The following is a 131,317-nucleotide window of genomic DNA, read 5'->3' on the forward strand; positions in this document are numbered from 1 at the left end:
AAAAAAAAAACCCTCTCGCTGTAACATGAGGGCAGTAACAGATGCTGGTAAACTTATAAAAACTGCCCAAATGTGTACTGTGTACAAACTGTGCCTGAGTGTATCATTGACTCTATAGTGTTGTTTGTTCATTGGAAATGTTGCTGTTCCTCTGTCCTTCAAACCAGGCAGTTCTGTTTCAGCTGAGAGGTTTTTTATGGATAACAAACAGTACAGACCCTCCCAAAACCCCATAAACTTGTACAACAAAGGCCGCTCTGTGTGTGTGTGTGTGTGTGTGTGTGTGAGAGAGAGAGAGAGAGAGAGAGAGAGAGGAGAGGGAGAGAGGCTTTGGTGGGGACTAATGAGAACTGGGTAATGAGAGAGCCAGACCGTCTGTTAGACCTGATTCTAACAAAGTGGACGTTAATGGCTGTGGCTGTACTGGTCTCAGTGGACAGGGTAATGGAGGCTTAGAGCCACATGAGGACCAGTAAAATGGGCAACATTTAAGGGCCTAAAAAGGCTCATGCCAGCTGGGACCTGTGTATGTGCCAGCATATACAAAGTAAAGTAAGATCCCTCTCCCTCACTCAGCCAAGCTCCTATGTAACTGAACTATATATAACTTAGCTAAGCTTTGTAATTCAAAGCAAGGCTGTTTGGTTTTGTTCATTTGCAGAAATTAAAAGAGCTCAGTGCTGCTCAAGTGTGAAAACAATTCCAAATACTGTGACTTTTTATAGACCATTTTCTGTTTGGATTCTTAATAATGTAACCAGATTTATTCTTATGTAACATCATATGCATATAGCAAAAATATCACATTACAAAATCTAGACACATTTTTATAAAAGCAGTACCAGCAAAGCAGTAGAGCCAATATATTTACAAAAATGGAATAATATTTTAGGATTAAATTCAGCAGTTACACATAAAAAGAAAAATATTTAAGAAGGAAAAGTGGAATAAATTAAGTAATGATAAAATTTGTAAAACAACAACAACAAAAACCTCTAAAAGTGTAATGTAGAGTATTTTAATTGCAATATCAACATCATATCATCTACCCCTGTAATCAGTCAGACTGTTGGTGCTGCTTTGGGATTGCACCTGATCCAAATATCCCATTGATAAGACACTAATGATCTTATCTCCCCTTTAGCATTCACATGGGTTAACAATCAACAAAACAGTTTTGGCTCTTCTTTGATCCTACAATAGCAGTAGATCTCACTCATGCAGTGTCAGTAAGTGATATATCCTGGTCAGGATTGCATTGGATCCAGAGCCTATCCCAGGCAGGAGTGCTTCCTGGATAGGATGCCAATCCATCACAGGGCACCACACACTGATTCGCAGCTAGGGGCAAATTAAAGTATTGAGTCCGCCTGCTGGAATGTTATGGGGAATGTTATGGAGAAACTTGCATGGACTTAGGGATAATATGCCCAATTTGCCAAAGCAATAGATTTCACCTTTAGAAATTTAGGTGAGCAGCACATAAATCTTGAATGCAAAATAATTTCTATATAGAAAGAATCCCAGCCATTGTTTCATTCTACACTTTTATGAGTAGCATCATCACTCAGTTCCCAGCTTGATTTATATGGTACAGATGAGACTGTGTTATAACTGGTAACAATCCCAGTTATGGGTGACCTAAACAGTTACAGAGAAGAAGGAAGAACATAGCAATGTCCATCTTTTAAAAACAAAATATCCTTTTTTTTGTTATGTTGAAGAGTTCTGCTACATTGCTATGTTGTTTGCTATATTTGCAGAGTGGCTGTTAAGAGTCGCTATTTTTGGAAGCCTGAGAAATTTCCTGTATGTGTGATATAATATAATATAATATTAATCACATTCTGTATAATAATATATGTTCTTGCAGATGCACATATATATATATATATATATATATATATATATATATATATATATATATACACACTCACACACATATGATGGGCTAAAATTTAGTAGGGGGAGAGAAGGAGCAAGCTTAAGGCTTGTGAGTGTGGAAGGGTGTGCAGTAGTGTATGAGTGTTGATGCTTATGATGTGTGTGTGTGTGCGAGAAAGAGGGAGAGAGAGAGAGAGAGAGAGAGAGAGAGAGAGAGCTTCAGGCTCCTGTATTAATGAGATGATTCCTGAGTCAGTGGCTCAGCTTTAGGGGAATTCCTCCTATGTGACCTATGCCATCCATATGATGGGTGCCATCCAACATTGGCATGTATTCCATAGTGGACTGTCATCATCACTCACTGTAACATGGAGACAACATCTTAACTCATAACCCCATTTCTGCAGCAGGTAGCAGGCCACAGGCATGTAGTATGTAGGTCAGTATGCCAAACCCTTAACCCTTAACGAATTTTAAGCAAATCCACATACTACCTTAATCATAAGATTTCCATACAGCTAATTGCCTTTAGAATGATTGTATGTATGCATATAGATGTGTCTACATGTGTCTACCTGTGATTCTTGGCTGGCTTCACTCTATTTTAGGCAGTGGTGGCTCAGTGGTTCATGTTTCTGGTTTGCTGATCTGAAGGTTGTGGGTTCGAGCCCTGGTACTTTCAAGCTGCCACTGTTGGGTCCTTAGGTCCCTATCTGCTTTAAGGGTGCTGTATCATGGCTGACCCTGTCCTCTGACCCCAACTTCCTAACAAGCTGAGATATATGAAGAAAGAATTCAACTGGACTGTAATGTGTTTGTGACAAATAAGGCTTCTTCTACATTACTGAGCCAAGCTAATATAGTAGGCTAGGTTGATAGAGTGTGTGTGTTTTTTGGAGCAGGCTGTTGAAGAACACTTTGGAATCACCTTGAGAAACATTTTGAAAACTGGTGTCATCATTCCAGTTTGCAGTTGACAAAGATCTTTTTGTATGTATTTATGCAAGTGGTTATATGTGTGCATGGCATGAATTTTTTATGATACTGTTTATGACTTTTTATCTAAGTTGTTGATTTTTTGGCATTCTAACACCAACTGCTGCAAATGTGAAGTATCTCTGTCTTTTTGTCTTTGTCTCTGTGTGTGCAACATCTGTGTGTGAGCAGCATCTGTTTCGCATTGAAGAGCCTCCACCCTTTTGGCCTCGCTTAGGGGTTCACGGCTCTGATATTGATTTAAAATATGTACACAATATGTGTGTCTATGCGTGTGTGTGTGTGTGTGCTAATTTTTTTCTACTCTGTTTTCTTCTCTTCTGATTTTATTAACAAAGTGGCATGCATGGCCTTTCCGTGATTGAGCAAGGTTGTATGGGCATAACCTCTGCCTCTTCATGTTTCCTGAAGCCCAATCTCTCTGGATCTTTTCTGTCAGATCAAACAGTGAATTGGAGTACAGCACAGCACAGACTTGGATGAAGTCGCTGCCTACAGCAAAAGTTGCTGATTGTCCTCCATGCATTCTCCCATCTGTCTTTCCCCTGGGTGTCAAACCGTCATGAAGGTGTCTGGCATTCTTCACCCTTTACATGTGTTTGTAGACATACATACATACATACATATATGTACAATCCCACCGGACCTCTTGTTTTTGACTCAAGGTCAGCTTGGCTGTTTTGGGGAGGTTTGTTTTCAGGATCTCAGAGGTGAAGTTAGTTTTCTGATAATTCATCTTATTTCATATTTAGCTCCGGTGTTAAAACACAACAAAATGGTTCAAACTGTTAAGGTGAAAGTCAGCTAGGTGGTTTTCTCTCATATCCTTTCTAACTTTCGTGCTTTAGAATTACCTTGAAACAAATGGTACACAATCACACACACAAGAACATTGCAGTTTCCAGTGTTACATAGGAAAAGTCTATCTCTGTAGTGTACATTCCCCTGTGCTGAGAAATAAATGTAAAACCTTTATATTCAAGACTTACAATAGATAATTAAATGCCTAAATGAACAAGGTTTCCCAAAATATTTCAAAATGTTGACCAACCAGAAGATGGAAGGGGAGATGGGGAAGGGTCTTAATGTGGAATTCGTGAACTGCATTGTCATAATAGATCAAGGTTGCCAAAGTTGGTGTAGAAGAACTCAAGTGTCCTGCACAGAGCCCTGACCTCAACCCTACTGAACACCTTTTGGATTAATTGGAACAGCTAATGCACCTCAGGCCTCCTCACCTGATATCAGTACCTGACCTCACTAATGCGTTTGTGGCTGAATGAGAACAAATCCTCACAGCCATGCTCCAAAATCTAGTGATAAGCTTTCCCAGAAGACTATTATAACAGCAGAGGGGGGCTAAATCTGGAATGGGATGTTCAACAAGCACATGTGGATATGATGGTCAAGTGTCCACAAACTTTTGGCCATATAGTATATGCAATTTGACACACACACACACACACACACACACACACAGTTATTATTCAGCCAGCATGCATGAAAGAGAGATTGAGCAGGATCCCTTACTGATTTGTTGGTTAATAGGCAGTCCTTGCCCAACAGAAGGCTTAAAGTCTCCATTGTTGGGCTCAATGATTGGAAACCTCTGGTTTAAAATATGTGACTATATAAAACATGCAACAAATTCAAAACTACAAAACAAAACTACAAATTACAGGTTTATATTTATATGTATTTGTTCTAATATGTTATCATTTCTCTATTGTATCTGTATTACAGACACAGCAATTTTAATTTATCACTGGAAAATTGCTGTGGTATAACAGGAATAGAACACTTCGGGATGTGCTGGGGTGGTAACAGTATCTCTACTTCCTGTTGGGTCACATCACACCACCCTGTCTTTGATTATTTTCGTATAACGGCAAAATGCCTTATCTCTTACTTATCAAACATTCAAACACTGAAGCAATAGAGTAAAAAGTAATTTGTTTCCAATTTTTTACTGAAAGCTTTCTGGTATTCATGAGTGATCAGTTCAAAATCTGGGCACTTTAGTGTTTACTTTCAGGTACTTACAGTAAATATTTTGGTAAGCCATTGCCAATGATTCTCATAGTTTTATCTCTGAAAGGAGAAATTATAGAAATAATTTTTAGATTATTTAGATTTTTTTAATTATTTAGATTTAACACTTAATATACAAATACCCTTGAATAAAGAATGCGTGACAGTGTTCTACAGTCCAAACAACTGGCCTTAGACCTCCATTCTACATGAGTTTGGAGTTTGTTCTTTCTTTTCAGCATATATGGAAATAATCAGTTACAAAGATCAGTAACTGTTGGAGTATCTTTTATTTGGATAGTCTATGGCTTAAATTCTTAGTTCTTAGTAGAAACTTTGTGCTGCTCGGCTATATTTGTGTAACCCTCAGTGAGTCCAGTGTGAGCTGACCAACCCATGAATTTGTCTTTATAGTGTTTCCCTTCTCATGGTAATTGTTGAGCCGCTTCAGTGATTTAACACAAAAAGTTTAGCTTGTTTTATCAGCAGCGGTGGAAGCAAAAGACCGAGACCTTGTTGAGTGCTACCCCATGCCCCTCAAACTAAATAAACAGTAGATTGGGGGCTTGACACAGCAGTGTCAAACAGTGGTGGCCCAGGGGAACTAATTAAGGTCAAGTACATGTTAGGTACAGAAACACACACACACACACACACACACAAACAGAAGTTGCTCTACTATAATTGGGACCAATAACTCAGAAGTCCAATAAAAATATACACACAAAAAAACATAAGGTTGGGCAGCAATTAAGGCCCATAACATTGACTCACACACACAGATACACACCACACACTTAGTGACCCCCTGTTGAGGCCTGCAAGCATGACTGGAGTGCCAGTGATGTGATGATTGGCCATATTCAGCCAGGGTCCATTAATGCAGTGGAGAAAATACACAGTTCCAAAGATTGTTATCCGTTTTTGGGGCTGTGCATGTGTATTCCTGCTACGAAAAGGCTTTTTGTTGCATATTTATGCTCATAGATATTCATAGATGTTCCTAAATACTTTATCTTCAGGCTTTTCCGCCATTTTATTCTTCAATGGGTGCACCACATCTCTCTTCTCTCTTTCTTCATCCGTCTTTGAACGTTATGAGTTTAGATTACAGGTGTTCATTTTATAATTTCTGTTCTAATTAATTGATCTCTGTGTCTCTGCGTATAAATTCACTTACAAGGTTACATGAACATAACTATTAAAAGAAAACATGTACTCATCTCAGCGCCTTCTTGTCTAGCACCAAAACAATGCCAGGTCACATGACCATGAGGATAGAGGATAGGGCAGAGGAACAGCACACACATGCACACACACGTGTACAGAAAATAAAAGGGCAGGCACACACAAAGACACAATTGAACTTTTTCTCCCAATCCCTCCCTTTCTCTTGAGTTTTCCTCACACACACACACACACACAAATACACACGCACACACACTGCCAGGAGAACCATGTTGTTTTCATTAGTACCCTCTGTGGTTTATGACCCAAATGGCTCTGCCGTAGTCAGGAATCTGATCCAAGCCCCAAACAGAAACCATAGCAACCATTTTTGTGGGAATTTTTTTCTTGCCCCTTGCCCTCATATACATACACATGGCCACATGTGTGTGCGCGTGCACACACACACACACACACAGCTAATCACTTCTGTATGTGAATTCATATACTGTGGTTGATTTCAAAAAGCCAACCTTTGGGCCATATAAATGGTAAAACCCTCACACAACCACATGTACACTCACAGCCATCTGTTTTCATACACAGACACACACTGATTGAATAATAAGCCCATAATTATGGAAATAAATTGTGTAGCACAGCAGGTATACCTGGAGTCAAGCCTTCATGTCCAACAGCTATTCTTTCTTTCTGTAGGCGAAGGAAATTCACTGTAATTTATCCCTTCTGTTTTCCACCTTTAACTCGTATTTCATTCCAGCGACATTAATATTAATATTAACACGTCTTACTTCAACTTTGCTGTCACTCAGCTCATGGAGTTGATCTAAACGTCAGTTCCTCATATTGTTTCAGTTTCCCGCTGTATACTTATTAATCCCTGTGTCACTAATGCTGCTTGGCTGCTGGTCGCCCCATATACCCTGAGTAAGATTGCATTTTATATTCTTCCATGTTTCTGCAGCTGTTCAGCAATTAGTAATAAGGAGAACAATAAGGCCATGTGGGTTCTGAAAGCTTTTTGCTGGCTCTCAGCTCTCCAGCGCTGGAGCAGGCTGCCTTATTGCTCTCTTGTTTGATGTTCTGTGTTTAATAGCCAAAACCTTTTTGTCATTATTATGGAGTGTGTGCCATTTGCATTGTGGGCTGAGTGGAGTGCTGGCAAGTGAAGTGGAGGAGTGAGTGTGTGTGTGTGTGTGTGTGTGTGAGATAGACTAAGTGAAAGAGAGAGAGAGATGGAGAGAGAGTGTTTTAATCTGTCATGCCTGTTTTCATTACTCATGTTAGATGCAACCAGCCGCTGATTTATATTGGCACAGTAATGCGCTCAAGACAGCAACGGCTGAACCAATTGCCCCAGACTGTGTGTGTGTGTGTGTGTGTGTGGATGGGTGGATGTGTAGAGGTGAGTGCCTCAAGGAGGAACATTTGGTGAGGGGGTGCACATATGTATTCTATATGTAAGCTGTATCCATTGCGTTTGGCTGTACGATATGACAATATGACAATATGATATTGGTATGATAAATTTCATCACTATTTGTCTTATTAGGAAAATCAATAAATTTTATAACACTGATCAAGACTGTAGTTACTCACAGCAATGCATAGCTGATTGAACTCAGTTGTTTAAACCTCCTTTTACTAGATAAATATGGTAAAATGTGTTTGTAAAACAATTAAATAAAATCTAATTGAAATGTGGTTTTCTGTAGAGTTTTAAAATGTGAGGCAGGTTTTGTAGGTTTTTAGAATTCACTGGATGTGAACGAATGTATGCATAAATCATTCATAGTAGCATTTACACAAGAACTTTGGTGTGAAAATCCTGTAAGTATGGAAAAAAGTTCATATCCTACGAGAGCTCCTGAGTTTGTGCAAATTTACATATAAGGAGGATGCACTGCAACGGTTCAGCTGTATAAGTTGCTTCTGTTTGCCACGGCATCATGATTTAATGCTGTGCAACACTTTAGAGCCAGGACTAGGTGACTGATAAGTGACCTAGTCCTGGTATGTCTCAATCTGCAATGTGCTGTGTAATCCCTAGTGTGCTGCGTGCCATCATCGAGCACTGTGCATACATCAATTTTCCTTACAACACATAACCGCTTGCTTTTCTAACACCGCCTTGTGTGTCTCCGGATTTTGTCTCCAGATTTTAAACTTTTCATGTGCTGTTACACTGCTAAATACTATTTTTTATTGGTATAGATGTGAGTTCAATAACTTCCACTTCTGTCTATGAGAAATTCCTTTATTTACCGTTTTGTCCTCATTTCACTGTATTCAGTGCTTTGATTTAGAGGTTTGCCTTTTATGGCGTTTTGTGGGCGTTGTTAAATGCAAATGATCTGTGCCTTGCATGTTCGTTGTGCTTTATAAATGATAGCCATTCGTCAGCATACGCATGTGAGTACAATGAAAATCATGTGAGTACAATGAAAATCATGTGAGTACAATGAAAATCATGTGATTACCAAAACTTGGCAGAAATTTTTTGTTCAGGTTGGCCTACAAAAAATTTACACACAACTCTATTAGAAAACTGATAAATGAGGCCTATGGTTAGCAAAAACTTAAATACTGTGAAATTGTGCGCACATCCTCCAATATCCTTAAATTTTTTTTCAATTACCCTAATGTAAGTATCTTTTAAAGACAAATGATAGCATTTACAAATACAGATCCATCCAGGCTTACATGTTTCTCAACACACATGTTCACCCTTTCCTGTCTTTTCAATGGTTAAAATTTTATGCCAGGTGAGTTCAAATCCCAGAACTTCTCATCTAGAAGGATGGATTATATGCTTCCTCATTTGCTGAGGTGGTAAAAGTACCCCAAAAGTTCTATTACGCATCTAAATCAACATAAACACTGGTAAAAGTTGAAATACAGCTTTGAATTCTTCACTCTAGTTAAAGTAGAAAAGTGTAAACTCTTAAATTTACTTAAAGTATGGACGCAAAGCTACAATACAGATTCACGAAGGAAAAAGTTACAGTATCTGCCTCAAATCACACACTGATTTTAATTACTTTAGTGGCCCTTTCACCAAAGAACATGGAGAAACCTTAGCTAAGGCTAACTAACTACAGCTTTTTCTTTATCTCTCAAAAGTTAGCATGATAATAAAATCCGATGATACAAAACTAGTTGAATGTTAACAGCTAGCTGTCACAATACAAACTGTCATGATAAATACAAAGTGTTTACATAGCAACAGTGATGGGTATGAGGGTTGATTCTTGCTGCTATGTTTTTTTTTGTTGAGACTTTTTTTTTGTTTTTATGTGTTAAATAATTATAGCGATAAATATATGATTATAGAGAAATGTTGTGATGTAGTGTTTGAAAATGTAATGAGTAGAAAGTAGATGTTTGTCTTTTTAAATGTAGTAAGTAAAAGTATTAAGTGAAAGAAAAATGAAAGTACAGATATTTAAAAAGCAGACTTAAGTACAGTTAAAAGGTAAACTTTGCTTACTTGTATAAAAGCGGCATTAGCTGCAGCTCTATGCCTCTAAAGCTTACTATTATACCTGGACCAGTCAGTCGTCCCAGAGGAGTCTGAAGCATTACTCTCTGTGATCTATCTCTCTCTTAATGCAGATCCGTATAATAGTTCTGGCTGTGTTTATGAGCTTTTGTGTGTGCGTGTGTAGCTGCAGTGCTGAAAGGTCATGGAAGCTAATATATGAAAGTGGAGGAGGAGAGACTTGGGTACAGATCCCAATAGATCAGGCACATAGGTTCTGCTCTAAAGAGGCCCTTGTTCTGAAGGTCAAGCTCTGTTGAGATAAACCTGAAAATACTTCAACAGAGCTAGACCACTCATGCAGCTTTACCTTTTTAAGCTCTCTCAGTGACAATGCTCTAGACTCATTCCAGACCCCTGGACAAGAGGGAGTCAGTGCATGTTTTTCTGTAGAAGGGTGTGAGAATGTGAGCTAGTGAGCATGTAGGAGGCAGATCAAGGGCAAGGGAAAAAACAAAAAAGGCAAAAGGGAGAGGATGTGTGTGTGTCTGGTTAATACCATGTCTATAGAGGCTGCAGATTGGTTTCGATAGTTTCCATACCAAAAAACGGCACACTTCCAAATTGAGATGGTGTTAAAATGTGGTTTTAGAAAGAAGATCAAGCATGATAATTACATCATTACAGCAACCCTCATTTCCCTATTATGCATGTCAAACAAAATAATATCAATAATATTGGCCTTGTATTGTTTATCAGTCAATAAAATTTTTAGTGACAAAACCCACTCTTGCTCTGCTACAGTGGATATCAAAGGTCTACACAACCCTGTTAAAATTTCAGCTTTTTGTGATGTAAAAAAAAAAAAGAAACCAAGATCAATCATTTCAGATCTTTTTTCCACCTTTCATGTGATGCAGCAACCAAATTCAGGTGAAAAACAAACAGGAATATTTTAGGGGAAAAAAAGAAAACAAAAAACCTAAAATAACCTGGTGAACACCCTTATATATTGAGGTATGTGACATCACAAAAACCTGCAATTTCAACAGAGGTGTGTAGACTTTTTATATCCACTGTATATCCAATTAGACACGCAGGCACACAACTACATACACACTGTTTAACCCCTGACCAGTGTGGAGAGTCCTGAATGTTGTGAATCTGATGTATCTACATTGTTCTCACTGACTTTATAGTGGTCAGATGATAGGAGATCCTGAGGAAGTGGATGAAGACCGGATGAAACACTCACCCAATTAAAACGTCGAATTATTTTCAAGACCATCTCAGAAAAGACTCATACCAAAACTATGAACAGGTGAAGGGAATCTATTTACTATCTGGACCTAACGTGACTCCACAAAACCTAAGAGCCCAATTTTTCTCATGAAGCAAACCTGCTGACTTTTTTTCTTTCTTTCTTTCTTTCTTTGTTGCTTTCTTTCTTTCTCTCCTCAGAACCAAAAGCCATAAATTGGGAATGCTGGATGGAAAAACCATATGGCTAATGAAATGAAACTCCTAGCGACAAGCAGATGTAGTGATTTGTTACAGTAATTTTAGTAGCATTCAGATTCATGAGCTTAAAGACCTGTGGCATATGGGGAATGCTTATAACCCACATATAACTAAGGCTTGTAGCTTTCCCAGGCTCTTTATCAGCTGGATTGGCCCATTCTCTGTGTCAGGCCAAATAGAAGGCATGCAATGAAGTTACATAAACTCTTTGAAAATATCAGTGCTGCCCTGTGATTACTGTCCAATTATGCGCCCTAAAACACAATAAGCAGGCTGCCAGAAAAACATGAAGTGATCAAAGCAACCACATTAATACAGAACGTTGCAGACGTTCAAATAAGCCCAAAATGGGTTGGACAGCATCACATCTTCTAGCCATAGCTGTTCTCATTTTTCATTAGGTATAGTACTGATCAAAAGTAGCAGTACTGCTTGCCCTGTGTCTCTGTTAGCTCTTTATTGGTTGTGCACAGGGTGCAGAGTGTATTTTGTGCGGAGTAAGATAGGGCTGATATGTGATACCAGTCGACATGTGGAACCCTATCAGACCCCTAGAGTAATGGAACACATTTTGTACATGTGGGTTATGCACACACACACACAGAGACACACACACACACACACACACACACACTGCCTTTCCAAACATGACACCCTCTTTCTCACACACGACACATACACAAACATATATGCATGTATGTACACTCCCGGGCAAAAAAAAAGGCAAAATATTAAGCTTTTAATGGTCTTAACAACAAATCATTGGTCAGGAAATTAGCAAAAATTAAACAAATAGATAAAGGAAGTTAGTAAGAGAAGCTTTTCCCTTTGATTTCTTTAACTGTTTAAGCCTTGTGGCTCTTGATGGGCTGCATCAGGTGTGACAGATCACCAAATAATGATTAATCTTTTAAGAGAAAAAAATGTTGCAGAAGATTTTTTTTTTTTTTTGGAAATTTTGAACACCCAGATGTGTTGGTTTGAATTTTACATCAAACATTTTAATCATCATCATGAGTTTACTTTTGCATACAAGAAAATTATAAAAGTGAATTTCCCTGTTTCTAACTTTTCCCCAAACAGTTCAACTGCGGCAAATGTAAACGAGCAAATGGTGGCACAGGAGCTCTCAGGAGTGCATTTGTTCATTCTTGCTAATTTTCTGACCAATGATTCGTTGTTAAGACCATTAAAAGCTTAATATTTGCCATTTTGGGCTTGGCCCATTTCTTTTGCCCAGGAGTGTGTGTATAGATACAGTCTGCCCCCACGCCACTTGTGAAAATCTGGAAACAAGCCCCTGAGGACATGTGGTCTATGAGCAGCCGCAGAAGCCACTGACATATATATAAATATATATACTAAATATATGTATAGACACACACAGACATGCACACACACTCTCACAACACTTAATCCCAGACCCTGAGACTCATTCCAAGCCAGACATAGATTACTCTGGGAGGCACAGTAGTAGTAAATATTAGTGGGAGTTACACCACAGAGACGGACAGTCTGATTCTCCCGAGGACATTTCTCTGTGTGACAGGGTTTACGGATAGGAGTCAGTGTCTGTCACTAATAAAATTTTGACAGCCGTCATTGTAGTCTGGTATTTGGGAAATGTGTTTGATCCGTAGATTCAGTTGCATGTTAGCTATGCTGCGATGGAGGGTGTGTGTGCGCCTGTATATAATCTCAGCCCTCATAAAGCCTTTCTCATCTGTCACTCTGTCTGTGTGGCTGCTTATCCTGTGAAGTGCTCCTGGCAGCCCTCTTCCTCTCACAGAGCATGCGCACACACATACACACACACACACACACCCACCCACACACCCACACACACACACACACACCCTATACTCATAAATCAGGGGTCATACAGATACTTCAACATAAAAATCCCAGGAATTTTCAACCACTATTTAATTAGTTATAAGGATGTTTGTAGAATAATGTCTTATTTTTCAGCCAGGTGTCAAATCATTAACTCAGGGAATATAAACTAGCTCTGGGTGTCAGGTGTGCGGTGTTAGGTCTGTGCGGGTGAAAATACTGCTTAGTCAGGAAGCCTACAGTTTCTTAATGTTGTCTTTGTGTGAACCCTGTAAACGTACATGCCATGCGCAGACTTATAAACTTCATTAGGAATTGCCATCAGGCCACAAGTGTACTCAGCCTCTCTAACTGTAGGCTACTATTCCCTAGATGAAATCTATAGACTTTTCCTTTTACAAATACCATGTGTACTCCATGAAGTGTACACTAAAGACAACTTCAAGTACACATTCAATGAAAGATAATTTTTTTTTTTGTCACTGTAAATGTTATTGTTTGTGCTGGTATATGTTTTGAAGTACCATAATGTTATATTGTATTGTATATTGTAATTTTTATTTTGGTTTTGATTTGAGTGCAGTTTAATGCAGTGTGATGTCAGTTTTGACCATAGACTTACACTGAAATACAGTCAGATCCATAAGTATTTGGACAGCGACGCCATTTTCGTAACTTTGCCTCTGTACACCATCCCAATGGATTTGAAATCAAGATGTGATTGAGGTTTAGACTTTCAGCTTTAATTCAAGGGGTTTAACAAAAATACAGCATTAACCATTTAGGAATTACAACCATTTTTGTATAGAGTCCCTCCATTTTCAAAGGCTCAAACGTAATTGGACAAACTAACATAATTATAAATATAAGTATTATTTTTAAGACTTGGATGGAAATTCTTCGCAGTCAATGACCAACTGCTGAGTTTCCTCCCTTGAGATGCTTTGCCAGGCCTTTACTGCAGCTGCCTTCAGTTGCTGCTTGTTTGTGGGTCTTTCTGCCTTCAGTTTTGTCTTCAGTAAGTGAGGTCAGGTGACTGACTCGGCCATTTAAGAACATTTAATTTCTTTGCCTTAAGAAGCTCTTCGGTTGCTTTCGCAGTATGTTTTGGGTCATTATCGACCTGTACTGTGAAGCGCCGTCCTATCAGTTTTCCAGCATTTGACTGAATCTGAGCAGAAAGTACAGCTCTATACACCTCCGAATTCATCCTGCTACTTCTATCAGCAGTCACTTCATCAGTAAACACTAGTGACCCAGTTCCATTGGCAGCCATACTGTACATGCCCATGCCATAACACTGCCTCCACCATGTTTGACAGATTCCCATCATTCTAGTACAAGTTAATCTTGGTTTCATCTTCCAAAAAATCTTGTTCCAGAACTGGTCCAGCTTTTTTAGATGTTTTCTAGCAAAGTCTAATCTGGCCTTTCTGTTCTTGAGTGTTACCAGTGGTTTCCATCTTGAGGTAAAGGTGTCTCTTGAGTGTAGACTTTAACAATGATATGCCTACCTCCTCCAGAGTGCTCTTGACTTGGCTAGATGTTGTGAAGGAGTTTTTCTTCACCAAGGAAAGAATTCTGTGATCATCCACTTTAGTTGCCTTCAGTGGTCTTCCAGGCCTTTTGGTGTTGCTGAACTCGCCAGTACTTTCTTTCTTTTTCAGAATGTACCAAATTGTTGATTTGGCCACTCCTAAAGTTTCTGCTATCTCTCTGATAGGTCTGTTTTGTTTTGTTTTTTTCAGCCTAATGATGGCATCCTTCACTTGCATCAACACCTCTTTGGACCACATATTGAGAGTTCCCACGAACAGCTACCAAATGCGAATTCAACACTTGGAATCAACTCCAGACCTTTTATCTCCTTACTTTGTCATTAAATAATGAGGAAATAGGCCATGAAACTGCTTATCAGTCAATTGTCTAATTACTTTTGAGCCTGTGAAAATGGAGGGACTCAGTAAAAATTGTTGTAATTCATTAAAGCAATCTTGATTGCTTCATTTCAAATCCATTGTGGTGGTGTACAGAGGCAAAATTACATAACTTGTGTCACTGTCCGAATACTTATGGACCTGAATGTGTAGCTGTTATAATATCTCAAAGACCAGACCAGCACAAACAATGGTTGCAGCACAAATAAACAGAAACATAACACAAAAATATAGGCTTTATTCCATTTATTATAGAATAATTATTACTATTTATTATTATATTTTTTAGTGGGATGCCAACTTTTTTTTTTCAGAGGTCACACATTTGCTTCACACCTCATGCAGCAAAGCATTATTCATGAATGTGAACATCTGCTTTGACTCAAAGGTTACTGACAATCTAATCCAAAAAAAGTCGTATTACCTTAGAATTAGAAACTATTGTGTTTCCTCTCCAATATCAAACATACTATTAGCTCAGTCTCAAAAAACAATTTAGACTGATGTCATAAAAACAAACTTGGCCAGGCCTGTTGGACAGTGAATTCTTGTCTTGATGGCTGTCATTAGTTCTGCACAGGTCGATGTTTTGATGTCCAGTAATTATATGTTATTGTGCCTGGAGTTGGGCTTCAAATGCATCTTTCTGTGTTATGTAGTAAACACAAATTATACAATGGATTCAAGTCTAGTTGATGTTCAGCTTAGTTGTTTTAGGTAGTAGTGTTGGCTCCATTAATACTATTTAAAGCTTTGATTAATGTATTAATATCTTCTCTGAAATAGTGGCAAAGGGGGTGCAAACAAAGAGTAGCCCTAATTGTAATATAGAAAAGGTTAGGCTTGCTAAGTTTGTGTAGACATGAAATAGTTCAACGATGCACCATTGACATCTAGTGGGTATGAGGTGTCCTGCAGAAACCCTGAAACGGTAAGAGAGATCTCACATGCCACAACTTTCTGTGATTACCGACTACAAAGGTTATGCTCTCGCCTGAGACGTTTCCGCCAATGAGAGTGTTAAGCGAGCGCTGCCTCTGGCCAGTCAAATTTTTACAAATGGAGCATGTGGGTGTGTTTTTATTTTTTTCAAGAACCAAAGACATTCCAGCTGCATTCAAAAAGCCACAGTGGACAATGAGGGGAATCCCTGCCCATGTCCATGACCTTCTGAAACAGAGAGAGAGAGAGCAACTAGATCTGGAAACTACACCACACCAGAGCATCTGGCCCAAAACCACTGAGCCGCATAGCTTCCAGGACCTTTAGAGTGTTACATGAGCTGTAGCTATGTGGGTTGTGCAGTTCTGGTAACCCACACCCAGCACTCTGAACACTGTTCCCATCACCTGCTTCTGAGGGCTCAGAGCCAGAGGCAGCCAGCGCTTCCTGCTCTTACAGGAGGACTGAAGATTGTGTATCAGTGATTTACTCGGCCAAGCGGACATTCTTTGGTTTTTAACTGGACAGGTGGAATGCTTGTGATTAAGACACTTCCCTGAATGCCTCACTAACGCTCCATGTGTTAGTGATTGGCTTTGCACTGACTACCTTCTTCCCCATGCGCTAGCACAGACGACTGACAACAAAGCGTAAACACAACCACAGAGGAAATAAGATTCATTCAATGACAGTGAAGTTTTTTTGCTGATGGCATACAAGGTCAGCTAAAGTTGATCAGTACGCCAGTTTTGTAAACAGTTCTACATTCAGTGGACTTATGTTGCCACCTACTGGCTATGCTGTTAAAGGACATTGCTGGTTCTGCATGCCTTCTGCTTAAACCGTTTTAAATCTTTCATTATTAAACATAAGATGCAAACAAGGCAAAAACATGAAGTGCAGTAAACATTTAGAATTTAACAATTTCAACTCAAGCAATGAAAAAGTGCACTAAAAAACTTATATTAAATTCTACACATTTTCATTATGAGTATGCTTTGGGACCAAAGGCACCACTTTTAACACAATTTGAGCATTTAATACATCGATTCATTTCTAACATACTTTATGGTGTTGAATTAAAATTCATTCCAAGCAATTTTAAAGCACTCATCAACAAAATGGGCCAGTACTTTAAACAGCTTGTCTGAATAAGTACTAAAGATTCAGCTCACTTTCTGGATACAACCTGCAACCCAGCACATACCACACATGCAACACCACATTCTAGATGTTTTCATTATGAGAACTTCAGTCACTTCAGGAAACCAAAGAAGAGTGATTGCAAAATTGTTTTGAACAGATAAAATCATCTAAACTGATGTTCTTATGATAACAGCATGTGCCTGTTTTGTGTAAACTGCAGGGGATCATATCTTTTTATTTATCAAGTAGTATAAAGATATACTAGATTCGGTTTCTTCATACACACGCATCTGTTCTCATTCCTACCTCAAGCCATTTTATACGTTTATTCACGTCTATGGACAGGTGTCTGACAGCCCTAAAAAGCAGATGACTAGCACAATCACAGGACAAATATAACTGCAATAACAGCAAATGAATCTAGTTAATCTTTCACATACATCAGTATCATATAAAAAAAAAAAAAAAAAACAGGAGTCATTTTGCCAAAAGAATTATTTATTGTATGTAAGGCACTATATTTTAGAGTGAGGTACATTCCACACTTTAACTGAATATAATGTCTCTTTTGATTAACATTTTCAGCCACATTTTCACTTGATTAGTGTCAATAATGAGCAATACAGGCTCCATAATGTTGACCTGGCTAACTTAGGCAACAAAATCAGAAGGCTAATAGCAGAAGATTTGAAATAAGTGCTATATCTACTATTTTCTTGAATCTTGATGTGCCTGCTGTTTGTTTATGGCTGTGGGGTATAGCGTAGGTATTTTTTCCCAGAAGGCAGTTCCTTGGTGGTGAATCCAGCAGGGAAGAGCTTCTTGGCCTCTTCGTCTGAGAGAGAGGGGATGACCATCACTTCTTCTCCAGGCTTATGGATGAAAACAAAGTGACAGACAACCATGAAAGCCATTCATTATCGAAGAACAAAAAATAAATAAATGAATAAAAAGAGTGTTGATAGTTAGTCTTACCTTCCAGTCCACAGGTGTAGCCACCTTTTTGTTTGCCGTCAGCTGCAGGGAGTCGATGACCCGAAGGATTTCAGTAAAATTGCGCCCTGTAGTGGCAGGATAAAGGATGGACAGCTTCAGCCTCTTATCAGGCCCAACAACAAATACCTGTAAAGAGACAAAAATCTTTCAGAGAGAGTTTTACAAACTATTGTACACAGTGTTGAACATTTTGATGGTTCACATGTATTCAAATGTCCTGTAGTGACAGCAGCATAGCAGCTGTAATGGCTGGTTTTCTTATCATACCCGAAACTGTGCATGCTTGGTTTCTACATTTATAAACACTGATACTGAAGGGTGAACATTCCAGTCCTTTGAGGAGGTGTTACTGACTGAAACTGTAGTTCATTTAGGCAAATCACAACAGCCATATCTTTCAGGTAAGCAAGGCAGTAATATAAAACATAATGGTACGGCTTTCTTTGATAATCAGCACAAATATGACTGTAAGTGAGCTTATGTGAGGCTATCAAATTGCGCAACAGAAAAGTGTTCAGGAGATCACGAGTCCAAATCCCTGTGATGCCACAGCCATCTGTGGAGAGAAGTACAAGAGAGCAAAATTTGGCCCTGCTGTCAGTGCTTAAGGTTCTGAACGAGAGTTCAAATCCCAGCACCACCAAAAAGCTACTGTTGGGTCCTTGAGCAAGACCACTGAACCCGATGTGCTCAGGTGCACTAGATAAAAGCATCTGCGAAATGAATAAATGTAAATCAGATCGACATCAAATCAATCACTGGAGTCTTTGAGCTCATGTATGTGGAAGAGGGCAGTTTGCACTTTCCTTTGAGTGTGATCAGCAGCCCTGTGATGATACTGTGGCTGGCTTTCGTCCTCTCAGAGGAAGCATAGCTCTCACCAGTGGCTGTCGCATGATAAGGTTAAATCTAGCTAGTGAGAGGAACTTGGCAAATGACCAAACTGGGAGAAAATGGTGTTTAAAAAACAATAAAAATTAGTGCTTCTCTCATATAGTGCTTATATAAGATGATTCAAATAAAGTCTACATATACTTTCCATGGTATTCTGTAAAAGTTAGAAAGACACCATGTAGGAAATCTTATACACAGAGGAGCGTTGTGGCTATTATTCTAACTGACAATGAAACACACCCAGTTCCAAGTGTATAATAAATGAGTGTTACTGTTCAAACAATTACGCAGTGGAATCAGGTGTGCTCCTGCTTGGTTGCAGTGAAAACCTGCAGCCCTTTGAGAATAAGACTGGACACCACTGGTGTAGAATTTACTCTCTAGGGCTTCTATGTAAACTTGGTCTTATTAAGCATAGACAAAGAGGAGATCTAGGGCATTAGAAATCACTAGGGAAACGCACACAGCGGGCAGTGAGGGGCATGCCATCTTTGTCCCTCTCATCAGGGTCCAGCATTCCCAGAAGAACCGAGAGCTCACGCTTATCATCTGCTATAATGGGAAATGGCAGAGGACTGCTTGCTGTTTCTGAATGAAGTGTGACCACATCCTACAAAAACAGAGAGAGAGAGAGAGAGAGAGAGAGAGAGAGGGGCTTTAAACTTAAACTACAGTGAACACATTAGTGGAAAAAGTGATAATCAACAAAATGGAGTATATAAACATGACCAATATTCACTTTTCTATCAATCTAAATTGGTTTTAAATGAAGTGGAAAATGTGATTATATGTATAAGCAGCTAAAGTGAGTGTGAGTTGTTGTTCTTAAAAGGCACTAATAGCCTTTATCAGCTACTGGACCTCAGACAAACATAATATTCTACTGTGGGAAAGATGAGCTTTTGCTGTTCACACAAGTTCAGCCAAAGGTTTGTCTGTGGGTGTGAAAACTGAGTAAGGCAGCATACATATCTTGCACTCAAAACATTTAATGAGAAAAAACAAAACTATAAAATCATCTAATAACCAAATAGCTCCAACTCATCGCCAATTCAATAACCATAGGCCAGGGGTTCCCAAATTAGGGGGCACTCAATATTATTAACATTGACTTACAAATGAGGTCACAAGATTTGTTTGTTTTATTCATTTTATTCAAAACATTTCACAAATTGATATTAGAAATCTCTCTCTAGTCAGATTTTGTGTGCTAGTATTTGAAATGTTACTGTGAGTCACATTCAACAAGCCACGTTTAAACTAAGAGTGCGCATGCTATTTTAATCCTTTCACTATCGTGACACGTAGCACTAGTGTAGAACTTCAGCAATAAAAATGGACAAATTTCCCCTTCGCCTTCTACCTCCGCTAAGAAAAAAAAAAAAAAGTGTGTGTACTATTTTAGACAGTTACTGAGTACTAACACATCCTCACTGAACTTCCTCTTACAGTTAGTGTCTGAATTTTAAAAACCTCTCATATCACTTTTAAGCCTACTCAAAGGTCTGTTTTTGTACCACTTGGATTATCTAGATTACTAAATCAAAAGTTTTCAAGACAAAGGGGTTCAGTTAGTGTGTTTAAGGTGATTGTGCATATAATCACTATACATTTTACAGTTCAATGTGGAAACCAGGGGTGTTTTGTCTCCGACATGTCACCTAGTCAATGTCACATTTAATGTCGCATGCTTCTGCACGCACACAAAGACAGACAAATCAGGCTGCAACACTCCACCCCAGCATGAATTCCTTTCCTATAACAAAATATCCCGTCACGTTTTATTCCTTACGTATAGCTCGAAGCTTGAGGTGACAGTGGAAAGAGATGCACCCATTCAATTACATTTTTGAAAAGCCGTGTTCAGCCTTCCCACCAGACTGCTAAATCAGTGCAAAGAATATTACTTTGGATTTTACTTATGTTACACATACGTTACTGACCTAATAAATTATATGAATTTTACAGTAGTTCTAAATAATAAATATGGAGAAAAAAAAAAAAAAAAAAAAAAAAAAAAGTAGGAGGTTTAAGGCTTGGGCTCGCAGAAAATTTATAATGTCCATTTGGAGTCGTTTGCTTAAAAAGTTTTGTGCAAAGTGGCTTCATAACTATAGCTCTCTCATTTATTTAAATAAAATGTTATATCTTTATAAATCTAGCCATCTAACAAAGTTTAATCAAGGAACTGCTGTAGAAGTGCAGCCTGTCTCTTAGCCAATGTTTTTTTTTTTTTTTTTTTTACCTCTTTGTCCTTTGAGACTGCACAGAGGTGGAGCTGTGTCCACCAACCAGAGAGAGTGCTAATAGTTTTAGGGGCCAAAATGAAGGAGCCAATCTGTGATCACTGAAGAGTAATTTAACTTTTGGTTAATCTTTTCCTTGTTTTTATAGTAACTGGACTGAGATCAGGAGTGGCTTAGTGGTGAACCTACAAACTGGATCAGGTGATTGCAAAAATAAAAAAAAATAAAAAAACAGAGCATTGGGCAGTAGGACAGGGGTAATACTAAGCTGCATCAATAATGAATAACCCATTGGCCATAGGTAGAATTTGCAAAACCAAAAATACCACACCTTGCTCCAGGCACAGTGGTCCGCCACGCTGTCTATAGACAGAGCAATCATCTTCACACCCCGCTTCTTAAACTCGTCGCTGAGCCTAGCAGCACAAGCCAGCTCGGTTGTGCACACGGGGGTGAAGTCGCGTGGGTGAGAGAACAGGATGCCCCATCTACAAAGGACGGGAGAGAAAAGGAAGGACAAAGAGGAGAAAAATCAGTTAAAAGACTGTGGTTAGCACATCACTGTACAGGAAATTCCTGCTGATTTTTTCACTGACTTTCAGTCACTTGAATTTATATTACACAATAGCTTCACTTGGAGAGTCTGGCTAGTAATTCATTACACAGTGGAATATTACCAGATGAAATATTGCACCAAGAATTAACGAAAAACATCCACCCCTCCCATAAAACTCATATAATGTAGGAAGTTGCCAGTCGGTAAAATGGCTCTTGAGAAAACCTCCGAGTTGCTCTGCAACACCAGACATTGCTTAATGTTTTCCCACTGAGGCCTGATTTATACTACTGCATCTTCATATCTGCAGATGACATGCAACACTTACACACAACAGGAACATGTTTACAGAAAATCTTTCTAACGAAAACAAGGCAACGCAATACACACTTGAGTCGGATGTCAGAAATAAGGATTGAGGGACACAAACCCTACTATATATTTAGCATTTCTCCATCTTAGTTGTTTGTTTTTCTAGAAAGAGGAGGGTGTGGACGACCATATAGTTCAGTATCTGCATTCTATTAAATTCTGAGTCTTGGGAACGTGTGTTAATGTTTAACTATATAAAATCAGCAAGAAGGAAGAAGATCACTCATTACTAGCAGCAATTTCTGTGGCAATAAAACCTGTGAGTAGCCTGTTGCCAGAAAAATCTTCAGCCTATTTCTTGTGTTCATTAAAAGAGGTGGTCTGTTCAAAGCAGGTCTGGGCATGAGGAGAAAAAAAAAAATAAAATTAAAAAAAAAAAAAAAAATATATACACATACAATTACACACATACAATTACACACAACAGTAGAAATCAGTCAGCTGTGAATCCTTTCAGCCCATCCACTTTCCCTGCATTTTATGAGTTACAAGTTAGAGTCTTCTAAAAGAGCTGCAACATCAAGAAACATTGTAAGACAGAGAACTGTGCAGCGTTTTGAATGTTCTCTTTAATAATTAAGAATATTTTTTGCTTAATTTCATTCTTTGTGGAAGCAGCGTCCTGGTAATACACTGACTTTCTGTCATGGTTATCACTTTTGCAATTCAACCCCAGACACCAGTTTTAGGCTAACTGTTCACTATGGAAGGAAGTGCTGTAAACCACAATTTCCCATAAGGCCAACCATCATTTCTAGTTTCTGCAAACATTCTAAAGTGTTTATATATATATATATATATATTATATATATATATATATATACACATACACACACACACATACATACACACACACACTACAGGGCTCTAAGCCCGATTGGCCACTTCTGACATGATTGTTTCTTACGATTTAATTAGTTATGTTGTGTAACATAGCCAGCATTCTGATTGGTTGACTGATACAGGAAATACCCAATGACAGAGCTAGTAAACTAGTAAACAAAGGGAAAAAACAAGCACAGGTACAGAAATACATTAACCACTGTTGTTAAATACATTCATACTTTCACACCAGTGCCATATTAACATATTAAGTGTGAGAATTGCTTGTACATCTATAGAGAGATGCTGGTTTAATATGGTCTATAGTGTAACGTGACAAAATCAGCTGTAACTCACTTTACGTTCAACTGATTGTTTTACAAAACCTTTCATACATTTATGCTTAGAGCAAGTTATACAAATATATTTGCACTGTCAACAATCTAATTAAGCCTGACTGCTGGGAATGTGGGCAATGTAGTGGAACGTAGAGTATTTTAAATGTATGGTGAGACAGAAATGATCATGAACCAAAACCAGCCAGACTTGAGCTGCACACAAAATGACTCAAAATGGACAATCTGGAAAATTGCCCCCACCAAGAGGGCATCACCTGCGTGCATCAATCTTAAGCGTGCACCATCAAGCTTATTTATATCTATGACTACAACCCGTGTGCATCGCCATGTGGATTGCAGAGACGGACAAACTTTTGGAGATGCTTTATACTTTTAGAACTTATGATAAACTATGTAAAAAAGAAAAGAATTGTTCTCTGTGTCTACAGAATCTGTGTAGTCAGTGAATAACCCCCAGTTTAACACTTTACTTCTACATCTATCAAAAACAAAGACTATTGCCAAATTAGAGACTTTGTCACTAGATTTGGTCACTTTTAGACTGCTTTAGTGACTTTATTCAAAAAAGAGCCTAGCCACAAATCTAGCGACTTTATGATCAAATGTTAGTTACTGTCCTGAACTCAGTACGGCTCTCCAGCTCACATCACAGCTGCTGCATAGATGAGTTGAGAGCAGGTTCGTTCATTTCACCACCAGTGTGAAAAGCCTGACTGAATCGCGCTTGTGCAAGCCTATGTTCCCATTGACCAATCACTGACCACCATTGTTCCCAATGACCAATCACTGTTTACCACTGTTCCCAATGACAAATCAATGACCACCATTGTTCCCATTGACCAATCACTGACCACCATTGTTCCCAATGACCAATCACTGATTACCACTGTTCCCAATGACAAATCAATGACTACCATTGTTCCCAGTGTCCAATCAATGACCACTTCCCAATGAGCAATCACTGATCACCATTGTTCACCAGGCTTGGAAAATTTTCCCAATTATTGACACGATTGTCATTTTTAATCAGCAATTTTCAAATATAAATCCTGGCTGCTGCAGCGCAACCTTAAATCGACAGCGTAGACGTATTTTATACTATCAAAACCACACAGTCAGTGTCATATCAGGAAGACCCACTAGATGGAGTTGTATTACTTGGCAGAGGCGTGATGGCGCTCAGTTATATCTGCAAAATCTGTTACATCTCCCTACTGTCATCTCCCAAAGCTATTTCACCAGGCAATATTAAAGGGTAGTCTAATAGATTACAATGTGAAACAGCCAGCAAATGCAAATTACCCATTTATATTTTAAACCATCTCAAAGACGCATCAAGAATATACCATGTTGATCAATAATCAATATATAATCGATGTTTTATGACATCCCAACCAGTCACTGGCCTCCACCGTTCCCAACGACCAATCACTGGCCTCCACCGTTCCCCACGACCAATCACTGGCCTCCACCGTTCCCCATGACCAATCACTGGCCTCCACCGTTCTCTACAACCAATCACTGGCCGCCACCGTTCTCTACGACCAGTCACTGATCAGCATTGGGTCGTTCGATGACAACTGATATAGGGTTATATATAGGATAATATATAGGATAATATATAGGATAATATATAGGATAATATATAGGATTTTGTTCATTCTCTTTTAATTTTATGTGGCCTTGTGACCTTGTATGACATCTTGTATGGGAAGCCATGTTTAGGATTTTATAAGTCCAATAATTCCAGCCACCTGAAATTTATCCCCAGCCACATGAAGACAAAGTAAACTGCAGACATAAAGACAAACTTGTTTTTTATCTGAATAAATGCTCAGAAGTCGCCACAGAAGGCCAGTTTTTTTTTTCTCTTTATTAGACACATGAGCTAAAAGTCACAGTTTTTGCTTAAACTACTATATTTCATTGACATTGTGTCAAAGTATCTGAGGTAAGAACAACCAATAGAATTCAAGATTAAGTTCAGTTTAAATATTTCTGCTATTTTGACATGACTCTAGTAGAAGCTTGAAAAATTGTGTGTATTATGTTTAAAGTATGTTGATGTTATGTTCCAAATAGCAAGGTCCTACCCTACTGTTTTATTACTATATTCAAACTTAACAAGATATCAGCCCATCAGATATCAGCCTCGAGTCGACTGTACACATTTACATAAAATGAACATAGAATATGTATGACTTTGAAGTGCTACATAGATCACATCAAAACATTCGAATGTCAGCAACCTTCATTTATTTGAATTATAAAGAACACAGTTTGATCTTAGAAATTAGAAGTTATAAAGGATGCAACGACCAATCACTGATCACCATTGTTTGTCCCACCCACAATTCTCTGTTCTCTTTCTTAAGTGAGTTATTCCTTCTGCAACTATTTCCTTTGTGTCAATTTCCTGACTACTTGCTACCACAGAAGTTATAATATTTTGTAAATAAATAATAATAATAATAATAATAATAATAATAATAATAATAATAATCCATTTTGTATCATACAGCAGTTAGTTCCAGTCCCCTGATTTGATTGGACAAGCGGTGTTCCGAGAGTGCTGATGTTTAGTATAACAGCACTGGGACACTGCACTGTTTGTATCAGTCCTCTTTTCTGTGTTCTTTACACAAAATTCCAATCCTAGCAACAGTTTTGAAACCATTACTACACTTACTACGGGCTGTCATCAGTCTGTGCATTGGCATGACAACATGCAACGCTCAATCCAGCTGTGGCTTCTTCAGAAAATAATTTCGTTACCGGAGCAAAAATAAACAAAATATCTAGTCATATTGTGTCTGAAAGGTTAGTTACTTGATATTAATTTCTTATTAATAAAACTGTTGTATAAAAGCAACATCACAATATCACGGCCATGCTGATATTCAGTAGAACAGCACTCTTGATCATTTGATATTGTTTAATCCTGATAAAACTCTATTCTCTTCTATTGCAATCTATTCAAGGTGTTTTTAGGGAAACTTCCGTTTTCATATAATGTGGAATTTGATATGCAAATGATCATGACCATACATGAATATGCAAATTAGTCTATGACATCATCTGGGAACTTCTAGTAACTTTTTGAGCAGGATACTTTCCCCTGAAAAGAGTTGGGGAAAAAACTGTAAAATAAGACTGTAAAATAAGACCTGAACAAAAGTAATTACATCAGTGTGTGTGTGTGTGTGTGTGTGTGTGTGTGTGTGTGTGTGTGTAATGTCCCTTAGGTTAAATCCTTTTTTAAATAAATAAATAAATAGTTTTCAAAAACACACACACACACACATTTGCACATCCATTATGCTTTGTAACATAAGACAAGCATTTGATCTTATGTTGCACAAGAGCAGAAGGATGACCTAAATGCAGAAATCCCCTTTCTCCTTGTTTACAGAGAAATTGATGATTGCCTAGAATGAGGAACCTCTCTGGCCCTGTATTCTGCACCATGACACTGCGATTATTCCCCTCTGCAATAACTCCCTATGGGTTTCCAACACCACGTCTGCAACAAGCAGTTACCTAATTCCACATTTATTTACTAGGAAGGATATAAGAGCTAGCAAACCCACAGCCATTTGTTTCCTAGACAGAAAACTAGGAATGAAGCTAACGCCTATAATTATGATGTAATAATTTTTGTGACAGAATATCAAGGGATGGGAATGGAAAACTACTCTAACAGCAAGAAAACAAAACAAGCTTTTCTCCATATCACAAGAATATAATTAGCTAGCAGAGCTTTCCTGTGCCTGCCTTAGGTGCACCTGGATCACATGTAGATTAGGATGATATATGTATATATGTATGAATGGAGAGTACTTCAACTTAATCTGATCTGATTTAATCGCAGTTGTGGTGCTTTTCATCTTTGTACAGACTGTAATCACAGCCCACATGGTGGCAATCCAGCTCTACAGTTTGCAGTCTGGGTTAGGTGACTTCTACAATACAGCTATAATTAGCTTTCTGGACAAATTCTTGGAAGCGTCTGATCACAGTGGTGTAAGAATCACACGTGATGGCTAACCAGATCAGGTTGGACGTTACGTGTCGCAGTACAGTAAGGCCACATGAAGTGTCCACTCAATTCACTCAGAGTTGCTACTTACGAGTCGCCCAAGAATTCGTGAAATTTTATCTTGCCAATAGTCGTGTCCGCTTCAAAGTTAGGAAAGACATCTCCTAGCAGGACTCCAGGCATGATGACACACTCTCTCCTCTTCTCTTCTCTTCTTTTCTCTCTGGAGACACAGCGAGGTGTGAGGGAAAACACGCTGCCGCCACGAAATAAAGCGCTACGCTTCCTGTTGGTTTACATTGAACCAATCAACACTGCGTCGGATATGCGCATACATTTCTGGATGCACTGCAGAGGGTTTTTCTCATTTCTATGTCTCTGGTTCTTACACATACATGCATGGACAACAGATAAGGCACTGTACATTTGAGATAAACAAAATCAAGCTGAAGAAGAAGCCTTTATTTGTAACATATACATTACAGCACAGTGAAATTCTTTTCCTCACATATACCAGCTTGTTAGGAAGTTGGGGTCAGAGCACAGGGTCAGCCATGATACAGCACCTCTGGAGCAGAGAGAGTGAAGGGCCTTACTCAAGGGTCCAACAGCAGCAGCTTGGGTTTGCTGGGGCTTGAACGCTGACCTTCTGATCAGTAACCCAGAGCCTTAACCACTGAGTCACCACTGCCCCAGCTCTGGAGCTGCGCATGACACCACAGGCATTGCACACTCTGCTCTGCTCTCACAAATGCGAGATAAAAATGCATAATAATAATAATAATAATAATAATAATAATAATAATAATAATAATAATGAACATATATTATTGTTGTTGTTGTTGTTTTATATGAACTAAGCAAGTTATACAGGTTTACTTTCCATAAGCTTTAAGGAATGATAAAGCAAAGACAATTCTTTGAGGAAAACATATTCCAAATTTAATGTTATCTATGACAAAAACTGGTGTAACTATACACACACACACACACACACACACACGCACACACCTATCCAGTTCCATTCCAGTTATTCATTAATAATAAATAATTATTATAATCAGAGATAATCAATGTTATTGACATCACCTGTCAGTGGTTTTAATGTTATGGCTGATCGGTGTATGTATATATCTATAACAGCCATAATATAAAAGAAATTAACATGTTTGGTTACTACTGCAGGCTGTATTGTATATGTAGCCTGCAGTAGTAATCAGACATGTTCATGTTAGTGTTTAAAGCTTCCTCATCATTCCAGCTATTTATTGTATTCAGACTTCTACCTTTATATGTCTTTATTGCAATGAAGTGACATACAGTTAGTCATACAAGCAACTAGTTCACTGCATTCCATATTTAACCCTTTCATGCAGAGTGACAACCACGCTTATGGACAGTCAATTCAAGGCTCGTCTCTTTATATATGAATATGTATGATATAAATCACCCCCAAATCACTTGAGAGCTTCATGGTAAATTAATATGTCATTCTCAATCTTTACTAACCTTCTACATTAAATAAATAAATAAATAAATGTTTTGATGCCAGACTCCACTAATCACTTACACAAACTATGTGATACATATATATATATATATATATATATATATATGTATATATATGTGTGTGTGTGTGTGTGTGTGTGTGTGTGTGTGTGTGTATTACGATAGATAGATAGATAGATAGATAGATAGAGATAATATATAGATCGATATATTGTTTTCTACATATTTTAGACCTGAATGTTATAAATTTTGGCCATTGAAAGGTTTGATTTTTGTATTATTTCACTCATACTGTTTTAGCCTTTTCACTCATGGAAAATCTATTTACCTTTTAATAAGTGATATTTAGACAAAAAAAATCATGCGCGAAAATAATTTATGCATGAAAGGGTTATTAGGAATTTTTTTTAACAAAACACGGATAAAAGGAGAAAATATTTATCCAAAAAAGGTAAAAACTGCCTGGGTGCAATCACTTCACATTCAGGTCACAGCTACCACCGGCTTTTGCTTACGTCCCAAACCGCACTCTCTTTCCTAAATACTACACCAACACTAGCAGGCCACTGCAGTAACAGGGGCTCGAGGAGTGCACACTACATAGGGATTGTGTATGTGGTTTGGAACTCGGCCCAAGTTTGGTCACGTGGTTCAGCTCTGCAACGCGGAAAGGGGTTTTTAAAGATGGCGGTTCATCACAGTGCGGGTGGATGCGAGCACAGGTGTCATCTGTAAAACGATGAACTGAAATTTGAACGGATTTTTTTTTAAAATAACAGTGATTTAGAGCGACATATTTGTGCACGATGCCGTCCCCGAAGCCCGTCAGAGCGAGCAGCGCGCGCAGCAGCAGTGTTTCCGGTGTCGGCGGCGGCAGCAGCGGGCGGTACGAGTTCATGTCGCTGACCCGGACACCGCCACTTTCTCCTTCCCCGCTTCCGCACCTCCTCCAAAGGCAGGGCTCGGACCCTACGACAGCGCGGCTCCGTGCCTCTGAGAGCCCGACCCGGCGGCGCAGGGGCTCCGCTTCCTCCACCGCCTCCACGTCATCGACCGGCGGCGGCGCGCAGCAGTTACCGGAAGACGACTGCATGCACCTCAACCCGTCCATCATCAGCGTGGCGCTCAGCTCTCTGCTCGCCGTGGACCTGTGGCTCTCCAAGCGGCTCGGGGTGTGCGCGTGTGAGGAGGCGTCATGGGGAAGCGCGCGGCCCCTCATGAAGCTGGTGGAGGTTTCCGGACACGGTATACCGTGGCTCATCGGCGCCGCGTACTGCCTGTACAAAAGCGACAGCGCCGCGGGGCAGGAGGTCCTGCTCAACCTGCTCATGGGTGGGTAATGAACCCTGACCTCTTACCAGCACCATACATCAGGAACCTGTGGAAAATAAATGTTCATCCATGTATAACAAACGCTACTTACTCTATACGACCAAAAGTATGTGCACACCTGACCATCACACCCATATGTTCCTGTTGAACATCCCATTCCAGATGCTGTGATAATAAGCTCCACTCTTCTGCGAAGGCTTTCCACTAGATTTTGGAGCGTGACTGTGGGGATTTGTGATCATTCAGCTACAAGAGCATTAGTGAGATCAGACACTGATGTTGGTGAGGAGGTCTGGGGTTCAGTCAGTGTTCCAGTTCATCCCAAAGGTGTTCAGTGGGGTTGAGGTCAGGGCTCTGTGCAGGACACTCGAGTTCTTCCTCTCCAACCTTCACACGCCATGTCTTCATGGAGCTCGCTTTGTGCACAGGGGCATTGTCATGCTGGAACAGGTTTGGGCCTCTTAGTTCCAGTGAAGGGAAATTGTCATGCTACACCATACAAAGACATTCTATACAATTGTTTGGCAACAGTTTGGGGAAGAAGTACATAGGGGTGTGATGGTCAGGTGTCCACAAACTTTTAGCCATATAGTGTAAGCTGCATCACTGAAAAATGCAGCACAAACATGATCTGATATTTTTATTACCACTTAATTTTGGATTAAATAAGGGACAAATCGAAACAAGTGTTGCATTAACACTCATTCATTGTCCAGTCAGACTCTAAATGAGAGCTTTACCAAAAGCTTGTTCTTATAGTTAATATTAGACAGTGTTAGCGTCAGCTGCAGAGAATGTGTGTGCTACAGTGGTAAAGTAAACGGGCGGGGATGACCCGCTGTAAAATGAATGGCCAAGGCTAACTCACATTTCTAGGACATACTTGATTTCTGGGGTGTTGGAAGACATGACTGTAAAGTGGTAAACAGGTGAAGAATGTAGATGATGAGGCTGCAAGTTAACCTGCATGAAGAGAAACTAAAGGGAAGGAGAACAGTGAGTGAATGAGACTGTCAGTACAGTTCTCTCTGGTTCTGTTTGTCTCTTTCTCCTGGGGTACTGAAAGGAATAAATCAATATAAAGCATCACTTCCAGAGGGGTGAAAGCTGTCTTTTTCTCTGCCTGTGTGATTAGAATACTAGGCATGCAGCCAGGACCAGGGTACCACAGAGCGCTGTGTGTAGGGGAAAAAAAAGAAAGCCAGATGAGTCTGTATAAATCCCCCCAGCGAGTCTCTATGTGCTGGAGAAGCCCACAACAGTACTTTTTTAGCGAGTTTGTCTCTGAAATATAGCTGTTTTTCAGCATCTAACTGAACCATCTAGTTGCTAAAAACACCTATGTTGTTATGGACGCTTATGGTTTGCTAAAAGAGTCATAACAAAATTATACTGATGAGATTAACTTTAATATCTGTACCGTACTTTACAGTCTGTAAAATATAAACTAGACTGCTGATTTTTTGGGGGGGACCAATTTAAACTGCATCCACGTCTGATGCTAAAGCAATAGCAGTTGGTATTGTGTTCATATGTTAGTGTATTGACACTCTATCTCTCTCTCTTTCAGCTCTGGTGCTGGACCTGGTGCTAGTGGCCATAGTTAAAGCCGTGGTGCGTCGCAGGCGTCCTGCTCATAACCGTATGGACATGTTTGCCACATTCTCTGTGGACTGCTACTCCTTCCCATCAGGCCATGCCACTCGGGCTGCTATGTGTGCACGCTTCCTGCTGGCCCACCTGGTTCTTGCCGCTCCACTGCGCGTGCTCGTCATGCTCTGGGCGGGCTTTGTTGGCCTCTCCCGGGTCCTCCTCGGGCGTCACAACGTCACAGATGTGGCCTTTGGCTTCTTCATGGGCTACTGCCAGTACAACCTGGTGGAGGCGCTGTGGTTGTCACCGGCTACGCTGCAAAACATGATGGGTCAGCTGGAGTGAAGCCAGAAGGAAGCAGTAGAGATGCTGAAATTGAAGATATTGAAATTGAAGAAAAGAGATTCCATAAAAGACTTGAACTGTAGGCACTGTGATAGTAATAATTCCATATCATCACTAATATATTATTTGCGAATTGGCCACAGTTTTAAATTGTGTATGTCTACTATATATACATGGAAGGTAAATGTAAAAATGTATCCACTCTTCTGCGGGTTTAAGAGGAGTGTCCTGGAGCAGGCAAACTTATCATATAAGTTGGGGGAAAAATGGGCTTAAGTCATGGTCAGAAAGAACGACCTCTGATCTCTCCAGACCGATACTGCTGTGCCACTGTGTAATTACTGTGTTCAGAATCACTTTCATAATCACAAATCACTTTCATAATCACAAATCAAAAGTGATGTAAATTTAACAAGTGTATAACATTAGTAACTTGGTATTACCTGGAACACTAGAAATGAAAACAAAATATTCTTCTTTCAGTTTTTAATGTATTTTCAGAAAATTAATGTAGGGGCAAAAATTTCCAATATTTCTTTGTGAATGGGTAATATGGGTTAATGTTCATATTAATCATTAAGGTGTAATTGGTTACATTTTCAATACTGAAGAGCTCTGAGTGGCTGCCAGTACCTGATACCGACCTGGTACTGTCTGCAAGCTGCTCTTACAATGTTAAGTGATTCATCACAGGCATGAAGCTGAGAAGCATGCTCTAAGAAGCATGAGTCCTGTCAGTAAACATCACATGCATTTGTAACACTAAGTACATCAGTAAATCAGATTGGAAACTATGCATTGGAAAAATCCAATTCAGCGTTTCTGTACTCTACTGAATCTGTGCATCCCTAATATTTAAGCATGTGGGTTTGGTGAACCTCACTTGTATTGTCATTAATGCAGTCGATGTGTGTGGTTGTGTTTATCGTCTCTTTACTGAAAGATTTTGGATAATGCAGAGAGTTTGCACTATTTTCTCTAATCACATGGTGTTCTTTATTCTTACATTTTAGACCACAATGATTTATGAAGCAGACTGTTTTATTAAATGTACTTCATTTTTGTTCTTTTACAGAAATGGAATTATATTCACTGCCCACTTTAATAGGAACACCTGTACACCCCACCCGTTCATTCACGCAATTATCCAGTAAGACAACTGTGTGGCAGGAGGAGCTACAACAGTAGAGGACCACATCAGGTCTTCACTCCTGTCAGCCAAGAACAGGAATCTGAAGCTATAGGGGCCGCAGGCTTATCACATCCGGACAGTTGAAGATTGAAAAGAGGCCAGCTGATGTTTTTCCAATCTTCTGTCCAGTTTCAGTGAGCTTGTCCCCAGTGTAGCCTCACATGTTCTGTTCCTGCGATGAGTTGTGCCATTCTGAGATGCTTTTCTGCTCACCACGGTTGCAAAGAGTGAGTCACTGAGATCACATTTTTTTCCCCATCCTGAAGCTCTTGACCTGTATCTGCATGATTTTATGGAATCCGCTGCTGCCACATGATTCTCTGATTGGATAATTGCATAAATAAGCAGGTGTACAGATGTTCCTATTAAAGTTGCATGCTTTTCTATGTTTTTATGGTTACATTCTGTGTTTTCATGTTACAATAGCATTTAAGTGTCCTTCACTATCACTGGCAGTTTAATCATTTAATAACTGGGCTGATTGATGCTACTCTTAAGTCAATACGCATGAAAAACAGAAATGTACAAAAACAGGATTTTTATTTGATACCTCCTTAAGCAGTTTGGTTAAAGGCTTTATGCTGAAGCTAACAAAAAAGTGCTTAAAGCAGGTGCTCTGTGTGTTGTGGTTATGCATGCTGTACTCAGACACCTCCCCTCCTTTGAAGAGGAGTTCAGTAGCACCCAAAAGCCATGGACATAGAAGAGGTATTTCCTCATAAAGGAATGATATAACCAGTTTTGAGACTCTCAGTCACTCGTCATCTTATCTTATTTGTTTCTTTCATTCCCTCCTCATTCTCTCGTCATCTACATTTTGTGCTTTTCAGTTGCACTTGTAGCACTCTGCTGATGTAACGTATAAGATGCTGGAGTTAACTGATTTACAGATGCTCTCTCAATGTAGTCCTGAGGTGAGAAGCCTCTGTAGCTCAACACTTGGCAAGTATATTATCCTAAATAGGTTACCTTATGAGAGGTAATGCATTGCTTACTGTGATGTTGCATGCCATAAAACTGGTAGGGAACCAGTCTTGTTACAGTTTTTGTGGTGCTTTTGACTTGTAATTTTTTGGCAATAACAGCTGTTGTTTTCATCACTCCGTGCATCCTCGGGGCTGCAGCATTAGAGAATGAGGAACAAAGGCTCACCAAAGGCACTTTGTATTGTATGAACTGCAATAATTTTTTTCCGGTTGGGTTTATTTACCAGGGACCGTCTTTCAGGAGTGTAAGGCTGGGCAGTGAAGGTTCATGGCCTGTATTCACACGTATCTGGTTCGATTTCTGTAGCTGTGACCAGTTCAGTCTGTGATCTCAGGTCTGCCTTCCGGTCCTGTGATACTTCATGGTATGCCTTCATCTCTGGTGACTTCACCAGCTATTCACAATGGCATAAATTATAAATGTCTAAATATATATACTGCTCATGGTTGTATAATGTAAAATCTTTTGTCTGTGTCTAAAAAATATGCTGCAAAAAAGTTGAAAGTTATAAAAGTAATATATGAATGTATGAGTGGTGGTTGTACATGTGATAAATTATGCTGTGATTGTATTTTCTAAAATAAATACAGAACAGACTGCAATTTTGGTGCACTAAACAAATTATGGAGTGAAAAAAAAAAAAAAAAAAACACCTGTTATTACATGTGACTAGAAATGACTCAGTGTAAGTAATTTCTACTGACTCAGTGTAAGTCATTTCTGTAAGTCTAGGCCGGAGTGTTGCATTACAGGATCTCTGAATTCAAACCCTCTATGTATTGTAATGACATAATGCAGGTATTAAAAATAACCTATTTTTTTAATGTGTCAATGTCCCTGACTAAAGGTTAGAGGGGATAAACAATTTAATGTTTATTGCAAACCTTTAAACTCTTAACCTTACTGGTTTTTTTTTTAGATAATACATTATTAATGACACACCCATGTTTTGCTTTCTGATAAAGAGGATAAAAAAAGAAAACTGCTAAACCGCCCAATAAAATGTAGAGGGTGTTTCATGATCAGTGAATCACAGTATATGATGACCAGCATGAGCAATTCCATAAACATTTCTACCCATAAAGATCCACCTAAACCTGGAAGTTTTGTGTTACAAAGTATTTAGATGAAATATATTGTGCCTTGTGCTCACAGTCAAGTCATTACCTGTCAGTCAAATTCAGGTGTGGGCTTTTTAATTTCCTTAGAATTACACTAGACTGTATTTTCATCACTGTTGCTATGACTTAAAATGCATTAACATGTGGTGTTTAAAGGCAGAGAAAGTCTTTAAGGCCATCAGGTACATTATGGAAACACATTATGGGATGCAAAGTGCATGCAGTAATGACATAAGTAGTTAACTATAATTTTTCTAAATCTTTTTTTCTATATCAAGTATTTCCACAGCCAGAATATTAAATGTATTCATTTGACCAAACCTAACTTTTATTTTGAAAATTGATTGACTGCATTTCATATTGGGAAACAGTGTGCCATAAAGAAAAAAGAAAAAAAAAAAGGGTGCCATAAATAAAGCTCTTGCTGCATACTGATTATACAAATTGTCTATGGTGTCTAGTGGCAGTGTGTGTATGCAGCTTTGAGGTGAGAAGTTTTTCAGTTACCTTCCAATTGTGCATAGTGCACAGTCTATTACTGAATAGAAACCAAAAAATACTGATGTGTAAAGCTGGTTATAGTTTAAAAGGTAATATATTTATCTTATTTGCTAAACAATCTTCAACAATGCTGGACCAGCCAGTCAAACTCTATTTATTATTGCATTTCTTTTCATCCTCTCTCTCTCTCTCTCTCTCTGTCTCTCTCTCTCTCTCTCTCTCTCTCAAATCATTGGCAAAAGAGGGTAAAGTTCAAGCAGTTGCTTTGTGCAAAAGTTTGTTACATGGACTTTTTATGACAGAACATAACACACAACAGTTAACAGGTAAAAGGTAAGAAGTGTCACCTCACTTACTTATAGTCTTTTTAAAACCTTTCTACAAATTTAATGTATTGAGTTTAGAGGATGTGTTGTAAACTCATTTACTGACATCATACCTTGCATTGAGTGTTGGGGTCTCACTCTGCTGAATAAGTTTCTGACTGCAGTCTCGCCAGCAGACCCTTGGAGTTTCTTGGCCTCACTGTATAAATTATGTACGCATTCTGACTGCATCTGTGAACTATGGAATATTTCATAATTAGATCCACCTGAATGTCGGTTATTGATATCTAGAATATAGCAATATATCAACATTTAAGGTGAGTTTTCTCCAAAACTTTGACAGTAAAATAGGGCTCAAATTTAGTAGGGTCACACTCTGGGAGGCCCTCTAGTATATTATGCTGATTGGATCTGTGAACTATGGAATATTTCATAATTAGAATGACTCAGAATCACCCAAATATTGATGACAAAATGGTCTGAATCAAGTTTACTAACAGTAGTGGATACGCTGTATCATATTGCTCTAATCTCACTTCTAAACTATAAAAAGTTGTATAACTGAGCCTGTAACTATATGGTGTGAAGCCAAGTTTCCCCATGTAATTCTGAAATAGTTGAATATTATAATAGTTTAATATTTAGCCCAGTGGTTTGGGGGTTTCAGGGCACAAGGTGGGGGACACCCTGGTTACTACGGTTTCCTTCCCCAGTCCAAAGACATGCGTTGTAGGCTGATTGGCATTGTCCATAGTGTGTGAATGGGTGTGTGATTGTGCCCTATGATGGACTGGCACCCCATCTAGGGTGTCCCCCAACCTTGTGCCCCAAGTCCTCTGTGAGAGGCTGCAGGCTCGTGGCCCTGTGTAGTATAAGCAGTACAGAGAATGAAGGAACTTTCTATATCACACAATCTGTCAAAAGGACTATTTCCTGTTTGGGCTAGTTAACTGTGGTTGCACAAGATAGTGCTGTAGTTATTTCATTTATGTGTTACTTATGCATTTTGTGCAATAGGGATCGCTAGACTGCATCTTGGCAGGCGCACGAAGGAGTATCTCACACTGTCCCATGAAATTTTAACAATATTCCAATTGTTAATAACTGTTTAACAATGTTAAAAAGATGCACATTAAGCAAAAGGCTGCATCAAAAAAGCTTCCTGCTGGCCTCGCAGTTCCTTTAGCTCCTCCTGCCACTCAGCTTTGGTCCTATGGCCACTGGCATATGTGCAGTGCTGGACCTAGTAGTGTGGCCACACTGTATTTGTGTGCTCCTGTGGGAATGAGTCTTTGTTGGAATGTGCAAACCACAATGTCATGCCTGGTTTGAGTATGTATGTTCCAATCTAGTTAAACAATTGTATGTATAAATGATATCCCTGATTTTCAGATCCACACTATGGCTCGGCATGTTGCTGTGATTGGAGGAGGAAGCTCTGGACTGACCTGCATAAAGTGCTGCTTGGATGAGGGTCTAGAGCCAGTGTGCTTTGAGAGCAGCAATGACATTGGAGGACTCTGGAGGTTTAAGGTGAGGTGTTTTGCTGGAGAAATTAGATTTTTTTGTTTGTATTGCAGATGATTAACATGGTCAATTACACTGATTGATAGGACTACCCTACAGAATAAATATCCGGTCAAGCAAATAAAAGTCAGAAAAGACACTGAGTTGCAACTAGATTTTTAATCATGCCTGCTTTATGCAATATTTTATCACAATACAGGCAACTACAGAAATAAAGGGAACACTTGAGTAAATGAGTATGTATCGCACTGGAGCATGTAAACATTACACACCATCTTCCCAGCGTTATCAAGATTTGGGACTTTCCAAAACGAGATGAGCTAATGATCTGAGATAGATTCACATGGTGGAAGTGTGGCTATGTTTTCTATATTTAATCCAAATGTTAGTATTAAATCAAGTGACCACCATTATGAGTGGTTATCCTAATAGGTTCTGATTAACCCCTACTGAATCTAGAGTGGACACAAATGCTGTTCTCAGAGGGTCTTCCGGATTATCAAAATGAATATTAAAGTCTCCAACAATTGCTTTGTCTATAGAAACAACGAGGTTTGAGATGAAATCTGCAAATTCATGAAGAAATTCAGAATATGGCCCTCGTGGCCTGTAAATAATAATTAGTGGAATCTTCTGAAATATTACCTATGCTAAGACCTGGTCATAGTAAAAGATAAAACACCGCCAGTCTTTGTGTTGTACACTACATTAAGTGGCAGACATATAACCTCTGTACTAAAATAAGTATCCATTTTAATTAATTGCTACCCATTAGTCCTACATTAGTGTTGCTGTGCTTCTTTGCATTTGCAGGAGACACCAGAGCCTGAACGCTCCAGCATGTACCGCTCACTGGTCGTAAATACCTCAAAAGAGATGATGTGCTTTAGTGATTTCCCCATGCCAGCACACTACCCAAACTACATGCACCACTCCATGCTGCTGAACTATTTACGGCTGTATGCTGAGCACTTTGACCTGCTCAAGTACATTCACTTCCAGGTTATCATTAGTTATTTCTTTGTTTCGTTTTTCATTTTTGCGCGTAGACGTTAATACGCATATGCAAAAGCTAATGTGTGTATGTTTCAGACAACAGTGCTCAGTGTGAGACAGAGGCATGACTTCTCTCACACAGGTCAGTGGGAGGTGATAACTGAGGACAGAGATGGACACAAAGAAACACACGTGTTCGATGGGGTGCTTGTATGTTCAGGAAGCTTCACACACCCTGTTACACCCCTCTCAGCATTTCCTGGTATAATCATGTCACCACTCTTAGACTTCATAGATACATAGACTTCAATATCAGTCTTATTTTGAGCTGTTCATTTTTTCTGTTTTAGGTATAGACACGTTTCCAGGGAAGTGCTGCCACAGTTGGGAATATAAGGAACCACATTCCTTCAATGGGAAGAGGGTGGTGGTTATTGGTATTGGCAACTCTGGTGGAGACATTGCTGTGGAGATCAGCAGAGTGGCAGAAAGAGTAAGCACAATCACTCCTGTACACTCCTGGTTTTCCAGACACTGGTTCAAGTCAAGTCAAGTGGCTTTATTGTCATTTCAACCATATATAGCTAGTTAGTACACAGTGAAAAGAAACGTCGTTCCTCCAGGACCAAGGTGCTACATAAAACAAAACACAGAACTACAGGAGACATTACATATATTTACATAAAGTGCACAGTGCAGACATGTGCAGGGGGCACAAGACAGTACAAAAACTATCAGAACAAGACAATGGGCACGGTGAGTTACAGTGCAGCGCCGACTAGCAAACAGTTCTAATAAAAAAAGTGACTCATATGACAATAGTGCAAAGATTGACAAAATAATTTGCTAAATGTAAACATAAGGAGTAGCAGCCAGGTGGAGAGTATAAATATACAGTATATAATAAATATTTATAGCAGCAGAAATTGAATACAATAAAGTGATGCTCAGTTGAGTGTGTGTGTGTTTCAGTCCAGTCCCTGAGTGTTGAGGAGCCTGATGGCTTGTGGGAAAAAACTGTTACACAGTCTGGCCGTGAGGGCCCGAATGCTTCGGTACCATTTGCCAGACTGCAGGAGGGTGAAGAGTTTATGTGAGGGGTGTGTGGGGTCATCCACAATGCTGGTGGCTTTGAAGATACAGCGTGTGGTGTAAATGTCTGTGATGGAGGGTAGAGAGACACCAATGATCTTCTCGGCTGTCCTCACTATCCGCTGCAGGGTCTTGCAATCAGAGACGGTGCAATTCCCAAACCAGGCAGTGCTGCAGCTGCTCAGGATGCTCTCGATAGTCCCTCTGTAGAACATGGTGATGATGGGGGGAGGGAAATTAGCTTTCCTCAGCCTTTGCAGGAAGTGGAGATGCTGCTGGGCTTTCTTTGTTATGGAGCTGGTGTTGAAGGACCAGGTGAGGTTCTCCGCCTGGTGAACACCAAGAAATTTGGTGCTCTTGATGATCTCCAAGGAGGAGCCGCCAATGTTCAGCAGAGAGTGGTCATTCTGTGCTCTCCTGAAGTCAACAACCATCTTTTTAGTTTTGTCCACATTCAGGGACAGGTTATTGGCTCTGCACCAATCCGTTAGCCGCTGCACATCGTCTCTGTATGCTGACTCGTCGTTCTTGCTGATGAGACCCACCACGGTCGTGTCATCGGCAAACTTGATAATGTGAATCGAGCTGTGCATTGCTACACAGTCATGAGTCAGCATGGTGAACAGCAGTGGACTGAGCATACAGCCCTGGGGGGCACCAGGGCTCAGTGTGGAGATGTTGTTCCGGATCTGGACTGACTGAGGTCTCCCAGTCAGGAAGTCCAGGATCCAGTTGCAGAGGGAGGTGTTCATGCCCAGCTGGTTCAGCTCTCTAATCAGGCACTAAGGAATGATTGTGTTGAATGCTGAACTGAAGTCTATGGATTCGAACATATGTATCTTTTTTGTCCAGTTGGTTGAGGGCCAGATGGAGGGTGGTGGTGATGGAGTCAGCCGTTGAGCGGTTGGGACGGTATGGGAATTGCACGGGATCCAGTGAGGGGGCAGCAGGGTCTTGATGTGCCTCATGAGGAGCATCTCGAAGCACTTCATGATGATGGGTCTGAGAGGATGATAGTCGTTGAAGCAGGACACTGGAGGCTTCTTCGGCATGGGGACGATGGCCTTAAAGCACTTTGGAACGATGGCGCTGCTCAGGAAGGTGTTGAAGATGTCCGTGAAAACATCCGCCAGCTGATCTGCACACCCTCTGAGCACTCTGCCAGGAATGTTGTCTGGTCCAGCAGCCTTCCTTGGGTTAACTCTGTGTAGAGTATTCCTCACGTCAGCTGTGGTAAGACCCAGCACCTGGTCGCTGGTAGGAGGGGTGGTCTTCCTCGCTATCGCGTTATTCTGCACCTCAAACCGAGCGTAGAAGTTGTTCAGCGCATCTGGGGGGAGGCATCATTGTCACAGGCAGGTGAGGTTGTCCTGTAGTTGGTGATGGCCTGGCACCTGGAAACCAGCCATCTGTTCCTTCATAATTCATTATTTCCCACATTATTTCCATTAAAGACTAATGTTAAATAATCGTTTAACATTGTGGACTATACCGATGAGCCGAAACATTAAGTCAGTCACAGATGAAGCAAGTAACATTGATTATCTCGTAATAACGGTGCATGTCAAGGCCTGGGATATATTAAATGGTAAGCAAAAAGTTGGTTCAACCTGTTGGATGTGGGAGAAATGGCATCAAGACCAGAGCAATCCTGACAAGTGCCAAATCATCAAATCAAGTGCCAAAGCATCTCAGAAATGGCAAGGCTTATAGGGTGTTCCCAGTCAGCAGTGGTGAGTACCTACTGACAGTGATCTGAGGAGGGACAAACCACAAACCAGCGCCAGGGTGTTTGGTGCCCAAAATGCTCATTGTTGCACAAGGGCAACAAAGGCCATCCAGTTTGGTCCATACTCGCAAAAGGGCTGCAGTCACAGAAATGTTTTAATGATGGTTACAAGAGAAATGTTTCACAACACACACAGTCAGAGTACCCATGCTAACCCCTGTCCTGAAAGCAGATACTATGTGCATGGACGAGTCAGAAGCAATGGAAGGAGCAATAGAAGAAGGTTGCCTGGTCTGATGAGTCCCGATTTCTTTCACATAACGTGGATGGCCAGGTAAGTGATGGCACCAGGATGCACTGTGAGAAGAAGAGAAGCTGGAGGAGGGAGTGTGATGGTCTAAGCAATGTTCTTCTGGGAAACACTGGGTCCAGGCATGTGGATGTCACAGACCAACAGCATATTTGGCAGGTCATCTTAATGTTTTGGCTCCTCTGTTTATATTCGGAAATGTGGTAGTGCTCTTCTTTATTGTGCCTACAAACGCACCCATACCATATCTAATTTAACATTTTGTTTTCTACAGTTGGGGTTATAAGTTTACATACGCCTTGCAGAATCAGCAAAATGTTAATAATTTAAAAAAAAAATAAGATTGTTCATAAAAATTGCATTTTGTTTAACACCAATTATCCTGCTTAAAAGTTTACATCCCCCTGGCTCTTAATGTAGTGTTTTGCCTTCTTGAGCATCAGTGAATGTTGGCACCTTTTGTAATAGTTGTGTATGAGACTCTCAATTGTCCTTAGTGTGAAAAGATGGATCTCAACAGTGGGCAGTTTAACTGCTCAGGACAAACAAGGGACTCATGAACAACTATCACAAAACATAAAAACAGTCGCTGATCATTCAGATAACACAACACAGTATTAAGAATCAAGCGTATGTAAACTTTTGAACTGGTTAATTTGTGTAAATTCAGTTATTGTTTTGTCTTGTGGACTGTATGTAAACATCTGCTACTGCTTATTAACAACTGCTTATTAACTTATGACCCCAAATGTATATATTTTTACCTCAAAGACTTTTCTGAGCATGCGTGGAGGTGCATGGGTTGTGAGCCGTTTGTCTACCGGTGGCCTGCCTTTGGACATGAACATGATTACACGTCTGAGCGCCCTTCTGCTGCAAGTGTTTCCTCGAGCTCTGCTCAGCTGGGCAGTGGAGAGATTCTACAATCAGAAATATAACCACAGGCTGTACGGACTGCAGCCCAGCCACAGGTGCAGTGTAACAAAACAGCACAGCACTACAACTCACACCTGAAAGGACATAAAGCACTTTTCTGAAAATCTATATATTTGCAGCCAGGGTTTAATAAAGAATTAATTCTCGGTGATAAATACTACATCTCAGAAAAACCCATCAGTATACACTAAAGTCTGTTAAAGTATTTAAAGGACATAATCACTCAAAAAAAAGGCTATTGTAGTTATCATTTAATGATGCAGCAGACTGATTGCTGCTCCGTAGTAGCGTTTATTCACTATTAGCTGTGCTAGCAAGTTTGAGTAAAGGATTACATAAAGCATTCCTTCAGTGGCATCTTGCTCATCTATTTCTCTTGCAGGATGCTTGACCAACGACCCATCATTAACGATGAGCTACCAGGACGCATCCTTCAGGGGGCACTGCAGGTGAAACCAAATGTGCGAGAGTTCCGAGGCTCGACTGTTGTATTTGATAATGAGGCAATCGAAGATGGGATAGATGCAGTTATCTTCTGTACAGGATACAAGGCAAGCTTCCCATTCTTACTGTCTTCAAAGAACAACGATCCTGTGGGGGAAGTGAGCCTCTACAGAAGAGTCTTCCCTCTGTTCCTAGAGCACCCCACACTGGCCTTCATAGGGTTACTCAACGCCTCAGGGCCTATAATGCCTATAACGGAAATGCAGGCAAGATGGGCCGCCCAAGTCTTTAAAGGTATTACAGTGTGAGGAGACAGTGTAAAAAAACACTGTCAAAGTCTGATAAGATTCTCACAAAATCAGCTGAAATGAATGTTGATGCTTCATAAAGTTGACTTCATGTCAGTATTTAGCATAGTTATCTATGAATATAGTGGAGCAGTGGTCATGTAGCTGCTTCTTGCCTTTTGGTTGGAGACAAGGCAAATGACTCAAAGAGGTAATCTTGTAATAATACCAAATTGTTTACGAGTACAAATCGCTTATCAGTTAAGCTACTGATAGCTTGAGAGAGAAAATTAATTAATTAATTAATACATTGTTAGTCAGTTTAAAATAATATGACTAATATGTTGTGAGATATATTCAATGTCAATGAGCCCTGAATATCTGGGGGGAAAAAAGATAAAAAGATCTTGAAACAGCATGTTCATTGTTTTCCTCAAGGTTTAAACCGACTTCCTCCCGTATCAATAATGCACAAGATCACAGAGAAAGATTGGAAGGCAAAAATGAAAAGGTGATTTTGTTTAAATTCTTTCATCTACATTTAATTTTTGTATAATATTTTTCTTCAGATGTTTGCTGTCCTAACACTGTCTCATTTCTCATGTTCTTTTCCCCTGTCTCTTAATCTTTCACAGATACTCTTGTCCAAAGAAAGCTACTCTCGAGGTGGACTATATCCCTTATTTGGATTCCATCGCACAGGAAATCGGTGTGCGTCCCAACCTCTTGTGGCTGTTCCTGACTGACCCTGGTTTGAGTTTGAGGGTTCTATTCGGTCCCTGCACCCCGTACCAGTTTCGGCTGTGTGGGCCGGGTCAGTGGGACGGGGCTCGTCAGGCCATCTTCACCCAGTGGGAGCGTGTAGCCCAGCCATTCAAGACACGCCCCATTCCAGAGCAAAAACCCTCTGGACTACACTACTGGCTGAGTCTGGCAGGAGGGGTGATGCTGATTTTTGCTCTCATTCAATTGCAGAAGAGAAATAAACCTTTCTTCAGTGTCTGATTACATATAGTATGGCCTCCATTGCATAGTCTGCTCTAGAGATTGCATTTATGTAGATTTCTACTCAGTAATTGTCACTTGGAAATGATATTTGTGCACAAATAAAAATTATTGTGAAAGGTTTGCTGAGCTGCATTTCTAGCATGTGACCGTTGGTGAACTGCATGGTTTTAGCCCTGCCACATATTGTATTGAGGTCTGGGCTTTGAGTGGTCATTCTAAAATATTCAAGTTGCTGGTTTTAAACCAATTAGCTGTGTTTAGATTGGTACATCACCAAAATAATATGATGACCTCTTCCACTGAAGGACTGACAAAATGTGCGTAACAACAGATGGGCTACAGTAATAGTATATGTACAAAGTGATCTATGGTATCGATGGATCTTATATTAAATGGCCAGTGAGTGTATAAACAAGGTAGGTGTAGCTAATAAAGTGGCCACTGAGTTTATTTGTTAAGAATCAACAGCCTTATGTCATCAAATTACATGTGATGATGTAAAGCAGTGGAATGGGGTGCTCTTTTTTAAGTCCAGTCTATGGCAGGTTTGCAGCCCATCAATGAAAATGTGTGCATTTATGGCCTAAAAACAGCTTTCTAATGATCTGCCTGGAGTCCAGAATATGTATCTATATATTTCATATTGGAATTAGAAAGAAAATGTTCCCAAAATTTGTGAAGCATACATTTTATTTACACTGGTAGTGATCAGAGGGTTGTTTTTTTTTTTAAATATTATGTTTTTGATGTAAAGAAGCTAGTATGATAAAATGGTCATCTTATACTTTGGCCTAATCACTACAGTACGCCAGTGCCCTCTTACACAGAAAGTGCACTTCATCACAGCAGGCTTATCTCCTCACATACACTTTTTAATAATCAGACACTATAATCTGGCAATCACTGTTTCAGAGAAAATCTAGATGAAAGGGAATCTGGAAGTATATAAGCATGAATAACAAACAAGTGAATGAATAAGAAAGGAAAATGACTGCTCATATTAGGGCTTGGGTTAATAGCAGACCATTTTTATATTAAAGGTAACTTAAAGAACAAAGGGGTCTGAAAGACCAAACCATGTTTTGTAATAACCATCACTTCTGAGCAGAGTTTGGTTTGTTATACGTATGTATAGGGTGGACAATACACCTTGACCCCTGTTTTTGTGTTGTTCTGGCCTGATCATGAAACGCTATTCAAATTTTTATTGATAGTATATTAACATACTTCGAATGCCTACTCATCATTGAAGAATAACAACAGCTCACTTAAGAGTCATAATTTGTAACCAGTAATCATTGTTCTTGACCGGGATAGGTTTTGTTTATTCATGTTCTGTTCTACCCCAATGTGACTGGGTAAATGTCATGGGCCTGGGTTTGAGGAAGAGGTCCAGGGGATTCACTGGCATGTGAAATAAACCTATTTGATCAAAAGATGTTGTTCAAAAACATATTATCCCAGGGCCAGGTATTATGTAGTGCGGGCTTTTTTCTGCTCTCCCACAAAGAAAATGATCGTTTCAAATTCAGTATCATCAGTTCAGCTTTTAAATGTAAACATTGTATATATAATCTTGACAGTTATTTTTCAGCATATTCACAGAGCCTTAACATCAAAAATAAAAAATAAATCTAAATCTTATACCAACTTTTCTGATAAACTAATACTGCATTCAACTAGAGTTTGCAATTCCTGACCTCCAACCAGGAAAAACGAAAAAAATTCAGAACTCAGCCCCCTCAACTCAGAATTCCTACTTGGGAGCTCGGTGTGGTCTTCCAAGTGACGTCAAATCAACATGGCTGCTTACAGCATCAGCAGTAAACAGTGTAGCACTTCTTATCTTTAAATGAGTCACACTGTACTGTATATACAAGTATTTACTTTAGATCAGTCAACATACAGACATATTCACTTGTTAAATCTATAACACTAACTATACAGTTTGCTGTTTTGAGGAGGTGAATATACATCACTCATCACAATTGTATGTCTGTATGTTGATTGATCTAAAGCAAATGCTCGAGTGTAACTCATTTAAAGGGGTGGAAAGGGCTACTTTGTTTACAGCTGATGCTGTGAGCAGCCATGTTGATTTGACATCACTTGCTGAACTTGGAGGAACTTGGAGCTGAGAAGACCACCAACTACGTAAAACGGATAGTAGATTTTATAATTTATTCAGAATTTATTAATAAATTCCAAATTCTCATAACAGTCAGGGAATATACAATTCTATTCAACGCAATTGCATCTGGTGCAGTAATGCCATTGAGTTGCATTGACTTCCCCTGGCCTCTTGATGATAACAGTTTTAACTTGGACATGGTTGTGAGTGGGTTGTGCTTCTCAGCATGGCGCTAGACCTTCAACAAAGCAATTAAAGCTCGTTTACAGATTTCCTAATATAATGACATATTGGAATAGCATAATAGAAAATATTCCCTTGAAAAAGTTTGGAGCTTGCCTATTCTATGCAACCACCAACAACGTTAGAGAGGTGACTTTTAAATTGTTACACAAATTTTATCCATAAAAAGCTTTCTTCAAATGATACAAATCTGACATTGGTACAAAATGCTCCTTCTGTGACAGTGAGGAAGAAAAATATGTGTAATTTGTTTTGGAATTTCAAAAATATTGGTCAGATATTTTTATCTTTTTTAAGAACTCACTTTTAAATATATTTTAAATTTATATATATATATATATATATATATATATATATATATATATATATATATATATATACATATATATATATATATATATATATATATATATATATATATATATATATATAACTCACTGTTTTCAAAATATGGCATTTTGTTTTATGGATGCTTTCTTTGGAATTTTGACTATAATAAGAAACAGGAAGGAAAGTATTTTTTATTATAAATTTAATTTTTCTGTTGGCTAAGTATCATATTAACAAATGCGAATTTAGGAATAAGTAAGCAAATTTAGAAATAAATGCAAACTAGAAGTAAGTCCTGTTTTCCCTTGTTTATAAATGAGATGAACCAGTATATGAAGACCTTGCAATACTCTACCAGCACCAAAGCAGTCAGGATTGTGCTGTTATATTGTACCTCTGTTACCCCATAGAGTGGAATGATTTTGAACTTTACACTTGAGCCGATTATGTAACTGCACTGATAGTCCCATAAGACCACCTAGAGCTCCCGAGCAGGAATTCCGAGTTGAGGGGGCGTTTTGTGTATTTTTCCTGGTCGGAAGTTGGGAATTATCTCCAGTCGAATGCAGCATTACTCCTGAGTGTGCCTGTTGAAAAAGGGGCGGGGCTTTGATCGTTTGGCCAATCAAACTGCACCATGTTCTTGGCTCTGCCCTTTGGCAGTCTAGGAAGTCTGAGAAAAACAGCAGAAGTTCCTGTATAATTTTTGGAGCTTAGTTTGTATCGTAATCTCGTCAGCAAGGTAAGTGTGTGTCTGAAAATCAGACTTTCTCATGTGCATTGCTTTACAGTGTGCAGCTGTATTAAATACACAGCGGTAAATAAATCAGAGCAAAGCTGTTTACACGGATGTCAACAACAACAAGGGCTGAAAACAGTTACCAGAGCATCCTCTGGCATATATATATATATTACACACACACACACACACACACACACATATACATATATATATATATATATATATATATATATATATATATATATATATATATATTTGTGTTATCTACAGACTCTGCAATATGCGACATGCCTGGTTATGCCTGGTTTGAGTATGTATGTTGCCCAAATTAGTTAAACATTTGTATGTACAAATGATATCCCTGATTTTCAGATCCACACTATGGCTCAGCATGTTGCTGTGATTGGAGGAGGAAGCTCTGGACTGACCTGCATAAAGTGCTGCTTGGATGAGGGTCTAGAGCCAGTGTGCTTTGAGAGCAGCGATGACATTGGAGGACTCTGGAGGTTTAAGGTGAGGTGTTTTGCTGGAGAAATTAGATTTTTTTGTTTGTTTGTTTTGCAGTTGATTAACAGGGTCAATTACACTGATAGGACTACCCTACAGAAGAGATGTCCAGTCAAGCACATAAAAGTCTGAAAAGACACTGATTTGCAACTCAATTTTTAATCATGCCTGCTTTATTCAACATTTTATCACAATACAGGCAACTACAGAAATAAAGGGAACGCTTGAGTAAATGAGTATGTATCGCACTGGAGCATGTAACATTACACACCATCTTCCCAGCGTTATCAAGATTTGGGACTTTCCAAAACAATCACTGTCACTGGACAGAGACAAGGGCAATTTCATCCAAAAAACAAGACATGGAAACAAGGAACATGAGAATCAAGTAAACACAACTCAAAAACCTGGAAAACAAATGAGAATTGGGTACGTACAGTGATAAATTTTCCGCAAAACAGGTAAAATTAGAAATGCATGAAGCTAGTTCCTGAGCAACCCCATCATATGTTGCACATCCAAGATCAACTGACTTGTACCACATACTTATTCAAACCAGGTGTGATGTGGTGGTGTGCATACTCTAAAACTGAGTTTGTAGATAACATAAATACCCATTCCCACAGATGCAACCTGGTGAACTAGTATGAGGATGTGTTTTTGATATAGACTCCAAAACACTTCTGTAAGTCTCTGGATAAGGGCGTCTGCTAAATGCTGTAAACGTAATAAAAATTAGCAATTTAGACTCGACAGTATATTTCATATATAAAAGTGCTCCATGTAATCCATGCAAATTATATGATCTGAAGTTGATATAGATAAGGTTTACATTAGTTAGTGTTCTTATGCATAAATTTACTCACACTCAGGAGCATGAGTAGGAACCAAACGTTTTTCCGAATTTACAGGACTTTTAAGAATACCAAATTTCTTGTGTAAACACTCATATGAAAAATTTACAAATAAATTTTTTCGTATCCATCTTGATAAATGAGGTTGAATGATTGGGCAGGTGGCAGCAGGTGTTAAAGAAACTGCAAGACTGCTTAATGTGCACATGAGTATATGTAGACAGGACAAAAGAAGCAAGGCTACTGAAGAGTCCAGAATGCCTGGGGGCCCTGAAGCAACAAGGATGGGATATATCCTGTAGAGAAGTCAGATCAGTAACAGAGTCTGGGCCTGAGACAGACACTGGAAGAAAGCACTAGACAATAAGTCACTAAAGTCTGTACCCAGAGCAAAGCCAGAGGGTCATGGTACATGTACATGATGCCCTACAATGGTCTGATATCCCATTAAGTGTTTTTTCCTGCCTTGCACCCAGTTTTCCTGTGATAGGTCCCTGATCCACCATGATCCTGTCCTGATCAGAATAAAGTGGTTATTGAAGATGAATGAATGATTTATTGTGCAGTGTGAATGCTGTAATGCATTAAAATATCCACAAAATCTCTCGTCTGGAAATGACACATCTAAAAAAAGTGGTTAGGATATGTAGCTGCATTTTGCACTCTTATGCAACATACAGATGGCACCAGGAAAAGCCTCATACACCAGAGTCAGCACAGATACCTGAAAATCCACCAAAAGAAGATTTATGGAAATGTAAGAAGGGTCTTGTTGGGTTTCAGAGGCATGAGGAATTGGATTGGATGCAGTCCAAAAGGCTAGAGTAGGAGGACTGACATAGCAGGACTCAAGTCTAAATCAGACTGGTCCCTTGAAAGCAGACTTTCTTGTGAAGTCTTTTCTAGCTAATGGGTCAATCCTGGTACAAAAACCTTGCTTTTGACAATGTAGCCAATCCACAAAAGGTATTTTGCAACAACAGACTATCCCCTCCACTGAATTACACAAAGAGTGATTGTGGAACAATAAAAAGTGTTCTGCTTTGTGCTAAACAGCCACTAAAACTCTTATGTAGGGAGAAGAGAACAGGGAGGACACGGTGAGGTGGTAGAGAGAGAGAGCAAGCAGGGACTCTGGCAAGACTAGCTATGACAGCATAACTAAAAGGGAGAGCCAGAAGGTAACACAGACATGAAGGTTCACTGGGACATAAAGCAGCCAGCTACTCCATCATCAACAAACCTGAGCGAACATGTGAGAGTGGGGGGGCCACAGCATCCAAACATCCCAGTTTACCAAAACACTCTATGCCCGTGAACCCTCCAGATCTGCTCCTTTACCTAAGAAAAAACTATTAACAAAAGCCTTGACTAAACAAATATGCTTTCAGCCAAGATTTAAACACTGAGACTGTGTCAGAGTCACAAACATTATTTAGAAGGCAGTTCCTGTGTACTATGGGGATTTGTAAGAGTGTAGTCTTCACTATTCAAGGTACCAACAAAGACCCTGCACCTATAGATCGAAGTAGGCATGGTGGATCATAAAGGACCAGAAGTTCACTCAGGTAATGTGGCACAAGACCATTCAGTGCTTGTTCAATAGGTCAATAGGTAGTATTTTATAATCAATATTTTATAATCATAATATTTTACTGGGAGCCATTGCAGTGTGGCTAAGGTAGGAGTGATGTGGTCATATCTTCTGGTTCTATTAAGAACTCTGGCTGCTGCATTCTGGACTAAATGGAGCTTGTTTATGTGGCTACTGAAACATCCAGACAGCAAGGCATTACAGTATAGTTGGACAGCTGACAGGGGTTGAGGTCAATTTTTTTTATCAGGGGTTTGATAACTGCTAGTTTAAAAGATTTAGGTACATAGCCAGTGCTAAGGGAAGAATTGATTATTTTTAGAAGAGGTGCAATTGCTTCTGGTCTTATCTGTTTGAATAAACATGTAGGTAAAGGATCTAGTAGCTTTTTTTCATGGTTAGTTATCAAATTGTCTGATTTAAAATTAGTAACTTTTTGTCTTATTTTTCAATTTTGTCATTGAAAAAAAATAAGTAATTAAAAAATAATAATTAAATAAGGATTATTTTTGTTATCTTCTATTAGGGTGGAGAGATATGTTAATCTAACAGCACTAACAACTTTTCTATAGCTCAGGAGGCTCTCCTTCCATGCAGTTTGGAATACTACCATTTATGTTCTAATTTTCAAGTGGTCTGTTTTAAGGTGCGTTGACTCTAAGTATTTAGTCACCTGATCAAGTTCCATGGAGTCAAACGGTGACCACCTGATCAAGTTCCATGGAGTCAAACTATATAGCTATGTTTTCTATACTTAATCCAAATGTTAGTATTAAATCAAGAGCGTGACCACCATTATGAGTGGTTATCCTATTAGGTTCTGATTAACCCCTACTGAATCTAGAGTGGACACAAATGCTGTTCTCAGAGGGTCTTCCGGATTATCAGAGTGAATATTAAAGTCTCCAACAATTAATGCTTTGTCTAAAGAAACAACCAGGTTTGAGATGAAATCTGCAAATTCATGAAGAAATTCAGAATATGGCCCTGATAGTCTGTAAATAATAATTAGTGGAATCTTCTGAAATATCACCTATGCTAAGAACTGGTCATAGTAGAAGATAAAATACCGCCAGTCTTTGTGTTGTACACTACATCAAGTGGCAGACATACAACCTCTGTACTAAAATAAGTATCCATTTTAATTAATTGCTACCCATTAGTCCTACATTAGTGTTGCTGTGCTTCTTTGCATGTGCAGGAGACACCAGAGCCTGAACGCTCCAGCATGTACCGCTCACTGGTCGTAAATACCTCAAAAGAGATGATGTGCTTTAGTGATTTCCCCATGCCAGCACACTACCCAAACTACATGCACCACTCCATGCTGCTGAACTATTTACGGCTGTATGCTGAGCACTTTGACCTGCTCAAGTACATTCACTTCCAGGTTATCATTAGTTATTTCTTTGTTTCGTTTTTCATTTTTGCACTTAGACGTTAATACGCATATGCAAAAGCTAATGTGTGTATGTTTCAGACAACAGTGCTCAGTGTGAGACAGAGGCATGACTTCTCTCACACAGGTCAGTGGGAGGTGATAACTGAGGACAGAGATGGACACAAAGAAACACACGTGTTCGATGGGGTGCTTGTATGTTCGGGAAGCTTCACACACCCTGTTACACCCCTCTCAGCATTTCCTGGTATAATCATGTCACCACTCTTAGACTTCATAGATACATAGACTTCAATATCAGTCTTATTTTGATCTGTTAATTTTTTCTGTTTTAGGTATAGACACGTTTCCAGGGAAGTGCTGCCACAGTTGGGAATATAAGGATCCACATTCCTTCAATGGGAAGAGGGTGGTGGTTATTGGCATTGGCAACTCTGGTGGAGACATTGCTGTGGAGATCAGCAGAGTGACAGAAAGAGTAAGCACAATCACTCCTGTACACTCCTGGTTTTCCAGACACTGGTTCAAGTCAAGTCAAGTGGCTTTATTGTCATTTCAACCATATACAGCTAGTTAGTACACAGTGAAACGAAACGATGTTCCTCCAGGACCAAGGTGCTACATAAAACAAAACACAGAACTACAGGAGACATTACATATATTTACATAAAGTGCACAGTGCAAACATGTGCAGGGGGCACAAGACAGTACAGAAACTATCAGAACAAGACAATGGGCACGGTGAGTTACAGTGCAGCGCCGACTAGCACACAGTTCTAATAAAAAAGTGAATCATATGACAATAGTGCAAAGATTGACAAAATAATTTGCTGAATGTAAACATAAGGAGTAGCAGCCAGGTGGAGAGTATAAATATACAGTATATAATAAATATTTATAGCAGCAGAAATTGAATACAATAAAGTGATGCTCAGTTGAGTGTGTGCGTGTTTCAGTCCAGTCCCTGAGTGTTGAGGAGCCTGATGGCTTGGGGGAAGAAACTGTTACACAGTCTGGCCGTGAGGGCCCGAATGCTTCGGTACCATTTGCCAGACTGCAGGAGGGTGAAGAGTTTATGTGAGGGGTGTGTGGGGTCATCCACAATGCTGGTGGCTTTGAAGATACAGCGTGTGGTGTAAATGTCTGTGATGGGGGGTAGAGAGACCCCAATGATTTTCTCGGCTGTCCTCACTATCTGCTGCAGGGTCTTGTGATCAGAGACGGTGCAATTCCCAAACCAGGCAGTGCTGCAGCTGCTCGGGATGCTCTCGATAGTCCCTCTGTAGAACATGGTGAGGATGGGGGGAGGGAAATTAGCTTTCCTCAGCCTTTGCAGGAAGTGGAGATGCTGCTGGGCTTTCTTTGTTATGGAGCTGGTGTTGAAGGACCAGGTGAGGTCCTCCGCCAGATGAACACCAAGAAATGTGGTGCTCTTGATGATCTCCACGGAGGAGCCGCCGATGTTCAGCGGATGGTGGTCATTCTGTGCTCTCCTGAAGTCAACAACCATCTCTTTAGTTTTGTCCACATTCAGGGACAGGTTGTTGGCTCTGCACCAGTCCGTTAGCCGCTGCACCTCCTCTCTGTATGCTGACTCGTCGTTCATGCTGATGAGATCCACCACGGACAAGTCATCAGCAAACTTGATGATGTGAATCGAGCTGTGCATTGCTGCACAGTGAGTCAGCAGGGTGAACAGCAGTGGACTGAGCACACAGCCCTGGTGGGCCCCAGTGCTCAATGTGGTGGTGTTGGAGATGTTGTTCCCGATCCGGACTGACTGAGGTCTCCCAGTCAGGAAGTCCAGGATCCAGTTGCAGAGGGAGGTGTTCATGCCCAGCTGGTTCAGCTCTCTAATCAGGTGCTGAGGAATGATTGTGTTGAATGCTGAACTGAAGTCTATGGACAGCATTCAAACATATGTGTCTTTTTTGTCCAGTTGGTTGAGGGCCAGATGGAGGGTGGTGGTGATGGTATCATCCGTTGAGTGTTTGGCACGGTAAGCGAATTGCAGGGGATCCAGTGAGGGGGTAGCAGGGTCTTGATGTGCGTGATGAGGAGCCTCTCGAAGCACTTCATGATGATGGGTCTGAGAGGATGGTAGTCGTTGAAGCAGGACACTGGAGGCTTCTTCGGCATGGGGATGATGGTGGTGGCCTTAAAGCACTTTGGAACGGTGGCGCTGCTCAGGGAGGTGTTGAAGATGTCCGTGAAAACATCCGCCAGCTGATCTGCACACCCTCTGAGCACTCTGCCAGGAATGTTGTCTGGTCCAGCAGCCTTCCTTGGGTTAACTCTGTGTAGAGTATTCCTCACGTCAGCCGTGGTAAGACACAGCACCTGGTCGTTGGGAGGAGGGGTGGTCTTCCTCGCCATCGCATTGGTCTGCACCTCAAACCGAGCGTAGAAGTTGTTCAGCGCGTCTGGAAGGGAGGCATCATTGTCACAGGCAGTTGAGGTTGTCCTGTAGTTGGTGATGGCCTGGATGCCCTGCCGCATACGCCACGTGTCTCCGCTGGCCTTGAAGTGGCTGTGGATTCTCTGTGCCTGTGTGCGTAGACAAATCACAGACAAAAAGTTTTTGTTGAAATGAAAATCTCAGTTTGCACAGCTAGTCTGGCACCTGGAAACCAGCCATCTGTTCCTTCATAATTTATTATTTCCCACATTAAAGACTTTTCCATTAAAGACTAATGTTAAATAATCGTTTAACATTGTGGACTACACTGATGAGCCAAAACATTAAGTCAGTCAGAGATGAAGCAAGTAACATTGATTATCTCGTAATAACGGTGCATGTCAAGGAAATATTAAATGGTAAGCAAAAAGTTGGTTCGACCTGTTGGATGTGGGAGAAATGGCGTCAAGACCACAGCAATCCTGACAAGTGCCAAATCATCAAATCAAGTGCCAAAGCATCTCAGAAATGGCAAGGCTTATAGGGTGTTCCCAGTCAGCAGTGGTGAGTACCTACTGACAGTGATCTGAGGAGGGACAAACCACAAACTGGCACCAGGGTGTTTGGTGACCAATGCTCATTGTTGCACAAGGGCAACAAAGGCCATCCAGTTTGGTCCATACTGGCAAATGGGGTGCAGTCACAGAAATGTTTTAATGATGGTTACAAGAGAAATGTTTCATAACACACACAGTGCATCACATCCTGGTGCATATGTGGCTGCCTAGCTGCAGACCAGTCAGAGTACATGCTAACCCCTGTCCTCCATCGAAAGCAGATACTATGTGCATGGACGAGTCAGAAGCAATAGAAGGAGCAATAGAAGAAGGTTGCCTGGTCTGATGAGTCCCGATTTCTTTCACATAACATGGACGGCCAGATAAGTGATGGCATCAGGATGCACTGTGAGAAGAAGACGGAGGGAGGAGGGAGTGTGATGGTCTAAGCAATGTTCTTCTGGGAAACACTGGGTCCAGGCATTCATGTGGATGTCACAGACCAGCAGCATATTTGGCTCATGTTTTGGCTCATCTGTTTATATTCAGAAATGTGTTAGTGCTCTTCTTTATTGTGCCTACAAACGCACACATACCATATCTAATTTAACATTTTGTTTTCTACAGTTGGGGTTCATAAAAATTGCATTTTGTTTAACACCAATTATCCTGTTTAAAAGTTTACATCCCCCTGGCTCTTAACGTAGTGTTTTGCCTTCTTGAGCATCAGTGAATGTTGGCACCTTTTGTAATAGTTGTGTATGAGACTCTCAATTGTCCTTAGTGTGAAAAGATGGATCTCAACAGTGGGCAGTTTAACTGCTCAGGACAAACAAGGGACTCATGAACAACTATCACAAAACATAAAAACAGTCGCTGATCATTCAGATAACACAACACAGTATTAAGAATCAAGCGTATGTAAACTTTTGAACTGGTTAATTTGTGTAAATTCAGTTATTGTTTTGTCTTGTGGACTATATGTAAACATCTGCTACTGCTTATTAACAACTGCTTATTCAGGGCAGTAGTAAATAAAAAAAAAATGCAATTTTTAGTATTCCTCTTATTTATTTATTTTTTTTTTAATTATTAACAGTTTGCAAATTCTGCAAGGTGTACGTAAACTTATGACCCCAAATGTATATATTTTTACCTCAAAGACTTTTCTGAGCATGCGTGGAGGTGCATGGGTTGTGAGCCGTTTGTCTACCGGTGGCCTGCCTTTGGACATGAACATGATTACACGTCTGAACGCCCTTCTGCTGCAAGTGTTTCCTCGAGCTCTGCTCAGCTGGGCAGTGGAGAGATTCTACAATCAGAAATATAACCACAGGCTGTACGGACTGCAGCCCAGCCACAGGTGCAGTGTAACAAAACAGCACAGCACTACAACTCACACCTGAAAGGACATAAAGCACTTTTCTGAAAATCTATATATTTGCAGCCAGGGTTTAATAAAGAATTAATTCTCGGTGATAAATACTACATCTCAGAAAAACCCATCAGTACATCTGTTAAAGTATTTAAAGGACATAATCACTCAAAAAAAAGGCTATTGTAGTTATCATTTAATTATGCTCCGTAGTAGCATTTATTCACTATTAGCTGTGCTAGCAAGTTTGAGTAAAGGATTGCATAAAGCATTCCTTCAGTGGCATCTTGCTCATCTATTTCACTTGCAGAATGCTCCACCAACGACCCATCATTAACGATGAGCTACCAGGACGCATCCTTCAGGGGGCACTGCAGGTGAAACCAAACGTGCGAGAGTTCCGAGGCTCGACTGTTGTATTTGATAATGAGGCAATCGAAGATGGGATAGATGCAGTTATGATGGGATAGAGGCAAGCTTCCCATTCTTACTGTCTTCAAAGAACAACGATCCTGTGGGGGAAGTGAGCCTCTACAGAAGAGTCTTCCCTCTGTTCCTAGAGCACCCCACACTGGCCTTCATAGGGTTACTCAACGCCTCAGGGCCTATAATGCCTGTAACGGAAATGCAGGCAAGATGGGCCACCCGAGTCTTTAAAGGTATTACAGTGTGAGGAGACAGTGTAAAAAAACACTGCCAAAGTCTGATAAGATTCTCACAAAATCAGCTGAAATGAATGTTGATGCTTCATAAAGTTGACTTCATGTCAGTATTTAGCATAGTTATCTATGAACATAGTGGGGCAGTGGTCATGTAGCTGCTTCTTGCCTTTTGGTTGGAGACAAGGCAAATGACTCAAAGAGGTAATCTGGTAATAATACCAAATTGTTTACGAGTACAAATCGCTTGTCAGTTAAGCTACTGATAGCTTGAGAGAGAAAATTAATTAATTAATACATTGTTAGTCAGTTTAAAAATAATATGACTAACATGTTGTGAGATATGTAAATGAACTAGCCTGTCAATGAGCCCTGAATATCTGGGGGAAAAAAAAGATAAAAAGATCTTGAAACAGCATGTTCATTGTTTTCCTCAAGGTTTAAACCGACTTCCTCCCGTATCAATAATGCACAAGATCACAGAGAAAGATTGGAAGGCAAAAATGAAAAGGTGATTTTGTTTAAATTTTTTCATCTACATTTAATTTTTGTATAATATTTTTCTTCAGATGTTTGCTGTCCTAACACTGTCTCATTTCTCATGTTCTTTTTCCCTGTCTCTTAATCTTTCACAGATACTCTTGTCCAAAGAAAGCTACTCTCGAGGTGGGCTTTATCCCTTATTTGGATTCCATCGCACAGGAAATCGGTGTGCGTCCCAACCTCTTGTGGCTGTTCCTGACTGACCCTGGTTTGGGTTTGAGGGTTCTGTTCGGTCCCTGCACCCCGTACCAGTTTCGGCTGTGTGGGCCGGGTCAGTGGGACGGGGCTCGTCAGGCCATCTTCACCCAGTGGGAGCGTGTAGCCCAGCCATTCAAGACACGCCCCATTCCAGAGCACAAAACTTCTGGACTACACTACTGGCTGAGTCTGGCAGGAGGGGTGATGCTGATTTTTGCTCTCATTCAATTGCAGAAGAGAAATAAACTTTTCTTCAGTGTCTGATTACATATAGTATGGCCTCCATTGCATAGTCTGCTCTAGAGATTGCATGTATGTAGATTGATTTCTACTCAGTTATTGTAACTTGAAATGGTATTTGTACACAAAAAAAATCATGTGAAAGGTTTGCTGAGCTGCATTTCTAGCATGTGACCGTTGGTGAACTGCATGGTTTTAGCCCTGCCACATATTGGATTGAGGTCTGGGCTTTGAGTGGTCATTCTAAAATATTCAAGTTGCTGGTTTTAAACCAATTAGCTGTGCTGAGATTGGAACATCACCAAAATAATATGATGACCTCTTCCACTGAAGGACTGACAAAATGTGCGTAACAACAGATGGGCTACAGTAATAGTATATGTACAAAGTGATCTATGGTATCGATGGATCTTATATTAAATGGCCTGTGAGTGTAGAAACAAGGTAGGGGCAGTCTGTGGCCTAATGGATAGAGAATCGGACTTGCAACCTGAAGGTGAACCTGAAGGTCGTGGGTTCGAGCCTCAGATCCAGCAGGGATTGTAGGTGGGGGGAGTGAATGACCAGCGCTCTCTCCCACCCTCAATACCACGACTGAGGTGAGACCCTTAAGCAAGGCACCGAAACCCCCAACTGCTCCCCGGGTGCCGCAGCAAAAAAAAAGGCTGCCCACTCCGGGTGTGTGCACTCTGTGTGCACTCTGTGTGTGCACTTGGATGGGTTAAATGCAGAGCACAAATTCCAAGTATGGGTCACCATGCTTGGCCACGCGTCACTTCACTTCACTTCAATAATAAAGTGGCCACTAAGTTTATTTGTTAAGAACCACCAATAACAATTCTATTCAACCAACTGCATCTGGTGCAGTAGTGCTGTTGAGGGGCATTGACTTCCCCTGGCCTCTCGATGATAACAGTTTTAACTTGGACATGGTTGTGAGTGGGTTGTTCTCAGCATGGCGCCAGACCTTCAACAAAGCAATTAAAGCTCATTTACAGATTTCCTAGAATAATCCCATATTGGAATAGCATAATAGAAAATATTCCCTTGAAAAAGTTTGGAGCTTGCCTATTCTATGCAACCACCAACAACGTTAGAGAGGTGACTTTTAAATTGTTACACAAATTTTATTTATAAAAAGCTTTCTTCAAATGATACAAATCTGACATTGGTACAAAATGCTCCTTCTGTGACAGTGAGGAAGAAAAATATGTGTAATTTGTTTTGATTTTTCAAAAATGTTGGTCAGATATTTTATCCTTCTTAAGAACTCACTTTTTAAATATATATATATATATATATATATATATATATATATATATATATATATATATATATATATATATATATATATATATATATACTGTGTGTATTTTTGTATTCTTCATTTCATCTCCCCCCTGACTTTATATCTTTGATTCTGTGTTTGCACCTGACATCAAGACAAATTCCTAGTACTGTAGAGTGTCCTTTACTGTACCTGGCAATAAATCGTTTCTGATTCTGATTAATGGAAATAAGCCCTATTTTCCCTATTTCTTATGTTCCCTACTTAAGAACTCACTGTTTTCAAAATATGGCATTTTGTTTTAGGGATGCTTTCTTTGGAATTTTTGACTATAGTAAGAAACAGGAAGGAAAGTTTTTTTTATTATAAATTTAATTTTTCTGTTGGCTAAGTATCATATTAACAAATGCAAATTTAGGAATAAGTAAGCAAATTTAGAAATAAATGCAAACTAGAAGTAAGTCCTGTTTTCCCTTGTTTATAAATGAGATGAACCAGTATATGAAGACCTTGCAATACTCTACCAGCACCAAAGCAGTCAGGATTGTGCTGTTATATTGTACCTCTGTTACCCCATAGAGTGGAATGATTTTGAACTTTACACTTGAGCCGATTATGTAACTGCACTGATAGTCCCATAAGACCACCTAGAGCTCCCGAGCAGGAATTCCGAGTTGAGGGGGCGTTTTGTTTACTTTTCCTGGTCGGAAGTTGGGAATTATCTCCAGTCGAATGCAGCATTACTCCTGAGTGTGCCTGTTGAAAAAGGGGCGGGGCTTTGATCATTTGGCCAATCAAACTGCACCATGTTCTTGGCTCTGCCCTTTGGCAGTCTAGGAAGTCTGAGAAAAACAGCAGAAGTTCCTGTATAATTTTTGGAGCTTAGTTTGTATCGTAATCTCGTCAGCAAGGTAAGTGTGTGTCTGAAAATCAGACTTTCTCATGTGCATTGCTTTACAGTGTGCAGCTGTATTAAATACACAGCGGTAAATAAATCAGAGCAAAGCTGTTTACACGGATGTCAACAACAACAAGGGCTGAAAACAGTTACCAGAGCATCCTCTTTATATATATATATATATATATATATATATACACACATACTGTATATGTATATGTTATGTTTATACTGAATTCTGTAAAAATTATGTTATAAATATTCTATTACTACTACTACTCTGCAGAGATATCTTGTATTCACCTTTTCTGTAATTAACATAACAGTGCAATAAATTGTCAAAAAGACCCAATGCTCTCCGTCCAAAGTAAAGTCAAAGCTGTTTTTATTAAGCTCGCTTGCAAAGTGTATTTTGTAAGTGTATCACTTACAAAATCTTACTGTGCACAGTAATAAGAACAGCCCATAGTTCTTCTTTGAGAAATGTTCTGGCATAATCATGTTCCTTCAGAGACATATTTAATGACATCAGTTGCTATTTAGTTTAAGCCTTTCATTGTAAAGATCCTAATTCCACTTGTCTGCATGTAGAAGATGGCTCGGCGTGTTGCTGTGATCGGAGGAGGAAGCTCTGGACTGACCTGCATTAAGTGCTGCTTGGATGAAGGTCTGGAGCCAGTGTGCTTCGAAAGCAGTGATGACATTGGAGGACTCTGGAGGTTTAAGGTAGGATGAAGAGGTTCTCTCCCACTTCATTGTACAGCACTTGACACTTTATTGTCTATGTTTAACTGAATATATAACCATGCCCTGTATTTACAAATAGTTCTGGAATGAATGATTCTGAACTCTTGTCATCATGTACTTCCCCCTTCAGGAGAATCCTGAGACAGACAGGGCCAGCATCTATCATTCAGTGATCATCAACACCTCAAAGGAGATGATGTGTTTCAGCGATTTCCCCATTCCAGCTCATTTCCCAAACTACATGCACCATACTTATATTATGGACTACTTTCGCATGTATGCTGACCACTTCCAGCTCAAGCGCTATATCCGCTTGCAGGTCAGCTAGCAATCAGTGCAACTTTATTACTAGCTGTTTGTCAGCCATTTGCTTGAATATTGTCCATTGTTTATATACTGAGATAAAGTCAGCTCTGTTTTCGCTGTTAATATCTAACACTTTATGTACACTGTACTTGGTTTAAAGGCTGGAAAATAATTTGCCATGCTCTTATTGCAGATGTGTGTGTATGTTTCAGACAAAAGTACTTAACATCAGCCCAAGACCAGATTTTGCTCAGTCAGGTCAGTGGGACATTGAGACAGAGGACAGGGATGGGAAGAGAGAGAAACATGTGTTTGATGCTGTGCTTGTCTGCACTGGACACCATTGCCACCCTCAACTTCCTGTGAAAGACTTCCCAGGTACAGCATCAAAAGTCTTTTTTGAGCAGACTCTCATTTTGCAACATGCACCATTTAAAACATACGTGAAGACTCTGCAGACGTAGATGAACATCCGTATAATAAATGCCCTTTGCCATAGTAGCCTGTGTTAGTGTTTTAACAACTGTAGGTTATCACAGGACAGGGCTGCTATGTCAATATTATGTTATATAATTGTTGCAGCGCCCGCATTAGACTAAACTTTGGACTTTGTTTATTTATTAACTTTGCAAATCGAAGAGGCTGGTTTGAATTTACAACACTGTATCTACAGTGAACCTGCTCATACTTGCATGTGTGAAAATAATTTGCTAGCTCCTGCAAAACATGTGAGTTAATTTTTTAACGGGAGTACATTTGAGCAAAACAGCACTTTTTTTGCATACGTTTTGCTTGTTTGACTTAGAGAATATGTGGATTAAGACATTTCTACCAAAAACTGCAAAATACTGGACCAGGAATTAAAATATAACACAGATGATATGGGATACCACACCTTCAGGCATCTGGATAAAGACATTCATTTACTCCTATAAGGCCGAAGACCTGCAGGAGGTCACATCAGCTATTTACTTGTTGTCACTACCGTCTCCACTTAGTTCTTGTCACTCTTCTCCAAGCTATGATTTTTACGTTTTACCTCATTCCTCTTCTTCTTGGAAACTGGAGTTATATTCTTAACCTAATTTTCCTGTTCAGTCAGTTCACTTGGTATAACAGTATGAGACATATATGTAACAGTATGAGACATATATTCATGCCCCTCACAACCATAGCTGAGGAGGAGGTTATATTCCACAGCATGGTCCAGTTAAGAGGAAGGAGTGAGCTAAAGATGCGGTTACAAAGTCTAAGTGCAAATGTTTGAAGAGGAGCCAAACGTGTTTGCCATGCAAACATCCGCCACCAATATACAGCAGGTGTAGTTATCCCCCATGTGGAATGATCTCGCACTTCATTCAGTATTCACAGCTCCCTTGTGGAGATGGCTTTACAATCCACTGAGAGCGTAACTGCTTAGATAGTGTCTTTGCATTAGCTGTCACCTAAGCAGAAAGAAATGCACTCCTCAAATTCATACTGGGATGACTGATTTCCTTCCAGGTATCAGCATGACACCACTCACTCTCCATGTCAAGTACATCACACCAATTATTCTTACTCAACTCATTCAACTAAGCCCAAATATGCCCAGTCCCCCTTACCCGTTGCTACACGCATATTAACTGTATGACATCAACGTGTCCTTCTCCCCACAGCAAAATGTGGTCCCAGTGCAGCCGTCTCTTTCGTGTCTCTGCCACAGTCCTTCCCTTATCTGAAATGATATTTTAAATCCCTGCCACTAGCATTGATAAGGGAATTGCCTGTTCCAGCTCTTATATGGAAATTGTTGAACCACACCTCCTCAATCTCTGTGTTGGCCGTTGCTAGGACACTGACACCTATTCATAATAGACAAGGTCTCTTAAGGGTATCTAAGCCCTCTGCAGTTTAGTGTCACTATAACAACAGTAGACTTTTCTGTCACCTGCTTGAACCCAGATGAACAAGTTCTGCTTGAGTCTTTTGAAAGACTGCTGACATTGTCAGCTCCCATCTCCATGATTATGATTAAGGACTGACTTCATCAACCATTGCATTAGTAAGGAAGTGCTCATTAAATTGTGACCGGCACATCCTCCATCTACACAAACTCTGGGAGTATGGCATTATAGAAGATTCAAATCATCCATGGTCAGCTCCAATGGTGCTGGTCCAGAAAAAGGATGGCACTTAGAGATTTAATGCAGTGACGGTCAAGCACTCAAGTTGATGACACTCTGTCTGGCAGCTGCATGGGTCTTCAGCACAATTGATCTTACTGCTGGATACTAGCAGTTTCTACCTCATCCCAGTAACAAGGAGTAAAATGGTATTTTCTACAGGTGCTGGGCTATTCTAATTTTGTGTGATGCCTATAGGCATTTCCAATGCCACCCAAGATTTCAGTGTTTAGTGTTCATGTTTTCATGCAGCAAGCCTCAAGTTGAAGCAATCTGATTGCCTAAATCTAATTGAAGTTATGCCTTCATAAGCTTCTTAAAATAATTTTGCCGTTAAGCTGGTTTATTATTCAACATCTACCAGACGCTTGCACCTCCAATACCGTCAGTATTGAAAGACAGCCTGTAAAAAGGTTTTCTTTACATACACCTTATTAACAGAGCACGCACTCCCATCTACATGCTTTTACTTTGCGTTCATATCATTTTTCATGCCTCTTACTGCTATTAATTGTCTTTATGCTTCACATGCAGTAAGACAGATGTCTCAGCTTCACTTTTATACAGCAACAATGTCAGCAAATACTGTTTCTCCACATATATATGATATATTAGGTGTTAAATAAACGTCTTGATAAATATCTATATGTCATTTCAGGGATAGAGACATTCAAGGGGAAATACTTCCACAGTCGTGACTACAAGACTCAAGATGAATGGCGGAACAAGAGAGTGGTCGTGATTGGAATTGGTAATTCAGGAGGTGACATTGCTGTGGAGCTCAGCAGGGTGACCAAACAGGTGGGTGCAACACTTCTACAAAGCTTGTGTCCTTCAGGAGAACTAACTAAAAAAGGGGCATCTGGATCTTGTGTACTGACTTTTATCAACAGTAACACAATCAACAGTAATATTTCATCAACAGTAAGCCGACACTGGCTTTTCATGCAGCTGTGTGAGGGGCAGTACCTTATTAAAAATCCTGCTGATTCTGAGCTGCATAGTTTCCACAGTGTTTGAAAGCAATGAAGGAGAGATAATGTTTGTAATTGGCTATTTTGGATAGAAGTTATGAATCATGATGATTTAAGTAAAAATAGTGAGTGCTAGTGATTCACACCCGACAGTTTATTTCATTTATTCTGCTAATGATGAGGTTACACTGCTTCATGTAATACCACCATGTCTAAACCCATGATAAAAAAAAAAAAAGGGAGTTGTGAATGGCAAAAAACAAAGAAGGAGCACATGTATGTATCATGTTCAGTATTTCAGTGGACGCTGGTCTAAAAATAAATAAATCCTGCCTGCCCCTTCAGGTTTTCCTGAGCACTAGGAGAGGCTCTTGGATCCTGAATCGTGTAGGAACCAATGGTATTCCAGGTGATATGATTTTTAACAGGGTATTTCGAATGGCCCAGTGTATTCTGCCCTTTGGATTCTTATGCAACGTGGCAGAGAAGAGGCTCAATGAAAGGTTTAACCATGCAATGTATGGGCTGAAGCCAAAGCACAGGTACAGTGACAAATCGGTTAAAACGCTTACATTTTATTTGCATTGTGCATTTCATAATAGTGGAATTGTTGCAGTGTTCATTAAATCTCACTAGAGATGGTCAAAGCCAAAGTTAAATCAGACACAGCCCCTTTGTTAAACAGCACTTTTATATCATGTTTTGCTAAACCCAGTGTTTATTGTTAATAACCTGATTTGAGCTGTTATAAAATTAGGCATCCCTTGAATGTCTGTGGCTATGTCCTGCAGAGTTAACTAAACACATTTCCTTGTCACGTTCTTCCAGATTACTCAGCCAGCACCCCATGGTAAATGATGAGCTGCCAAATCGGCTCATTTCTGGCACCATCAGGGTGAAGCCAAATGTGTGTGAATTCCGTGGCTCCAGTGTCATCTTTGAGGATGGCACTGTTGAGGACGACATTGACCTGGTGGTGTTTGCCACAGGCTACACCTTCTCTTTCCCCTTCCTGCAAAGCGATGTGATCTCAGTCACAGAGAACAAGACACGCCTGTATAAGTATATGTTCCCTCCAGGCCTTGAGAGACCCACACTGGCTATCATTGGCCTCATCCAACCTTTGGGAGCCATCATGCCCATCTCTGAGATGCAGGCTCGCTGGGCCACGCGTGTCTTCAAAGGTGAATGAGTTTAAAGGTTCAAAGTAGCATGGGCATTAACTTGCAGGGCAGTCACTTTTCTGTAATAGGGTGGTGTTTTGCTTTTTTGAATGTGGCTGTTTTATAGACAGAGCTTTTTTTTCCAGAAAATCTGACATGTGCCCAGAAACTGCATGCATATGACTTATGTTGTTTGATGTTACTATATAGGGCTTAGTAAGCTTCCGTCAATGAGCAGCATGCTGAAAGACATTAAAGCGAAGGAGGACCGTATGGCTAAGAGGTAATATACGCTTATATATACGTCTGGAGAAAACTCACTGTCTGTATAAGGAATTAAAAAACATGCCATTGTGTTTAAAAAAGATAATAGAGTACTGAGGATAATACTGTACACTGCCATCCTTATTCAGGTACGTAACCTCCCAGAGACATACCATCCAAGTAGATTACCTCCCCTACATGGATGAGCTGGCCATGCAAGTGGGTGTCCGTCCCAACCTCCTATGGCTGTTCCTGACTGACCCTGGTTTGGGTTTGAGGGTTCTGTTCGGTCCCAGCACCCCGTACCAGTTTCGTCTGTGTGGGCCGGGCCAGTGGGACGGGGCTCGTCAGGCCATCTTCACCCAGTGGGAGCGTGTAGCCCAGCCATTCAAGACACGCAGTGTCCCTGTGCAGAAGTCAAGTCAATCCCATCTCCCTCTCCTACTGTCTGTGTCTGCTGCTGCTCTACTGTCGACTGCCTACTTCACCAGGGCCAACCTTACTAGTTTCCTCCCAGACATCACATCCTTTCTGGAGAGGCTAAAATCTCATCTGCCTCTGCCTGTGGTGAGGCAGTGACCACTAATGCAGTGATTTATTTCATAACAGCACAGACAGGAGTTTATTCTCCTGCAAGCGTCATACATGGAGAAGGGCTAAGAGATACTTTATGAGTAAGAAAATGACATGAAAGTGAAGTTATTTTTAACATTTCCTGTTAAACCTTTAAAGCCTCAACAATAGCATCATGAAATACTTGCTATCTAATGATTCTCATTCTAAACATCTAAATACACATATTCTACTCCACTGGAGACCAGTGCTATTGTTTGCAAACAGACTTAAAAACACACTATAGTGGTACTTTATATGCCTTACATTCAAAGCTGCAGGTGCTAATTTTGGAAATGTAACCAAACCTTTATATAATTTTAGATAATTTGGTAATATGTACCAAAATGGTCTGTCTTGTGGCTTTTATTGAAATAAACATGCAACTTGTTTTCTACTTTGAATACCAGATAAGTTGACTTTCTCACATGGTTATGCATATCATTAACACTTAAAATAATAAAATAATAATAATAAAATGATAATATAAAATAATCATTTTCGTTTTAATGATGAAATATAAGTTTATTTAATTTTTTTTCATTTTGCATCACTTCCTGCACATTGCAACAAGTACATTATGATGCTTTATATTTTCACTAAATGCTTTATTTTTATTGCCTTTATTGTAGTTTTCCTTTGATATGTTGAACATCTTAATTGTCTAAATTCTGAATGAATTACAGTACATGAGTACATGCAGATATTTCTGTGAAACTTGACTATGAATCCTGTAAAACTTCATTAAATGTTCATTAATTCTAATGCCATTTTTTCATTAAATAATTTTTGATGATGCATGATTTGTGTGACAAAGAAAAGCGGAATGGACCAGTGATGCTTATGGCACTTTCATACCTATATCATTTGGTTGGGCTTTTTCAAACTCTGATCGGTTAAATTGTATTTTGGTCAACTAAACTCATGTAACCCTGCCAATCTAAATAAATTATTTTTGGCCCTCAGCAAAAAAAGTACAACGCAGGTCGTGTTGTTTCACAAAAAAATTGGGCAATCAACAGGGTCAAAGAGAGGACATAGTTGATAAAAAATCGATAGATTTGTCCATGACTAAGCGTTTATACTTGCACGGTAAATATGATGTCCCACTAGCAGCAATCACTCAAAACAGTGTACTTACCAAAATATCTCTACTAATTTTTTTTATACGTGTGCATTAATTTTAAGTTATATGGTTATATAGTTGTAGGACGACATGAAAGCAGCAGGAACAACAGTTACACAAAGAACATTAAGCAATAAACTGCACCACAAACATCTCCATTTCTACACCGCTTATGAAACTGCTCTGCTAAACAAAGCACAGAGTTACATGTCAAAGATTTACACATGAGCATGTAGACAAATCAGAACTCTTTTTGGAATAAAAGACTGGACAAACATATAGCCAAACTAGCTAACTGGATTCTGAAAAAGTTGCTTGCATGGCCTAGCCATTCTCTTGAATTAATGGAGGATTCCCCTTATATCCATGGGGAATTTAACATGATTTTCCAAGATGAATGGGCCAAAAATGAATCACAATTCTGCAAAAAACCTAGTTACTTTTCACTGTAGACTTCTCAAAGCTGTAATTGCCAACAAGGGCTTTGCAACAGACTAATGATGATAACAGATGTTATAAATTTGTGGTGCATATATATACATATATATATAGTTTTTTGTGATTTTGCCTTTATACACCACCACAATGGATTTGAAATAAAACAATCAAGATATCATTGAAGTGTAGACTTTCAGCTTTATTTTAAGAGGTTCCACAAAAATATGGCATTTACCATTTAGGAATTACAGCCATTTTCAACAAAGTACCTCTATTTTCAGGGGCTCAAAGGTATTTGGACATTTGACTGACAAGTAGTTAATTGACCAGGTGTGGTCCATTCCCTCGTTACGTCAAGATAAATGAAGCAGATAAAAGGTCTGGAGTTGATAGCAGGTATTGAGTTGGCATTTGGCAGCTGTTCGACTAGAGCTACCAATATGAAGTCCAAGAAGATCTCAGTGCAAGTGAAGGAGGCCATCATTAGGCTGAAAAAAAAACATAAATCTATAAGAGAAATAGCAACCTCTTAAAATAAAGCTGAAAGTCTACACTTTGATCACATTGTGATTGTTTTATTTCAAATCCATTGTGGTGGTGTATAAAGGCAAAATCACAAAAACTCTGTCAATGTCCAAATACTTCCGGACCTGACTGTATATACAGTATATATATATATATATATATATATATATATATATATATATATATGTGTGTGTGTGTGTGTGTGTGTGTGTGTGTGTGTGTGTTTCTGAAAAGTATTTAATTTTGCCATAGATATGGTTCAAAACATGGCAGATGTGTACAAAATGAAATTTATTCCTTGATAAAGCAGCAAGACCATACCATTTATCACCAAGCTTTGATTCATCATCTGTTCATGACTGAAGATCTATCATCTGACAATCAGTCTTGACAAAACAGAACTGATCTCTCCTATGCTGCACCTCCCAATCACCAATGATATCCTCACAGTCCATCCGACACACAATTTCGGTACATTACAGACGTTGATACTGGCCCCATCTGCTGGTCAAATACATGTAAATACTTTGGGAGAAACCAAAACGAAAATGCAACAATATGGAAGTTACCTGCATGCTCTGTAATACAGAATCTATTCACAGAATAACTGAAGTTCACACAAAGCCAGAGAGAAATCTATATCCTCAGTCAACCTAATGTGTCAGTTGTCTGAGATACTATGAACTACCAGATCCTTATTTCCAGTTTTTCTGACTTGGGCATTGGGAACTACGCTCTAACATGGTTATGATCATAAATAAAGGGTCAGTCCTACCATGTAAAGCTAAATCACTGGGCTTAGTGATATCTCAGAGCTTCTCTTATCATTGCTATGCTGATGACACTTTTTCTTTATCCACCTCTCAAGTTTCTAAGACAATATTGGACTGCCTTTCTGACACCTGCTCATGATTGAAGATCTATCATCTGACAATCAACCTTGACAAAACAGAACTGATCTCTTTTAAGTTGGACCTCCCTATCACCAGTGATATCCTCCCAGTCCATCCGACACACAATTTCACTAACCACCAGATCAGAGGAACATAACTTTTCTGACTACAGAATCTGCTCAATATTCTACACTTGCTTTATATTCTACACTATATGGCCAAAAGTATGTTGATACTTGACCATCATTCCTATATGAGCTTGTTGGACATTTCATTCTAAAACCATGGGCATTTTTATGGAGTTGGTCCCCCCTTGCAGCTATAACAGCCTCCACTCCCCTGGCAAGGCTTTCCACTAGATTTTAAAGCATGACTGTGGGAATTTATGTTCATGCAGCCGCAAGAGCATTAGTAAGGTCAGGCGCTGATGTCAGACGAGGAGGCCTGGCATGGAGTTTGTGTTCCAGTTCATCCCAAAGGTGTTCAGTGGGGTTGAGGTCACGGCTCTGTGCAGGACACTAAAGTTCTCCTGAAAGTTCTTCCACTCCAGCCTTGGGAAACCATGTCTTCATGGAGCTCTCTTTGTGCACGGTGGCATAGTCATGCTGGAGCAGGTTTGGGCCTCTTAGTGATGGGAGGCCAGTGAGGGAAAATTGAATGCTACAGTATACAAAGACAGTATCTGCTTAGTGCTCCAAATATTCGTTTCTGTATCTGTATGCAGATTTAAACCTGAAGTGGTTATGATATGAATCCTACCACTATGCCCCCGGAAACACTAGAAAACAGTGCACTGTTCGTATGTCATAAATAAACACTGTAAATGCATCACGCAACTTTGTGTCTTTGTGTGTCCTGCGAGCTTCGTATCTGACTGCTCCCTCTCACCTGCATGAAAATAAAAACTTCCATCTTGCACAACTTTTTGTTGCATTGCATAGGATCTCAATTTCAGTTCTGTTCAATCAGAAATAAGTATTCGTATTCAGTTACATCCCTAGTATGAACCTTAGTTATTAGAATTTATTTTATTTGTTTTAATAAGTGTTAATAGATTAAAAGTATTGATAGCACTAAACCACTGTCTCAAGAGAGGAAGGTCTTGGTTTGTCATCGGTTCTGTCCCACTGTATATTTACACTACAGCCTGCATCCAACTGGGTTGCCCGAGTTTCCAGCTGTTATCAGCAATGCATGTGGTATATTTCATTAACATGACTTGCAGTATGCAGAAATGTATGACATCTGTAACAAACCAAACTAAACTGAACATAAAGCGACTTATTGCTGATTGACCACAGAGTGTATAAACCTGCATCTGTCATTGGCTTAGGACCAATTCCCACTCCTGCTAATGTGGCATCTAGGTTTCCTCTATCTATACCTGTTTTGGAAATGGCTAGTTGTAGAGACGGATTTACTTACAGCAGCTTGAATATATGTAAAATACAAATTGATGATGACCCAAACCTCATGCTACCGCAGGTTACTAACTAGCACACTACATGGCCAGTAGTTTGTGCACCCCTGACCATCACACACAGACTGTTATAATAAGCTCCACTCTTCTGGGAAGGCTTTCCACTAGATTTTGGAGCGTGGCTGTGGGGATTTGTGATCATTCAGCTACAAGAGCATTAGTGAGATCAGACACTGATGTTGGTGAGGAGATCTGGGGTTCAGTCGGTGTTCCAGTTCATCACAAAGGTGTTCAGTGGGGTTGAGGTCAGGGCTCTGTGCAGGACACTCCAGTTCTTCCACTCCAACCTTCACACACCATGTCTTCATGGAGCTCGCTTTGTGCACAGGGGCATTGTCATGCTGGAACAGGGTTGGACCTCTTAATTCCAGTGAAGGGAAACTGTAATGCTACAGCATACAGAGTCATTCTATACAATTGTGTGTTTCAGACTTTGTGGGAACAGTTTGGGGAAGAGCCACATGATGCGTGTGATGGTCAGGGGTGCACAAACTACTGGCCATGTAGTGTCCTAGTTAGTAACCTGCAGTAGCATGAGGTTTGGGTCATCATCAATTTGTATTTTACATATATTAAAGCTGCTGTAAGTAAATCCGTCTGTACAACTAGCCATCTCCAAAACAGGTATAGATAGAGGAAACCTAGATGCCACATTAGCAGGGGTGGGAATTGGTCCTAAGCCAATAACAGACATGCTACCTTCCGTGGTGTACTGTTTAGTGTAGTAGTGGGCTAGTATGCTGTTTGGGATGACTCAGTAAGCTCACGGTCTCCCTCTGCCGGTGCAGTATCACTCTCTCTCTCGCGCGCGCGCCTTCTAAAATTTACGTCCCGCCGCTACGTAATGACGTCAGGGACTCGTGGATTGGCGCGCTGCCATCTTTGATTACGCGACAGGCCGCGGCGGCGCGAGAGGGGGCCTCTCTCGACTGGAGAAGACCCGTCTCAGACGAGACAACGGGGGGGAAAGAAGGAGAAAATATACCCAGCAACGCCACCGGTCCGGCTGGTTCTGTTTTCCCAGATTTTACCGGTCACGATAAGCAAGAACAGAGGCACCGGACAGAGCGCGATAAGGGGCTTCGCTTTTGTGGGAGAGTTTGTGAGCTGTAGAGCTCCAGCTAACCAGTGTGTAGCATATAGCATATAGCATAGCATAGAGAGCTTTTGTAATCCAGCTCACACACGTACACGCGTGCACTCAGCCGGGCACAGCGGCCTTCTTCAAGTCAGCGACGGGACCGGCGGAAACAGGTATGTTACATGACTGGACACTTTGTTTTACACACTCATTGTGGTAGAAGGAGGAAAGCGCGTACAGTGGCTGTGAGCATGCGGGCTGAGCTAGCTGTTAGCTGTTAGCAGTTAGCAGTGTTAGCAGGCTGAGTGGAGCTAGCAGCAGCAGGAGGAGGAGGAATTTGTGCTCCGGATAGAGTCGAGTTCAGTTCAGGGACTGTAACTGAACAAAGCAAAAAGCTACAAAGTTTGTGTGCTGATAAGTTTTGTTCCTGTCGCGTCTGTGAGTTGTGAGTTTACACTCCTTTCAGTGGTGAGGGTCAGGGTCAGGTTTAGGAAATGGGGCTCTGAACCGGAGGCCAGCTCACCGGGCCGCTTTCACCCACCCTTTACTAAAGACATGCTAGCTGTGTAGCCGTGTCCTTTCTCTCTCTCTCTCTCTCTCTCTCTTTTCATAGCGGCCTGAAAAACTCTCCTGTCCGCCGTCAGCCGCAGTGGATTTACTCACTCCTGAAGCTAAAGTGCTTGTTCACAATGTCTCACTAAAACCGCCAAGGTGCCTTAAAGGCAGCGGTTCATAGTTCATAATGAAGCTGTTTCTCAATAAAATGACTATAGTAATTAAGGAGGATTTCCTGCAGGCTGAGTTTCAGGGCTTTCCCCCCCCGACTGTTAAATTGCAGTGCCCCACACACACACACACACACACCATGTTTGCTGAATGGTGTTTGTTTCAGGTGTCCAGCCAGAGGTACACAGCCTGACCACGTCTGTTGTATCGCGCCATTTACAATCAAATGAATGAGCAGGTTGCAGAAACCAGCGTCGGTGTTTTGTGGTGTATATGATATAGAAGAAGCACTAGGCTCGAGTCAGGGGCATTCCCAGATCAGTCACCACAAGCAGGAAAAGATCAGATGTGAATAATCTTCTCCTTCTGCTATGATGAGGGGCACAGCGAGGTGAGCAGTCAGTAGGCGTCTGTGTCTTATCATATGTATCATTACTTCCTTGTCTAAGTAAAGACATGTTCAGAAAAGAGTCAGGGAATTTAAAAAAAAAAAAAAAAAAGAAAGAAAGAAACTGTTAACAAGGAAGTAGTTGGAAGTATATTTGACCAAGAGGCAAACAAGACTTAGCATGCTTTCTGGCACAGTGTTAATTTACTGATATGTGTGTGTTATAGAGCGGTGTAGCTGTTAGAAGAGCACACTTAGTGAAGAGCTATTGACTTTGCTTTGTCCCATGGGGCTCTAGCTCAATACTGGCAATTGCTTGAATGCTGATTGGGAATATGTCAGTATTGTGATTGGCTCATGCGTTTGTGAGGCAGATGTGCCAGGAGATGGGTGACAGAGTTTTTTTTTTTTTTTTAAAAAGAGATGCGAGAATGGATAAACTCCAATCCCAAACCTCTCCTCACCCACCATAAAGCTCTTGAGATCATTGTAGTACTGATGTCATTATATACATATTTAAAAAGCTTCTCTTATCTTATTCCTAAAATGGTGCAGCCTAAATATACACCCATTAAATCCAGACTATATGGCCACATGTTATGTTTGTGGACATCTGACCATCATGTGGCTCTTCCCCAAACTGTTCCCATAAAGTCTGAAACACACAACTGTACAGGATGTCTCTATGCTGTAGCTTTACAATTTCCCTTCACTGGAACTAAGAGGCTCAAACCTGTTCCAGCATGACAATGCCCCTGTGCACAAAGCGAGCCCCATGAAGACATGGTGTGTGAAGGTCGGAGTGGAAGAACTCGAGTGTCCTGCACAGAGTCCTGACCTCAACCCCACTGAACACCTTTGGGATGAACTGGAACACCGACTGAACCCCAGACCTCCTCACCAACATCAGTGTCTGATCTCACTAATGCTCTTGTAGCTGAATGATCACAAATCCCCACAGAGACGCTCCAAAATCTAGTGGAAAGCCTTCGCAGAAGAGTGGAGGTTATTATGATAACAAAAGGGGCTAAATCTGGAATGGGATGTTCAACAAGCACATATGGGTGTGATGGTCAGGTGTCCACATACTTTTGGCCACATAGTGTATTGTCTTGTTTCACTGGAATGCGTTGCGTTGATTTCGGAGCCCTTCAGACCTCACACTTCATCCTATCCACTATGACCCGCAAGTAAAGGTTATCTGGTGCTGCTTTGATTAAGTGGCTTGAACTGAAAGTCGGCACTTATCGTATCTGGACTTCTGAAGGTGAAATGAGCTGCTTACCCTAATTTATCTTGTGGAATTTCTTTCAAGCAGCATCTCAAAACTCTGTTCCTCCTTGAGCAGTTGAGCATCTGATCCTAATGCTTTCTTCACTGTAAGACCAGTCACTTAGGAATGAAACCTTGTGGAAAATAAGCAATGACAGGATGGTGTTATTCCTTCACCTGTCTCTCTTTTTCTTTCTGTTGATAACACAAAAGAAATGCAGCTTGTTACATTACTGAGAAACCCCAAAGCTCTACACTCTGGAGACTTTCCACTTGTCAGAAGACTTACAGCTATACCTCTGATGGTTACAAAGCATTGACACTGGAGACTCCTTCCAAAATGTGGCCGTACATAGATTTGTAGTACTTCAGAGAAAGACTGCTAATCTAGGATTAGTTTGAATGTTACTAATGCAGTTGTATAGATGCAGATAAACACTCTTGCTCTAATACACTGTGCATGTGGAAACAGAACTCTTTCCTTTGTCCTGATCTGATTCAGGGTTTCCGTATCAGGGACAGTTACTGTCCTGAATCGCTCAATCGATATCAAACTGGATATTGCCTTTGCCTAACCCTTTTTTTTTTCTTCTTTTTTTTTTCTCCCCCTTCCTAACACTTCATGCAGTGAGCATGTGGGATGACTGGCATCTTATACATAATATACATGGGATACACATTGTTTTAAAAACCTGCTACCATCATGTCTGTGATGTTTTACATTAACCATCAGCGTCTTGCAGTAAGTTTTAAGTGCTGTTACTGTTTGGTTTTGTCCAATGTTGTCCAGATGTTGTCCAATAGATGATGTGATTTGTATGCTCATTGTGTGACCTCAGTCAACCTCCTGCGTCAGTTTCCCACCAAACCCTCACCTGAAACCCCTTTGATTAATAAGATATGTAGATTTGACCTGGGTGGAGGACGGTATATAATTTTCTTTGACAAATATACTGTAAAGGCGTGTTTGCTTTTTGAGAAAAAAAAATTGTGTGGTTTTTCCTAGCAATCAGTGTCTGATATGGGTACAAGACAACTTTCACTTTCAGTTCTCACCCAGGGAGCTTGTGTAGTTTCATATTCTTGTTAAGCACTTCATAGGAAAGCTCAGCATTTTTTTTGTGCAGTATCACGCACTCAGTCTGGGCATGTGAATGTTTGCGCACCTCATTGTGGTGCTTTATTACTGGCCATTGACCTTACAGTACAGAGCAATGTTTTGCAGTTCAATATTGTTATATAACCCTGCTAAAACAGCTCTGCTTTTAAGTGGTATTGCTGTATTGTATTATTGTGTGTTGTATGGGTATTTACAGAATATGTATCTATATACGATGTATCCCAAATCATAAATTCATTATCTAGCCCACTGGTGAAGTAAAAGCTCCAGTGTGCTACGCAGTCCCAGGATTTTGTTGGCCGGAAACCTAACTGACTATGCCAAAATGTGGTAGCAAATGTAATGCAATAATGTACAATGAGCTAGTTTGCTGGTTATGCATTGCTACTATGAGGGGGGGAAAAACCCAAATCTTCAAACAAAGCTTCTAATGTAGCACAGTGTATTTGTGATCATCAGCATTTCAGCTATGAGATGTGGTGTTCTGTCCTTGTATCTTACATGAAAAATATTATTCAAGTCTGGCTAGCATCTTTATCTTTTCTTGACATGTTTAACTGCGTGTAGTGAGCAGGAAAGTGCGCTGGACTTTTTTGTCCTTTTTTTTTTTTTTTTTTTTTTTTTTTTCCACTTTCCACATTGTCACTTCCTGATTCTGAAAAAATCATCTGTCATTCGTCTATGTCTACTTATTAATTTGTTAATAAAAACTGTTCCACCAGGTGTCCTCTTGGCCGACGTGTGTCGTTCAGAGGGTGGCGCGAATCGGAAACAGTAGCTTGCGCTATTTACAGCTACAGCATTGGGCTGCACACCAAATGAAAACTTTGGTTTTGTGAAAGGCAGTAAGGAGGTTTTTCCTTGTGTAGTTGTTAAACCTGCTTGTCTGCCAGAACACTGAATTTAAAAAAAAACAAGCCAAAAAAAAACCTAATACACAAAATCTCCCCGGGCTGCTGATTTGTCCATCCCTGCATCTGTGTGCAAAGTGTCTTTGGTACTTTAACATTTTTGCAAATGACTTTCATGTTTGGTGTTTACGTCTTTGTCTGGTGTACGCCTCTCTGTGTACGTGAGAGAAGTATTATAATGAGGTGATCCTTTGGACCCATGCTTGTCTTTGGTTCCTGTGTTTTCCTGATGACGCATCATCCAGGTTGAATGGAGCCCCATGTGATTTACAGACTGGTCACGCTGTCGGTTCAACATTAAATGCTTCACTGATTTATAGTGATTAAACCTGCAGACCTTTATAGCCGCATGTTTGATATTAACCCAGCTTATGCTTTAGATTTCGCTCAGTAGCAAGGAGAGTTGTTGCAATTTGGAATTAACTTGGGCATAGTTATCTACTGAAGGAAGAATAAAAGCATGGACATCCAGTTTTGACAGCTTTTAGTGAAGTAATACACTACTGAGAGATTTTAGCATAACTGCTTTCAGTCACTTCGGGTTTATGCACATTCCTACTTGCGCTTGCTCAGGTTTGTGTCTTGTACTCCTACGACTTAGAGAAAGCACATCACTTCTTACCCTCTGACTCAGCTTTACTCCATGGTAGAGAAACATCAACCACACTGTTTCTTTTTTCCCCTCGTCTGGACAGGAGCCTGGTTCTGAGGGGTGAGACCGGAGGACCAGACTCAATGAGTTTCCAGCGAAATGTCAGAGAAGTCAGGGCAGAGCACCAAGGCAAAGGATGGCAAGACCAAGTATGCAACCCTTAGCCTCTTCAACACTTACAAGGGCAAGTCTCTGGAGACCCAGAAAACTGCAGGTATGGCAGCACTCAGAAATTGAACCCTTTCTCAAGGAAAGCACACACAAAACCTCTGTTTGTTCTGTCTAGCGTAATTTATATTTTATAGTCAAAATGTTGTCTGTGCCAAGGTTATGGTTGAGACTATGATTTGCAAGATGCTTACGTCAAGGTCAAGTTCATTTGCTTAAAAAAGCCACTCATTGTTGCAGCAAGCGCTGCTTATCTGGGCAGAAGGTAGTGTATTGGCTAGGAGTCTCTCTTTCTTTCCCTGGTTCATTTACCCCAGAGCATCTTCAGCTGAAATAATCAGGCTTTGTCCTCTTGAGTCACCACCATGCATTCCTATGAGCTTTAAGTGAGAGGGCAATAGGGTACAAGTGTTCTATGTGAGCTTTGTGTGTCCACCATAATTGCTTCCCCTGGGCACGTTTTTATGTTGTTAGAAATAACTTCACACCTTTTAGCTGTATGTGTCGCTTGACTTGAACTTGAAAATCAACCCCCATCCCTCCAACTCCTTTCTTTCCCCTTTTCCCTCCTTTTCTTGCACATTATTCCCTTGTAGTTGCTGCCAGACATGGGCTCCAGAGTTTGGGCAAAGTCGCGGTCAGCCGGCGTATGCCCCCTCCAGCCAACCTGCCCAGCCTGAAGGCTGAGAACAAAGGCAATGACCCCAACGTCAGCATCGTTCCCAAGGACGGCAGTGGCTGGGCCTCGAAACAGGACCAGGCTGGAGACGAACGGTACATTATAATTTATTATGCCTTTTTTTTCTGTTTTTTTTATTTTTATTTTTTTTTTTTTTTGTAAAGTAAAATTTGATTTATTTCAAATTATTTATTTGGTTTATTTACATATTGCAATATTAGTATTCAAAGGCCAACATTCTGTTGATAATTTACCCAAAATATATTGCTTGGCCCTGGCAGAAACCGCCATTGATGTGCGCACACAAGCAGCTGTTTAAGCATCTGATTATCGTAACCTCATCATTATTCCCCTCTTGTGAAAACTCTGTTCCCTTAATTTCCTTCTGGCAGATGTCTTTCATTTCTCAATTATTATTTATAACCTTTTTTATTATTATTATTTAAAGATTTTCAGGCAGAATGCTATTTGAATATTGCCTTGAAAATGTAAAGAATATTCAAATATTCAATCTGCCTTCAACATGAATAAGAAAGACTACATGTATGGCACAAAATATTAAGCCCTTCATCAGCGTATGTAATTTATTTAATTTAGTAATTATTAATTAGTTTTTGTCCATGCTAATTTGAAATTGTTTTGAATAACTGAATAACCTAATCATCTATTTGAGGCAGAATTTTTAATTACTGTCTTGAACACTTTAAGACAAAAAGTACTAATCTGTACATTTTTGTGTTACTGGATTTTTTGTACCTTTTGTAATATTGTACCTGGAAAGGTGCATGTAGCGTACCTTTAAAGTATTACTCTAAAAGCTAATTAATGTGGTCCTTAAGATCCAATTACGAAACTTAAGTCATTATAAATGTACTCTACATCCCAATTACCATGTAAAAGATGGACGCCAAAGGAGCAATAGATGTATGCTTGAGTGTACCATCCCAATGACAAGGAATTGTACAGTTTAGCACTTGTTTTTCTGAGTGTGTTCCATATCTTTATAATTATTTCATGAGGCTGAAGTTGGATTCTTATTTGCCAGTCTCTTGTGCTGATTTTCTGTTTCACCTTAAAAGATCCATGTTTTACAGTCTCGCTCCTGTTGATGCCACCTTGATACACACTCACTTACTGTATCACTTAAAAAAAAAAAAAAAAAAAAAAAAACTGAATAATGGGGAAAATCACCTTATTTCTGTCATCTCTTCATTCACAAAGCATCTCACAAATTTGACAATCACATATTTGAAGTATAGCAGGCTGGGATTCCTCAAGTCAGTAAGATCTGCCCAAGATCTGCCCAATTTGAGCCCAGTTCTTTTGGGTTCCCCTCACCATCTGCAATGTAGCCAAAACATGCCCATACTTCACTCCTTGACCCCAACTTTGGGTGTGGATTCGCCTCAGCCATGCATTTATCACGTTATACTGTGTGTGTGGTTTGTGTCGCCGTGCACACTTGATTAGCAGAGTGTGCAAACAGTGGCGCTGAATTGAAATAAAGAACCGAAAGTATCGAAAGTACTGGAATTGAAGTTTCAATGTACCGTTCAACCATAATCCAGTGATCACATCTTCATGATACAGCAATGGTGAACAAAATGCTCATAACATGCAGGCAGCCACACACTTGCTCCTGGATACTCAACACACAACTCATGTAATTACTACAAAATAATCTGCAAGATCTAATGTATTATTAATTTGAATAGTTTTCAGATGCTTAAAATTTGGCAAAAAAAAAAAATCCTGGACTCCTTGCTACTAAAGAGTTTTCTCTTATTTTTTATTTGTCTCTTTTATTTTATTCTTTTGTCCATCCATCCTGTCTTTGTTCTATGTATAACCTCTAATGTTTTGTGTTTGTAGGCAGCAGGAGACCCCTCCTCCACAACCAAAGCCTCCTGTCCCTCAGGTGTCTGACAATCCTCTGGGCAGCCGCTCCTGGGCCAACAACAAGCAGTCCGGACCAGTTGATGGTTAGGCACAGCACACACGCTGCATTTATAAAATGCTGATTAATATTTTTCCTATTCAGTGTACAGAAACTTGTCAGAAACAGTTATCTCTGTACCTCTTACCTCTTCTTTTATGAGACTTGAAGTCTCATACAAATGTTAAATGTACTCTCTTCCTGACAGATTTGACCCTGTGAACTGAATGAAAATGTGTTCTTCTCTAAGTAGGAACTCCAAGAGTAAGCAGCCAGTTCCATCAGGAGTTCCCCAGCCTGCAAGCAGCGGGTGAGGCAGAGAAATCAGGCGAGCTAGAGGAAGAGCCTTATGGACCGGGCCCCAGCCTCAGACCTCAAAGTAAGAAAAACAGTTCTTCCTGGTTGTGATGAAAGCTCTGGTGCACATTTAAACATTAATGTTAAAACATAAAATGCCTTCAGTTTCTTTTCCCTTAATCAGTCTTTCTCTCTTCCTCCATTTTCCTCTCTCCGCAGATGTGGGCAGCTGGCGGGAAGGTGGAGGTAGAAACCTGAACGCGGCTACCGGCCCTAATGAGATGGACAGCAAGGCTCCTGAGGAGGCAGGGCAGGGTCGTGGCACTCCTTCCCCAACGGGGGACACGGATGTGGCGGGGAAACCCTCCACTGGGGAAGGCAGGGAGAAGAGAGATGCTAGAGACAAGCTTCCTGCTCCAGCCCCACAGCACAAACTCAATGGTGGACAGCAGCCACCTGGAGGAGAACCCTCTCAGTTCCATGCTCAGTTTAGAGGCATGATGCCACCTTACGTAAGTCATTATTCAGTACTCTGGTAAAAGATAAAAAGGAAGGAAGCACCATTAGTTGTTCTGAGCATCTATACATCCCATTTTGCAGTTTAACTCTGACTATGCAATTAACAAGAGTGGCCATTTATAGCAAATATTTTTTGTTTGCTTCGTTATTGACCTCATCTGATTTTAAGTGGCCTGGTTTGCATTAATATTAAACATGTTAAACTTACTGAACCCAACCATAGCATTTGAAAGAAGAAATGTATGACGGATTTGTACCTTTGTCTGTCTGTGTGGTTTTTGTACATTGATACTGTGGGTACTTTCTTAACCGAAAGTAACTTGCAGTGACCTCACACCTAGTAGTCTAGTTCCTGAGTCTGAATCAGAGTGAATGGGACACTTTTGGTTTGTTTGCTGTTTGGTTTGTTTCCTTACTGCCCATTATGTAATGAACCAAAAAGCAAAATTTTGGATAAATAAATAATAAAAAAAAAAAGAAGTAAACACATCTTTGCCAAGTCCGTGTAGAAATCACAAAAGCCGCAGGTAACATGGAGACTCGCATAATATATTACTACATATGTCTAGTGTAAAACATTTTGTGTTGCATCCAGCGTTTTTCTCTTTTTGTTAGTTCAGATCTCTAGAACACATTGTATTTCTGCAGCACTTAGCTTTGCTCTTTGCCTCAGTTTGTGCCTTGCGGCTCAGTTTAGCAGCTCAAATCTACAGAAAAATGTTGACCGCAACCCAAAACACACGCCCTGTTTGGTTCACTTCCTGCATTTCGATTCGAGATCGAATCGCTTTCTCACTGTAGTCGAACCATGCTAGAGTTCGACTGGAACCAGACCATATGTAAAAGCACCATTAATAATATTAGAACTGTTCTGGTTAGTAGATCTCTGCCACTGTTTTTTGACCTGTATTACTGTATGCTGCTAATTGGCATCATACTACATAAACGTTTCCTTAAATGGATATATTTTATCAGCAATCGATGTTCTTCATTTATTACAGGTTTATATTGCGCTATATAATGAATTGCACAGGATAATTGGCAGTTCCTTTCACTAATTTATGTGCAGTGACTTACATTGTGGTCAGTCTCATTTTGGAATTCAGTATGAACTTGATTATTCTTCTTGTTGTGTAGATGTTCCATGCCTACCCTCGTATGCCTTATGCACCTGTACAAGGAAACTTCAGATACCCTGGGCAGCAGGATGGATCAAAGTGAGTAATCCAGCCAGGCCTTAAATAGTATAGCTTTGCTCTAATGTCAAAGCAGCAGACCATATCTCTTAAAATGACCATAAAATGAGATTGATATGTAGTTAAACTTCTCAAGACTGTGTTAGTAAAATGTTTAGCCCCATACCTTTTTCCTGTTTCTCTCTCAACCTTAGCATTTTCCCAAAGTAAATAAATAATACTGCTCTCGCTCATTCACTTATCAGAAGATAAGACTGCATTTGAAATTGCTTCAAGGCTTTCTTTCAGACCTGTGACCTCTTTCTTCCTTGTACCTACTCTGTCTCTCTCTGCTTTTTTCTCTAGGGGTCCAAGGCCTAGTGGAAGGCCTTCACAGCCTCCTCCACAGTCCTGGCTGCAAGATCCAGACCGGCCCTCAATTGTTAGTGCTTCTGAGCTGAAGGAGCTTGACAATCTAGACACGGATGCTGATGAGGGTTGGGCTGGTAAGTTGGTGCTCTTCAAGCCAATTCTAGCTTATTAAGTGGTCAAAATATTTCTGTAATCTTTTCTTACAGTAATTCCATGGTGCTTTGTTTTAGGCTTCTTAGTGCTATACTGACCACTTGTTTTTTTTGTTTTGTTTTGTTTTTTTGCCCCTCCTCCCAGGTGCCCAGATGGAAGTTGACTACACAGAGAAACTGAACTTCAGTGACGATGAGGATAATCATACAGCCAAGGAGAAAGGAGACAACTGGTAAGCGCTTATCTTTTTAGCCACATAATGTGATATAATGTTAGTTGCATTAATTAATTTATATCAAGGAGTTAGTTTAATAAACTGGAGTTATTTTTAATTGCAAATGAATGTACTTTTTATGCCCAAAATGAATGTCGATAATATTGTTGACTATAGTTGACTGACGAGCACATTTAACCTCTGTGACTGCTCTAACTTACTCGCACCAAAGTTGCCTAAACACCACGAAAGTATTTTTTTCTTTTTGCACAACATAAAAAAAAAATAAAGTCTCAATGATGGTCATCCCGAATGAACATAAAAGAAACAGACAATACTCCATAGGCACCAACAGCTGTTCATCTAAGAGTTTATGTTGTGCAGTGACTGGTTTCACACCAGTGGTAGTAAATTAATGGAGTAAAATTAGCACCCCTGAAGAAACGGGCAAGATGCTGCAAGCTGAACAACGCTCAACACCTGATAGGAAGCTTGCCAGAAAGTTCCACAGGACATCTGGTTCAGGAGTTGAAGAAAGTTATGTTCTATAAATTACTGTGTTATAATTTGTGAATTAAAAAAAAAAAAAAAACAGAGTTGCTTTTCAGTGTTTTCCAGAATACTTGGTATAGACCACGCCCAAAACAGACAACAAATATTTTGAGCACAAAACAGATACATTTACAGACTGTGGCATTGCATTACATCAGTACTATACTGGCAAATAACAGTTACTAACTGTCCTGTAAATGAAAACATCTTGCATATTTTATGCAGTTTGACAGGAAAAATTCAACTTAAATTCTAATCTAAAATACTGAACCTTATTTTTTGCATACAGGGAGTGGGTAAATAAGGTGGAGCGCATACGATCGCGCAACACTGATGTCCAGGAGGGTTGGAAAGAAGGAGGAGAGGAAAGAAGTGAGAGCAAGAACTCATGGGCAGACAGTGGGGAGCCTAGAGCTCCCTCACCAGGCAGTGTAACTCAATACAGCAAAACAGGACCATCCCAAGACTACCAGGTAAGGCATACAACTTCAGTTTATTGTTAAGTTTCAAAAGAGTCAGTTATGCCTCTATGGCCTGTGTATGGCATACAGTAATTCAGTTGCATTACACCAACACTTCCGGGCTGATGGCAGGCTCTTTATTCTCACAGGCTGGACGATCTGCAGGTACTGGCGCGGCTCGTCTATCAAAACCTTCCACCGCCTATGCTGCTGGTGAGGATGACTCAGAGGCCTGGAGACAGAAACGTAAGAAGCAGTCTGAACTTTCCGAGGCTGTGGAGCGCGCTCGGAGGCGGCGTGAGGAAGAGGAAAGGCGCATGGAGGAGCAGAGGCTGGCCGCCTGTGCTGAGAAACTCAAACGCCTCAATGAAAAACTACGGCCTGCTGCTACTCCGGAGGCTCCAAAGTCACCTATGCCTGTCCAGAGCAATGAATCAGAGGCTGAAATAGTGCCTAGCTTGCCTGCTGAAACCTCACCCACTCAGGCTGCTCCTGCACAGCAACCCCTCCCATCTGTGCCCATACCTGCCCATGATGGGCCAGAGCCAAGTGTGGAGGAGGAGCCACAGTTTGTTACCAGGCAACCCAGCCCTCCTGCCCACAGGACTGTTACTGAATCACAGGAAGCTGAGGTGGATGTTGCAGTAGTTGAGGAGGTACAGGTGGAAAGACAACCAATTAGAGACTACTTTAGCCCAGAAGAGTGCAGAGGTAAGAATGGGATGGAGAATTTATATCCCTAAGGGCTAGGTTAGTGTCTGTCACTTAACTAACGTCACCTAGTTCATTGCAATACAAAATATAGCACATTGAGAACAGGACATAACGTACAACTTCAGAAAATTACAATTTTAAAATAAAAACAAGCATTGTGGTCAAACATCAATCCCCACTGAAAGGAATAAATGTTGGATGAACGCTTGAGCACGAGTTCTCTAAAACAGTCATTCCTGTATACTCTTTTACAGTAGAGGAGCCACAGATGCCTCGGCTTGATCACTCTGTCAGTGACGATATGCCCCATCCACAGCTGGAGAATGAGGGTGAGGCGGGGGCCACAGTTCGCCCTTCACTTCCCTCTGGTTACTCCAAACAGTTCCAAAAATCTCTGCCACCCCGCTTCCTAAGACAGCAGGTATTTGCCTCATGCAGAGAATCATCTGTTTCATAACCACTGCTTCACCATTATTTCACATTAGTGTAAAGCATGCTTGAAAAGGAAGTCAATTTTCTGTAGGGGTTAATTAATGATCTATGTATAGAGAGCCTCTGGAGGGATATTTGATTTCTATGAAACCACCTAAGATAATGGACATAGTGTCCACAAAGGAAAACTTTGGCTGTCTCTTGATGCGCATTATATTCTTGCCTCAGGAGCAGCTGAAGCAACAGCAGTGGCAGCAACAGCAGCAACAACAACAGACCGGTGGAGGCTCAGTTTCTCCCTCAGGGGGATCAGTTCCCCCCCAGCATCGCTCTCTCTATCAGCCATTGGGTCCGCATCACCAACACCTGGCCTCCATGGGTTTTGACCCACGCTGGCTGATGATGCAGTCATATATGGACCCACGTATGATATCTGGACGCCCACCTATGGATATGCCTCCCATGCATCCAGGTAGATTATTCCACCTTGAGTTTACTACAAAAGGAAAAAAAGCCTTTCATTTTTTTTTTTTTACCAGAACATTTGCTTACTAACAAAATGTACTTTTTGTTGTTCCATCAAGACACTTTTTCCTTGTTGCTTGTTTCCTTAAATATACATAATCTTGACTTCCAATCCACTACACTTTATTTTTTTTTTAACACAACCCGGTTTGGGATTCCTTCAGGAGTGAGCAGTATTGGGATTAAACACTCCTGCACATGCTTGTACATAGTGCTTCAAAGAAACAATCATGCTTTAGCAATTATTTCAATTATTATTTTTCTTAACAGGGAGAATGCCTCCAAAGCAGTTGGTCCGCAGAGAGCCCACTGATAATAGTAGTTCTGGTTCAGATTCCTTTGATCACCGACCAATAAGAGAACATGGAATGACCAGTGAGCCTCGAATGGTGTGGGGTTCTGACCCTTACCCTCAGACTGAACCTTTAACTGCTGCAACACCCCCTAAAGTCCAGGAGAACTGCAAGGAGCCAAGGTTGGTTTAAAAGAAAAGCTTTAATTTGTCATACTAGTTAGTTTTTATATCTTCTAAATAAGACTTGTCTTGAAGCCCTCTATATTTTTTAATAATTGGTTAGTCATTCTGAACATGAAAGGAAACCTATTGAGAAAAACTTCTTTTCAAATATGAGCTTCCTGTTTCATATGCTCTCCCTCCCTCCCTCTCTCTCTCTCTCTCCCTCCCCCACTCTCTCTCTCTCTCTCTCTCTCTCTCTTTCTCTTTATACGGTAAGGCTGGACGCTGGTCTGGACCTGGAAAGAGGGCTATCATCTGTGTATCCTCAGGAGCACAGCACGCTGGAAGCAAGGGGAAAGAGTGACTTTTTCAGAGACTCCTCTGAGCCTCTCTCCACCTTTAGCCATGTTTCAGAAGAGGTGCCAGGTCTCCTGCATACAGACAGGGTCCCTGTCATCTCTTCCTTTGAATCTGAGGTAGCCGCTCTCTCTGGTGGAGATGAGGTCGAGGCCATTGGGCAGGCTGTGCTGAAGAGGACCATCTCTCAAGGGTCAAGTCACTCTCTCAAATTGGAAGAGCCCAGGTTTGAAGGAGTTTCTATAGTGCAGAAGACGGTGGATCTCCCTGAAGCTGCAGAACGACTAGAGGACAGTTCCAGAAAGGAGCCGTTTGGCCAGGGGCATGTGATTAACAACCGTGCCACTCCACCTACTTCTACTGACGGTATGCACAAAGCAGACAAGCTGCCTCTGCAAGCACCTGGTAAGCAGAAGGGTGAGCTGCGCTGGGGGTCTCGCGGAGGGAGAAGAGAAGGAGCTGGAGGGGAGAGGCCAGTTAGGAGGTCAGGGCCAATAAAGAAGCCCATCCTGCGGGACATGAAGGAGGAGCGGGAGCAGAGGCGAGAGAAAGAGGAGCGTCATGAGCGAGGGGAGCGATCTAAAAAAGAAGGCGCGGCTTTCAAAATCCCCTCAAACACTGCGGCCGCCCTGTTGGATGGCCAGAAGTTTTCCAGTGAGGGGACAAAAGAGATCATGGCTGGACCAGAGGAAGGAACAGCATCTGGTGTCAACAAAACACGAGAGCCTCAGACAACCATAGCTACAACAGCCACCACTACCCAGGAGGAAAAGCCAAGCAAACCTCCACCCAGTGATAAACGCATTGAACCCAAACTACCTTCTCGAAAAGAATCCAACCTGTCAAGGGCCAACCGCAGAGAAGAGCGGGAGAGGGAAAGAGAGCGGGAGAGGGACAGGGATGTGGAGAGGGAGCATGACTGGCCTGCTGATGCAAACTACAAAGGGCGGGGTCGAGGCGAGTACTACTCACGTGGGCGTAGTTATCGAGGCAGCTACAGCGGAAGAGGACGAGGTAGCCGTGGACGCAGTCGCGTGGAGCGCGTGGAGTACCCATACAGAGAGCCGCGCTCCCGTCCCGATCTGCTGAGCGCCTCTGGGACTACAGGTTTTCGCTGCCGTGAGGAGAGCGAGACTCGCAGTGAAAGTTCGGATTTTGAAGTGCTTCCCAAACGCAGGCGCAGGAGAGGGTCAGACACAGACTCTGAGAGTGAAGGCCGAGAGTCTGCCAGCGACACTGGACCTTCTGACCGTGAGCCCACTGCTAAGCCTAGTAGACCCCTACGCCGTGAACTGCCTGAATCTCGTCCCGCCGCAAAAGTTGCCTCTGGGCTCGGACCCGCACATCTACCAGATAAATCTGGCCCTCGTGAAGAGGACGGTCGGCCTAAACCGGGATTTCTTCCTAAGGGAGAACCAACACGACGCGGTAGAGGAGGTCTATACAACCGGAGAGGTGGAGGGAGAGAGCGGGCTGCCAACAGGTCTGCTCCCATGCGTCGGGCTGGGGTGAGAGAGAGCCTGCCTTGGCCCTCCAAACCCATGGAGACGTTTAGGCCAGAAGAAGCTGAGGCATCTCGCATGGATGGCACAACCTCTGAGCAGCGCTTGCCTAAACATGAAGGCAAGAAGTTAAGAGAAGCTGGCCAAAGCACTAGAGAGAGACCTCGGAGGCCAAGGCCCGCGAGACCCCCCAGGCAGGACAAACCACCGCGCTTTAGAAGACTTAAAGAACGTGAAGCAGCCATCATAGCGGGTGAAGCAGCAACTGTTGCAGCAACACAATCGCCTGCCCCAGTGTCTGAATCTGTGTCTGCAGCAGTGTCCAAAGCTCCAGGAATGCCCGTCACCCTCCCTGAAGGTCCTGCTTCTTCAACCACAGCGTCTATTACCACTGCCACCGCTCCTGCTGAGGTTCCTGTAACAGAGGCAATACTTCCTGAGACAGGAACTACCACAGTGGTTGCTGCTGGCAGCAAATCACCGGACTTGTCTAATCAGAACTCTTCAGATCAGGCCAACGAGGAGTGGGAGACTGCTTCTGAAAGTAGTGACTTTAATGAGAGGAGGGAACGAGAAGAGCGAAAGGGTGCGCTTGATGCAGTGGTCGCTGTTACAGCATCCTCTTCAGCTGCACTTACCCAATCCTCAGGAGGCCAGAGCAAGTCTCCTGCTGAGGCAGGACTAACTCCGAAACGTGAGGCGGTTCCTGTAGCCAAGAGAAGCTTCTCCAGTCAAAGGCCCGGAGACAGACAAAACCGCAGGGGTAACACTGGCACAAAGACTGGCAGAGGGTACGCGGGGGGCAAGGGCGAGCGCAGAGGAGGCTCAGGAGCCAAATCTGGACGTAGGAGGTGAGTGCCTTATTGGCTAGACTGTTAAATATTCATATAGTCTTTTAGGTTAAGTGTTTGTATAGTAATGTCTCATGAGTAGGGTTTTACCTTGGTAGAAACTGGTCTGCGGCAGTACCTACCTGAACCATACATTTGATGTATGGGTGTGAATATCAAAATACCCCATGTCTATCTAAAGCTAAGGTTTCTAACTCTAACAAAAATAAACCTGACATTTTCAAACAACAGGTTTATTTTTGTCATTTTGTAGCACAAAAACCAACATGGTCTAACGAATAAATCAACATAATGCTAGAATAGTTTGTTAGCTAGCATTACCTTAGCTAGCATAACCCTGACATTAATGAACTAGGTTCGTTTCTTTTGGAGCTCACTGCTGTTTTGTAAAGATTGCTGATATTAGTTACTTGGCCATATATAATTTTCTAGAGACTGGTGAAAATGATGCAATAGAAAAATGAACATTCCTTTCTGATACATATGCAACTTGTCTACCATACAAGGCTGGCTGGTGTAAAAGCAGCATAAGTCCAAGGAGCACTCAAAAAGCAATGGAAGCGTTACTGTTGCACATATATCACACAAACGTGGACAATGAATTTCTGAATTCGTGGGGGCCTGAAATTTCACTGCGGTAAATGCCACAAAATGTTCTACGAAGGAAAAACAGTGGTACTGCTATAGAAACAGCTTTAGGAATCTGCCTTTGTAACAGACCACCATTTGACCTGCAGCTTTCATGGTAATGTGCCAGGAATTAGCTATTTTATGTAGGTGTCCAAGTATAGCTTTTCATATTTTTAGACTGCTCTCTCTCTCGCACTCACTAACTCTTTCGTTCTACCTCTCTCTGTACAAAAGAGTCTGAAATAGCCAAGTTGCTGTCCTACATGCTTTTGAATTGAATGTGTCTGGGCTGGAAAATTTGGCTATTTCAAAGAAAATTTAAAATGATTGTAACGTATTTTAAAAAAGAAACGGTCACAAAAGTTACATAGAGTACAGTCACTCTGTATCTCTTCAGGACCTTAAACATATTGATCTCTGTCTGTTATCTTTGAATTTTCCTCTAAATGTGTTTTCATACTGATGTTTACACTTTCTCTGTAGTGCTGCAACTCAGAGTGCAGATGCTGCCCAGACTGGAGCAGGTCAGAAGTCCAGTAAAGAGCCAGCACCTGGCCGGCGTAAGGAGGAGTCCAAGCAACCCGTGAAGAAACCTAAGGAGAAGGAGAACGCACTATCCCAGTTTGATCTTAATAACTATGCCAGTGAGTCACCAAAATCCTCTACTTCTAGTAGCATCAAACCTTGATATTTAAGATGCTGCACAGTGGCTCATTCCAAATGTTTCTGGTGACTTTAGGTGTGGTAATCATTGATGATCATCCAGAGGTGACGACCTTGGAGGACCCACAGTCCAACACTAATGATGATGGCTTCACAGAGGTTGTGTCTCGAAAGCAGCAGAAACGTCTGCAGGATGAGGAAAGGAGAAAGAAGGAGGAGCAGACTGTTCAGGTCTGCATCGATTGGATGAATGGTTACATTTTATTGTGAAATTAGTGAATGTACTTTGCAGTTTATGCAACCAAGTAAAGAATGACACTGCTGAATTAACATTGTTTATGCACTCTTGTCCAGAAATTGTCAGTTGGAAAGGTTTAACGGGAACCATTGAGCTAGAATTGTAAAACAGCATGTAAACAGCATGCATTGCCAGATATGAATATATGGCTTTCTTGCAGCTTAAAGGAAATGTATCCTCTGTTTTTTCTTTTTGTTTTTTTCTTTCCTCTCTCTCTGCTCCTACAGAACTGGGGTAAAAAGAGCTCAGGGGAAAAGGGCAGGGGGGGAGGTGGATCCAAGCTGCCTCCACGGTTTGCCAGAAAACAGCAACAGCAGCAGGCATCAGCAGCATCCCAGCAGCAGGCTGCATCCTCAGCCCATCAGACTCAGACCTCCTCTCAGCCGGCTCATCAGTCCCAGCCGCAACCATCAATCTCTGTCTCCCAGCACAGCCTTTCTGCCCAGACCCAGACTACCACCTCCTCCCAGCCTCTAGAGGGTGCTGTGGCCCCTCTGCCACCTGCGTCTGTGGACTTCTCCACTAAAACCCAGGCACACAGCACTCTAGGTACTGAGCTGTGGGAGAATAAAGTGGCTGGCTCCACTGTCCTCACTGATGTCAAGAAACGTAAGGCTTCACACATGCTCCTGATCGTGATTGGCTAGTTTTGTCTTTTGTGATTTTTGTCGATGGTATGCCTAAAATGAAAATGGGTTTAGATGTTTAAGATAGTAAAACATTAGAAGGATGTCTTAAAACATTTGTTTTGAAACCAGTCTACCTAAATGTCTTTTCAAAGCATGCTAATTGTTTGCATTAATTTCAGTTGGGCCCATCAGCCCCCCTCAGCCACCCTCAGTCAGTGCCTGGAATAAACCTCTTACCTCTTTTGCTGGGACCGTGACCTCTGAAGTGAGTGTGGTGTCAATCTGTATTACATAATTTACAGTACTTTTGTACTTCAGTTCTACTGCTTCCTCTGTTGTTTACAAGACACACTGGCATTTAATTCTTATTTTGTTGACCTGAATAAGCAGTCTACATAAGTGTTTTTGTCTTTATATGTTTAGGGTGTGAAGGCAGGAACGGACAGTGGTGTTGAACTTGGCATGGAACGTATCCAGTTTGGCGCTCCCTCTTCAGCAGGTAGCACAGACAGTGATGGAGCACCAGCTATGCTGGAAAAAACATCAGATAATAAACTACCTGAACCCAAAGAACAGAGGCAGAAACAACCCCGTGCTGGACCCATCAAACCACAAAAGGTAATTTTTGCTGTCAAAGGACTCAGGCCTCACCCTGCTTTAATGTTGGAAGTAATTGTTTTTTTCTTGTTTTTTCTTTTACTACGTCACTCTGATTGCTATGCATTAATATTTGCAATAAAAAAAATATTCTGTTTGTGAATAATAAGCTATTTTGGCATTTATGCAAAGTTAACTAAACTGACTTTATACTTCATTGCAGTATGTTAGTGCACCAATCAAACTGCCCAAGGATCCCTAATTTTTTTTTTTTCTCAAACATTTTTTTCCCCTCCAGGCTTTATTATTATTATTATTATTATTATTATTATTATTATTATTATTATTATTATTTTGTACCAATATTTTTAAACCAATTAAAAGTGACAGTCTTATTCTTCATCTTGATAAGAGTAAATATCTGATGGGAACCAAAATTATTGAAGGTGTTTCACACCCAAGAAAAAAAAAAATGTAGCACCCCAAGCATCCCCATGGTTCCTTATGTCATTTGGTAGGAGTCAAATTGCTTTGCTTCTCAACTACATAAAGTTAAACTTTGCTCAATTTTTTTTCCTTCAGCTGCCGGACATTGCTGCTCCGGAGCAGAAGGAGTACAAGCCTGGCCCAATCGGTAAGGAACGCTCACTAAAGAACCGCAAGGCCAAAGATGGCCGCCAGACAGAAGGAGATGGATTGGAGAAGGGTGGTCCTGGTGGCAGCAGGGACAGAGACTCCAGCTCTCCTGCTCAAGACAAGGTTCCTGAACTAGGAGGAGATATCGAAGGCATGATCACAGTCCCCTCAGCTGAATATTCAAGCAGTTCCAAGGTATGGGGCTAACAGAAACATCAGCATTTAGTTATTATTTCTTACTATAGACCAATGGTATTCACCACATGGATCATTGTACTAGCTGCATGTTAGACATTTGTTTAAAAGTCTCTTGTAGTCAAACAGTTAGTTAAACACGGTGAAGTAAGTGTAATCATGCATGATGCGAGTTGTTGTAATGGTGCTGTATTGCAGGAATCTGTGACCGACTACACTACCCCGTCGTCCTCGCTGGCTGACACTGTGCCTACCGGAGGAAGCAAGATGGAGGAGAGCCTAGTTGCTAATGTAAGCCACAACTGCAGTTAGTATATTTAATTCTCACTCTGTTATGCTTGTTCTCACTAACCTTTTTCCCCCCATTTTTTTTTTCTTATAAGTATCCATATAGATTTTTACATATGACACAATCTTCCTCTATTTGTGTATTCAGGTGGCACTGCCTCCCTCACTTCCTCTGCCCCGTAGAGAAACCCTACAGCAGACCTCTAGCCTGAGCACAGTTTCTCCTGCTACAGTGGACCTCACACTGAAGGTGATGTTCAGTGATTTTATATTGGAAATTAACTCCTTGTACATTTCAAACTATGTTTTTAACTAATTTTATTATTAATAATGGAAATAGAAAATTATTTCAGACAGGTATAATTTGGCCGAATACTTAAACATTTAAATGTGGATTGCTTTGGTTTGAATACGTAATATTAGGGAAAATGTTGGATATCAAAGTGTTTGAGGAATGTTTTTGTTCTTTGCTCTCTTGACAGCACTATCAAATTCCTATCTTTAAGACCCTGTTAAGGGCTGTGCAGTATATACATTGTACATTTTCTACATCCAGAAGCGTCTATAAGCCTTTACTTGTTTCTGCCCCTCAACAGATGGAGTCAGCTCGTAAGGCTTGGGAGAACTCCCCCAGTCTGGGAGAGAAGAGCTCTCCTGTCACCTCCTCTGCTTCCCCCATTACCAGCGGAGGAGGCGCAGGTAGTGCCTCTTTCAGCTCCTTCTCCAGTGCCTCCATGCCTCAGATACCTGTTGCTTCAGTGACACCTAGCACATCATTGTCAGGTATGCTCTGAAAGTGCTCCTTGGCCCCAGAAACCCAGTAATTAAAATCTACATTCTTGTTAAAATCATGAATTCTGACCAACTGCTCATCATTAATTCATCATTAAATAGGATACACATGATATTAACAGTAAGTCTTCGACAGGTTCATCCACTTACACCACATCGTCTTTGAGCACCAAGACCACATCTGCATCCGACCCTCCCAACATCTGTAAGGTGAAACCACAGCAGCTGCAGAGTTCAGGATTGTCCAACAGCAACTTCTCCCAGCTTAGCTGTGTACCTCCTCTGTTACCACAGCAACAGCAGCAGCAGGCCCCACAGGTCTTTGTCTCCCAGTCTGCAGCAGGTAAACTGTTCATTTGGTTTTAAGGCAAAACCACACTCGTGTCTTGGTCTCCATTACACAAAATGTTAAAGTTCTCTTATTTATTTGCAGTGACAAAATAATGGTGTCATTGTGACATTGATTGATTTCTCAGACATTGCTCTACTGTATTTGCTGATTTTGTGTGTGTGTGTGTGTGTGTGTGTGTGTGTGTGCGCGCGCGCGCACAGGTTCTACTGCACAAATTCCAGCCTTCTATATGGACACCAGCCATCTGTTTAGCACACCTCATCCTCGCCTGCCTCCTCCCTCCATAGCCCAGCAGCAAGGCTTTCAGCCTGGACTCTCACAGGTACATCTTGCCCACCTTTTTTAGTATTTGTACACTTGAGTCTGTCTTATAACTGTGTGTTCAGTTATTAATGTCAAAAAAAAAGTGGAATTTTTTTGCAGTCTTTTCTTCCATTTTCCAAGTTGTATGTATGTGTTATCAGTTAAAGTATAAATAGTTCATTGCATATCCACTGCTGTCTGCATTTACAATGTTATTGTGTTCTGATGGGTGCTTTCCTTTTTTGTATGTTCCTGTAGCCTACAGGAGTGCAGCCGATTCCTATCCCAATCTACGCCCCTCTCCAGGGTCAGCCACAGCACCAGGCTCAGCTCGGCCTCAGCACTGGCCCTCCTGTCTCTCAGCCACAAGATCTCTTCAGCTCCTCCATACAGCCCTACAGGTAACCCAGATATTTTCTGATTTATTTGAACTGGTTTTGAAGATTGAGTAACCGACTTGTTTTTGTATCTTGCACATGTTAAAAATCACTCGTTATGTTTGGTCTTTTTTATTCTACAGGTCTCAACAGGCATTTATGCAGAACAGCTTGTCCCAACCATCTCCCATGATGCTATCAGGGACAACGCTGCACAGCTACCCTGGAGTGCAGCCCCCTGAGCTGGCTAAGCCCCAGTCCAGCCTGGCCTTCCAGCAAACCTCCAACACACAGCACATCCCCATCCTGTTTGAACCACAGCTGAACCAGCCCTCTGGAATAGGTGGCTCCCAGCTTATAGATACACACATACTGCAGGTGAAGATTAATTCACACACTGAGATGTTGTTAATACTTCAATATTTTTTAAGAAATTCATGCATACGTGTGGAATGCTGCTTTTTTGTGTGTCGCAGCCTGTTGCTTTAACATGCACTGTGATTATATTGCAGCGCCAGGGAATGAGTCAACATTCAAATCTGTACTCTGGGCAAGTGCAACAACATACACAGAACAGTTACTACAGCTCGACACAGAGCCCCAGCTCTGCACTACAACAGGTATCCACATAACGCATTATATTCTTATGTGCCTGTAGCAGACACAAATTTGTCCTCTGGGGTGCAATTGATATATTCCTATATTCATAATATTCATACCATTTATTCTGTCCTCCTCGCACTAGGTGACGGTCCCCATGCCTGGCTCTCAGCTGTCATTGCCTAGCTTTGGCTCCGGTGGGGGTCAGCCTCTGCTGGCCCTGCCCCAGTCTCTACCCCCTACCCCACCTCAGGCTCAGCCACCCAACCTGAACCGCCAGCCTCCAAGCAGCCAGCCATACCGTGGCCTCATTGGCCAGAACACACACAACATGATGCAGCCTTCCAACAAGGTGTGTGCGCTTTTAGTCTCATTCTGGCCTATGTTTAATAAATAGCAAATGATGTATAAAGTAGACCTCTGCAAACGCGTTTAAAGAAAATTAATGTCTACGTTACGTTGAATCACATATTTATATGCTAGGCAGCACTTTGTGTGATCAGGCAGGCTAATACTCTGTTTGTGACAGATGTGTGATATGGACTTAAAGCTGTTTGGCACTGGGATGGATGTGAAACCTGGAACTCCCCCAGTCAGTGCAAGAAGCACGACCCCTACCTCAAGTCCTTATAGGTATGTACAGTCTTATATGCCAGTGATATCAGAACAAATTTCACTGTTTTAAAGGTAAAATTTCAAGATATTCATGTAGCTGAATGCAAAAAAAAAAAAAAATTCACATTTGTATTTTAAGACCTGTTTTAGTACTTTTAACTATAAGTATATTGATAGATACTGGCTAAATGCCCTATGCTGCTTAATATAGGAAAATGGCTTTAAATAAATACATGCATTTTATCATAATTTTGTTAGGATAAATATTAGTTATTGTATGTATATGGTTTGTATCGGTTATTGAACTCCATCATATTTGGCACATCCGGTCTCCACTCTGTTTGGCACATGGAGCATTATGTAGGTTCTACAACATAACATCATGCCAGTATTTGTAACTATCTGTATTTGTATCTGTTTAGGGCTCACAATATTCATGTAGGTTTTGTATTCAAACTTGAACTGTCTGTACTGGAAGGTTTTTTTTGTTGTTGTTGTTTTAATAGTTATCTCTGCCGCTATGCCCTAGAAACACTATAATATTCACAAATTATTCATAAAATACCATTATTCAATTCCTGACCCAGACACTCTTTGAATCAAGAAACACTTATTTAGGCTACAGTTGACAATCTATAATAAAATATTTTATCAGATTTACTTTAGTTTATGGGTTTTCTACATTCCAGAAAGCTCAGAAAAGTTTGCTAGACTTGCTGTCAGAATCTACTATAAAGCGGTAAAGCTCTTAGAGTTCTTAGTCACATGGGGTCCTTTAAGCTGCATTTTATTATAATGGCTGCAAGATATATAGAGACATGAGAGATGCAGCTTTGTGCATCCTGCTCTCTCTCTTTTTTTTTTTTTCTTTTTTTTTCTTCATTTTTCTTGGTTAAGTATATATTTTTTGTGCAGTATAATGTGTGTGTATTGCCTATGCATTCAGTTGTATACTCTAAATCAGAAATCCACACAACCTTTTCCAATTCTGTAATATTTGGGCTAGTTTCAAGTTGTAGTTGGGGTTACACACATTCATATGAAGCTTGATCTGAATCACAAATTCTCTCTTCCTCAGGGCGAGCTCCACAAGCCCCAGTAGTCAGTCCAGTAAGATGAACAGCATGTTGTATCCCAAACAGTTTCAGTCTGGATCACAAGGAATTCGAATCCCACAGCACTTTCCTGGACAGTTCAACCCACAGGTAGGTCACTGAGAGAATTAATTTACCTTAATGAGTAGATATTTCATGTAATTGGACAATTATAACATTAAAGTGTTCTTTATCTGTCTCTGTCCCAAACAGATGTTGTCTCAGCCCAACATGGTGTCTCCCCTGGTTCGTCCCCCTCATGCTAACTCTTTTCCTGGAGGGGTGCAACGAACCCCCATGGGTCCTCCTATGTCCCCCAACCTTAGCGGGGGCCTGATGCCACACCCCAGACCCCAGCACCCTCCCCGAGGCCCCTCTGGGCCGCCCTTAGGACCCCGTAGTACCCAGGCAGCTCTTAGGGCTGAGCAGGACCTTAAGGTAATGCAAACAAACTCATGGGAAATTAATAAGAAGGTTCAGGTTATATAATAAGAAGGAATATATACGTTTTATTAGAATGATTCTGTTTACGAATGTACACTGCTTTCTATCCTTTTAGGCTAAACAAAGAGCAGAGGTACTACAGTCTACTCATAAGTTCTTCTCTGAGCAGCAGCAGCAGCAGCAGCAGCAGATGAAGACTTCAGCTGCTAAGTCTGCTCGTATAGATGGAGCAGGCAAGCCCATTGACAGTGTTGCTCCAAGCCACCAGGGGGCTCCACCAGAGCGCACTGAGCCTGACAAACCCACACCCCTTGCTACGACCAAGCCGATCCGCACCGGTCCCATCAAACCCCAGGCCATCAAACCAGAGGAGAGCAAGTAAACCAATGTCACCTCCAACAGGACTGACACATGGATGGATGCAGTGATTTGAGAGAAGATAAATGTTAGAGGGGAAGAGGTAGTCTGAGTTGTGGAGAGGAGAATGGGATTGCTGGGTGAACTGTAGCGTGTAATTAAGCTATAATCTGTGTGGCTCACTCACCTGTGCCCTGCCTTTCTTCTGCTCCACCTCCCACTGATCTCTCACTGATCTCCTGCTTTCTCCATGGTGGAGAGTTTTTTTTTCCAACGGACATGAAAAGGTAGAACATAGAATGACTGTACATCCCTAATGTACAATGAAGGTGTAAAGCGAAATGAAAAAGTTAAATTTGCTGCTGGGTGCACGATTTTTATAATTGATTCCCCCCCAGATCCCCCCCACCCTTTCCTCAAGTAGAATCATATTAGGAGGGCAGTTACTTCCTTTGTTTCTGAAAAGTTTTGTCTGTCCCCTTTTTTTTTTGTTATTGTAGGGAAAAAAAAAAAAGAAATCTTTGTTTAAAATGTTTGATTTTCTATTTTTGATCTTTTTTTTTTCCAAGCTTTGCAGTTTAAGCAATTGAGAAAGACATGAAAATGTGCACACCTCCATGTTTAACCTGTGTGTATGGCCACTGCTCACCTTCTCTCTCTTCTCCCTCTCACTATAGTGAAGCAATTTCTCCTGACCAAGATGTGCGTCAAAAACAAGACAGTACAGCTTATATAAAATGCTGAAAAAAGTCTTTATGCTTTTAATTCCCTTGAGAGAAATGCATGGTTAGAGTAACTGATTTGAAACTTTGATGGTGAATTTGATTGATTCATAGATGGCTGTTGCTACTAAGCCTTCCTTCATACCTTCCTCCCTGAATTTTTTTTTTTTTCTTTCACCAGTGAGCTGTGTATGAAATGAGAGCGTCTTGAATCTTTAGCCAAAGGTTAGGCATTATAAGAAATCCCCTCAAACAAAATGAACTTTTTTTTTTTTTTTTTTTTTTTAAATAAATAAACGGTTACTAGTTTACTTCAGAGTTGGTCCCGTATGCTTCAACCCTTCACTGTTTGCTGAATATAAGTGGAGGAGTTTCAGATGTTCACACTCTTTGGCACAGCTCACAGTCATGCCATGCTGCTGACAATAGAGGTTGATATTAGAGGTTGGGACCCTGTCGTTTCTGACCACCCGTCATAGCAGAAAGGGGTCACGGAAAACTGAGCTTGGGTTTCACACCAGTGTTTGATTTTAATAATATATATATAGCTGCAAAATAAAATAAAGAGAACATTTCAAAATGTGAGTCAGCCTCTAGAGGAGTGTAAAAGGGCAGAAAGACAAAAACTGATAGAACTGTAGTTCAGACGCAAAAAGTTATTTTTCTTATTTTCTGTTGTAACGTCCAAAGGCCTCAATCTCCTGGGCCTTGACCCTCTCCAGTCTGTTTCTTTCAGGTTGTTAATGCAAATGGGAGGCTACAGATATACAAGTGTTTAAGTGTGGCTCCAAAATGACAAGTGGGAGAGGAAGGAGTGGAGAGGGGAATGATTTTTTTTGTTTGTTTTACTTGTACAGGGGTTAAATCGCTGTATTAAAATATGTAAGGTCTTATTTACATTGGTTTGGTTACAGAAACTAATAAAATAATATGCTGTCAAAAATGAAAAGTCTGACCTGATGTGTTTATTTTTCCCTCTTCCTCCTTTTATTTAAACCTTTTACGAGAAAAATACGGTAATGGGGAGCCAGCATGCATACCGCTTTGTGTAGTTAAGTGTTAAAGATTTGAATTAAAAAATGGTCAGCCATATTCATTATACAGTAACCTTTATTCAGACTTTGAGTTTGTACATAAGTTAGATTCATGAATAGCCATAAAATCAGTACCATGCTGTATTGAGTGATTAAAAAATACTGATTCTGACTAGCTAAAGCAAGGTGAGGGAGTTAACATTTTCTGTCAGGCAGAGTTTCACTTAGTTTTGTTATGTTTATGTAGAAACATTAATTTTGGCATATGTTGGATGTGAATTTCTCTCCCTCAAACTTTCTTACAGTGCTGTATACAAACAAACAAAATATCAGTGACAAAATGTAGAAAAATAATTTCTCTATTAACACAGCAATGGACCATGCCACTGCAAGGTAGAACACAATACTATCATATTTAAAATAATGCAGTTTGGTAGTTAGAATTTTTTTTAAAGAACGAAAAAGGTAAATTCTTTCTTACTCATGGAATATCCTTCTCAAAGGCATGTACGTTTAAATAACGAGTTACAACCAGAAATGACGTTAACAAGCCAGACCTAGAGCTGCATCATATGATGATATGGCTGGCTTGCCTGTATTTCTGCTAGTGTGGTTTAGCACTAGGCTCAATAATAAATGAAACCAGATTACAAACGTATCCGATTTTGGGAGCCTGATTTCACTGGTAAAGGATTGATATGTGCTTGTGATTTTTCTGTAATATATAGCAGTCTTAAACCAGTCAGACTCATTTACAGTATCAGCTTGTGTAAAGATTTATGAAATGTTTGATGACCACTACAGCCTCTGCATTTGCAGTATATGAATAGCGGCAAAGCCAGCATAACCTTGTTTTTTTTTTTTTCTTTTTTTTTTTTGCAGTCTACAATCTGCTACCCTCTTTAACACCTCTAGAGGCTACCATCCAAACATAACCCCTTCACTGTTGCTTCCCCAGCCGTATGTCATAAGACACCATATAGTAGTTATCCCAGGCAAAAAGCTTCTTCTGAGCTGGGTTGTAGTCAATCATGCTGTTATAAAGGTGCCGATTTTGAAACGGGACTGCGATGGCCTTGCTTTGGCTGGTGGTTGTGTCAAAGCTGTAGTTGACTGTGGTGTTGGGTGAGGCATAGCTGCCCACTGTGTACAGCCTGCCACAGATCATGAAGGCATTGGCTACTGTGGTTTTGCGAATGTTGGTCTCCCAGCTCTTCTTCACCTCCAGGCTGTGAGGATCCAGCTGGGAGACCACAATGGCACCTTTAGCCTTGTTGGTGCTGTAGATGACCCAGAGGCCTTTCTCATCCACAGCAAAGTCAATGTCTGTGTAGCCACCCCATGAGTAGGGGAACTGGCCGTGGAAGCCGGCATGGGGGAGTTCTCGACGGGCCGCGACACTCTCCGACACTAACTCGTAACGAATGAGCGTACGGCTACGGCGCCGCTGGTAGTAGAGTGAGCCCCTGTACATAGCAGCACCTGTGCTCTCCACCGCCTCAGGCAAGAGCAGCACTTTGGTAGGAAAGCCACGGGAAAACTGATCCATGTCCTCATAGCCATAGAGTTGGCGCACCTCTGTGCCGACTGTGTCAATTCGCCACACCATGTTGGAGCCATAAGGGCTCACAGCTTCTGGGTCCTGCATCCACACGCCATACCTACCAGCGATGCCGTCTGCCTTACGGTGGGTCACTGGCTGTCCCACCCACAGCAGTTCACCACAGCCTGAAAAAGAACAGTGAATAACAATAAGGAGATCAACTGGGGAATTCAGACAGATGTCCAGTGTACCTTCATGGAAGCTGACATAACTAGTCCTGTGGTTGGAAGTTGCGCACACAAAAGACAAGATTGAAATTAGAATGTAGCAAAGTGTGTTTAAAGAGGCTACATGCAATGAAGACATGCCACATCATCCTAGAATTCTTGCTAGTGTAAGTGATCGGGGTATACTTACCCTTTCCTTTTTAGTCCCTTGCTAAACATACAGCAAGTCCATTTATAAGCTGAACAGTTTAGGCTCCAAGTACTGTGGTAAAAATAGCTGTATTTGTTCTTGTCAGCAGAGACAGCAAGACTAATATGTGCTGTATTTGCAGCATACGAGAAGTACTGGTACTGGTACTTGGTTTCAGGCAACTGGATTGTGTCTTGGTGGTGATGCTTGGATAGCATGGTGTGTGTAAATAGAGCGAAGAGTAACTTTCTGTACCTCTACTGTCTACATTGTCCTCTGGTCTTGGGGCAGGAAATTCAGCAACTTCAGCCTTAAACTCCTGGTATGCCGGACTACCATAGGACCAAGAGGATTCTGTGGGAGAACAAGTGGAAAAAATAGGCAAAACAATGAAAACATAAGGGAGAAGAAGGCAGGAGGTGAGACAGCAACCAGAGACCATACACAGGTGCTCCATCCCTTATCAAACAGAGATGTGGTCCACGGGAAAGTGTTACACTGATTTATTTACTCTGTAAAGGACCTGGTTGGACTTTTTGTCATTCTAAGCAAAGAGCTATGATGGCATCTAAAGTGACATCAGCATAATAAGGGGACTACAGTTTAGACTTTCATGGCCCATTTCACTCCGTAATTGTCACTTCATTTGGATGGAAGATCCGCAAAAGTCCATTACCTCCTAATAATCCATATAATTGCTAATCTTTAATCCCTTTCCAACTAATTATTAACACAATAGCATGCATCTGCATTGGACAAAATGTTTGCTTGAATGTGTAGGTGTTTGTGTTTGTGAATAGTGTGAATTCACCTCTCAGACTGCTTGTTTCTCCTTGTGTCCTGCCTGGCCTGGAAACCAGATGAGAATGGGATGTGCCTATAGGGCAAAAAGCAAGTCACATTTCCAGATGGGAAGAAAGGACACTTTACACCAACTCATGTTTTCTTGGTATTTAAAACAAATAAGGCAATAGGGAGACTGGAACATTCTGGAAAGCGAGGCTGCACCGTGGAATACAAGACCCAGAGGGGGGCTATCTCTGATCTCTGACACACCTGATCCTCTGTTCACTTAGAGGAGTGTGTCCAAGAGAGCTGGGTGGAGTTCAGTGACAGACAGGAATCTTACAGAGGGAAATAAACAGTGCTAAGTGGATTACCAGCTGTTATGGAACCTACTTGCACTCACACACTTGTGCTTCAAATTGAGACTCATTCACATCTTTCTACTACAGTGGCTTTGTAAGTTTTAGGCTCTGCCATGTTTACAACATGAAGTAACAACTGCTGTTTCCCTTTAAGAGCATTATAAACAAGTAGCAAAGCATTTACAAGCCTTTCTAATGGACCTTAAATTACAGTCAGTTATTAATGCCTGGAAGCTGGATTTGATGAGGAAGAGGTGCTGATGATTATTGGTTTAAAGGTTTTTTTTTTTACTGTAATGTAAAAAAAGAGTACCACAAATCTGGATTCATATCTCAGCAAGCTAACTTTGGATTTAGTTTTAAGAAGTTGAGTCAAAGTTAAGCGGTGGTGAATTTAAAAATGCTAGCTTCAACTGAAAAATTAGCAGAGAGCTGGGGGCCTAAGCCCAGGGTATATGGTGTTCCTGAGGTCTGTTTATCTGCCTGAACCATGTGTTGCTTGATGGATATCAGGGTAGTACAATGAGAAACCTTTCAAAGCAACTGGAGGTCAGAGTGATTTCAACTAAACATAATTGCTTACACCTGAACGTTTCTTTGCTTATGACTCCTGGCGTGGTGAGCCTATGCTGCTTAAATGATGTTACCCTCACTCACCTGGATAAGATTAAATGCATTACATTTCTTGCCTTTTTTATTTGGTGGATGATGGTGGATATTATTTCACCACAAGCATACCAACATTAAACCTTCTTCTACCCTAAGTATCTTTAGTACAAAGTATCCACTGTGTGGCTACCATGTGACTAACATCTTTACGCTTCATATATCTGAGGGAGAAATTATCTTCTAATAGCTATCTTCTGTATTGTCTAATATGGTTGGAGACACCTGAAGATGGATCTTGGACCTTCTTTCATGTACAATCTTTCAAGCTTCTTTATATATTCTTATCTATTTGTATGCAAACTTCCCTCTTTAATTAAGGCCACACATTTTCAAGAGGGTTCAACTCAGTAGACTGCGATGGTCATTGCCAAACAGTGATTTTGCTCCTGCAACTGTTTCTATGTTGATTTGGAAGTCTGTTTATGGTCATCAATATCTGTGGCCAAGTTGTAACCTCCTGGCACAGACAACCAGGTTTAGTAGTAAAATATCATTGTCCTTGGAGGAATTCATGATGACAACAATATTGACAAGGCCTGGACTATCAGCCACAAAACAGCCCCAAAGCATGAATATTTTAGTCATATACTACAGTGTCTACAGGTCTACAGGTGAATATCCATCCATCCGGTTTTCATTCCCTTTTTTCATTCTGATGGTGTTCTTCGCCATAAAGTTTGATTTTGGTCTCATCTAACCACATGATACCAGTTTTAGTTCCAACGATCCCATGAAATTCAGGCCCTACACTGATGGATTGCCCTAAGGAAGGTGTTTTGTCATGGTGGCGTTTAATAACTGATTCTAAACTCTGTGAATCAGCTAAACTGTCCCGTTTTGAAGCTGTTACCTTTGGGCTCTTTTTTTAGGTTCTGGTTTATATATTTTCACTGCTTACATATTTTTAAATTTATTACCTCAGTTGTGCAGGTCAACAGCCATCTGTTTGTTCTTTTGTTGAAAGCTTTTTGTTTTTCCCCATGGTGATGGATGACTTGTGTTTAATCTCATGTTTGGTCCAAAGAAAGTTTTTGCAGACTGAGGTCAAGGATGACAATAAATGTATTTTAAATCTTTCTTAGAGATGACAATTTTGCAAAAATATTTTACACATTTTTGAGAGAAAATACTATTCTTATACTACTAAATACTATAAATATTATTATACATATTAAATTCTATAAGTAGGTATAGGTATATAACTACTTACTATAGGTAGGTATTTTGTTTCTTTGCTTGTTCCTAAGTGGTAATTTTAGTTGTGCATAATGTTTATTTGATCCATTTTCCCCATTATTTTGAAGGGTGTCAATAATTCCTGATACATTTAATTTCCCAAAAAGGAAGCCGAAAGAAATATTGCTGTAGATGTTTAATGTTTCGTGAATTTTTGCTTTTTGTTCAAACCATATACTGTTCTTTTGCATTGCTGGATGTCTCGGTTGGAAAGCCAAAGAAAAAAAATAAGGATGAGATGATCTGTGTGTGTTCCCTTCTTTTTTTTTTTAAAGAGGGCTCTGAAGGAGTCCTTCGGCTTCTTACAAATGAGTGTCACCACAGTTCATTGCATCTCTTCTCCCTCTGTTTTAAGCATTTGCATTTTTCATCTTTTTGGCACTAGGCTTGGCAGGCCTCAGCACCCAGTGTTTAGGTGTCGACATGAGGAGCAGAACAGATGTTGAAGATGGACAAGACGAGCACAGAAAAAGAAGGAAGAACATCTGTACTTCCTTATGGGAATGTGGGAGTATGTAATCCAGAGGGTTGTTGGCTTCATTTGTTTCATTTTGATAACATACCAAGGCCAGAGAACCACTACAAAAGCAGGATAAGGCCACAATCACTGTCATTTTATAGTCCTTTGTGCCAAATTTGAGATTTTTTCTACTCTAAAACCACTCACATATGCTCTTCAGGTCAGTGATTGGTATAAAATAAGTATGCATTGTTCCTTCTATCTCTTTTATATAAACTATGATATAGTTAAAGGATATAATTTCTTCTGCATGAAACTTCATTCGATTTATACTGCTCCCTACTGGATTTAAGAGTGACACCCGCTGGCCACTGGACCCACCTCTGTGTGTGAATAATACTACCAGTCAGGTATGATGGTGAGGGTTGCTGGAATCTAAAGGGCATATGACTCATTAGTACCAACACAATCTCATAACTTACATAAACTGCTTGCTGTACTGCAGTCTCATTTTCAACAGCTTGTTTCCAGGCTTTTTTTTTTTTTCATCAGCACATTTATATATGAGCTGACCAAAAGTTTAGTGATATTACTGGTGCTAACAGACACATCCAAGGTCTGGATTTACAGCTGGCAACCCAGACATAGCACAGCTTAGCCCAGGGGTCTTTAATCTTATCCACAAAACCTGGTTCCACTTGTGCAATCAGTTCATCTTGGTCTTCAATCAACTGTCAAATGTGCTTCCTATGTGGCTGGAATGAAAGTCTGCAGCCACACCAGCCTTCTGTGGATAAGACTGAAGACTCCTTGCTTAGACCATTGGCTCCTTCACCTCACATTCATACAACAGAGAACAAAGCTCCTACAAGTTTTTTGACAAACATCTCCAGATCAAGTTAGGGCAACTAAACTTGTAGCATGTCAGTTTGAAACTTCATTGCCTCTTATCCAAGGCTCCTCATTATGGTTTACTCTTATTAGATGTTTCAAAATGACCAACATTCTTATTGAAATGTTCAGGTCAGGCAGCTGTACTAATAAACATTTCAAAGGTATAACTGAAAATAATTCAGAGTTAGAGAAGCGTACTTACCTGTTCCTGGTTGGAGGCTGCTATCATACAGTGGCACACTTTGGGAAGGCTGTTGTGTGCATGGTCTGCTCCTCAGCCTCTCCGCCTCACGCTGGAGCTGCTCCACCGTCTGCTGGAGCTGCTCCACCTGCTGAGATAGCCTAGCTTTCTCCTGCTGCAACCTGTCCCTCTCTCCAATTACCTGGGTGTAGGCTGTCCGAAGTCCCATCTGAGCTTCAGTACCTGATGCTTCACCTCCAGCTAGGCGGGCTATTAGTGCCTCCACCAGCCCAAGTCGAGACTTCAGGGCTTCCATCTCAGCACTGGATGCTGTCGAGGGGCAGCTGGCCTCTGTAGGGCTGTCCACTGTGAAGGTGTACTGACAGCGCCTGTTGCGGTCATTCCCTCTCGAGAAGCTGGCAGTGCTCTGAGCCTGAGTGCCTACAAGAAGGCAGGAGATCCACATTACCGCCAGGAACCACATTGTGAAGCAGACTGTGAATGGCTGGGTTACACAACCCTTAGCTTCTTCTTTGCCTTGGTTACTCTTGGATGCTCCCCTGATTTCACTCTCGTGTCCCGTGCTCTCTGTGATCTGCCGTTCTGCTTGTCTCGTTCTCTTCAGGCAAAATAAGAGATGGATAAGTGACTGTCTTGTTGCCAGTGACTTTATGCAGAGCTCAGTCTTTAACTTTGTGTCTGGCTCTCTCCTGCGCCTGTGTTTCCTCAGTTTCTTGAAGCTGATGTCAGAAGTTTATTGCTGATTGATAATGTTTGTGATCCTGGTTCTGTTTGTATTCTGTGCTCAGGAGGCAATTTCTCTGAGCCTGGGGACCCCAGCAGGGGTTATTTATACAGTCTAAAAAGGGGAGAGAAGGTGGGGATGTGGGAGGGAACGGGTGAGGGAGGGATTTCCTCAAACAGCAAGAACTTATTACTTTTTTCCATCTCTTCCCAGGGACTGTATTAGATGTTTGTATGTTTATGGTGCTTTTATGATGATGATTTTTTTGTTGTTGTTGTTGTTCAGGTGGTTTTGTTTGTTCTGGTGTGAATGGGTGAAAATGTAAGGAGGACAAATTTATTTCTCCATGCACAAGATACTTTGTCTACGTGTATACACGTATAAATATGATTGTGCTTTTGATTGCCCAGTTCTAGCTTGCTAAAGAGTTAAGATCTAACCTTAATCTAACATCTGTTACGAAGTTTAGGAGCACTTGAGTATTACAGCCAGGTGTGTGTTGTCATTGTTCTGGAACGACACACTTCAGGAGCAGGTAATAAATTAGAGAATATGAACCTCATGAAAAACGTAATGGTTTATGGTGTGGCTGTTGGCTGATTTGGGGAATATTATATAAAACATGTCCACAGTTTATAACGTCAATGACAAGTGTTTCAAGTCAATTGAGGTGAGTGTGTATGTGCCGTTTTCTAATTCTGGTGCTATGTGGTTTTTGTGGCCCTATCAGCTTGCTGCCGATGCTCCACCATGTGGGGGGGGGGGACTTGCAGTAGGTCATTTTAGACGCCCTGTTATGAGAGGGGCGAGGATAGATAGGGTTACCCCTGTGCCCTTAACTGAAAAATGATGGGCAAAATGTGCTACAGGCATGGAGTCTGGGCAAAGAATGTGTGTTTTTATGATACCATCCACTATTTTATGGTGACATACTAAGTACCAAGTCTTTTTTAGCATGTCAGTGAATATTTGTGTCTTCTTGAGATGCTAGTCCTATAAGCAAAATGTTTCTAACTGTACAACTTAAGCTAAATGTGAGAGACTAAAACCTGCTATCTGTTTCTCTTCCATTATCCACAGTGTGTACAGATTTTCTATTTATAGAAACCTCACCTCTGCTTAGATTCATAATTCTGCTTAAATTCCTTAGATTCCACCATCACTGAAAATCAGACCTGAAGATACCCCTACAAAACTTGCTACATTTCCCAAGAAGGATTAGAGTTGGAAGATATGAGAAAGAAAAAGTGATTCCCTTCTTGACTTTCTTAAATGTGTTTTCTCTTCTTACGTGCATGCATGAGTGAGAGAAATGGCCGAAAGTTTGTAGACACTTGATCACACACATATGTGCTTATTGAACATCCCATTCCAGGTTTAGTCCCCCTTTGTTGTTATAAGCTCCACTCTTTTGGGAAGGCTTTCACCTGGATTTTGTAGCATCTCTGTGGGGATTTGTGCTCATTCAGTCACAAGAGCATTACTGAGATCAGGCACTGATGTTGGTGAGGAGGTCTGGGGTTCAGTCGGTGTTCCAGTTCATCCCAAAGGTGTTCAGTGGGGTTGAGGTCAGGGCTCTGTGCAGGACACTCAAGTTCTTCCACTCCAACCTTGACCAAACCATGTCTACATGGTGACTGTCAGGTGTCTACATACTTTTGGCCATATAGTGTATCGTGGGAAGGAGAGTCAATTCACTCTAAGAGCATTGTTATAAGGTAATTAATTTGTTTCTTTCATTTTTGGTCTGGATTATAGATGGAACAATGACAATGTTTGTTGAATGTAAGCTTCAATTTGAGGACATTTATGTATGTGTACTTTGGATGAACCATTTAGAAATCACATCTCCATTTCATAAAATGGATCCTCGGATAGTTAATGGCCTTAGCTTAGCTAAAGGGGATCTAATTTCTCTGTCTAATAGGGAAACCCTATGTTGTAGGACTCTACATAGAACCTTTAAAGGTTTCCCCAGAGGAACAAACCAATGAACCCTTAGATAGAATCTGCATTTCAGACACTTTAAGTAATTGACTTAAATCAAAAAAGAATTTTTCATGTAGAGCATCTGGATGCAAATCCATTGCAGTCAATGACTGTGTGAAGTTTTCATAATTATTTGAAAGGCTTTCCTATAAATTAACTGCATACTCATTGGGCTTCAGCTGAGAACATACCATTTCGTGGTCATAAAGGTCACGAGTGCTGCAAAATTAGTGTGTTTTAAAACATTAGTTGGATCCAAACACCAACAATTGTTCTACCAACCAGCTATACATCCCCATGCCACCATGTTTTGGTATGATTTGTTTTTATTTACTTTCCTCCTTCCATTCCACTGGCCCAGGTTCTAAAATGTCAACTTCCAATCCTTACTTTTTACCAGTGGTTAATTTTGCAGCCTTTGTCTCCATGATTAAAAATATTCTTTGATCATTCACTGCTGTGAAAGTCTTCAAACCTAAGATGCCACATCCAGAACTCTTTAGTGAGGTCTCTTGGTCCAGTTCTGCTACTCATGTTCCCTACACATCAACTTCAAGAACTGACTGTTCACTTGCTGCCAAATATACCCCACCCCCTGATAGGTGCCATTGTAATGAGATAATCAGAGTTATTCACTTCACCTGACAGTGGTTTTAATGTTATGGCTCGTCGGTGTGAATCCCTTTGCCAGCAATCATGCTAGTATCATTTCGTGTTCTTCCAGAGATAACAGGGTGTGTGTGTGTGTGTGTGTGTGTATAAACACATACTAACAGCTAAATGACCTGACAGACAGAAGTCTTTTGTTAACTTCTGGGATGTTGAGTAAGGTTTCTACTGAACTATTGAGTAACACTGATGTATAATAACTACAACCTGAACTCTTCTCTTTCAGGGGGTCATGTGTTCCTGTTATTTTACCACCACGAATTACAAACTCAAAACACACTGTACCTCCAGGTTCTGTCTGCAGGTTTCATGTGGTTTATGCTTGTCAGGGTTCACAACCTGCTTTGGAAGAGTTTAACACACTCACACATGCCTAGAGAGCAATAAGAAGCAAAACTTTGACTTACATAACTTCCCAGAAACAAAGACGCTTTATTGGTTGTGTGACTCAACACTGTCAGGGAAATTTACTGACTGCAATAGATGCTGCTGAGTCCATGCTGGCTAATGAGCCAGCACTACACCATTGATAATTTGATTGAATAAATGATCGAGGAAATACGTGAGTTCACATATTAAATAACTAAGATGTTATTTTTTCCCTTAAAATTTATTGGATTTTTATTTTTAAACAGTCCTTTCAATACTTTTTTTTTTTTTTTTCCCAGTAACTACTTTATCCTGGTCAGGGTGACGGTTATCCTTAATTTACATTTTAAAATTTTCTTTACTTCTTAATAAATGTCACATTTTATAGTGAGATTGCTTAACGATAACTTTATTCCATCCATAACTAAGAATTGTGCATAAATTAGCATAAATTACAGTATGTTACTAAATTTAACATTTAATCAGAATTAACTGAACTCCAGTCTCTAGGTGTAAATATTTTCCCACAGAACCTAATAAATAGGGCATCGGTATTTATCATGGAATAAGATAGACATTTGATAATGCAGGTGTCCATTATTTGGCTTGTTTAAGTTTTTTTTTTTTTTTTTTTTTAAATTAATACATGCATTATTTTATTAACATTATACAAAGCCCCTGAAAAGACAAATGCAACAACAAAAAAAAAATCCTAATAAAAAATCTCCTGAAAATGAAAAATTTGCATGTGAAAATCATGAATTTTTTTTTCTGAAAGAAAACAAGAAAGTAAGCAATGTGCAAACAATAATTCATGATGATGTTAAGGAAAAATGTAATGCGATGCAATATAACTACGTAATGTAATATAACTATATTTTATCCTTTTTTTTTTTTTGTGAAGTTGTCAGGACCACATAGTGAGAGTTCCCACGAACAGCTACCATAAGCAAATTCAACGCTTGGAATCAACTCCAGACCTTTTATCTCCTTAATTTGTCATTAAATAACGAGAAAACTGCTTCTCATGAAACTCATGGTCATGAAACTGCTTCTCAGTCAATTATCCAACTACTTTTGAGCCTGTGAAAATGGAGGAACTCAGTAAAAAATGGCTGTAATTCCTAAACGTTTAACGCAATAGTTTTGTTAATCCCCATGAATTAAAGCTGAAAATTTACACTTCAATCACAGCTTGATTGCTTCATTTCAAATCCACTCTGGTGGTGTACAGAGGCAGAATTACAAAAATTGTGTCACTGGCCAAATACTTATGGACCTGACTGTATATATTAAATCATATTACATATTCATTATATTAAATATGAAATATGCTGTACTTTTCATCATCATCATGAAACACTAGAAACCTAATTTTCAACCAAGGACAGAGTGCATGTTGGGAGATTTGGCTGTGTGGAGACTTACATAAGATTCAAACCAGAAGCACAGCAGTAGGGCTCATGCCTGCACTTCTTAGCTCACAGTTTTCAGTAGGTCTTGATACAAATTCACATGAATAAAGCTGATGAGATGAAGCGAGATGGAAAAATAAAGTGGGATATAAAGAGACAATGACAAAGAAACTGAATACTGTTCCATCTATTCCGTCTCCCTATAAATAGGCTGGTTATTGCTGCAGTATTTAATGTGTCTTTGTGTTCGTTGCCATGGCTTGGTGCTTCTGTCTACTGTGGACCTGCAGAAACCAACTGCACTCTGGCAATGAGAACAGAGGGAACAGGAAATAAATTGGAAAATGGACGAAAAGAGAGAAGCAGTAGTAAAACAGGAAACAGGGTAAAAGGTAAAAGTAAGAAATAAAAACTGGAATAACAAGAAGAGTTTTTACATCGAAGCAGTTTTAGTAGTGACAAGGGACTCTGCCCTTGTACTGAGCAGTGGACTCTAGTAAAAGCCTGAATAATGAAATTTACAGTAGAAAGAAGAGAGAAGAGGGATGAGGAGAAGGAAGTGAGACATCAGTGTGGGTAATTTTAGTTTAGGGTGGCAGACGTGCAGATGTCTCCGCCTCGCTCTTCTGCTTCTGAAATGCATCCAGCCAGACTCGCTTTAAAACAAATTTATTTCAAAACGCAAAAGTAGTTCACAGTCTATTAATGCAATTCCCTTGTTTAAGGAATGGATATTTACATATAAATTAAATACAAAAGAATAGTACATCATTAAAGCGATACAAGTTGATACAAATTTACAGATGTCTCCATGTTACCTCCTGTTAACAATGAAACCATCAAGAGCAACTCACCTATAGGCTATACAAATCTGATTACTCCTCTAACCAACTTCCAGCGGTACTAAATGCAAACACTGTGCTCGTTCCTCCATTTTAAAGCAAGGAAGAGTGTAGGTTTTTAAATCCCATGCACTGGTAACAAGCATATCATTTCCATGTGACCTCTCCAAAAAATACTGTCGTTAATTCTCATCCTACTTTATTAGATATATTCAGTGCAAGCCAGTTGAGTCATTTTTTTGCCAGCTTTACATTTATGAGTCGTATATAATTTTAAACATGGGCATTTTTTTTAATAAGCTACAGATTTGAATTTCCACTCATTTCATCACCTCATTGCTGTAAACGTATTTAGATGAGTATTCAGGTTTGCATGGCCTTACACCTTAATGAAGCTTATAAAGGCAGTGAGCCCGTCAAAGTCGAACTTGCCAAATTATTAAAAAATCATTTACTTAAACCGTTATAAGAAGTGCTCTGTGAAAACCAAAACGCTACAACTCACCACAATTAGCCGTGATCATTTCACATTTTTTTTAACACCTGCCAAGTAACTGAAAAGTATTTCCTTTTAGAGAAAATGATGATAGAAGCTGATGTTTAAAAGCATCTCTTTCTCTCTGCCAGTGGATCTTGGATTAATTCTAATAACGTGTTTAAAACCTTAATGAGATCATATCAACAGTACAGAGTGAAGGCTTCCTCTTCTGCATGGCACCTAATTCCACTAATGTGGGGGGGAAAAAAATGATGTGTGTGTCTGTGTGTGTGTGTGTGTGTGTGTGTGTGTGTGTGTGTGTGTGTGTGTGTGTGTGCGCTCATAAGCATGAGAGTAATGGTTGAGGTCTTTGTTTTGTCAGACAACAGTATAATAATAAAATCAGATATAAACCTTCAGACTAAGACTGATTCTAGATTTAGAAACACTACTATGTATATACATTTACTGCATGAGTAGGGTGGGGATGTAGGGTGGACCACTTTGCAAAGGCGTGTTGACTTATTCAAAGAACATAAGCCCACACATACGCACACACATTCTTCACTGCCCCAGTGTTGTAGATGAAGCTTCAGTGAGACAGTTCAGTGGGTCTCGCAGCACCCCATTCTTGTGTGGAGGAATGGCAAAGGAGGAGGTGGAGGAGGAGGAGGATGGAGGAAGAGCAGATGAAGCCAACCTCCCTGCAGGAAACTAGTGATACCGCAGTATCACAGGGACTAGACAGAAAAAGAGAGAGACAACGAATAAGATAACAATTTCATCATCTTTGTTAACTACATTCAGCTAAGTAGAATATTTATCTGTGAGACTGTATACATACTGATTATAATAAGTAGCAATACGATTATCACTAATGCCACGATCATCTTCATCTGAGGAGGCAAGGAGGGGAAAAAAAAAAAAAAAAAAAAAAGATTAGTGCTGTTCCATTTAAAAAGAAAAGAGCAAAAACAAAACTGAATTTCCACAGAAATCTAGTAAATATAAAAGTATTTAATTGAAAAGCAGGTGCCTGTTTTACCATTATCAATTATCATTAAATATAAGGTATACAAGTTATCATTAAATACATTAAATCGATTATCATTTATCATGTGCTTTTACTGTTTTACTTGAAATTTTATTGTAAATATCATAAATAACTGTGCCTTTACTTAACTTTACTTAACAGAGTATTTTATCATTAATACTTCAACTTGAGGATTTGTGTATTTATTTTTCTACCACATCATTCGGGGTTTTTTTTTTTTTTTTTTTTTAAAAAAAAAGGAAACTGACAGGTACATGAGGACGTACCTTGATGTCCCTCCACCACATCCTCCGGTGTAGCTGTTTGGCCCGGCTGCTGAACGCAGACGCGTTGTCCGACAGGCTCTCTGGAAATCACATGACCAAGAAATGAACACCCAAGAAAACTTTGGTCTAGACGTGTCCACTGAATGACAGGACATGGTTATGCAATACACACCTACTCATATTTATTTATAAAAACTGGACTGCCAAAAAAAAAAAAAAAACCCAAAAAAAATCTGTGCAGTGATGATGTCCTGCCCATCCCACTACACCTGGATGAGCTGTAGAACATCAGGAAAATTTCAAAGACTAGACTGATGTGGAAAGAATTGAGAGAGGACTCTTTTTCCCCCCACTTACGTAACAGCCCTACTGAGATCACTATTACCGGCCCAGTCTGTCTCCAGGAGATGCCTGTTGACATTCACTGGACAGAGAAAGTTTGGCTTCGTCTCTGTCTGGAATTCTGAACGATCGTTAACAAGCATCAGAATAATGATAGTAAATTTAAGACAGGTTGTCGGGCCATGTTTCGCTCCACTCTCATGCTCAGTAATGGTCTGACATCGTCTCTTGAAGTTCACAAGCATTATTCCATCTGACATTCGCTTCTTAATGAGCGTAGAAAATGAGAATTCCAAAGACGGACACAAAGCCGAGCCATCTTTCACCATGAGGTGCCTGCTGATATTCACTGTGACTGCTGGGATCGCAAACAGGTACAGGTATAAACAACAAGATCAGAACAAGCAGCAGACAGACAGCTTTTCCTTCACCCAAGGCCAAGCACAATTATCTGAACAAGTCCACACAGCAATGCTGAGGCAAAGCAGCACTCTTGCTGAGCCTGTGACTGGATGAAATACGTAGAACTAAATATTTATTCATAATTGAAGCCTAGACTTGTTCAAATGTGGGAGTTTTTCAGAACAAGGACACCATTAACATTTCTCTTTAAGGATGACTGACCCATCTGAGTAAACAGTATGATGTGAGAAACTAGCCTTGTGGTAAGCATTTGGTTAATGAAAGCAGTAAGCTGTTGTAGCAAAGAAAAATGGGAATTATATTAAACAGTTATTTTTAACAAGATGTGGGCTGATTTCTTCTCTTTAAAAACCAACAACTATAAACCTATATGAATAACAGCACCCCATGGCACATGCGGAAGTTCGGAAATGAGTGAGGTACAAGCCATAATGTCCAAAGGGCAATAATGTTCTTTGCATCTGGAAATGAATGCCTGAACCACTGTGTAGAAACTGCAATCTTACCTTTTTGTCCAAAGCATGAATTCTGATTTTGAGCTATAGTTTTGTGATACAGTTTGGATTAGCTGTGGCTTTCTAATGTTTACCTTATGTACTTTACTTCTCACCCAAACTACAGAAGTCTGGACTACAGTAAGGTAATGAGCTCATCATGACTTTTCGCATGTACACTGCTTTTTATTGTTTGATGAGGAAAGCATATGGTCTTTGCCAAGCTGTTCAGTAGCTTATACATCCCTCTGGTCTGATGTTGCTCTACAGATTGCTCTATGTTCCTTTGAGCCTCATGCAGAAATCTTGCAATATTTCACAGCAATATTTGTTCTTCTGAATATGACGCAATTAACAGTGATCATATGAGATATCACTTCACCTGTCACAGCTATTTACGTATACCAGGAGAATCAAGCTAGTCAGCATATACACAATGTGCATATTGTCAAACAACAGCATGTAGCAAATATTTCACCTCAAGATCAAATTGAAGTTTTTGCACAATGTTGGGGATGTGAATGTTCTCCCTTTAATAATGAATGAATAGAAGAAGAAGGGAGTTATACAGCTACAATCCTGAATTTGGGGGTAGAAATGCAGTACATTTTCAATATAATCCTTTCAAATGATAATTTAGTCTGTTTTAGACACAAGACATGTTTATTTTCCTTTACTTTTTTAACAGTGTGCACGTAAACCTTTCTAGCGTCTAATTCTTAACTAAAACAGACAAGCAGCAGATTTTTTCCCAAGCACCTGGTGTTTATGCACACTCCCAGCTCCCAGTTTGTACTGTGACAGGTTTTGACTGCACTGCATGAGTGTGTGCTGTCTGGTGAAAGAGAGCAAACAGCACTTTTAATCACTTTATAATTATCATTACCAGTAAAATGATTTGTAAATTGCTACATTTGATATTTCATTGTAGGGCTATTTAATTTTTGGTCAAATTTTCATCCTTTTTTTTTTTTCCCTCTTTTGCCTGAAAATTGCCGTTTCTTCACTATTTTCAGCTGATGTTTTTCAGTGGCATCCCTAATAAATAGAATTAACCAATACTTGTCTAATGTTAGCTAAGTCAAAGATACACTGATAGATTTCGTTTCATTTCATATTAATGAACTCAAAACATTCTCCATTTACCTTCACAAAGTGAAGTCACAAAATTGAGACGAAAGCACTGGCTACAAGATTATTGATGTGAGATTAGGGGTAGGAGGCGGGACACATGCACAACTGTCAGTCATTTTAGATTCATGTCAGTTAGCTCATCTGCTCTTTTTATTGGGGGGAAAAAAGAAGACACGTTTGGTATATTTTTGAGCGATAACTTGTATCAGTGCAATCTGATCTTAAAATGCAGAGCTCCTATGCAAACTGCGTAAAGGTCGGCAGGTCTGCTCTCGGTTATTTCCAACAAGATCTCCTGAGATACACAATCCTTTCCTAATGGTCTGGCTCTGGGTTTCACAGAGACAACAACTCCTTTGAACGGTATACCTCAAACTTCTACTGAACTGCAAACCAAGGGCACTAAAGCAGGATATGTATTCAGTTTGCACCAGGAGTGACACATGGCTGTCTCAAATAACCTAGATCAGTGTTTCCTAATCCACAAATGTTTGCCCTTTCCCAGATCCCAGTATAATTATACCGCTATTCAGTGCGGTTTGGTCTAAGCATGTTGGTAGCTGGAATAGATCCCCTGTGGACTATATTGAGAAACTCTTCCCTAGATACACATTTAAGCATAGACTCAAATCACTTAAAATGCTAACCTATGCCACCTGTGTCTGAAAAATCTACAAAATGTGTCTTAGGTGGAAATGGTGAAGAAATCACATTAAAAACAGAAAGGCATTTGTTTAGTACTGTGGAGAAGTTGCCCAAAATCCTCTCCTGTTCACACTGCTACAGTCCTAAACAGGATCCCACAGACACACGACACTGACTTAAGTAGAAATGAAGTAAGAAATGAAGGAACTGTTCCAATGAAAATATGAACCACCATCATTAGCCTGGCAGTGCCTCAGGATGTTTAAAACATGGTTAAGATAATCCACGTGTGGACAAATCATAAATACTATGTTTTGGTAGACCAGAAACCTAACATAATGTAATAAATGATGGTGAGCTAGTTAGTAGTTAAGTGCATTAATACAGACACAAACAAGGTGACTGTGTGTTGTGCTAGCTAGGAGAGCTTTGCGCTTTACACTGCTTATTTTATACACTGCTTACACTACTTGTTTTGCTCACTTGTAAGTATTTGCACATACCTGCGTTCTGCTGATTCTGTAAAGGCAGTCGGTCATCTGTGCAACCTAGTTAATCCAACTAGTAAAAAAAAAACTACAGTGTGAACTGTTCTGTTACAACAACAAGGTGGGTCCCACTACTGCATTCGACTTAAATATACATATCAAATAAAAACATTTGTTTTGTGAAAGTCAATGTGTCATGCCTTTCTTTTTCTTTGGATGCTGTACGAGGGAAAAAAAAAAAAAAAAAAAAAAAAACACTGGTGACCACTAGTCTACTGAGCCCACATGTCTGCCCAGACACGTAATCATTCTGCTCCAGGCACCTGGGCGAGTGATTTATTCACCCCACCCAATGTAGCTGATCATGTTCTCTTTGGTGACAGTTTGTACATCTCACCAGATTTATCCTGCAGGTCTTCCAGACGCTCTCCACGTTCAATCACCTTCGAGATGTTCTCCTGCATCACATCAATGACCTCATCAACCTGAGACTGCACCCTGATGCACAAAAGCAAAAGAGAGCATCGCAGTAGTTGTTAAAGAAGGTACGACAAATTTGAGCAAATGTTCTTATACTTCTAATGATTCAACAAGTGTTACTACACCTGCACTGAAATCAGGAGAGGATGTGTTCCCTTACAGCTGATATACAGTAATGGTGCATGGGGCAGGCTATTTTGACCTATTCTAGTCTGTGGCTGCACCAACCTCGATTTAAAATGATAAAAGTACACAATTCTTGCCATCACTGACATGTGGTTACTGGAATGAACTGCCATCAAAGCCAATTGTGCAGGAGTCTCAGTTCACTGAGCCTACCACCTGCTGCAAACATGCACCTCGTACCACCCACAGTTGTACTACTCGCTCTGTTGGTGTGGGACACCAAAACACTGGTCAGGCCAAAGGTGGCGGCCAACTGTGGAAACCTCACAGTGGCTTACCTTAACAATTTGTGGCATGGCTGCATGGGCTGAACCACACCAGAGGCCCGAGAACTAGTGGAACTTAACCGCATGGTCCAAACTCAAAACAAAGTGCATACTAATACCATATTCCCAACTTCAACATCTTGGGGTAGGGCAGAAACCAAAAAGTGATTGTATTCATTCCATCTAATGTTTTGAATTATACACTTTCAAATGCAATTATTCTTCTGTACTGGTAGCCCAAATAATGATAAAACCATCCTTCGTTCTGACCATCAGTGTGAATGCAGGCTGGGTAGGTCTGTGAAAAATATGTCTCCATCGCTGGAAAAGTGTGTGTTTTCAGAGATCTATTTATGAGAAGTTATGTAAGGTCACCAGGACTGAATTTCAAGCCATGTGCAGGAGGAAGTACATTTCTATTTAACTAATAATGTTTCCTCTCTCTTTCTCTCTCTCTCTGTGTGTGTGTGTGTGTGTGTGTGTGTGTGTCAATCAACCTCTAGTAACAACTTACTGTCTGATTTTGTCATTCTGGGGGCCAAACCTGGGTCCAGTTGGTCCTCTTCTGTATGCAAAAAAATAATAAAAAGACTAGGGTCTTATTTTAAATCATTTAATAACATGTAATAAAATGATAAATGCCATTACATTTAACCACAAATATTCCTACAAACACTGTGTGTGTGTGTGTTACTCACAAAAAAAAGTCTTCCTCCTCATCAGAGTCTTCCTCCAACAAGTTCCTCTGTTGAAACAGAAAGTCAGATCAGTGCGAGTTCTTTCCAAGTCTGCCATTTTTCTGACTTATAAACTGCCTTTCATACAGGTTTCATACAGACTTTCTGCTGTGTCTGCTGCAACATGATTAGCACACGTATGTATAAGAAGATGGGAAGAGGACAGAAACCACTCGTACAGGCCATTTATTTATTCTGAATCTGGCTGTATTTTGGAAATGTAGAGATCTGAATGAGGAACACCTCCTCCACATTCAGTCCACATTGTACTTTTACACAGTGTCACTGAGACTAAATGCGTACTATAGGTGATTGACTTTACAGATAATCAAGAGCTATTTGAGAGGGCGAGAGAGGATTAACATCCTTACATAAAACTGTAACTGCACCCAGACTCCACCTGCAGGTCTGGAGTGTTTTGTCTGCTGTTTTCCCAGTGGCCTGGCTCTTATACTGCAATATAAATATTAATCCCTCTTTTTAGAATGGGGATAAGTCAACAGTGATTGTGTAACGACCACCTGAGGGACATATTAGACAAATATCAGTTAACCGGTCTCACTTCACAGATGTGTGAATGGGAATATTTTTGAGGAGAACTTGAGAAGACTTTTCTTTGGATGTACTAAAGCTCAGCATTGTCTGCCAACAATTTGCAGCTGGTTCTCTGACAGACCCAAATAGAGCGATGACGGCGATGAGAACAGAGTCGTATCAAGGTTTTGCGCAAAAGCTAGACGTTCCATAGTAGACAGACATTCTCTAAAAAGTGATGAATGAAGATAGCAACATGATAGCACAAGAGTGATCTTTACTCCTACATAAACCCTGTGAGATCCAAGGCTCATGATATATCCATCTGTATTTCAGTCCCTCATCAACCATGCTTGTCTAATTACTGTTTTTTTTAAACCTCCTAATGGTAATTATCTTGCCATCTTTTTCACATTAAACTCTTTTTTATGCGGTTTGCCTCATGAAGAGACATGCAGGTAGACTGATGCTGCACACAAAATGACTCTTTATGGTTTTATTTAATGACATAAGGAAGTAATAATCCGTAAACGGTAATTTAGAGACATAAAATTCTGAATACGAATAAATGAAAATGAGAAAATGAGTTGAGTATTGCAAGGACAAAAACATGAGAAAGAGCCAGGGATGGAGAAGAGGTCACATGGGTGAAAAACAATCAGAATTCAGACGTGGACTGGTAGTCATTACCGGTGATCTGCTGAGAGGAAGAAAGGAGCAAGTGTGTGTGTGTGTGTGCATGCATTTTTAACAGTTTAACATAGAAAAATCTGAACACAGACAACAGCCATTAATCTTCCTTATGTCCTCCCACACTAGGAAGCAGGAGAATGCAGTGATGAGGTGCTTCAACAATGTACGGACATTTTGTTTACTTAGTGGACAACTATGCATCCAGTGACGTTAGAGGTTTAATCTAATTTAACATTCGCCCCTTTATCCATTATTTGTTTATAACTCTCAGTCTCTCTCTCTCTCTCACACACACACACACACACACACACACACACTCATTGACTCAAATCACCTGAAGAACACTACTACTAGGTGTCTTATTTGTCATACACTAAATGTTCAATCACTATATTGTCAAAAGTTTGTGGACTCCTGACCATCACACCCATATGTTGTTCTTCCCAAAACTGTTGCCACAAAGTTCGAAGCACCGAATTGTCTAGAATGTCTCTGTACGCTGTAGCATTACAATTTCCCTTCACTGGAACTAAGAGGCCCAAACCTGTACCAGCATGACATGGTGCACAAAGCGAGCTCCATGAAGACATGGCGTGTGAAGGTTGGAGTGGAAGAACTCGAGTGTCCTGCACAGAGCCCTGACCTCAACCCCACTGAACACCTTTGGGATGAACTGGAACACCGACTGAACCCCAGACCTCCTCATTCAACATCAGTGTCTGATCTCACTAATGCTCTTGTAGCTGAATGATCACAAATCCCCACAGACACACTCCAAAATCTAGTGGAAAGCCTTCGCAGAAGAGTGGAGCTTATTATAACAGGAAAGGGGGATTAAATCTGGAATGGGATGTTCAACAAGCACCTATGGGTGTGATGGTCAGGTGTCCACATACTTTTGACCATATAGTTTATATACACAAACATACAGTTTCTTTGGCTGCAATTATAAATAACTAGCATTCTCCACAGAACTTTCTAGTGATACAAAGAGTGTCTTGTTATTTCAGCATGTGAAACAGTTAAAAGTTGATGTGCTAAAATGCTCAGAAACATGTATTCCACATCTGGCATGCTAGATTGTGTTGAAGGCCTATGAGTGAAGACCCATTTAGACTTAAACATTCCCACAATGCCCCGCGATGTGACAAGTCTTACCCTCTCACTGCGCACGGAGCCGGTGACCTCGTCGTCGTTCAGGTGCCGCTTGAATTTGGGAGGCATGCTGGCGTCAGTCTGCTCCTCCCTCTCTGGCTCCCTCTTGCAGGACCACAGGAGAAAAAATAATAATGAGTCATCCACTATAGCCTACATCATCAAAAAGCACTTAATAAACACAAGTAAGTGCACAAGTTTGCATCCCCCATAGTGCGAGGTGTCCCTATATAACCTAGGGTGAATAAAACCTAGCAGAGACAACAGATTTGTTAAGAGGAGTACACGGACAAAGATTTAGATATAGAGCTACACATACCAGGGAGAATATTTTAACTGAGAGGACCCAAAAAAATGTTGCTATTTACAAAAGATGTGCTCGGTGGCAGTCATAAATGCTAAGAGTGGACATACAAGCTATTGGCGAATATTTATAACACACTAAAACACATCTTCATGTTGTCCTATGGGTATAAAAACCTGCTAGCGTTGTAACAAATTATATAACAAAAATATTACAATTATTACACATATTACACATGATAAACAATTTTTACATTTTATTACCAGATAATTTTGCACCTTTCTAGAAATAAATGGTTGAAGGAAAGCTAAACTATCTGCTAATTTCAAGCTTGAGATTAATAAAAACAACAAGAAAGCAGGCTATAATTAGATTTAATGTTATATTTGTTTTACAATAACCCTGATATTAAAACTACTGGCTAAATTTATTTATATTTAAGATACTTGCTAAGATTTTTTTAGCATTTTTTGCAGGTAAAGATCCTTAAAAATCCCACAGCAGCATGCCAGAACCTGTCTATTACGAATACACTGCATGTACACAATGCTTTAATTCTCAGCTTTAATTACACAGCTTCAAATCCCATATTTGGGCCCCATAACTAGGGATGTACTAATGCGATCTTGACAGGTTGACTGACGCCGCAGATCCTACATATAAACACACGACACAAATCATCTTGAAGCCCAGGCTTGGGTCACTGTGAAGACATCTGTATGGGATTGGATGATACTTAGAGTGTTGGGGAAAGTGGGATTGATGCATTCCTACCTGTGGGAGTTTCTTTGCTTTTACTAGTCGACGTTAACTAACACTTCAATGCAAATCAATTCTTGGCACACCAAAGGAAATGGCCAATATCAAGATCCACTGGCCTGTTTTCCCTACGGCATCTAAAAGCAGTATGCCAGACTATGAATTTCTTACTCTTTAATATCACTTGGGGCAATGAGACATTCTTGTAGAGGTGATGTAAATTTTCAAACATCATTTTGCAGAAAATCTTTCCCAGTGAAACAAAGAAAAAAGTCCCTCTGGCACTCCCACCCCTTCAACCCAAATTCAGTATGGAGGTCTGGTACCATTGAATCCACTGTCCTCTCTTTGAGATTGCTTTCCGCTTGTTGCGTTGGAAAAAATGGACGGAAAACAGACTCTCTTCTGGCCCACGTGCACGGCGAACGATCCAGAAATCAGGAGAAGAGAAAAACTGGGGATGCAAAGTCAAAAGCAGGGAAATAAGGAGAAACAGAGAGAGAGAGAGAGAGAGAGAGAGAAGGAATTCAGAAAGAGCACCTGAGTACGTATGAAAGAGAAAGACGCAGGAAGAAATCCACTATGACCATAGACATGTATTTAATATTCCTATCTCAATTTCCAATAGTATTAACAAAAGTTGGGAAGAAAATATGACTCCATGGAAATAATGAACAAAACATGAGATGGACATGTTGATAGATGAGACAGTGAGATATGAGGACGGTCATCCCTCCAGAGAAGAATATGTTAAAACCTTGATAAATCCAGTATTATCCATAGTTATGATCCAGGATATGATCGATCTGATTTATTTTAAAGATGATGTCCAGAAAAACACTGATGAGAAGAAGACTAAACACAAAGATAATGATGATGAAGCTTTACTACACAGGGTAGTGTAAATATAAATGGAGGTTTGGCTATAAAATGAAAAAGTGAGATGTATCAAATGAGCAGGTTTTCCAACAAAAATAATGTGTATTAATGTGTTTTTTTTTTACTCAGTGACACTAAAAAGAGTGTATGAGTCTGTCACAGAGCTTTCAGCAGTTGTATTACCTCTTTTTACGCACAGCTTCCTCTTAATATAATATTGAATCAATACAGTTAAGCTAGCTAGTCAGTAGCCGGGTTAGCCGAGTTAGCCATCTTATCTTGGCTATATTTTCACAATACCACCGTTTATGGTTTACAAAACGTTTCAGAAGAAATATTAGCTACCTCCAAACTAATTTTTGGATTTGTGTCACATCCAAGCTGAGTTAAAGGACGTCGCTAGCTAGTTAGCTCCATGTCAAACACAGGCTGTGTCTGAAGCTGCATACTAGAGCACTACATAGTGTGTGAAAATAGCACTGAATCATAGATAGCATACTGTACTATGTAGTACGCTAGTATAGTATGCTGCTCTGTATTATAGCCCTACGGTGGCTTTGAGAAGCTACAATGACATGGTTGGTATTATTACAGTCTTTCACAGCTACCACACACAGCCAGAAGGAAATAATGTCATGACAAATAAAGCAGACAACAAAAAAAGAAATACCAGGCAGATGGAAAAACGTAAGTGAAAAGAAAAGCCGCTGATACAGCTCTGTCTGTGGGGCTCAACAACACACACACACACACACAGGCCTCTGTGAATAAACAGCATCAGAGCCATGATATCTGCATGTACCTGTAGTTTGTTGTCCTTATGGGTCGAATGTTCAGTTTACAACACGATTACAGATAAACAAACCGGTGAAGGAGCTGATTTTCTGCCGTGGTGTAAGCGGTAAGGAGCAGCTCGACTAGGATACGGCACAGTGATTCCTCTCTCATATGACCAGGAAGTGAAAACACACACACACACACACACACACACACACACAGAGCTGGATTAGCGCACATTACCATAAATATGACCTTAAAGCATGAAGCAGGTCCTCATACAGCTCCCTCTGAAAGTACTGGAACAGCAAGGCCATTTGTTTTGTTTTTGCTAAACATTGAAGACATTTGGGTTTGAGATCAAAAGATGAAGTTGAAATCTGAATTTCAGCTTTCATGTCCTGATATTTACATCTAGATGCACCAGACCACCCCATGTTTTGGCAAACAAAAGTCTTAAATTAAATGACACTTAATATTTGGTTGCGTATCCCTTGCTTGCGGTGACTGCATCAAGCTGGCGACCCACTGATATCACCATCACAACTTTTGTGTTGCTTTTCCAGGCTTGTACCACAGCTTCTATCAGCTGTTGTTAGGTTTTGGGTTTTTTCCCCTTCAAATGCTCCTAAGTTGGTTTAAGGTCTGGTGAATGACTTGGCCAGTCTAAAACCTTCCACTTTTCCCCCTGATGAAGTCCTTTGTTGTGTTGGCAGTGTGTTTTGGGTCATTGTCTTGCTGCATGATGATGGTCCTCCCAATTAGATTGGATGCATTTCTCTGTAAATTGGCAGACAGAATGTTTCTGTAGACTTCTGAATTCATTCTGCTGCTACCATCATGAGTTACATCATCAGTAAAGATTAATGAGCCTGTTCCAGAAGCAGCCATGCAAGCCCAAGCCATGACACTACCTCCACCATGCTTGAGTGATTGCCTCATGTGTAGGTCCTTTCTTTCTCCAGACTTTGGCCTTTCCATCACTTCGGTAGAGGTTAATCTCAGTTCCAGAGTTTATCTGGATCATCTCTGTATTTCTTTGTGAATTCCAATCTGACCTTCTGATTCTTACTGCTGATGAGTAGTTTGCTGATCTTGTAGTATGGCCTATAATCTATAATTCTGTTCTCAAAGTCTTCTTCAAAAGGTGGATTGTGATAGCTTCACCCCTGCCCTGTGGAGTTTGTTGGTGATGTCACTGACTGTTGTTTTTGGTTTTTCTCCACAGCTCTCAGAATGTTTCTGTCATCAACTGCTGTTGTTTTCCTTGGTCGACCTGTTCGATGTCTGGTTGTTAGTACACCAGTGCTTTCTTTTTCAAGATATTCCAAATTGTTGTATTAGCTATGCCCCACTGCTTGTGGAATGGTACAAATCACTACTAACGAATACTGATGGCTAGTCATTATATTAGATGTGGGAAGGATAATACACTATAAGGCCAAAAGTTTGTAGACACCTGACCATCATACCCATATGTACACTCCTGGGCGCAAAAAAATGGGCCAAGCCCAAAATGGAAAATATGAAGCTTTTAATGGTCTTAACAAGAAATTATTGGTCAGAAAATTAGCAAGAATTTTCCACCATTTGCTCATTTACTTTTGCTACAGTAAAATGTTTGGGGGAAAGCTAGAAACAGGGAAATTCACTTATATAGTCTTCCTGTACGCAAAGGTAAAATCATGATGATTAAAATGTTTGATATAAAATTCAAACTAACACATGTCTGGATGTTCAAAAATTTCCACAAATATCTTCTGTGATGTTTTTTTTTCTTAAATGATTGATCATTATTTGGTTATCTGCCACACCTGATGCAGACCATCAAGGGCCACAAGGCTTAAACGTTTAAAGAAATCAAAGGGAAAAGCTCCCATACTAACTTCCTTTATCTGTTTGTTTAATTCTTGCTCATTTTCTGACCAATGATTTGTTGTTAAGACCATTAAAAGCTTAATATTTTGCCATTTTTGGCTGTGTAGGTTTTCCCAAAACTTTTGCCACAATTTCTGAAGCACACAATTGTATAGGATGTCTTTCAATTCAATTCAATTTCCCTTCCCTGGAACTAAGAGGCCCAAACCTGTTCCAGCATGACGATGCCCCTGTGCACAAAGCGAGCTCCATGAAGACATGGTGTGTGAAGGTTGGAGTGGAAGAACTCGAGTGTCCTGCACAGAGCCCTGACCTCAACCCCACTGAACACCTTTGGGATGAACTGGAACACCGACTGAACCCCAGACCTCCTCACCAACATCAGTGCCTGACCTCACTAACGCTCTTGTGGCTGAATGAACACAAATCCCCACAGTCACGCTCCAGAATCTAGTGGAAAGCCTTCGCAGAAGAGTGGAGCTTATGATAACAGGAAAGAGGGACTAAATCTGGAATGGGATGTTCAACAAGCACATATGGGTGTGATGGTCAGGTGTCTACAAACCTTTGGCCATATAGTGTATCTATCAGTAGCTGAAACTGTTAGGGTTGAGTAATGTCTTATCAGTGGCATAATAAGAATGATGTGGCACCAACTATTACCCCAGTAAAGGTACTGTTATTTGTCCTTTTGTGAAATTTGTACTTTGGTTGGACAACATGTGCTATCTCCATTTAGTTCTTTCATTCATTTAATTCATCCTTAGCCGCTTTATCCTGGTCAGGGTTGCAGTGGATCAAGATCCACTGGGCACAAGGTGGAAGAATCACCAGTCCATTGAATTGCACTATGCACACACACACTCACACCTACATGCAATTTAATGTAGCCCAGAGATTATTAACCTGGGGTTTGCAATGTGGTAGGGAGTCAAGAGAACTAAAAAAGACGAACAATATAATTTTGATGAGTGTAAGAAAGGTCTGCCTAATACCACCACCTCCAGGCCACAGAAGATGGCTAATGTCGATTATTATGTCGAACCTGTTCAGCCATTGTACCACAGCGAAGTATGATGGCTGTCCATTGGTAATGTATTGAGTCACATTTATGAGGGGGGTGGGGGTTGTGACAAAATTTTAACCCCAAACAGGATTCGTACTGGGAAAAAGGTTAAGAACCCCTGGCATCTGCCTACTTGCATGTTTGTTGGGAAAACTGAAGAACCAAGAGGAAACCCACATGGACTCAGTCAGTAGCATGAGCTCAGGATAAAACCAGGAACCCTGAACCCAGGAACAGCTCTACCTGCTGCACCACCATCATGCCTCCCTTTACTTTTAGTTTGTCCTCCAAAACAAAAAAAAAAGGATGATAAAGTACATAATCTACCTTGTTCACTTTCATTAAACCTGCGACTATATTTCACATGCACCTTCGCAGTCACTGCTGATGATGTGCTGTGGATGTGTCAGCAACATAAGCTGCAAAATATCAGCCCAAATGCAGATTAAAGCCTGTGGGCATTTCACTCTGTGTAATCAAATGTCACTGAAAGGCTGCATGAAAAGGTTTTTTTGAAAGCTAGCCCATTTATACCAGTCACCCCTGTTCCCAATTACTATTAACTACTACTGGTACAGTCATATTAATTGATTAGTTTTCATAGTTCTAAATTTATTTGACTGAAAAACTAGAAAAATTGATGTTAATACAATACAAAATGTCTGAAATCTACACTCTTATACCGTGTAACTGCTTCAGGAAAGCTCAGGTTCAGGAATTAAAAGTATTCATGGGTGTAATGAATAAATAAATAAGATGGTATATATTTGCCTTCCACCGTGATATAAATGTGCTTGATATTTGAATATTTTTTATACTCATGAAATAAATCTGGACTGTAATCATACAGTCTGCAAAAATATTTGAGAACCCCCGCTTTTAAAGAATAATGATATAAACGACAAAAAATGTATCTACAAGAGTCAGAGGTAACATAGTAACATCTCTGTTTCCTCCAATCAGAGACAGGTTTAAGTGATGATATTTCATTTGTGCTCATTGTGAAATAATCTGGTAAATCATTAAAGGCACATAACTGAAATTAATCCGATTTTCATTAACCTAAAATGTCCCTGATAACATCAGGTCAAAGAAAACTAAATAAAGACAATAAAAACAACCCAAAAAGTAACACAGCAGCTCTTTGGGGGTGTGGTTTACTGAGCAAGCATGGAATATTTTTCATATACTACATGATGATTGCTTAAGCAGATGTGACAGAGTGTCTCTCCTGAGAGGGTGAAGTACTCAGGCAAGTGGAATGATGAGATTCTGTGTCCTCAAAAAAAAAAAAAGAAAAAAAAAAAAAAAAACTGGACAAAGCAGGGTAGCTGTTCGCTTCTACCAGTAAACTCCTTAAAGTGTGTTGGTGGATGTGTTTAAAATATGAATCTGTAGTAAGTAATTGTAAATTGTACAATTATAGTATATTATCAGTTGTTAATAATTCTTAAACCTGGCCTTATGTTTGGTACCAATTACTCACAATTTGTTGTATACATGCAGTAGACTCACACAGATTGTGTGTGAGCCTCTGTGTTGGATGTGTTTTATGTCCACGCAAGCACATAAGTACAAACTTGGAGACAATTAAGCTTTTTAAACTAAAATGGTTCCTTTGTGTATGCATGATTGGGTTGGCATGGTTTGGGGCTGTGTGTGTGTGTGTGTGTGTGTGTGTCAGAGAGAGAAAGAGAGAGGAATCCTTTGGTTTCCCATGTGGGAACATTTTATGGAAATTCACCCACAAATTTAATCAACTCTGAGCCTTTCATTCATAGTCATTTTTAAATTATTATTGCTGTATTGTTCTAGTGGCTGGCTGCTGTACAATATGCAACCCCACACACTCCCATGCAAGTGACACTTCCAGTTAGTTTTTTTTTTTTTTTCCCAGCAGTTGTGTTTTGTCAGTTCTGAGAGTTCCCTACAAGTCAGTATCTCTTCCAGTATTTTTCATTACAATAAATGTTATATAGAAGTTATTTGATGATATTGATGAGCATGGCTGATGAAGTGATTGACAGCTAGAAGTGCCAATCTTGAATTGTGCATCTTTGAGCCTGGATCACTGCACAATATTTTTCTCCTTTATTTGACAGCTTTGAGAGGGTTTTTGTTTTGCTTTGTTTTTGTTTTATGCTGATTCAGTGATTCTTCAGTAAATGTAATGTTCATGTTAATATACCTGTGTGGTGCATGTATGCTGTGCATGCCTAATTATGAAAAATACCGTATTTCATGAGATGGGTTGGGTGGAATAGCAATGCTAATTTAGGCTGCTTCAGGTTTAAGGTGCTTAGTAGTCAAACAGTCTTCATACACACATGTCTAACATGAAAGTGCAAACTCCACTTCCACTTGTGAAGTGGCGTGAAAGTGGATCAGTGTCAATTAATACAGTCAGGTCCATAAGTATTTGGACACAATTTTTGTATTTTTGCCTCTGTACACCACAGTGGATCTGAAATAAAGCAATCAAGATGTGATTAAAGTGTGGATTTTCACCTTCAATTCAAGGCATTTAACAAAAATATTGCATTAAGCATTTAGGAATTACAGGCATTTTTTTACAGAGTCCCTGTAAAAACAGGCTTAAATGTAATTGGACAAACCAATGTAATCATAAATATTAGTTTTATTTTTAATACTTGGATGCAAATCCTTTGCAGTCAATAACTGCCTGAAGTATGGAACCCATGGACATCACCATCAATGCTGAGTTTCCTCCCTGGAGATGCTTTGCCAAGTCTTTACTGCAGCTGCCTTCAGTTGCTGCTTGTTTGTGGGTCTTTCTGCCTTCAGTTTTGTCTTCAGTAAGTGAGGTCAGGTGACTGACTCGGCCATTTAAGGAGATTCAATTTCTTTGCCTTAAGAAGCTCTTGGGTTGCTTTCGCAGTACGTTTTGGGTCATTATCAACCTGTACTGTGAAGTGCTGTCCTATCAGTTTTGCAGCATTTGACTGAATCTGAGCAGAAAGCACAGCTGTATACACCTCAGAATTCATCCTGCTACTTCTACCAGCAATCACATCATCAATAAACACTAGTGACCCAGTTTCATCTTGGCAGTCATACTGTACATGCCCATGCCATAACACTGCCTCCACCATGTTTGACAGATGATGTGGTATGCTTTGGATCATGAGCCCTTCCTTTCCTTGTCCATTCTCTTCCCATCATTCTGGTACAAGTTAATCCTGCATCAGAACTGGGCAGCCAGTTTTTTTTTTTGTTGTTGTTTGTTTTTTAGCAAAGTCTAATCTGGCCTTTCTGTTGTTGAGAGTGTTCTTGGCTAGATGTTATGAAGGGGTTTTTCTTCACCAAGAAAAGAATTCTGCGATCATCCACTTTAGTTGTCTTCCGTGGTCTTCCAGGCCTTTTGGTGTTGCTGAGCTCGTCAGTGCATTCCTTCTTTTTAAGAATGTACCAAATTGTTGATTTGGCCACTCCTAAAGTTTCTGCTATCTGTCTGAGAGGTTTGTTTTGTTTTTGTCAGCCTAATGATGGCCTCCTTCACTTGCATCGACACCTCTTTGGACCACATATTGAGAGTTCCCATGAACAGCTACCAAATGCTATAAAGAATCAACTCCAGACCGTTATTTTAATTTGTCATGAAGTAATGAGGAAACAGACCACACACTTGGACCTGATTGTATGTATACATATCTGCAGTTACATTGTACATTATACAATTACATTATAATTGTATGGTACATTATATTAGCATATAATTACATGGTACATTATATTAGCTAGCCAATCGCTCATTCATTAACCTTGCTTTGGTTAGCATTACTTAAGATTAACTAACATGATTTGCTAATGTCAGATATCTAGCGACCAAATGTTAACTCAGTCAGGTGTGTTTTTCGGTCATTATTCACACTTGAGATTATAAATTATTATTAAATTTGGTCACTGTACTCATTCATCTAAAATAAATATGAGCAGATCATCAGACATTAGGCAGATACACTGCCCCACCTCCTATCTGTGCAAACTCTGTCTCAGATTTTCATTTAACTTCACAAGCAAGATCCTCAAGATTCTTTTAGTTTTATAAGAGCATGATGGGAACCATAGGAGCCATGCTATCTGACATATACAGTTAGGTCCGGAAGTATCTGGACAGTGACAGAATGTTTGTGATTATGCCTTTATACACCACCACAATGGATTTGAAATAAAATAGTCAAGATGTGATGGAAGTGTAGACTTTCAGCTTTATTTTAAGAGGTTCCACAAAAATATGGCATTTACCATTTAGGAATTACAGCCATTTTCAGCAAAGTACTTCCATTTTCAGGGGCTCAGAGGTATTTGGACAAAGTGACATAATTGTAAATATAACCATAATTTTAATACTTGGATGAAAATCCTAAAAAATGGTTTGAAAATGCCTTCAAAAAGTCTTGAGTTGCAGTAT

General features: G+C 40.4%; 8 protein-coding genes and 1 long non-coding RNA gene across 14 annotated transcripts; 6 read left to right on the forward strand and 3 right to left on the reverse strand.

Annotated features, from left to right (window-relative positions):
* Positions 1-10,683: 10,683 nt before the first annotated feature.
* Positions 10,684-11,318, forward strand: LOC113545162 (uncharacterized). Its single transcript, XR_004580147.2, has 2 exons — positions 10,684-10,901; positions 11,042-11,318. It is a non-coding gene; the product is annotated as an uncharacterized LOC113545162 (long non-coding RNA).
* Positions 11,319-17,442: 6,124 nt separating this feature from the next.
* Positions 17,443-27,530, reverse strand: prdx6 (peroxiredoxin 6). Its single transcript, XM_026944473.3, has 5 exons — positions 27,338-27,530; positions 21,430-21,586; positions 19,316-19,462; positions 17,938-18,084; positions 17,443-17,834 (listed from the first exon to the last, which is right to left on the reverse strand). Exons 1-5 carry the CDS (start codon positions 27,427-27,429, stop codon positions 17,706-17,708), a joined length of 672 nt encoding a protein of 223 aa, XP_026800274.1. The 5' UTR covers positions 27,430-27,530; the 3' UTR covers positions 17,443-17,705.
* A 1,885-nt stretch (positions 27,531-29,415) lies between these two features.
* plpp6 (phospholipid phosphatase 6) lies at positions 29,416-34,729 on the forward strand. Its single transcript, XM_026944657.3, has 2 exons — positions 29,416-30,087; positions 31,658-34,729. Exons 1-2 carry the CDS (start codon positions 29,562-29,564, stop codon positions 32,023-32,025), a joined length of 894 nt encoding a protein of 297 aa, XP_026800458.3. The 5' UTR covers positions 29,416-29,561; the 3' UTR covers positions 32,026-34,729.
* Positions 34,730-34,862: 133 nt separating this feature from the next.
* Positions 34,863-44,601, forward strand: LOC113545285 (dimethylaniline monooxygenase [N-oxide-forming] 5-like). Of its 3 annotated transcripts, none has more exons than XM_026944557.3 (9): positions 34,863-35,812; positions 37,545-37,685; positions 38,493-38,681; positions 38,772-38,937; positions 39,026-39,168; positions 42,578-42,777; positions 43,125-43,480; positions 43,912-43,984; positions 44,109-44,601. In XM_026944557.3, the coding sequence occupies exons 2-9, from the start codon at positions 37,554-37,556 to the stop codon at positions 44,476-44,478; spliced, it is 1,629 nt and encodes a 542-aa protein (XP_026800358.3). In that variant the 5' UTR covers positions 34,863-35,812; positions 37,545-37,553; the 3' UTR covers positions 44,479-44,601. The 3 variants fall into 3 exon arrangements, with proteins under 3 accessions (XP_026800358.3, XP_026800357.3, XP_026800360.3); XM_026944556.3 differs by lacking the exon at positions 34,863-35,812 and adding an exon at positions 35,884-36,159; XM_026944559.3 differs by lacking the exons at positions 34,863-35,812; positions 43,912-43,984; positions 44,109-44,601 and adding an exon at positions 35,889-36,159 and having other exon boundaries at positions 43,125-43,191; positions 43,286-43,476.
* Positions 44,602-47,460: 2,859 nt separating this feature from the next.
* LOC117599802 (flavin-containing monooxygenase 5) lies at positions 47,461-59,520 on the forward strand. Its single transcript, XM_034313935.2, is given in 10 exon segments — positions 47,461-47,927; positions 48,300-48,440; positions 52,084-52,272; positions 52,363-52,528; positions 52,617-52,759; positions 56,400-56,599; positions 56,922-57,070; positions 57,073-57,270; positions 57,709-57,781; positions 57,906-59,520. Coding segments are annotated over 9 exon segments (1,620 nt in total). The 5' UTR covers positions 47,461-47,927; positions 48,300-48,308; the 3' UTR covers positions 58,276-59,520.
* An 807-nt stretch (positions 59,521-60,327) lies between these two features.
* Positions 60,328-67,468, forward strand: LOC113545311 (flavin-containing monooxygenase 5). Its single transcript, XM_034313918.2, has 9 exons — positions 60,328-60,450; positions 61,029-61,163; positions 61,315-61,503; positions 61,703-61,868; positions 64,314-64,456; positions 64,975-65,171; positions 65,458-65,813; positions 66,003-66,075; positions 66,206-67,468. Exons 2-9 carry the CDS (start codon positions 61,032-61,034, stop codon positions 66,633-66,635), a joined length of 1,686 nt encoding a protein of 561 aa, XP_034169809.2. The 5' UTR covers positions 60,328-60,450; positions 61,029-61,031; the 3' UTR covers positions 66,636-67,468.
* Positions 67,469-71,996: 4,528 nt separating this feature from the next.
* On the forward strand, positions 71,997-99,185 carry prrc2c (proline-rich coiled-coil 2C). 2 transcript variants are annotated; one of them, XM_034313886.2, is made up of 34 exons: positions 71,997-72,384; positions 77,324-77,494; positions 78,045-78,222; positions 80,000-80,109; positions 80,314-80,442; positions 80,580-80,872; positions 82,017-82,096; positions 82,421-82,560; positions 82,724-82,811; positions 83,635-83,818; positions 83,956-84,517; positions 84,775-84,941; positions 85,181-85,424; positions 85,748-85,952; positions 86,212-88,644; positions 89,758-89,918; positions 90,014-90,168; positions 90,463-90,844; positions 91,044-91,129; positions 91,288-91,482; positions 92,044-92,292; positions 92,491-92,583; positions 92,729-92,830; positions 93,177-93,363; positions 93,509-93,715; positions 93,925-94,046; positions 94,286-94,428; positions 94,548-94,782; positions 94,917-95,024; positions 95,150-95,356; positions 95,534-95,637; positions 96,698-96,824; positions 96,927-97,151; positions 97,273-99,185. In XM_034313886.2, exons 2-34 carry the CDS (start codon positions 77,380-77,382, stop codon positions 97,537-97,539), a joined length of 8,283 nt encoding a protein of 2,760 aa, XP_034169777.2. In that variant the 5' UTR covers positions 71,997-72,384; positions 77,324-77,379; the 3' UTR covers positions 97,540-99,185. The 2 variants fall into 2 exon arrangements, with proteins under 2 accessions (XP_034169777.2, XP_034169778.2); XM_034313887.2 differs by having other exon boundaries at positions 71,998-72,384; positions 80,317-80,442.
* On the reverse strand, positions 98,636-106,646 carry myoc (myocilin). Its single transcript, XM_026944456.3, has 4 exons — positions 105,840-106,646; positions 102,042-102,107; positions 101,486-101,584; positions 98,636-100,998 (listed from the first exon to the last, which is right to left on the reverse strand). Exons 1-4 carry the CDS (start codon positions 106,300-106,302, stop codon positions 100,211-100,213), a joined length of 1,416 nt encoding a protein of 471 aa, XP_026800257.2. The 5' UTR covers positions 106,303-106,646; the 3' UTR covers positions 98,636-100,210.
* Positions 106,647-111,658: 5,012 nt separating this feature from the next.
* Positions 111,659-126,197, reverse strand: vamp4 (vesicle-associated membrane protein 4). Of its 3 annotated transcripts, XM_026944458.3 has the most exons (9): positions 123,967-124,157; positions 122,612-122,739; positions 121,226-121,327; positions 118,802-118,848; positions 118,618-118,668; positions 117,569-117,669; positions 113,646-113,725; positions 113,170-113,221; positions 111,659-113,065 (listed from the first exon to the last, which is right to left on the reverse strand). In XM_026944458.3, exons 2-9 carry the CDS (start codon positions 122,612-122,614, stop codon positions 113,040-113,042), a joined length of 462 nt encoding a protein of 153 aa, XP_026800259.1. In that variant the 5' UTR covers positions 122,615-122,739; positions 123,967-124,157; the 3' UTR covers positions 111,659-113,039. The 3 variants fall into 3 exon arrangements, with proteins under 3 accessions (XP_026800259.1, XP_053098246.1, XP_026800260.1); XM_053242271.1 differs by lacking the exons at positions 122,612-122,739; positions 123,967-124,157 and adding an exon at positions 126,028-126,197; XM_026944459.3 differs by lacking the exon at positions 122,612-122,739 and having other exon boundaries at positions 123,967-124,155.
* Positions 126,198-131,317: the final 5,120 nt, after the last annotated feature.

The sequence above is a fragment of the Pangasianodon hypophthalmus genome, chromosome 19 (assembly GCF_027358585.1).
Source record: "Pangasianodon hypophthalmus isolate fPanHyp1 chromosome 19, fPanHyp1.pri, whole genome shotgun sequence".
NCBI lineage: Eukaryota > Metazoa > Chordata > Actinopteri > Siluriformes > Pangasiidae > Pangasianodon > Pangasianodon hypophthalmus.

Coding starts and splice junctions, on each gene's coding strand:
- prrc2c (XM_034313886.2), top strand. CDS start 77,380: ATGTCAGAGAAGTCAGGGCAGAGCACCAAGGCAAAGGATGGCAAGACC. Junction 93,364..93,508: donor ACCTAGCACATCATTGTCAG/GTATGCTCTGAA, acceptor AGTCTTCGACAG/GTTCATCCACTTACACCACA. Junction 94,429..94,547: donor TCCTCCATACAGCCCTACAG/GTAACCCAGATA, acceptor TTTATTCTACAG/GTCTCAACAGGCATTTATGC.
- LOC113545311 (XM_034313918.2), top strand. CDS start 61,032: ATGGCTCGGCGTGTTGCTGTGATCGGAGGAGGAAGCTCTGGACTGACC. Junction 61,504..61,702: donor AGCGCTATATCCGCTTGCAG/GTCAGCTAGCAA, acceptor TGTATGTTTCAG/ACAAAAGTACTTAACATCAG. Junction 65,172..65,457: donor GGGCTGAAGCCAAAGCACAG/GTACAGTGACAA, acceptor ACGTTCTTCCAG/ATTACTCAGCCAGCACCCCA.
- prdx6 (XM_026944473.3), bottom strand. CDS start 27,429: ATGCCTGGAGTCCTGCTAGGAGATGTCTTTCCTAACTTTGAAGCGGAC. Junction 18,085..19,315: donor TGCCCCTCACTGCCCGCTGT/GTGCGTTTCCCT, acceptor GTCTCTTTACAG/GTATTTGTTGTTGGGCCTGA. Junction 17,835..17,937: donor CTACACCTGTGGACTGGAAG/GTAAGACTAACT, acceptor TTCATCCATAAG/CCTGGAGAAGAAGTGATGGT.
- LOC113545285 (XM_026944557.3), top strand. CDS start 37,554: ATGGCTCGGCATGTTGCTGTGATTGGAGGAGGAAGCTCTGGACTGACC. Junction 39,169..42,577: donor TCAGCAGAGTGGCAGAAAGA/GTAAGCACAATC, acceptor TTTACCTCAAAG/ACTTTTCTGAGCATGCGTGG. Junction 43,481..43,911: donor GGCCGCCCAAGTCTTTAAAG/GTATTACAGTGT, acceptor GTTTTCCTCAAG/GTTTAAACCGACTTCCTCCC.
- vamp4 (XM_053242271.1), bottom strand. Junction 118,669..118,801: donor GAGGAGGAAGACTTTTTTTT/GTGAGTAACACA, acceptor TTTTGCATACAG/AAGAGGACCAACTGGACCCA. Junction 113,726..117,568: donor AGACCTGCAGGATAAATCTG/GTGAGATGTACA, acceptor TGTGATTTCCAG/AGAGCCTGTCGGACAACGCG.
- myoc (XM_026944456.3), bottom strand. CDS start 106,302: ATGTGGTTCCTGGCGGTAATGTGGATCTCCTGCCTTCTTGTAGGCACT. Junction 101,585..102,041: donor AGAAACAAGCAGTCTGAGAG/GTGAATTCACAC, acceptor GTTCTCCCACAG/AATCCTCTTGGTCCTATGGT. Junction 100,999..101,485: donor GGACAATGTAGACAGTAGAG/GTACAGAAAGTT, acceptor GTTCTTTTTCAG/GCTGTGGTGAACTGCTGTGG.
- plpp6 (XM_026944657.3), top strand. CDS start 29,562: ATGCCGTCCCCGAAGCCCGTCAGAGCGAGCAGCGCGCGCAGCAGCAGT. Junction 30,088..31,657: donor CCTGCTCAACCTGCTCATGG/GTGGGTAATGAA, acceptor TCTCTCTTTCAG/CTCTGGTGCTGGACCTGGTG.